Source organism: Vulpes vulpes, chromosome 12 (genome assembly GCF_048418805.1).
Source record: "Vulpes vulpes isolate BD-2025 chromosome 12, VulVul3, whole genome shotgun sequence".
Classification (NCBI taxonomy): Eukaryota; Metazoa; Chordata; class Mammalia; order Carnivora; family Canidae; genus Vulpes; species Vulpes vulpes.
This window is the reverse complement of record NC_132791.1, coordinates 120867017-121009202: the sequence shown is the minus strand read 5'-3', so window position 1 is coordinate 121009202 and position 142186 is coordinate 120867017. Positions and strand designations below refer to the sequence as shown.

Here is a 142186-nt window from a genome sequence, read left to right as displayed (position 1 = left end):
TCTCAGGAGTGCTTGAACCCACTGCTTGGCTGTTTCAACAAGTAGGTCAGCAGTAACACAGCCTGGTCCTGCATGTCCCTCTACTTCCACCCCTGGAAAGAAACTCACAGAGGAGTTTTATTTGAGATCCTGACAGCCTGCCTTGAGCCCTGGGTATCTCCCCCAGAGGGGCAATGCTTCAACATTCCCGTGATGGTCTCTGTGTATGGCCAATAGCAGCTTCTGGCTTCTTGCTCTCACGGAGCCAAGGGGAATTTCCTCAACTGATTCAGGCCATTTGACCCTGGTCATTCCTCCAGTGGCCTCAGCAAATGGTGCTGAGGGACAGAAATCTGGGCCTGAGGCAAACTTTCTCAAGACCAGCAGGCTGTTTTCCTTCCCAGTCTCCATTCTCATCCACCCAATGGATCTCCTGACCTCCCTGACCATAAGGTCCTCCATCATCCTCCAGGCTTCCCTGTGGGAGGATCTGAGACTTGTCAGGGGCAAGCAGAGCTGCCCAGGGGACAATCAGTTTTGTCATGCCCTGCCCTGCTCCGGCCAAAGCAAGTCATGAGTCTCCCTGTGACAACGTCTTTGAGGTCCATGTCTGACTCAAGGTGCAGGTTCCATCACATCCATACTCTTCCAGGGATCACGATTCTATTCTCCTATTTGCCCCTATATTCTTAAAAGGCTACCACCCTACTCCCCCTGTGCCAATGCTTTTCCATAGGCACCTAACAGATCTGGCTCTGAATCTCAACTGGCTCTTACTAGCTAGGTGGCTGCTGACTACTTGCTGTCTTCAGGGTAGTCCCCTCATCTATAAACGAGATGTTGTTCTCATAACATTGTTGTGGGTCCAAACAAGATTGTGTCTGTAAAGTATGGATAGTAGGCAAAGTTGATAGTGATCCTGGAACAAAGTTAATGCTCAGTAGTGGCTGTCCTTGGTCCATTTGACTGTTGTCCCTGGGCTCACCTCCAGTTGTTACCCTGCTTGCCAGAACTCATCCTGGGGTTCGCACAGAAACAGCTACAGAAAGAATGAGTTCTCTAGCTTCCACCTGTGGTCTCTACTCACCCATCACACCCCCACTATTTCCTGGGAGCCTCACAATGGGCATGGCGAGAGGCTCTATAGGTTTGGGCCCGAGGTAAGGCATTTCCTCCAGAGGTGGGATGGTCACTCCAGCCCATCAGCAGCAGATGAGAAGTGACCTACCCTGCCCTGTCCTGTGACAGCTCCTCCAGCAGCACCTGCCCTGGAATGTCCCTGGGGAGACCTGCCTCTTCAAGCACTTATAGTTTTCCCTGCTCTATGGGCCTCTCCAGGGAGGGGGCAACTCCATGGACAGAGGACCCGGGGGAACCACCAGGCTCAGCCTTGGAAAGCCTTCCTGCCTTGTATCCCTAGACACGGTGCAAGGTAACTTTGCCTACAGGGAAAGTTTCCCATCTGTTCTGCCTCTGCAGGTGCCTCTTCTCCCCTCTCTGCAAGTTTCTGCACTGAGCCCTTGGGCCAGATTCCTCCACGGCCCTGACACTGCCCCGTACTGGTCTCATCTCAGGGACAAGGCCATGGTCATGCTCCCGCTATTCCCTAAGCCTCATCCCTCATCCCTGTCCAACAAGCCACCCCAGTAACTGAGCCAAGGAGTCTACCTTCCCCATGGTCAACCCCAAATCAGGTGCCAGTTCCTCTGAAGGTGGGACAGAGAGTGATGCCGGGAAGGGGAGCTCCCTGCAGATAGGCACCCGACCTCTCATTCTACTCTCCTGCTGACCTTCAGCACACCAAGACTGGTTGACAAAGAGAAAAAACAAAAACCCCAACAATAAAGGCAATGTAAAGCCCATCAAGCCAAGAGATTCAGACCAGAAAATCCCCATTGCAACTTTTAAAGTCTATTCTTGCCGTGGAGGGGGTGGGTTCCAGGTCCCCACACCCATCAGCAGAGACCCCTCGCACAGTCCTCAACCCCTCACAGACTTTTGGTACATGTGAGTGAGAATAAATGAATTGACTTCCGCTTAGGGCCGGGTGGAAATCCAGTGGAAATCTCTGGCTTCCCCGTTTAGGACACCTCCCTGTCCAGGCACCTCCCCTAGCCCGGAGGGTGACAGCCGGGGTGCAGGTGGAAGGCTGACGCTGAGGAAGGGTGCGGGGTGGGGAGGGGCTCTGAGTCACCTGGACCCCTGGGGACGTTCCCTCTGCCCGGGCCAGGCCCCATGGCTGCCTGGGGCCCTAGGGTGCGGTTAGGGTGTCCCCGCCCTCGCAGGGCAGGCTCGGCCCCTCCCACGTGGAAGGTGGGAGGGCCTGCGCCTCCCCGTCCCTGTCCCCATGGGGCCGCGGAGCAGGAAGGCAGACAGCAGCTCCAAGCCCTCCCCCGGCCTGGGCCGCAGCCCCACGGGGAGTCTGGGCCCCCAGGGCGCCGACCCCATGGCCGCGGGCCTGGAGCAGTGCCTGGGCAGCCCTGCTGCCTTCACCCGCGACGACTTCGACGGCCACTGGCACTGGTTGGCCAGCGGCGGCTTCGGCCAGGTGTTCCAGGTGCGACACAGGCTCTGGGGGACCGAGTACGCGGTCAAGTGCTGTCCCTGCGGCCAGTGGGAGGCCACCAGGTACCTGCGGCTGCCCCGGCCCTTGGTGGGGGGGGAGCTGGGGGGGGCTTGGGGCTGAGACTCCTCTCCTCGAGTCTCTAAACTCCGCGGGGGGCCTGAGCAGCCTGTGGCCAGGTGGCCAGGTCAGCTGGTCTCCCTACCTGACGGCCCTTCCCATCTGCGGAATCCGCTGAGGGCAGAGGGGCAGAGGGGAGCAGGGACTGACCTCCAAAGACGCCTTTGTTCCATCTGGCCTCCCAAACTGGTTGGCCTCCTTCCCTGCTGGGTGTCAGGGCGGGATGACAGCTGTTGGTGGCCCTCCGCCAGGCCTGGATCCGCCCCTCAGTTCTCAGGGCAGGCAGGGCTGGGCTTGCCCTCTGCCCAACGATGCTCAGGGACCTGCAGAGAAGCACACTGGCTCTCCCTTCCCGCGGCCCTGGCTGTGGCCCCTGCCCAGCTGGTGTGGCCCGGGGCAGGGCCCTGGACGGAGACTGCCAGCCTGCTGGCCTGAGAGCCTGTACGGCCGCTTGCCTCTCACACCGGGCCTGCTGGCAAGTCAAGCTGGGAATGCTTGTCTCTGTCCTTGCTTATTTCTGGCTCCTTCCCCACTCATCATGTGCACTGTGGCCCCTCCTGGGAAGCCCTTCTTTTTCCCCTTGCTTCCTCTTTCTCAAAGCTTCCACCTGTCTCTGCCTTCCCATTGAGAGGAGCTCCAGTCTCCTTCCCACTGGGTTTGCTTGAAGTGGCTGCATAGTGTCCCCCCAGTACATCCATAAAGGAGACACTTAGGACGTGAAGTCTGAGTGTGAGGATTGTGTCATCCTCCCAAAGCTTCTGGGCCATCAATTAGAAGGCCTGGCAAAGGGGCATCTCCTAGTGACATCTTACACAGATGTTGTGTTCTCTTCGGTCACCATGCAAGACCCCAAGACACAGCCTGAGGTCCCACACACTTGAAACAGCCTCCTCGAAAAAATGAGTGGGAAATATCAGAAAGGGAGACAGAACATGAGAGACTCTTAATTCTGGGAAATGAACTAGGGGTGGTGGAAGGGGAGGTTGGTGGGGGGTGGGGGTGAATGGGTGACGGGTACTGAAGGGGGCACTTGATGGGATGAGCACTGGGTGCTATTCTATATGTTGGAAAATTGAACTCCAATAAAAAATAAATTTATAAAAAAAATAAAAGAAACAGCCTCCTCTCTAATTCTTGGGCCACCCACCTGCCTCAAGATGTGAGCAAAGTGAGACAACCCACAACTTGACCCTCTTCCTCCTTCCACACCCTCATGCTGGCTTTGCAGTGCAGTCAGATTTTTCTAGGGATGGTGCACATAGCTTAGACTTTGATGTGAAGGCCGAAAAGAAACAAATGGCATTGGTGAGACTGCATTGTTAGGCATTGACAACTACTTTCCCTTCCTGAGTTCTGGGAACTCTCTGAGGGAAATGGGTCAAGGGATTTAATGAAAATTAATGCCTGCTGAGTGTGGAGTACTACTCTAGGAGCTTTGTGTGTATTCACTAGATACTCTTTGCACGTCCTCATTCATTCCTTCACTTGATGAATGCTTATTGTTCTTCTACTAAGTGGCAGGCACTATGCTAGACCCTGAGATATATTGATGAGTGCAACAGGTATGGCCCTGCTCTTGGAGCTTCCAGCCTGGGGAGACAGAGACACTTATCAGATAACTCCATGTGTAGATGTAAATGCACTGCTGTGAGAAGAGCAACAAGGAGATTTATGGTTCTGTGAGAGCTTATTAATAGAGTTTCACTGGGATCAGGAAAGACTTCCTTGAGGAGATTGAATGGGAGAGTAAAGGATGAGTGTGAGCATAGTCATTGAAGAATGGAAAGTTTTCCAGGAAGAGGTAGCAGGAAGTGCAAAGGGCCTGTGTTAGAAGGGGCATAGTAAGGGAGAGGGTGGCGAAAAACTGTTGTGGCTGGAGTTGAGAGAGGGAGCAGCAGAAGGCCACTAACGGGTTTGCAACCAGATTGGGGGTGTGTGATGAAAAGGAACTGATCTAATTTGCTGGATGGAGGAGGGATTGGAAAGGTAGAGTGGGTGCTGGGCCAGTTAGGGGTTGTCATGTTTAGGCAAAAGGTGATCGAAGTCCAGCCTGGCATGGGATGCTAGAGGAAAAGGAATGGATTATGCAGCATTTAGGAGGTAAACATCGCTTGACTTGATGCTGGGTTGTCTATGGAGGAGGGGGGCACGGTGAGGAAGAGGAGTATCAAGTTTAACTTGATGTTGGCGCCTTGGGTGGCTCAGGGGTTGAGCATCTGCCTTTGGCTCAGGTTGTGATCCCGGAGTCCTGGGATTGAGTCCCACATGGGGCTCCCCGCAGGGAACCTGCTTCTCCCTCTGCCTGTGTCTCTGCCTCTGTGTCTCTCATGAATAAATAAATAAAATCTTAAGAAAAAAAAGGTTTAACCTGATGTCTGGCTTGCCGAGAGGAACAAAGGCTCCACTAGGATGTCTGTTCCATGAGAGCCGAGTCTGTGTCTGCTCACTGCTCTGTCCCCAGGGCCCAGCACATCGTTGGTGTCTGTTGAATGACGCTGTTGACAATTAACAAAGAGAATGTGAAAGGAGGCATAGGTTTGGAGAAGAAACTCGTGAGTTCAGTTTTGTACAGGTTGGGTTTAAGGTGCCCTTTAAACAGCCAAAAAGAATTGTCAAGTAGTTTTCAGGTGAAGGTCTGGGTTAACCATTGTGAAAATTTGTGAGTGTATTATTGTAGGTGGTAATTGGAGCTAGGGCATGGATGACATGCGTTCCCTCTAGGTAGTAAGTAAGCCAAAGTCCTGACCTCGTGGAGTTTATAGTCTAAGGATGGAAGATAGAAAAATAAGTAAGTTATACATAGATAAATAATTTTTATCTATAGCACTTGCAACCACCTGACATTTTATTGGTTAAGATACCTAAAGAGAGTTGAATCGAGCTCCACAACTCGCAGGCTCCCTGCTCAGCGGGGAGTCTTCTCCCTCTGCCTCCTCTCCCCCTGCTCATGCTCTATCTCTGCCTCTCTCTCTCTTTCTCAAATAAAGAAATAAAATCTTTTTAAAAAATATGTCAAGAGAGTTGAATAATTGGATCTTCCAAGAAAACATTTGATCTGGAAATATTAATTTGTAGGCTGTTTGTGTATGGGAGTGGAAGGACAAGGACTGCCAGAGTTGGGGTAGGGTTGCTCTTTAATATAGGCGGAAATCCTTACTAATTAGTACCATTTGAGTAGAGAATTTGAAGCAAAGGAATAGCAAGCTTTGTGGCTCTCTTAGAGGCAGAGGGAACAGCAAGTGCAAAGGTCCCGATGGGGGAACATGCTTGACATGGTGGAGGACCGGCAAGAGGCCCTTATGGCAGGAACACAGTTGGGGAGGGTCAGCAAGCTATGCCGGGGAAAGATCATGCGGAGCTTTGTAGACCAGTGTGAGAACGTTGGCTTTTACTCTGAATGAGAAGAAAGCCAGCAGAGGGTCTTTAGCAGAGTGGTGACATACTTTGCCTGACATTTTACAAGTATCACTTTGGCCCCTAGGTTGAGGATGGATGGCAGAGGGGAAGAGAGAAGCAGGGAGGCTAATTAGGAGGCTGGGGTGGAGATGGCACTGGGTAGAGGTGGTGAGAAGTGGTCAGATTGTTGCTCTATTTTGAGGGTAGACCTGACAGGATGTGCTGAGGGACTGGTCTCAGGAAGGAGATGAGGAGGAGTCAAGGAGCACGTCGGATCTTTGAGGACTGGGAGGATGGAGGCCCCATTCACCGAGAGGGAGGGGCAGGTGGCAAGGGGAGAACCAGGAGCTCTGCTTCAGACACGCTTCGTGCAGGACTTCACCAGGTACTGAGGTTGTAAGAGACAGTGCAGAGTGAGACGGGAAGGGCCAGCCTGGGACTGGGCCTGGGCGCTGAGTACAGGACAGGAGGAGAGGGAGGGGTCTTAGAGAATCCTGGCACCTGGCCCAGGGAAGTGAATACTTCAAGAAAAAAAGAGTGCAAGACCTGGCTGGTAAACCAAGACTTGGGACATTTGCACGGGCTGTAGCACTGTGGGGGTCTTTGCACACCTTAGGAACAGCTGGTCGGAGAAGCATGGAGACCAGACACCTGATGATGGGGGCTGGTGGGGGGTGGGCATCCGGCACAGTCTGGGTGTCCCCAGGGCAATTATAGGAGCTGCTGTCATTCCCATTTTACAGTTAAGAAACTGAGGCCCAGAGAGCTTCCTTGGCCAGAGTCATGCAGAGAATAAGTGGTAAAACTGCTATTTGAAATCAGGGCAGATCCCTGGCTTTTCCCCCCTCCAAGACAGGGAATCTCAGTTCCTGGGAACTCAAAAGGACCAGAGGAGACAGATGAAGTACCACAGAGGTGAAAGAGAGGTCCCAGGAACAGTGCAGAGGCCAGAGGGGAAGGCTGGGGGGTGGGGGGACGGGAAGCCACCCTGTCCAGATGTGAGGGTGAGCAGGTGGGGTTTTCTGGAGGTCAGCCGTTTCTGGCTGGCTTCCCAGGGCCGCCCTGCACGCACACTCCCAGCAGCCTCTGACCGACGCAGAGCCCACACAGCTTTGCAAATGCTGTGCTTTTAAAAATGTCATTTCTCCCTAATCCTCATCCCCGCAATCCCCAAACAGTCTCAACGACTTGATTTGCATATCTACCTTTCAGGGGGCACACACGGTGAAAGGAGGGAGCCAGTGGGCAAAGGCTTCTTTCCTAAGGCCTTCCCTTAAGTCTTGACTTCTGTTTGGTTTGACAAAGACGCATTGTGCTCTGCATGGCAATGTGCCGCTTTGGGGGACCCGGGGCAAATAATCCAGTTCATCCCCAACACGCAGCCTTGCAGACCTGGCTTCAGGGCAGAGGAGCAGTGTGAGGAAGCGCGGTGCCACAGTAGCTGGCAAAGCTGACCACACAGCAGCCCATACTGCCTGATGGAGAGGGGAGGCTGGAGAGGGGAGGGAGAGGGGGAGTGAAGGGAGAGAGCAAGGGAGAGAGATACCGGGCACATGTAAATGTAAAAGAATATACTAAAATATTAACAGGCCAACTCTGGAAGGTTGGATTACTGATGGTCTAATTTTCCTCTTCAGAGCTCTCTGTAGTCCCTTGATTTTCTACAAGGATGTGTATTACTTTCATCACAAAATGGCAATAGATGGGATCTTAAAACAGAAGCATGAGGCGTGATGTAGGTCCTCCAGGGGTCTGCGATCTGGCGGGGACAAGTGGCAGAGTAAACAGGAGGCCTTTTGTGGCCGCCTCTGTAGAATGGACTCGCTCCTGGGCTTGCATGCTCCTCCCCTTCCTGTCCTGTGGGGACCCCACTCTGCAACTTGTGGGGCCTCCTGCTAGGACTCTCCTTCCTCCTGTAAGCTCCCCACCCCCCCACCCCCCACCCTCCGGGGCCTCTCTGTGTCTCCAGCACCTGGCTCCAGCCTTGCCTATTGTTCTACCAGTGGCTCTTGGAATTAAGGGGCCATCTCCCTCCATCCCTGACCCCCGCGTCTCCACAGTTCCGATGTGGATTGCCTCATTGAAGAAGCCGCCAAAATGGAGAAGATCAAATTTCAGCACATCGTGTCCATCTACGGGGTGTGCAGGCAGCCCCTGGGCATTGTGATGGAGTTCATGACCAACGGCTCCCTGGAGAAGATGCTGCCCACGCACAGCCTCTCCTGGCAGCTCAAGTTCCGCATCATCCACGAGACCAGCCTGGCCATGAACTTTCTCCACAGCATTAAGCCACCTCTGCTCCACCTGGACCTCAAGCCAAGCAACATCCTCCTGGACAACAACATGCATGTCAAGGTAAAGGTCCCCGTGGAGCTCCCTGCCCTCTTTCCACTCCAGAGTCTCCTGCAGGTGAGCCTCCTGACTGGCCTGCTGGGAGTTGTAAGTAGCTCCCTTCATAGACAAATACTGAAGGCAGAATCACACCTAAAACAAAGACCGATGAGGGGGATGGCTCAGCGGTTTAGTGCCTGCCTGGGTGGCTCAGCGGTTTAGCACCTGCCTTTGGCCCAGGGCGTGATCCTGGAGTCCCGGGATCGAGTCCCACATCGGGCTCTCTGCATGGAGCCTCCTTCTCCCTCTTCCTTTGTCTCTGTCTCTCTCTCTCTCATGAATAAATAAATAAAATCTTTAAGAATAAAAAAAAACAACAAAAACTAATGAGCAGTGGAGTTCGGTGCATGAGTTTGGGTGTCAGGATGTCTGCAATAACCCTCTTTGGGCCTCAGTCTTCTGTTTCTACTGCGTGTAAAGTATTCCCTATCCCTCCCCTTGTTTGCTTTGGGTGAGGATGTGTGTAAATGAGATGATTCCTAGGAAAGGTTATGACGGGCTTCAGTTCTGAAAAATGTGCCACAGGACCTTTGCATATTCTGTGCCTACTGCCAGGAACAGTGCTCCCCTACTCCCTTCTTTATTTAGCAAGTCATGCTCATCTTTCAGCTTTCTGCTTAAACATTACCCCCTCGGGGAGGTTTTCCCTGGTCTACCCCATAGGCCCCACTGTATATCCTCACGGTACCTCTGTCTCTTTGTATCGCTAACCCCCACTGTAAGTCTATAGACATTTGTCTGGGATAGAGTCCCGCATGGGGCTCCCCATGGGGAGCCTGCTTCTCCCTCTGCCTATGTCTCTGCCTCTGTGTGACTCACAAATAAATTAAATAAATAAATAAAATCTTAAAAAAAAAAAAAAAGCACCACAAGTTAAAAGTTCCTATTATTTCCAGTATACAGATGAGGACACTGAGGGTCTGAGGAGACCAGTAACCAGGTCACATGTGGCAGAGATGGCAGGGGGGTGCTGGGCTGTCACCCACTACACCCTCCTGGAAGGGGTAGGCTACAGGAAGGTGCGAGTGAAGGCAGTTTCTGGAGGCAAAACTATTGCGACTTTTTCCTAGATTTCAGACTTCGGCCTGTCCAAGTGGATGGAACAGTCAACCGGGATGCAGTGCATCCAGAGGTCAGCTCTGCGGGGCACCCTCAGCTACATCCCCCCTGAGATGTTCTTGGAAAGTAACAAACCCCCAGGGCGCAAGTACGATGTGTACAGGTGAGAGGTGGCTGGACTCTGTGCCACATTGCTGGGGCCGGGGGCGAGCTGGTTATCACCACCCTGCCTGACCCCTGCTCCCCCACCCAGTCCCAAGGACATGGGGACAGGGAAGAGGAGGGGTGGAGCAGCACTCTGGTTGGAGAGGCTTTGCCTGGGAGGGTAAGGACCATGGGGCTCCCGGGTGACCTCGGGTATCTGAGAAGGTGACTCGGGGCATCTGTCCTGTCTTGCAGCTTTGCGATCATCATCTGGGAGCTCCTCACTCAGAAGAAACCATATTCAGGTAGCAGGCAGGGGTGGCAGCATGGGGTGGGGTCCTGGAGGGTGCTGTGCGAGGCTGGGGGCGTGTGGGGGCAGGAGAAGTGGCAGCTTTGGGTTGGGGAGCCACGGGAAGGATGCCCCTCCCCCCTGCCTCCCTGCCCTACTTTCTGGAGCTCACCTAACAGTACAGCACATGTCAGCCCAGACCACGCTTCTGCCTCTAATGCCTTTGCTTCCTACGTATTCTTTCCTGCCTCTCCTGCCCTCACCCCTGCCACCTAGATGCCAGGTACCTAGTGTGCCAGGAAATCTGGATGAGCTTACAGAATCCAAAGTCAAAGCCTGAAACTAGGCCTTTGGGCAGCACAGGGCTGCAGTGTGGGGTCACGTGTAGGTGGCTGCGGCTGGACCACAGACCCAACGGCTCACACTGGACCCTCAACTCACACCTGCAACCTAGCTGTTCATTCACCATGCATTGATGTTGCCCCTGCTGTGTGCACCCCGGTGGGGATCCTCGGAGCCCCCCACAGCCTGGCCCAGCCCCTCTGGCTCAGCCTCCCGGCGTGCACACAGCCTGGACCTCCCCTCACAGGCTTCAACACGGTGACTATTGTTGTCCAAGTGGCCGCAGGTATGCGGCCCTCCCTGCAGCCTGTCTCCGATGAGTGGCCAGGAGAGGCCCAGCAGATGGTGAACCTGATGAGGCGCTGTTGGGATCAGGACCCCAAGAAGAGGCCCTGCTTTCCAGGTTCTCCTAGGGTCTGACCTGCCCAAGGGACTGGGGAGCTGGGTGGGGCTGGAGGGCATGGGAGCCAGGCTGAGGTTAGAGAGGGCTGGAGAGGAGGCGCCTGGAGCCTGGGCCCCTCTGGAGGGCTCTGCGCAGGGCGCTGGGGCACAGCCTGCCTCATAGTGCCGAGAGGAGGGCAGCTGATGACTGTGGTGGGCCCCGTCTGTCTGGGTTACCATGCACCCCGTGGGATGTAGAATAGAAAACCCAAACTGGGTGGGTCTGGGCCTGGCTCTCCTGCTTCTGAGTTCCCCGTTAGCTTGGGTCCTTCCAGGGCCACAGCAGCATTTGTAAAATGTTCCCAGACCATGAGATCACGGGCATGGATGGACGTCGAGGGTGCCCACCTCTGTAGCGACTTTGGAAACGCACACATGTGTAATCGTGAGCATTAGTCCTGCCCCCTCATTGATGGAAAAAGACGACCCTCTGAGGGTCAGTGACTGGCTAACTGTGGTCCCACTGAGCTGTGGCGGGGACCCAGCTTTCCTGCCTCCTGGTGTGCATGTACAGTGTATGTGAGCACAGGAATGGATTTGGGGGATGGCGAGAGATGGGGAATGTTAGGATTATCTAAAATGGGGAAGGAACTGGTGGCCAGCCTGTTGCTTCTTTTTCTGTCTCTCCTTCATGGGGCAGACATCACTGTTGAGACAGATATGCTACTGTCCCTGCTCCAGAGTCCTGTGGCAGACCCAGAGAGTGAGGCTCTGGCCAGGAAGGTGTCCTGTAAGCTGTCTCTGCACCGGCCACGGGAGGTGAGTGTGCGTGTGGTGGGGGAGTTCTTGGGGGGTCTCTGGGGATCCCCAGGGATGCCTGCATGGGCGTGTCCTTCACAAGGTCCCCAACTAAGGCAGCAGCTGGGGGCTGAGAGCCAGCCCACACTGCGGGCCACACCAGGCAGCCCACCTGGGACAGCTTCTCCTAATTTGCACAGTGGTGGCTGTGACTCAGAGCCCCTGAGAAGGACACACCATTGCTTGCATATGTGGGATTAATCAGAGGCCTGCCTGCGGGCTTTCATGCCACAGCATCAGCGTCATCATGGTGACCTGATAGTCCCTAACATGGGAACCAGCCGTGGGCTGGCAGGGGGCTCCTGGCCCAACCACAGAGCCGGCCAGCCTGCACTCCATGTGTCCCAAGGGGAAGTCGAGGCCCTGGACCACCTCTTTCCGGCAGGGTCTCCCCTGCTCAGGACTTCGCTGCAGATGCAGCTGTTGGCAGGAATGACCCGGGAGGGGCTTCCTAGCACCCACGTGGGACATGAGTCCCGACAGGTGCTGGAGAGCGCTGGAGAGAGGGCAGGAGTGCGGGAGGGTACAGAGCAGAACGGCCCGCTGGTCAATCCCCCTTGTCTTCTGATCCCCTCCTGCTCAGGTCAGTGAAGAGGTCAGCCCACAGCTAACAGACAGTGGTGAGTCTGCCGCAGCTGGAACCACAGAACTCACAGCCGAGGGGAAAGTGGAACCAAACCACACCCTTCCCACCTACCCCCGCCCACCCCGCCCCCTCCTCCCCACTCCGACCCTCTGCCCAGCTTGTCCCAAATCAGAAGTTGGTGTGTCCCTTTCCTGGCACCAGCTCCAGGTTCCAGAAATGCACATGCCCTCAGGGGTCAGGTTTGTGTTCTCAGGAGGTCAGACTCCTCCTTTCCTGGCCCCGGAGGTGGAGACTTGGCTTGCAACCCTGGCTGCACATTAGAATTACCTGGGGGGTGAAAGCTGTCCGGGTGCCTGGCCCACCTGGACTGATGAAATCAGAATCTCGGGGGGGGGGGGGGGGGGGAGCTATTGGCCTGGGCAGGGATTTCTGTTGTTGCTGCTTGTTTGTTTTGGAAATTGTTGCGTTTAATCATAATAGAGCAGAAGGAAGCCTTAGTGTCTTCAGGAGGAGTTCACACCACAGAGCCTACTTTCTGCTGGCATTGACTTACTGTGTGCCAAGCGCGCCCCTGAAAGCTCTTGCCTGCCCAGGTTGTCCTCACAAGGGTAACATGAGGTGGGCATTGTTTGCAGCCCACGTATGGATCAGGCTCTGGAGGCTCAAGGATGCAGGGAATTGGCAAAAGTCAGGTGGTGCTAAGGGTGGAGCCAGAGTTCACTCACAGGCCTCTTTCTGCCCCTCCTGACAGGAAGGGCTGCCAGGGTCTGTTCTCTAGGACAAGGGGGGCTGTGCAGAGATCTGTGACAGCAGGAAAGGCCGCCCGCCCTCCCACAGTCTCTGGGCCCGGATGGCACTTCCAGGAGGCAGGGGGCTGGACGAGATGACCTCTGGATGGGTCAGAGGTCCTTTTTTCAACCTGCATCTTCCTCCTAGCAGACTTGGGAGACTACCTGAAGCGGGTCCTGCAGCTCTCGGACACTGGGGACCCAGTCCCAAGCGATGAGGGGCTGTGCATCTACGAGAACAAAGTCACCCCCCTCCACCTCCTGGTGGTGCAGGGCAGCGTGGAGCAGGTGAGGCTGCTGCTGGCCCACGGGGTCCACGTGGACTGCCGGACAGCCTGCGGCTACACGCCCCTCCTCATCGCCACCCAGGACCAGCAGCCCGACCTCTGCGCCCTGCTCCTGGAGCATGGGGCGGACGCCAACCTGGCAGATGAAGAGGGCTGGGCGCCGCTGCACTTTGCGGCCCAGAACGGAGATGACCGTACTGCCCGCCTGCTCCTGGACCACGGCGCCCACGTAGATGCCCAGGAGCACGAGGGGTGGACCCCACTCCACCTGGCCGCACAGAACAACTTCGAGAATGTGGCACGGCTTCTGGTCTCCCGCCAAGCTGACCCCAACGTGCGCGAGGCGGAGGGCAAGACCCCCCTCCACGTGGCCGCCTACTTTGGCCACATCAGCCTGGTCAAGCTGCTGACAGGCCAGGGGGCTGAGCTGGATGCCCAGCAGAGAAACCTGAGGACACCACTGCACCTGGCAGTGGAGCGAGGCAAAGTGAGGGCCATCCAACACCTGTTGAAGAGTGGGGTGGCTCCCGATGCCCTAGACCAGAGTGGCTACAGCCCACTGCACCTGGCAGCTGCCAGGGGAAAGTATCTTATCTGCAAGATGCTGCTCAGGTATGGGGCCAGCCTCGAGCTGCCGACCCAGCAGGGCTGGACACCCCTACATCTAGCAGCCTACAAGGGCCACTTGGAGATCATCCACCTGCTGGCTGAGAGCCATGCAGACCTGGGGGCTCCTGGAGGCATGAAGTGGACGCCCCTGCACCTGGCTGCCCGCCACGGGGAGGAGGTGGTGGTGTTAGCACTGCTGCAGTGTGGAGCTGACCCCAGTGCTGCCGAGCAGTCCGGCTGGACACCCCTCCATCTGGCTGTCCAGAGGGGCGCCTTTCTGAGCGTCATCAACCTCCTGGAGCACCGTGCAGACGTCCATGCCCGTAACAAAGTGGGCTGGACGCCGGCCCACCTGGCTGCCCTCAAGGGCGACGTGTCCATCCTCAAAGTGCTGGTCGAAGCCGGTGCCCAGCTGGACATCCGGGATGGGGTGGGCTGCACACCCCTGCAGCTGGCCCTCCAGAACCAGAAGCAGAACATGATCGCCTTCCTGGAGGGCAAGGGGCCCCCACTGGCCACCCTGGGTGGCACTGAGCCTGCAGCCCAGACCGAAGTTTAAGCAACCAGGGGCCTTCTCACTGGTGAGGAAGAGGGGTTGGTGGAGGTGAAGCTGGGTTCTGGCAAGGCCCCTTCCCCTGTACTTGCCACCTGCCCCTGAGCTCTCAGGGACCCTTGCATCCCAGGAGCCTTCCCTGAAGGTGAAGGGAGGCACAGAGAAGGGAAATGCTCCCTCCCAGCTGCTGCCTGTGTGACCTGGCCCTGATCCCCAGCAAGACAGGACAGCCAGGCACGTGCTTCTTTTCAAAAGGGGCAGGAGCTAAAAGTTGGGAGGAAATTTCCACCCACTCTTTGAAGCCCCATCTGGTCCCCGGTTGCCACATGGACCACACTGTCCCAGTGGGCCTGGCTCCAGCGCCTGGCTCTCCCATGTGGTTTCGGGGGTGAAGGACCGGTGTGCTCCAGGTGCCCATGCGTGATCCTCTGTGGACACTCCGGCCCTGGCCTCCCCTGCCTCCCCTTCACCGTGTCTAGTTATATGGCCAAGTTTCAAACCCTGATGTCAATAAAACTGTGGACCCGAGTCTCCCCTTTGGAGATGGGCTGACCTGAGGGGCCAGTCGTGTTAGTATGGGATGTGGTGTGTGTGAGTTTGTCCAGCAGGAGGAGGCTGGGGCCAGAGGTGAGGAGTCAGACCGGGATGTGATGCTGAGGGCTGGCTCATTGTGGCTCAGCGTGGAGCTCACAGGGCAGGGACTTCCTTCCCAGCAGCAGCAGCTCAGATCTCTCTCCTGGGCCCACACCCTGGCCACCAGTCTGCTGGCCTGGCCTGTCCTACAGGTTGTGGGGCAGGTTGGGGCAGGGCTGGGGCTGCTCACACTAACCTTGTGGGACAGGGCCCAGGCTCTGCCGGGAATGGTCCACCTCAGAGGGGAAGGGGGCGGGGGTTCGAGTGGGGCCTCATGGGCGCCCTAAAGTCCCATCCTGCCCCTCTCCGCCTCTGCACACTGCTGGGGAGGTCCCTCCAGCCCTAATCATATTTATGACTCTGTAATAGTCAGAGGAAAGGAATCTCTGCCCCAACTAGCAGCCAACTCGACCCCCAGCCACTTGGCAGGCCCACGTCTGTGCGGCCCCACTGGGCTGGGTGTGGGACCCCCGTCAGCGCGGAGCGAGGCAGAGCAGAGGGAACCTCTAACCCCACGCGCACGCTGCAGTGTGGCGGCTCCCATCCTGTGGTCGCTGGGCTGTGGCGCCCACCTCCTGGGCCCTGGGCGCTTCGCCCGTCACACCACAGCCTGTGGCCACCACGGAGAGCCCTGGGGGTAGCCCTGACCTGGGATGTGCCCCAGCACTGAGGCTGTACACGAAGCCTGCCCATCAGAGCCTCCTGGGTGAGCTGTGGGGGGAGAAGGGCTTTTTAGACACTGACCCTACGCTTGACCAGTTAAACCAGGATTGCCCTGGTTATGCTGGAGAGCAGCCAGGCCTGAGAACAACCACCAGGGGGTGCCTCATAGTCTCTCCCTGTGTCCCTCCTTAGCCCAGGGTGACAGGCTTTTTCTCTCTAGGTTGGATGAGTGGGAGCTCCTGGGGGCTGGATGAATGGGTGCTCCTGGGGGGTGGATGAGTGGGGGCTCCTGGGGGTTGAGTGGGGGCTCCTGGGAGTTAGATGAGTGGGTGCTCCTAGGGGTTGGATGAGTGGATGCTCCTGGGGGCTGGATGAGGGAGGGCTCCTGGGGGTTGGATGAGTGGGGGCTCCTGGGGACTACTGCAGGCAGCACTCGGCAGACTGTTCTGTCCTCCTACTCCCTGCTAGCTTCCTGGCCCGTTCTCCTTGTTCTTCCTGAGACTGGGTCTTAGGCAAAATTGGTAGTTGAAAATACCCCTGGGAGTTGTGTCTTTCCCAGAACATGCTAGAGCAGGAAGGGGGGAGCAGGGAGGGCTCCGTGCCGTGTTTGGCCCTCGCCCATTGAGGTCCATGTCAGGGGGGATTCTTCTGCATGTGCCAGAGAAGGGGTGCGGGGCTACATGTTCAAAGCCAAATGAACTCAGCTCAATCCATAGGAATGGCCAGGAGGGCGGCACATAGTGTCTGGCCTATCCTCTTGGAAAGAATTTGAGGGAAGACCTTGCAGAAAGGAATTAGAAAAAATAAAAGATGCTTTTGCACCTGTTGCCCTATAAGGGGCAGGGATCCCACAGACATGGGGTCAGCACTATCCCTGGGAATCATTTCAACTTACCAACTTGATGGTCCCAGGGGCCAGAATGAGATTCCCAGACAACTGCTTTCTCTACCCTCTTCCTCCAAAAGTTAATAGAAGTAACGGTTTCAGGCCAGCTCTGGCCAACAGCCCTTGCATTGCCTGCCAGCACCTTCTCCCTTTTCAAGCCAACGCAAGGCAGACACAGACACACAGCATCCCCTTGCGACACAGCTGCCTTCTAGAGATTTCCGAGGGATGTTCAGAGTTGGATTTGAGGCCCTTGAAATTCCCAAGGAGATGGTCTCCACTTGAATTCCAAACCCTGTTTAGGGGAGTTTTTGGGGGGGTGGTCGAGGATAGGAACTCCCTTGTTTCCTACTGGGCATCTCTACCTGGAGGTCTTAGAGACCCCTTCCATTCAGTGTCCTATTCCCTCCCCCTCCACGAATCTGTTCATCATCCTCTCACCCTCATTTTAGTTGAAGTCACCTGAACTCCTCACCCGAGAGTCATTCTAGACCAGGGCTGTCCAACAGGGCATCCCGGGAAGGTGGAGACCTTCTCTGTCTGCAGCCATTCCTAGGATGGCCACCGGCCCCACATGCTGCTTAATGCCTGACAGGTGCACTTAGCGCAGTGCAGCCAAGGGACCAAAGGTCTGATTTCAATCAACTTAAGTAGCCACATGTGCCTAGGAGACCACGCAGTCCCTAAGCTTCCTGCCCCTGCCTCTCATTCGGTCAGTTACCAGGCTGATGGGTCAGTCAGGAAGAGCTTTCCAGAAGGTGTGTGTGTGGAAGGAGGATAGGGACACAGCAGAGGAGGGGTAGTGCCTGGGCTAGGCAGAAGGAGCCAGGGGCACCAGAGGCTGGGGTACAGGCAGCCCAAGCGCAGGTGGGGTGGGGGCCCTGATGCCCGCCCTGGTTCCAGAACTTGGACCTTGGATGCAATGGAAGGGGCAGCGGGGAGCTGCTGTCACTTTCCGAGTGAGGGAAGATCAAATCAGAGTGAACACCCTTCAGCTGTGTGCAGGGGGCGCAAGGGGTCCTCTGCTGGGGAGGACTCTGCTCTCCTGAGGCCAAGAGGACAGAGTTTGCTGTTGGGCTGCTCAGGAAACCCAGGTGTGCCAGCCGCAGCTCTGTCCTGTGAAGTCCCCTGCCCCTCCACAGGCCCCAAGGGGACCTCCTCCCTCCCCTTGCCTGACCCCCATCCTTCACCTCAGCTGCAGCACCTGACTCCCACTGCCCCCGAGGCACCAGGGAGGCTGCCTCCCTCTCTCTGGCCTCTCGCAGGTCCCCAGGTCTCAGGAGGAAGCCAGGGGCAGGGGTGGGAGAAGGCCACAAGCAAGCTGGGTGGCCGTGCAGCACTTCCTGGGGATTTGGAGCTGCCCTTCCTCCAGCCAGGAGTAAAAGGCCTCTGGGCCCCCCCACCCCAGTGGGGGCTCTACCCAACAGCACCTGCCCTGCCTCGTTTGTCAAGTGGCAGAGCTGGGATGGGGGGCTGTTCTTACCAGGTACCTTCTCTCCTCTCCCTGTACCTCGTAGCCCCACAAAGCCAGGGTGGAAGCCATCCCTTCCAGAGATGCTCTGCCCTCCCTGCGGGCTTCCTGCCTTCTAGACTCCCCAGAACCAGAGTCAGGGCATCTGATGGGCAGGAGAGGACGCTCAGGCACACGGATGACCAGACTGATCTGCACCTACTAAAGCCCCTCTAAGAACTACTCCCCTGCTCTGCACACCGCCCCCTCCTCTTTGCTCTGCAGCCCAAATGGCTCTCAGGCTATTCATAGGCACCCCAGGGCAACATCCTAAAAGACTGGTCCCAAATGCTTTTTTTTTTTTTCCCCATCTCTCCCCACTTCTGCAAAAATCTCCTCACCACACTAGCCTCCTCCAGCTGTTCTTGGGGCCGGTCAGGAAACAGGCAGAGCGGACCATGCAAGATGTAACTGTGGAAATCTTGGATTCAGAGGCCAGCCTGCCATCCAGGCAAGCAGCCTCCCTGTAGAGAGGCCTCCTCTATAATGCGGGACCCTACGGAGAGGCCGGGGTTACAGGGAAGACAGGATCATGTGGGAGCCACTGGCCCCAGACATAGCCTGCATCCTGGAGCCCCGGAGGGCAGTGAGGCAGTACGACCCAGGGCTGGGCCACGCAGCCCCTGGGACAGGGAACGTGTGGGAAGGGAGCCCACACAGGTGGACACACTGTCCCCAAGGCAGGCCAGTCCTCAGTGCCCCTGATTGCAGATGAATGACCGCCTCTGTTCTGAAGCCACCAGGGAAGGAGGACAGGCAGTCACTTCTTTCGGGGGCCCCAACCCCCCCCATCAGCCCTCCTGCCTGCACCAGTGCCCTGTCTACTTGCTCCAGGCCAAGGCACCCACGCCATTGCTGTCACCTACGTGACCTGTGCCCCACACCCAGCCGGCACTCTGCCACTGGGAATGTGCAGCTTTGATAGTCGTTGTGTGATTGTTGGATTAACGCCTGTCACCCACCGGGCCGTGAGCTCCACAAGTACGGGGATCACATCCACGTTACTCTGGTTTCCTGCCTAGCACCTTGCCAGGGCCTGGAGCACAAGGGTCGCTCAAGAAAGATCCACTGAGGGCATCAACGGCTGGATAGGTGGGTGGGTGGGCAGATGAAATGCGGTTCCTCCCGCACCACTCGCCTCCGCGGTCCCAGGCCATCTCCCCAGCCGGTGGCCAGACTCCTCCAGGACCCACTAGGGGAAGAGTAAGGGCCTGAAGCTTTGAAGACTTGCAGTCACACGGGGACACGCGGGAGGCTGTGCCTGGCCCAGTGCTTGTCACCAGGGTGGGGGGGTGGGTGGCGGCTGTTAGACACCACCTGCTCTGAAGGCAGATCATGTTTCAGTGAAAAATCACTCTCCGGAGAAAGATGGGCACCGAGGTAGAAGCCCAGGAAGGCAGGGGAGCGAGGGCAGAGGGCTGCAGCCACGTCGGGGCCTCCGGGGGGAGAGCGGAGCCTGGCCACCCCCCTGGCACCGCACAGTTCCCGGGGCCCACACCCATCCCTCTGCCCCTGAAGAGTCGAGGGGGGAGGGGGTGGAGCCAGCCCTCCCCCTGCCCACTCTAGCTGTCAATCTGCTGTCTGGCAGAAAGCCTCGAAGCTTCTGACAGCTGTGGGCAACTTTCCCCGGCCCCGCCTCCCGCCCCTGCCTGCCCTCTTCCCCTTCCTGGCCCTCGGTGCCCTTTCCAAACTGCTGGGGACCTGCCCCCTCTCCCTCGGCCTGCCTGCCTGCTGTCCTTCCTCCCTCCCGCCCTCCCTCCTTCCAAGCATCCTCTCTTTCTCTCTCCTTTGTCATCTCTTCCAGTTCTCACAGCTGAGAAACCTGTGTGACCTCCTAAGATTTCTAATGAGTTGAGCTTTCAAGCTTCTGTCCAAGGCAAGATGAGTGTGGGGTGTAGGCTGAGTGTGGGGCGTGTGTCCAGGCGTGCACCTGCGGGTGCGATGGCTGTGGGTTGGGCGGCAGCAGCTGAGGAGTCCCTGGGGTTTCTGGCCCCTCCCCGAGGGGGTGGTCACTGGGTCATAGTGACGCCTCTTGAGCTGGACTAGGCCTGGTTTTGCCCAGCTTCTGGGATCTGAGTGCTCCTGGGGACAGAGCCTCTCCCCGGGGCTTGGTGCTGCAGGCAGGTTCACGGAGAAGATCAAAGTCCATAATTAAGTGTTCAGGGCAAGTTAAGTGCTCCAAACTTTGGTGCTAAAAATATTGTATTTAGCATGCAAATTATGCCCTGACAGCTCCCCAGAGGCTGAGCCCGTGGGTGCCAGCACCTTGTTTGTCATCATCGCTGTTATTCGCCAGGTAGTGAGAATATTCCTCCTTCACTGGGTTGACTTAGATTTCATTTTTTTAAAAGCCAGATTTCTGTTTTCAGGGCAGTGCCAACTTGTGGCCCGGAAAGCTTGGAGCAACGACTGTGATGGAGGCCAGAGAAGGGAGGCCTACCTGGGCCATGTCACTTGGGGCCTCCCTGCCTCCCCAACCTGCTCCAGAGCAAGGGGGTCCCGATGGGAGACGGAAGTCAGGGCAAAGGGCAGACCAGACCCAGACAGAGCTGGCGCCTGGAAGGCCACCTTTTCCACAGAGCTGTCTCTGCCCTGGTGGGCCACGAGGGCTAAGGACCCTCAGAGGAGCGGGGAGGTGGCAATGGGGACAGCCTGGCTTCCCTGGCAGAGGGACGAGGGGTGCTCTGGGTGCGCTGTGGGATTCCCACTGGGAACGTCCTCCCCTCCCATCCTGGTTGGCAGTTGGGGCTCTGGATCCCCCAGGGGCAGGGCTGAGAGTGTTCCTGTCTACTTGGGAGGGAGGCCAGGACCGGATCGGGGGGGGGAGGCAGGCGCACACACATCTTCTCTCGGGTCATCCTCTGAGCAGCGACCTCCCTCCTTCTCCACAGTGTCCACCCTGGCAGCCGTGGTTGGGGTCACCCTTTCTTGGAGGGAGGCTGCAGGAGGCCTCCCCGACTCTGATCCCGGCACAGACACCAGGGCTGTGGCTACACCTTCCGCGGAGGATGAAGGTGGGCGCAGTGCCCTGCCACCCAAGGGGCCTCGCATGGGACTCTTGTCAGAGTTTTATTAGTTCGGAGCATGTGTAGTGATGTTACAGAGTCTGGGGCCCAGGGGCTCCCCGAAGCTGCAGCCTCCCCTCCTCCCTCAGGCCAAGTGGTGGTCAGCAGCTCCTTTGGCCGAGGGCTCATCTAAGGCGGAGACAGTGGAAGGGAAAGGGGACCGGAGAGAGAGAAGAGGCAAAGGGGGAGAGAGAGTGGTTTTGTGGCAGGAGGCAGCCCCCAGAGGCCCTCCAGCACCCCGACCCAGGCCCCAGATGTGGTCACAAGCCTGCCGTCCCTGCCCGCTCCCAGGCAGGCCCAACAATTGCTACGAGAAGGGATGCAGAGTCTGTCGGGAGACGGCAGGGTGGGTTTGGGGGTGGTTCCTCTCCCCACAGACCTTCCGGGGGCCCTTCAAGACCAGAGTCCCTGCTGTCGGCAGGTATGGAAAGCACGTGGGTGCTGGAGCGAGGTGGGCCGGGGTGGGACCCACTGCTGTGGAAATAGAGGCTCCTGGGGGGCAGGACGGGGAGCAAGTGAAGATTTTTGGCTTGGGCTTCTCTGGGGTTCAGCCTGTGGGTCTGGTATTTACATGGGTCTCCCAGGACTGAAGCTGCCTGGGGCCTTGGCAAGAGCTCTGGCTTCCCCGGGCATGGGCCTTGTGGGGTGTGAACTGTCCATCCCCACCCACCGCCCACCCCAGCATCGGCCTGTGAAGACCAAGCCAAACCTACCAGAAAGCACAGTCTCTGAGCCCCACCTCTGACCCCGGCAACCCCAGAACCCCACAGAAAGGTCAGAGAAGGCGGCTGTGTCTTTGGTGCCAAGGAGGGAGGGCCCAGAGGTGGGAGGGGGGCTCTGTGAGCTGCCCCTGAGCCAGGGGTCCGGCCCGAGGGCCGGCACCGTGCCTGGCTCCCTAGCACTACCCCGGCAGATGAGGGTGTGCGAGCACGGAGGGGCGCGGAGCCAAGCTAACACTGCAGGACCCGCCGGGGCAAAGAGAAGGCCTGGTCCGCCCTGCGCCCCCTCCCCTGTCCACGGCTCCCCGGAGCTGAGACCCGGCCGGCCTGGGCAGGGAGGCGGAAAGCAGGCTGCCGTGCAGGTGGGCAGCAGGTCAGCAGTGCAGGATCTTCATGAAGGCCTTGCGGAACTCAATGTTGAAGGTCGTGTAGATGATGGGGTTCACGGCGCTGTTGACATAGCCCAGCCACGTGAAGGCGCTGTACAGGACGGGCGGGATGTTGCACTCACAGTGTATGTTCAGGATGTGGGTGATGAAGAAGGGCAGCCAGCAGATGATGAACACGCCTGGGGGAGAGGGCGGCGGTCAGGCGGGCCCCTGGGGCCAGGGGAGGCTGGGCTGGGAAGGCCCATACTCAGTGGGCACCCAGATTGGGTGCTACGAGCCCTGGCCCAGGAGCACTGCAGGAGGAGTCCCCATCTCAGACTCTAGAGCTGTCCCTGACACCCGTTTGCAGTGAAGGTCACTCTATGTCCCTCAGCCTTACTTTCCTCATCTGCCAAATGGGCATAACACCCACACCTACCCCTCTAGGGAAAGGTAAGGAGCTTGAAAACAAATCTACAAGGTTAACATTCTGACACAAGTCAGTAGAAATGGAAATGTTTACTCTACTCTCTGGTCATCTTTGGGAACGTCTTCCTTTGCACCTGGAAGTGGAGCGTGTGGTCATCGCAGCGTGGGATGCACGCTTGGGTTTGAGCCCAAGTGACAAAAGGAAGAGTTAGTCTCCCTCAGACTCCCTGGCATCTCTGTGGGGTAGACAGGGAACCGGGGCTCCCGAAGGCTCTGTGATGTACACAAGGCCACCCTGCTCGTGAGTGACAAAGCCAGCCCAGCGAAACCTGAACTCCAGTCTATCGGCCCCGCCCCCCATGGCCAGGCTCTTGCTCCACCTTCCCCCAGGCCTTGGAGGCCACACCTTCCCCCAGGCCTTGGAGGCCACCACTTGTGAATTCCTGCATTGGGATGCTCTGACCTAGACTGATGCCCCACCCACTGGCTTTGTCTGCCTGACTCAGGATCTGCTGCCCCAGTGGGCCCCTCGGTATGGAGGCATTGTGAGCACAGAGTGCCCCACAAGCACCCTGGGAGTCCCCAGGACCGCAGCAAGACCCCATGGACAGAAGCCACAAGCCTGGCTCTCACCCCCAGCCCGGTGACCAAGGATCTGCCCTTTAACCTGCCGTGACTCTGTGCATGCATTCACAAAGGCAGGGAGGTAACACCTGTCCCACTCACATCACAGGATTGGTGAGAGGCCCAAGGGGATGGTGAGTGTGGCAGGGTGTCCCATGAGACCCTGGTGCTAGAGGGCAGGGAGAGTCACAGCAGCCCCTCCTGTGCCCACCACCCAAGTCAGCCCAGCCTTGTGTTTTGACTCCGGTCCTGGTTTTCTAGGCTGATGGAGCCACACCCTCCTCCAGAGGGACCCCCCTCCTAGCCCTGTTTCTCTGTTCACAGCTCTGCTCCCACGGGGTCTTGGTTGAGCTGGGGTGAACTGAATTTCCCACTCCTCAACAACTAAACCACCCTGATAACACCTGGCTGTGTGCACCACTTTGCCCTTTAGGAAATGTTTTCACCTTTGTAAACCTTTGACCACAGCAAACAACCCTGAGAGCTAATCTGCTGCTGAGAGAAAGTGACTTGCTTAGGATCTCGAGGTTCTGGGGTCACTATGGTAGCCTGGTCAAGCTCACAGACTCTGAGGTCAAACTCCCTGAGTTTAAATCATAGATCTTCCTTGATCACGTTATATGCCCACTCCAAACCTCAGTTTCCCCGTCTGTAAAATGAGCATTAATTAGAGAATCTACTTAATGGCGTACGTCAATGGGTGTGGCCTGCAATCTGAGAAAGTGCCCTTCCCGAGGCTCACCGGCCATGGCTAGGAAGGGGATGGCAGGTAAGGGGACCCAGAGTGATGGGTCCTTTCCTCAGTAATGGTGGGACAGAGCTGGGCCGGCCTGACTCACCGAGAACAATGGCGAGCATCTGAGTGGCTTTCTTCTCCTTCTGCTGGGAGAGCTTCCTGCGGCTCATGGTCTTGAGAGAGGTCCGGGTTTTGCCATTGGGCATGGACTGGATCTCAAAGATCTTGGCAATCTTGGGGTGGTCTTTGGCATGCCCATTCTTCTCTGGTTTGGCGGGGCTGTCGGCAGTGCTGTGGAGGCCGTGGTGGGACGGGTCGGGGAGGGTCAGCTGGTGGTGGCTGGGTGGTATGGGGCTGTACCGGGTCCTCTCGGGGGGGCTGGTGCTGGACAGCATCTCCATCTCCAGTTCCTGGGCTCGGCGGGCAGCCTCCTGCACGGAGGCAGAGAGCTCTGGGTAAAGCCAGGCAAGTTCTCAGGCATTAGCCACTCAGCCTCACCGGGTGCCCCTGGCCCTCCCCTATCCTCCTTTAGAGACTCCTACAAACATCACGGGTCACTCTGCCAGAGAGACAATGAGGATAATCACCGGGAGGCAGGAATAGTCTGGGACTAGGACCCAGGACCCATGGCAGCCCCTGCCTACAGGTCATCCCCAGCCCCTGTCCCAGAGCCTCATTAACTCCATAAGGATTTGTGGGAACTTAGTACCACAACACTTCCCTCTCCTGTTAACTGAACAACACGTACCGAGCACCAGCTAAGTGACCGAGCTGGCTGCTGGGAATACATCACTGGTTGATGTTCGGTGCCTCCTTCCAGGAGCTCCTGTTCTAGCTGCATAGAGGGCACCCCTCTTCTCCCTGCAGGGCACCTGCACCCTCACTCACACGTGAGTTCCACATGTTCCTCCTAGACCAATCCGGGTGCCAAAGAGCTAACCCCTGAGCCCCCCATCTTTCCTGCTGGGCTGACCTGGGGACCCTGCTGGTGGTCCACTCACGGGCTTCCAGGTTCTTCTCTGCCTTGGGGTCTCAATCTGAACATCCAAAGTGCAGCCTTGTTGTGTGCCTGGGTGGTGTAACCCTAGCCCAGTCCTGAGTCCCTGTTGGGCACCCATCTCATAAAATGACTCCCTGGGGTCCTGCCCTTGCCCTGCAGGTGGACAGTGGGGGCCCTGCTTCCTGGGGACACCCAACTTGGACTTCGTGTATGGCCCTGTGTGGGCTCCCTGCCCCAGCCGGGGATGAGACCCCTGCTGCTTGAACCCTGGTGCTCCCATCGCTGGGCAGAGCCTGGGGTCAGCTGTGATTCTGCGTCTCTGGGCTCCACTTACAGGCTGCACTTCCCCAGCAGCCCTGGCGCTACTCGGCTCCCTGCCCTTCCACCCTGCCCCCCATGCCCTGCCTCCAGCCCCAGAACCCGCCTGTAGGAGCCTAGCACAGGCAAGTGGGAAGAATGGTGGATGTGTGGATTTCGGAGTCACATGGGTTTGGGCTCAAATACACATTATCTTACTAACTAAATATCTTGCCTTGGGTGAGTTACCTTCCCTCTGTGAGCTTGTTTCCTCTTCTTTAAAATTAAAATCAATAAGCCTAATAAGACCTATCTCTCAGGGTCGCTGTGAGGATTTGATGAAATAATAGGAACGTGGTGGGTATTCAATGAATGGTAATAGCCATTCTTCTTATTTTTCTTATGTTATGGCCGAGTCCTCTCTCCGAACCACCTCCTTGTGCTGGGAGTGCCTATCTGTGCCTTGCAGAACTGAGCCGTCTTGCTGCATGCCTGCTTGTGACTTGTGCATGGGGAGTCTGGTCTCTGCTGAAGCTAAGTGGGAGAGCCTGGGAGGTGCTCCTCCCTTTGATCAGCTGGTGAGCTGAGAATCATGGTAGGTGGGTTTCCCTAGGGGCAGAAAGACCTGGCTCTGAGTCCCTGACCTGAGCACTTACCACTCTCCGCCTGTTCACTGGGAAACTCCCATTGGACTTCATGATAACGGTGCAGAGTTTCATGTCCTCAGGGTGAGTGCAGTTGCCCTGTGGAGTGAGCCAGGACACTGGTCATGATGGGCAGGGGCCGGGGACAGACACCCGATGTGCAATAGTCAGGCTGGGCACAGGGGCTCCCAGAAGGGCAGAGTAGGTGGGTATGGGCCAGGGGAGGCAAGAGTGAAGGTTGGTATTATGACGAAAGATCGTGGGCAGGACAAGGGCCAAAGAGGTCCTGGTTTTCTGGGCACATGCTAGGCATGCTCGTATCCCTCTCACACTGAATCCTCAAGACCACGCTGAGAGGTTGGCATTAGGATTCCACCATTTAACAGATGAGAAAACTGAGGCTCAGAGAAGTTAAGCAACTTGCCCAAGGTCACTCAACAAAAAGGTGAGAGTGCCAGGCCTTGAACCTGATGTGTCTAACCCCAAAATTCTGGTTCCTTCCACGCCCCCATACTGTCTTCCTCAGGGATGGCTGAGCAGAGGGGAAAATTCACAGGACATAAGGGAGTGGGGAGAGAATGAAAGAAAGGCAGAGGAGAGGAGGGTGAAAGAGCCAGGGAGGAGGGAGGAGGTGTGCTTGGAGGGGAGGACAGGGACCCAGGAGGAGGGAGGAGGTGTGCATGGAGAGGAGGACAGAGAGCTGGGGTTGTGGGGGCGAGAGGAGGTGTGCATTGGAGGGGAGGAGGAGGAGGTGGAAGGTACTGGAGAGGGAGGGAAGCACAGAGCAAGGACAGGGAGAAGAGAGGGGCCACAGCCAGGAAAGGACAAGTGATGGGGAAAGGAGGGTTTCAGACACAGATCTAGCCGACTTCTCCTCCCAGGTGGCATCCGCCTCTGGCCCCCCCTTCCCGCTCCTAGAGACTTACTCCCTCCGCTGAGGTCTGAGCCTTGGACTGGGCCCTGCCCTGGTGCTGGGAACCCCCTCCCTGGACCCTCACCCACCCACCAGGCCCACCCAGCACAGGCCAGCCCTCTCCGTCCTGGGGGGGTCAAGGAGGGCACTGGAGGGCAGGAGGGATCTGGGGACCTTGAGTGGGGCCTTCAGGTTGGCCCTGAAAGCCCGGCTGCTACGCTTCGTGTTGACCCGCTTGCGGCGCCTGCGGAGGACGATGTAGATCTTGATGTAGACCAGCAGGGTGACGATGAAGGGCACGTAGAAGGAGACGATGGAGGAGTACACCACGAACGCGGGGTTGGCGATTATGCACTCGTTCTGGTCTGGGGGGAGAGCCAGATGGGATGTCAGCAGCCGTGGGGCGTGCAGGCACCACCACCACCGCAGAGTGTCCCCTCCTCCTCTGCGGGACCCAGCCCAGCCATGTGACAGAGTATGCCTGGGGGTCTGAGGTCACCTGGAGATGCTAGATGGAAACGGACCCACGGTGTAAACCGGTGACTGAAAAGTACGACTCTGAGCGAGAAGCCCAGCTACGTCCAAGCTTTCCCACTCATATTCCCCCCTGACTTCAGTGTTAGTTTTGTCATCCACCAACACCCAAGTGGAGCCGGAGTGTTCAGAAAAAATAACAAGAAAATTATTTTCAAAGAGTGAACCCTTATTGTAGGCCTTCCTGTGTACTTGGGGGCCGTCTACCACCTCCCAGGTTTAGAACAAGGTAACTCGGTCCCGTTTGCTGAACTCACCTGTGCTCCAGTGCGCTGCCAGTGCCCTCCTGGTTTACCAGATGTCTATCCTCTACCTCAGGGCCTCTCCAGACAGATCTGAGCATATCAGGCCCTACTCCCGCTCCTTGAAATTCCCACAGAGTCAGATTGCAAGGCTTCCCTGTGTCCTGCCCTGTAACAGTCTCCGAGGTACACCTGCATGGCCTCTATGCCCCGCCAGCAGGCAGGCAGGCACAACCCCTCCTCTGCCTCAGACGCACAGGACAGGCGCCCTGAACTAGCTCCTGAGTCTACCTTTCCTGCTTCAGGTGACTCAGGTCTGTGCTGGGCAGGGTCAGCCCTTGGGCTGCAGCCTCCTTACACAAATACCATTGCTGGGGGTGGGGGGTGAGGGTGGTGGATGGGGCCCCGTAGTTGCCACCCATGAGTGTGTACACACACACACACACACACACACACACACACACGTACACATGTGGTTTGTGCGGCTGTCTGACTTGCTTCAATTTAATAAACAAAGTTGAAAATGGCCAGACATCCTCCCGAGTCATTATCCCCACTCCTCACCCAACTCTATCAGGCCCAAGCTACTGTTCCTCTCCGGCCCATCCAGGTACAATTAGAGTCAGGCTTGGCCAGAGGGATAGGGCCTGGCCTCAGTCCCTATCTCTGCATCAGGGGCTCAGCTCCCTTGGGGCCCTGTGCATGGGGGCAGACAGAGGCAGGACTCACCTGTGTTGTTGAGTCCGAAGAGCAGCGGGCAGGAGATGGTGAAGGACAGGACCCAGACGATGGCGATCATGACAGTGACTCGGCGCTTGGAGCTGTAGCGGGTGTTGTAGAGCATGGGCATGGCCACAGCTGTGTACCTGCGAGGGCGCAGGGCGGGGAACCTTAAGTCTGGGTGCAGGCCCAAGGACCCCTCATTCCACAGCACATATACGCCAGAGACGCCTTGGGGAGTGACAGTTGTCACCTCCCTGAGGTCTTCCTGTCAATCTCTCCTGTCTCCTGCCCCAGCTCAGACAGCCAGGGTGCACAGGTGCAGTTTCAAGGGTGCTGTCAGAACTGAGTTTTCTCTTCTCTACCAGCCACTGGGTACCATTGGTAGCACCTCCATCTGGAGGATGGCTTCTCTTTAGGAGGTCTGTACTGTCCCAGACACATGTGCACCTACACACATGTGCAGATATGCATGAGGGCACACTCATACACATATATGCACGCACAAACACATGGGGCCGAGGGCACACAGTCAGCCGTACAGTATCAGAGAGATCCTGCCCCTGAAGGAGAGACAGGGAAGCCTGAAAAGTGAATGGCCTGGGTCCCCCTTTCCCACCCTGGCTGGGCTCACCTGTCAATGCTGATGGCACACAGGTTCAGGATGCTTGCCGTGCACATCATGACGTCCAGAGTGACAAAGATGTCACAGTGAATCCTGCTGAATTTCCACTCACCTACCACCTGGGGACAAAGCACCATAATGGGTGGACAGCAGAGGGGGAGATGAGCCCAGGCCCTACAGCGGGGCTCTCCTTGCTGGGGCAGATGGGACCCCAGGCTCAGCAGGCAGCTGTGGGAATCTGTGAGTCTCCAGCTGGGGCCTGGGGGAGAAGTGGGCCAGCGAAGGGGAGTTTGAGGCCCTCACTCCTGGTCCCCTCTCCTCCTAGACACATAAGGCCACTTTGTGCCAAGGACTGGGCTAGAAGATGAGCACCTTCAACTGAGTCTCTCAACTTTCCGCCTTCATCTGTAAAACAGCCGAGTGATCAGCCTGCAATCCCATGCTACCAATGGGGAAACTGAGCCTCAGAAACGGGCAGTGACTTGCCCCAGGCCGTTTAGCTCAACTTCTGATCCTGCTGGGCCCAGGTTCCTGGGGGAGCTCCCTCAGAGCCAGGGTGCAAACTTGTCTGTTAAGGACAGCCGTGAGGCCCAAGGCTCTGAAACCGAGAAGACTCTTGGTCAGACCTGGAAAGTGAGGGACAGAACACGGGGGCTCGAGCTGTGGGAACCCGGGGGGGAGGGGCAGGACGGGGGTGCTGTGCCCATATATCCTGTATGATGGGAATGAGGAAAGCATCCTGCATCCTTCTCCCCCTTGCACACACACTCCCCCCCCTTACACATACCTTCATGCCTCCCGTTCACACACACAGGCGTGCACACTCACACGGCAGGCTGGCCCTGGGCAACTGGGGAAGTTCGGGGCACCCTAGGTCTGAGCACAGAGTCGAGACAGGGAGGTACATCCGGGCCTTCTCCCAGCAGGAGACAAAGGAGCAAGGCAGCAGCCTCCCAGGGCCTGGGGCTGGGAGGCCCCACTCCACCGCACATCACGGCGCGGGCTGGTGCAAACGTGCTCGTTCTCTGCACTGCCCCTTCTTTTCTGCTCCCTGGCATGAAACCAAACGCTGCCACTTAAGCTCCGTGACAGGAACTGTGGCCGTTGTTCTCGGGCATGAAGAAACAGCAGCTCGCCCCAACAGGAAGACACCTTCTCTGGGCTCCCGTGGCCCATACCAGGGCCTGTCCCACGTGGCAGCACAGGGCTCCCCAAGTTGCAGATCTGGACGGGGGGGGGGGGGGGGGTAGGGAGCTTCCCGGTGTAAACAGCACCTCCCATTAGGGCACCTCTGGAGGGCCCCAGACCCACCTGGTCCACCCTCTACCTTGAAGCCCTCCTAGACTAGGACCTCAGGGCTGCTTCTATGTCCCCAGGGATCCAGGTCTGAGATACTTGGGCCCTCTTCCTAGTCCTCTTCCCTCTTCCCTGCCTTTCTTCTTTCCCATAGACACTCACGAGCAATTTACTATGTGCCAGGCTCTGCCCTAGACTCTGGGGTGCGGTGGTGAACAGCACTGGCATAGTCCCTGCCTTTAGGGAGCTCTCATCCCCACCCCCAGAGGCCTTTCTGGAGCTCAGAAGAAGGGAGGGTTTTCCTCCACACTCCTGGGGGCAGCTGACTCAAAGACTCAAGAGAAATTGTTGGCAGCCACCTACACCTACTATGGGCATGTGGGCATCTCACGCTCGCACAAGACAGGGTTGCTGTGCCCGTTCATGGGCGAGGGACCTGAAGCTCAGAGGGCTCCCCCAGCAAGTGTGCAGCAGGGCTGGGATTGAAGCACGGTCTTCAGGTAGCACATCCGATGCTCTCTCATAAACTGTCTTGGGAAGGATCATTTAGCTTGTCAAAAGAGGAGATAATTATGTCAAAATTACTCAATGTACATAAAGCATGAAAGGAGAGATTGTCGTTGCAAAGAGGGACCGACCTAGAGGCAGAGAGCAAAGTGGACTTCCCAAGATCACCTGGTGATCGATCACCAGGTTTGCTGTGTGACTCCAGGGCTGTGTCTCTGCACCTTTGGGCACCACTTACTGACCTCATTACTCACATGAAGCTGAGCCCTGCAGGGTGGGCCATGAGCTAGCTCGGCGAAATCCTAATAACTGGCCTCTATTAAGCACTAACTATGTGTCAGGCACTGTCCCAAACATTTCACACTCAGCTCTATGGATGGTGCTAGGCCAACGATAAGGCTTCTACCCCTTGAAAGTTGCAGCCAGTGACACCCCCTCACTCAGCAGCTTTGCACACTTCTTTTCTCAGGCTGGAGTGTAAGCGCCTTGCTCCCTCCTCTGGATAATTCTTCCGGAAGCATCACTTCTTCCTGCAAGACCGCCTTGTCCCCACAGGCACCCCAATCGCGTTCCCACATCCCCCGTGGGGACTGCTCTGTTGTCACCTCCATCAGACTGCACTACAGTGGTCCTATCGGGTCTTCATCGATGGCAGGCAGTGCCCCGAGGATGCCATACAACAGGGAAGTGCTCAGTACCCGTTGAATGAGTAAACAAGTACGACCTTGGTGTGTTCCCTTCTCAGTCTCATCTGCCCCTCTGGAAAAGGCACACAGTCAACCCTCACCTCACAGGGTGGAGAGGCTGAAATGCAGACAAGTGACCCTGGTTCTTTTCTCTCGGGACCTTTTCCAGATGGAAGGTAGTAGAGTTGGGAATTGGAACTGGTCCTCCCACTGCAAACCAGCGTGCTTTCCATATGCTGATCAGAATAAATCACGCACATCCAGTCCCGTGCTAGACATGCACGGGGAGGCTGTCAGACAGGACGTGGATGGATGGAGTCTGGTGCCCTCACAGGCATGGGAGTCATGGAGGAAGGGGACCCCTGGCCTCTGGCATCTGTAGATTTTATGTCTGTTGTTTGCTTCCTTTGGGCTCTCCCTTAACATCTGTTTTGAGTGTTCCAGCCTATTTGGGCTGTGCTAAAGGAACCCAGGGGGGTGACAACAGCAACATACGGAGGAGACACAGGGAGCCCCCAGGCAGGGAGACTGGGAGAGATACCACTTTGGACTGGGCTCCCCTCCTCACTTCAGCTTCTCCTTCTAGATCTCTCCTCTGCTCAAGCCTACAGAATTTCATGCTTTCCTTTAAAAACGGAGGAGCCTTCCCTCCCAGCCAGGATTTACCTCCATGGCACAGGTAAATCCCTCTCTCGCCCAGGCGGGAAGGTAACTGCCCAGTGATGGGTGACCTCGGTTCCCAAACTCCACCCCAGAGTCCTAGGCTGAGAAAGGGGCAGGATCCAGGACCCAGACCCCAGCCCCTGCCACATCTGCCTGTCAGCTCTGGAAAGTGTCCACCAGGAGGTGGCTCCATACTTAGGGACGCTGTTAGTGGTTTCTCCCCTTGCTGTGCGATCGGAGCAAAAACAGGCAACCTCTCAAAGCTTCTGTTTCCTCCTCTGTACACTGAGAACAGTCTCAACTCCCAGGATTAACATGAGTGCTGAGTCCGTGTCTGCGAAATGCCTGGTATGGTGCCTGGACCACAGAAGGGACTAGCTACTCTCTGTTCGGAGATGCAGAGCTGGGCTCTGTCCTGGGCCAGCCCTTGGTGACCTTACTGAGCAAAGGGCCTGTGGCACAGCCCACATGGAGACCCCTGCCTGTGGATCCCAGACAGGGGCACTAGACCAAATGGGGGGAGGGGGAGGGATAAGGAGCACACAGAGCAGCAGCTTCCACTTTTGAAGTGGGAAGAGGGAACAGGAAGCTTCTGGTCTGGAAGCATGAACATCTCCCTTCCTTGAGGAACCTCCCCAATTATTCCCATTTCCAGCATGATCTAATGAACCTACCGAGGGCCAAACAGGGTTCCAGCTGGGACCTGCCAGCTGCGTGATTTCTCTGACCACCAGGGTCACCACCTGTGAAATTGGTGTTCGTGACATGGTGACCTCACAGGGCTGCCCTGAGGGCTACATGGGGAAAGCTGGGCATGGAGGACTTGGCAGGAGGTGTGGCACTTAGCAAGCACTCTCAAGCTGGTAGTTGCGATTGTCAAGGAACAAGCAGCCCATTTTATAAGGAGAAAAACTGAGCCCAGAGTGGAGGAAGAGGCCAGGCCAGCTGAGAAGGCACCGGGTAACTTGTTGGCAGGAACCAGCGTGGAGCCTGGACTCCAGGCCCCCGGCAGCTCCTTCCAGGCAGGGGTGCAGACCTACCTCCAGGTAGACAACCCAGGGCATGACGAGCGTGGCCACCAGGAGGTCGGCCACGGCAAGGCTGACAATCAGGTAGTTGGTGGTGGTCTGCAGCGCCTTCTCGCGGGACACAGCCATGCACACCAGCACATTGCCGAAGACGATGATGAAGATGAGCAGGGTAAGCAGCATGGCGTAGTAGTTGTAGTGGGGCTTGCCGGGCTTTCCTTCGGACCCGTTGAAGGGCCGGCTCCAGTTCTGGCTCTCCAGATCATCATCGTACCAGGACAGGTTCAGTGGATCCATCGGGGCAGCAGGGCCACTGGGTGGCCAGGCTCTGGCCAGGGAAAATGGACACAGGGACACAGGAAGTGAGTAGGAGGACCTCCCAAAGCGTGCTGCCTCCCGTGGAAAGCTCCAGAGCTGAAACCAACCACCGGCAGTTAGTAGACTTCTCCAGCCTCAGGATTTTCAGTTCTGTGTCAAGCAATTTTCTCAAAACATTAGAGCCTGCTGCCACTATTCTGCTGGCAAGTTCTTGCAGATGGCAAAATAAATGAGCAAGTATAGTGTTTTTTTTTTAAGTATAATAAAATAAATGAGCTTGAAAAGAGCTGATCATTCATTTATCTATTTATTCAACAAACACTTTGTAAGCACATCCCATGCACCACACAACTGAGACAAGTTAGTGAGGCCTTCCAGCTTCTAGAGACACGAGCAGGACTATGCATCCATTCGTTTTTGATTCTATAAATATTACTGAGCATTGCTCTATGTAGTGCTAGAAACACGGGCAGGAACAAAATAGACATGGTTCTCTCGCTCACATTCTAAAAGAAACAACAGCCAGTAAATCAATCAGGCAGTTACACCTCTAAGCAGTGGGCCCTAGGAAATGGAATGCAGTAGAGACACAAAACCTAGTTTAAGAATTGAAAGAAGACGTTCCAGAGGAAGTGAAGTTTGGCAGACACTCGGAGGTGTGTAGGAATTAGCCAGGGGAAGAGCTGAGAGCCCAGGGAAGGGTCTTGACACAAGAAGCAGCATAGCAAATGATAGAGCAAGAGAGCGGGCACCCAGTGGAAGGCTAGAAGAGATTCATCCAGGACAGCTGAAGCCCAAAGGGACTTGGCATGAGCTAAACGGATGGGGGACGGGTGAGGGTGCCACAGCAAGATCCTAGAAAGCCTTACAAGTCATGCTAGATTTGACCCTGAGGGCAGTGGGAACCTTGTGATCAGATATGGCTCCCACACAGAAGGTCCCAACTGCTGTATAGTGGATGGAAGGGTGTGGCTATAGGAGTCCAAGGAGGAGATGATGTGCTTCTGCAATAAAACCCTGAGGACTTCCTGAAGGTGGTGCCATTTGAGATACATAAAAGGAGGAATCAGCCAGGCCAACGGAGTTTGGGAGACATTGCAATTAGAGAAGACAACACAGTACCAGACAACAAACAATTCTGTTTGGCTAAAAACGTAGGGCACGAGGGGGCGGGGGATGAAACTGGAGGACAATTCATAGGCCAGACTGGGTCTCATAACCTGACCGCTCAGGTTCATAGGAAGGACCACTGGGCTGGTGTTTTAGAAAAGTGGCTGCTGCAGTGTAGGGGGACCTTGGGCGGGGGGGGGGGGGGGGGGGGGCAGGCTGTGGCTGTAATTCTGGTAAGAGACGGTGGCGGTCTGAATGAGGGTGGCAGAAATGAGAATGGAGAGGTGTTCAGAATCAGTAGTAACTTGTAAGTCAGTTCCGTGGAATTTGGTCACTGGGTAGATGTGGGATGAGAAAGGCTGGGGGGAAATGGGGAGAGAGGGTGTAGAGGAGACTGCCTTTCTGCCTTGGGCTCTGCAAGGCTGGAGGTGCTGCTCACTGGGAACGGGAAGCAGAGAGCCTGAGCGGCAGACTCGAGATGCATGGGGCATTGATGAGCTTGACAGCCTGTGTTTTGGTTGTGATTGGAACATAATGCACAGATAATACAGCCGGCTTTCCTGCTAACAAAAGTGTTCCTATTTTACGTGACGGAATTAAGCTTATCAGTATTTCAAGGCATTCCACACAAAGCATCGTGACTTCCAGGTGCTTTGCTACCTGAAGGGGTTTGAAATCCACTAGTTTATGGGATGAACATGGTACCAGGTCCAAATCAGGGAGGGGGGCACACCAGCTGCCATGGGTCAGAGGGGCCTTTGCAGACGGGTCTGCCCACCTTATACCCTCATCCTTGTCTGACGCACCTGCTCTGCTAGCTCTTAGCAGGAGTGTGGATGGTGTCCCACCCAGCACCACCAGTCTGGAGTCTCTGGGGAAGGCAAAATGCCTAATTCCACATGGGGTGACGTGAAATGACACCCATGCAACAGATCTTCCAGCTTGAGGTGGTGAAGCGCGGGTCAGAGTGACACTGCACTCTGCAGACACATCCCTTCCTCTTCCCAGTTGGAGCACAGAGTGGGGGAGCTGCACATGTGCATGGGTCAGGTGACAGGGGCTGCCCCTGCCCTTCAGTTTCTCAGTTAGGATCTAGTGAGCCTGCTGGGCATCAGGCAATGTGCCAGGCATGGCTGGGGGCCTGGAGACCTGGAGGCCTACTTCCCCCAGGGTTCCTGAAGGTTCTCTCTGCGATCTGGCTTCATATACCTGCAGAGGACTTGATAGCTTGCTCCAACACATATACATATCATATAATAGACATATTATCTCATTTATCCTCAAAACAACCTCCAAGGCTTATAATTACTATCCCCACTCAACAAATGGGAAAAGTCCTTGGAAAACTTCTCTTCCCTTCCCAATGCTTGCCTAGACCCTACATGTCCTTCAAAGCAAGGCTTACACAGAATCCTCCTGCCCTGGATCCATCTGATACATTACAGAAAGAATGAGAAAACCTGGGAAATCCTAAATGCCTTGGAGACCCTATTAATATCTTGGTGCAGGATTTTCTCCCAACCCCCAGAGCCAGCCACAGCCCCTACCATATCCTCAGCACCCTTCCTACCTGGGGCTGATATCGCTCACAAGTAGGGGTTGTCTGTAGGGGCTACCCCGTTACACAACACCAAGTGGAGCAGGAATTCAGCAAACCCAGCCCTAGAGATGAGGTACTCTAGCCTGAGAGAGACAAGTGTAAGTATATAAGGTATCTCCACCTTTACTAGGTCCAGGGTCTTGGCCAGACTGCTTGGCTTTTTCCAAGTCTCAGTTTTCCAACCTCTAAAATGAGAATAGCAATTACTGTTGTGCGGATGAAGTAAGATGATGCAGGTGTGGCCAGCGCAGGTAAAGTCCCTAGGATTGTGAACTTCACAAATCAAAAGCAAAGGAATTAAAACAAACAAACAAGCACTCAGGCAACAAGCCCGAGGTTCCTGGAGGTGAAGTGACTATACTATCCCAATGTGGTCCATTAGGGCCAGCGTTACCCTGGCGTCCCGCTGTTTACACCATGCTACCTCCGATGGCTCATCCTTGGGATGTGGGAGTGGAGATGATGGGAGAAGGGTCCCAGATGCAGCGAACAAGCCCTAGGAGGGAATAAAGGAGAATAAAGGCAAAGTCTATTCCTGAGCCATGTAATACCAATTGCCATAATTCCTAGGCTCTACGATAGAAGTGAATGTAAGATGCGCCATTGTTTTACACACCACTAGGAATGAAAAAAATGCCATTGGACTCCAATACAGCTCCAGGATGGGGCCAACTATCAAAGGTGTTCTGAATTCAGAGACGTTAAAATGTGTGAGTGTGGAGCTAGGGGAGGTGTGTGTCTTAGAATGGTTAAAATACAGTGTCCTCCTGGCATCTCTCTGCTGGCACTTGATGAAAACCCATCAGTGTCCACCAGGCCCCTGTCCCAGCTCCAGCCATTCTGGCCTGGTCCTGGCTCCAGAGAAGCCAGGTTAGGTCAGTGCCCGCTCTGTGCCTCCCGGAGGTGGGAAAGGTCTAGCTCAACAGCAGTTGACACACTGGATTTGCCAGGATGGTCCAAGTTTCTTGTTCTTTTTAAAAAAGGAGATGGTTAAATGTATGACTCAAGGAGGATTATTTTTTTAAAGATTTTATTTATTTATTTATTTATTTGAGAGACTGAGTGAGTAAGAGAGAGCATGAGCAAAGGAGGAGCAGAGGGAGGGGCTCCCTGCTGAGCAGGGACCTAGAATCATGACCTGAGCTGAAGGCAGAGGCTTAACTGACTGAGCCCCCCAGGGACCCCTCAGGGGGAATTATTCTTATAAGACTCTTCAGATATGGGGCACCTGGGTGGCTCAGTGGTTGAGTGTCTGCCTTCTGCTCAGGTAGTGATCCTGGGGTCCTGGGATGGAATCCTGCATCAGTCTCCCCACAGGGAGCCTGCTTCTCCCTCTGCCTATGTCTCTGCCTCTCTCTGTGTGTCTCTCATGAATTTAAAAAAAAAAAAAAAGTCTTTAAAATAAAAGACTTTTCAGATAAATAAATTTCATATTATTTTTAAAACTTTGTTATCAGAACAAGAATACTGATTTGGGACCATGAAAATATGATCACCTGGCTCACCAACCTCCAGATGCCATCCATCTCCCTTCTCCAGGTGCTTCTGTCTCATGTGTAAAAGCTCCAAATCAGTTCCGATTGGTGAGCATTTAGTGAACGCAAAATACATACATAGTCACTGCCATTGCTTAGCTACTGAGTCCTGTCTCCTGAACAGGGATGGATCACCCAACCTTGTTGCTAGGGACTGAACTGTGTGCCTCTAAAATGCATCTGTGGAAGCCACGGCCCCCAAGCCACGGTGGTGTTCAGAGATGGGATCTAGATGACATGAGGACAGGATCCTCGTGATGAGATGAGCACCCTTAGAGGAAGAGACATCCGAGCCTGTGAACACACGGCAAGAAGGCAGCTATCTGCAAGCCTGGAAGAGAGCTTCCACCAGAACCCCACCAGGGTGGCACCTTGATCTCAGGCTCCCAGCCACCAGAACCATGAGGACATTAATTCCTATTGTTGAAGCCACCCCATCTAGGGTACTTGGTTAAGGCAGCCTGAGCTGACAAAGACCCCTGCAGAAAGAGGGCCTGCCGCTCTCCACACCTTCCTCTTCCCTGTGGAACAAAGGGGTGCATCTGCTGTTCCCCATGCCACCCTCTCCAGCAGACACTCGCAGATGGGCTCCAGGCCTTATAGGCTTTTCTTTCTCAGCTGCCCTGGTGTATGGGAAAGAGGAGGGAGCCATGAGCTTGAGGAGCTCCCCGGTGTGGGTGGCCTGCAAGCGTCAGGCCATCTAAGTGCCAGAGATCACCTGACCTTCGTCCATCTCCAGTCCCTTACCCTGCCTCAGCTCAGACGGGCAACCACCCACTGAAAGACCTTCCAGAATCATCCACTCTGGTGGTCTGAACGCCTTCCACCAAGTTCTCCCTCATATCCAGCCTAGCTCCAGCCTGCTCTGATGGTTGCTGTCTGCAGAGCTTCCCGGTGCAGGGTCTGGAGCAAATCCAAGGTGTGTGGGGTTATGGTGTAAGTGAACAGTGGGTCAGGCTTTTCCAGCCTCAGGGGCCTCCCCACTTACCCCTTGGGCTTTATATATGTTGTCATTCCCTGTTGTGCCCTCCTTTGAAAATTAGCTAGCCATCCAGTTGAGGAATGAGGTGAGAGCCCAGGCAGACAGCCAGGGCTGAGTGGTCCCCTGGAGGCCGCCCCTCTCTCCAGTTTGATTCCATCCAGCAGCAAAACCTAGGGGCTTAGGGCCCAGAAGTGGGGCAGGAGGAACCCTGGGCGCAGCATAAACTCCAGCAGCCTGCTTCCCGCGGTGCTGCCTCCCCAGAAAGTTTGGCATTTGAAGGAATCAAATTGTCTAATTAAAATTTAACAATCTCTTATCAGGCTCTATGGCGGGTGAGACACTGCTGTCTTAAACACATCATTTTCCCTCTCTTCTGAAACTTGAAGCATTTCAATGAAAAACGAGGGTGGGGAGGGGAGTACGTGGTATTTGCATCTCAAAAGCAGTTTGGAGGTGCTACAGGAATTGGAGGGGAATTGGGAGGGAGTAGGTAAGGGGCTCCTCCTCGAGACCCAGCAACTCAAGCCACCCCGGGCTCCTCTACAGGAGGGTCCAGACTTGGGGGTAGCACCTCCCCCATACCTCCTGCAGCTCCAGGAAGTGTGGGATCGGGAGAGGGAGAGGAAGGAGCCCCCAGTCCGTCCTACAGCAGAGGGAAACCAGAAGTCGGTAACTAGTGCCCTCACTTACTGGGCCCTGGGGAGCAGAGGAACTGAGGGAGCCCTAGGAGCCCGACCTTGGGAAGGCCAGTGTGGAGGAGAAGCCCAGGCATGGGGAAAGAGGGAGGGCAGAGCAACGGATGTTGTCACCTCCAGGGTCACCCTCTCTTTACCCCTGAATCTTCTCTGGCCTCCCAGACACGAAGGAGAAACTGGGTGGTGAGGCTGTGGGTCTGGCTCAGGTGCCAGTAGTCATTCTTAAGAGAAGAAACACCGGTTGCTTTTGCCCAGTGGTGGGGGAGGGCCCAGGTCCACAAATTCCTAGGGCTCCTTCCTCGGATGGGGCATCTATTCCCTCCTGGACTCCCTCCACTGCTCCTGCTTTTCTCCACCCAGAGCCTCAGGGCAGCTGTGGGAAAGCCAGTTTGGGCTATTTAAAGAGACCTAGGCTAGTGGGGAAACCAGCCCTCCAGGGCCAGGAAGGGAGGGTAGGCCACACACAGACACCCCCACACACACATTGTGCGCCCTCCAGATCTGGTCAGCTTCCTTAGTCCAACCTGGAATTCTGCACAGGCAGCAAGGGAGCAAAGCCCAGGGCCAGGCGGCCCCTTGGTGGCTGGACTTCAATCTGTTAGCTGTGGGGAAAATTATCCAGGTTTCCTTAGAAAGTGTGCCACAGCTTGGATGAACCTCTTCCATTCTGGCTCTCTGGCTGTGCCTGGCACCAGCCAACAGGAGCCAGGAGAGGGGGCACAGTCCTAAGAACCACTGGTGGGGGACCACCCTGAAGCTGGTATCCCAGGCACCTGCTCCAAGCCTCCCCACTGTTCCCTGGAGCTAAACCTGTCCAGGCAGTCCCTTGCCTCCTACCTCACAGCAAAGAGAAGCTGCCATCAGGTGATCACTCAGCTTCCTATCACCAAAGCCACAATGTCACCTGCTCCCACCCTGGGTTCCAGCACCCCAACCCCTAACCAGGCCCAGTCCTTCCACATAGGCTCAAGATCCCAGTGTCCTGGCTGACCTCCTCTTCCTGGCCACTCTCAGGACAACCCCTTCTCCAGGGAAGCCTCCCTGGGGCTCCAGCTCAGAGCCGTCCTCTTGTGTACTACTCCCAGCACATGTCCTCCTGTGCGCTTTGGTGGAGCTTATCACAGGTATAATTAAGTCACTCAACTAATTATTTGTTTAGTATCTATTCTTCTTGCCAGCCTGTGAGCTACACCAGTGTACATCATGCTTATCTTTTTTTTTTTTTTTTTTTTTTTTTGTCTTCTCATTTTCCAGCATGGTGGTAGCGACGGGAGGTTAATGTTTGAGAGGCATCCATGGGAGTTGGTACCTCACTAGAGTGTGAAGGAGCCAGTCCCTGGGTCTTTTCCTGCCCTGGTTGTTGATTCTCCTCTGGGTCCTTCTCAAGGGATACCAGTAGCTTCCTCTGAGATATCTCTCTCTCTCTCTCTCTCTCTCTCTCTGGCCCTCTGGGTCCAGGTCATGGGGTAGGATACCCAGCGGGTTGGGTCCATTCAGGGAATTTTGCAGTTGTGCCATCACTGGGGCATACGGGGTTAAAAGCCATTGAAAGAAAGAGAATGTGTGAAGATGAGTGTAGGTGTATGGGGAGGTGGGAAGGTAAGGTGAATTCTGTGGGACGGATGCAGAGAGCTGGTGGGGATGGCTTCTGGCTTCGCAGAAGGCCCAGGAGGCCCAGGGGTTCGCAGTGTCCAGATTATTACCCCACCGTGGGAGTGATGCCCCAGGAGGCCAAGGAGGCTGGAGCCATCTCTCAAGCAGCACCCACTAGCAGCCATAAAGCAACCACAGGGAGCACCCCAAGGGGAGCTGAGACAGGGAGGGTCCCAGGGAGAGGCAGGAGCACACATGGCTCCTCTGCTCTGAAAGCAGCCCCTGCGTGGGGATTTCACCAAGAGCAGAAAGAGAGGAGCTGAGCGTGACCTAGACCTTCCCACCCCTCGGGACGGGAGGACACCCTCTGCGTTTCTCCCTCTTCCCAAGGTGGCCAGGTGTCCCTGGGAGCATGGAGTGCCCCAAGCGGCTGGGACAAAGGATGGCTGCAGGGCCCTGAGACCTCACCCAGGCGGGCCCAGGGTCTCCAGTGGGTGGGGTAAGGCAGGGTCTGGAGACCCAGGGAATGCAAGAGGGCGTCTGCCTGACAACCCCATCCCTGTGCATTTTGAAGGCTCCGTAAAAATGTCTCCTCACCAACTGTCAAAGTGTCACAGATTAATTAACTGTTAGCTGGGAGTGACTCAGTGTGGGGAGGGGGTGGGGAGAGAACGCTCCAGTAATGCTAAGCGGGGTGGTGGCGGCACAGTTCCCTGTGTGCGTGTGCTGCCTTTTGATTAAAAATCCTCGCAGCTCAACACTGAGCAAGGGACGGGGCAGATCACTGGGGCAGCTCACGTGCCAGCAGAAAATTGGCAGGTGGGAAGCGGGGCGGAGGGCGTGGGGCCTGGGGCCCCCTCCCCAAGGAAGGGGACACAGTGGGGAGAAGGAAGCCTCTAGAACTTGCTCAGATCTAAATTCAAAAGGGAGCCCACAGGCTGGCACTCGCTACCCACCCCCCCCCCCCACCCTTTCTCTTTCTCTCCCTTTGCAATCCCCTGACCCCATCCCAGGAAGACAAGAATTGGGACGTTGAGCTCAGGTCATGCAAGGAGCCCAGGAGGCAGGTACACTTAGCCCTGCGCACCAGCAGGGGCCGGGAGGGGAGCGAGGGCGGGTCTCAGACCAGCCTCCTTGACCTTTACTTTAATTTCAGGAAAGAATTGAGAAAACATGCTCTTGAAAGCCAAGAGGGAGACAAATCCTGAACCTTATTGCTCTGGAAGGAGGAAAAACAGTCCTTGCTATTTGGCAGAAAATTGCTTTGCTTTATGAAAAGACACCCTTGTTCATGAAAAGAAAGAGCAGGTCAACCCAAATAAAAGCCGACATCCCCATCCCACCACTGGGAACCCTGGGGTCCCATGTCCCCCCACCCCGCCACCACCCTCCCACTCCAGCAGGGGGGCACTGGGGGCTGTGGGGACATTTCTTTTCCAGGAAGCAGAAAGGAACCCATTCCTAAATGGGGGTGGGGGGCGGAGGGTGCAACGGAGCAACCAGATTTAACTTTACGACTCCTGCCCAAATACCTATTTGGTGTCTGTACCTCAAAGACCAATTGAAAGCAAAACTTCCCGCCAGGGATGCAATTAGCAAAAATCCGGATTGTGGAAAAATACAATAAAAGAAACTTGAAAGCTGAATCGGCCAATTATACTGCGGGGAACTTAACCTGAATCCTGATTCAAAGAAACCAACTTTTAAAGACCCTCAACCTTTCACGAGACCATTGAAAATCTGAAGGGTAGATTTTGACAATATTAAGGAATTACCGGTAACAGTTTTTAGGTGTGGCAGTAGCATTCCGGTCCATTTCCGTAGAGTCCTTGTCGTTAGGGATGCACACTGACCTATTTACAGATGAAAGGAGACGATGCCTGTGATTTATTTGACAAGAATATAAGGGGGTTATGGATGAATCAAAATCGGCCATACACTGATCGTGGTGGAAGCTGGGTGACACGCCAGCCTTGGGTCCTGCCTTTCCCAAGGACTGTGGCTCAGCTGGTAGGACGGGAGGTCGTGACAAATGCACAGCTACCGAGCTCCTATTCCCTGCTCGTCACTGTGTGAAGCACCGTGCATAGTTCATTTCTCTTAATCTGCACCACAGCCCTATGACATGCGACATTATCTCCGTGTCTCGGATGAAGAAACAGGCACAGAGAGGAAAGTAATTAGCCCACCGAACACAGACCCATCTGCCTGCAGAACCCAGACCCTTCCTTGGTCCAGGAGTTGAGTCTGGCTGTGGCGTGGCCCTGACAGTGGAGGGGTAAGGCGTTGGGCTCCAGGGCCAACAGGCACCTACAGGACCGGGGGCCTTTATCTTAGCCACAGCCCTGGTTCCTTCAACGGCGTGTCCAGGCTCCCACCCCAGCAGGCTGTTAGGTCTCAGACCGGTGTCTAGAGGGCCCCATAGGAACCGCCCACAGTCTTATAAAGAGGGAAGTGGAAGGCCGGGCCACACACAACTTTCAGCAGAGTCCCCAGTGCCCTCAGACAACCGATGTTTTCCAGAAAATGACACTTTGGTTGTCTCCGGGGCATCAGGAAGCTCAGCCCAAGTGAGCTCCGAGGAGGATGGGATGTACTGGATTCCAGGCGGAGCAGCAGAGGAGTGTGGCTGAGCATGGGGGTCAGCCCAGGGGCTGCTTCTTGGGCTCACCCCCTCAGGCCAGGCCAGCCTGACTTCCTCCTGCAACTCCCTCGTGTCCACTTCCATTCCATGGGCTGACCCACCAACAGGGGTGGCATCTTGTCCTGCTCAGGCTCCTGGCACCTCACTCAGAGGGAGGGAGGGAGACAGGGGTACAGCCACAGAGACACTTTCCCTGCTGCAGCAAGGGGCTGGGGTCACGGACAGAGCCCCCGACTTCCTCTCCCACATGACAGAAGCGTGTGGGAAGGGCAGCCGCAGCGATGGGCAGGGTCCTGGTAGCTGTTGTGTGCCCGCTAGCACCGCACACCCTTCCCCCATCCCATCCCTGTCGCCGGCATTTGAGGCTTTTCCAAGCAGCAGTGACCAGAATATCAAGAAGAATCGCTTCCTTCCATCCCGGGAATTGACAAAGAGGAGTCAATGCAGCCTGTTTTTTGTTTGTTTGTTTGTTTTGTTTTGTTTTTTAATCATACAGACAGATCTGGCTTTCAGTCTCACCCCCAGCACTTGCTAGCAGTGTGGCCTTGACAACGCCATCACTCTGGGCCTCAGTCTTCTCATCTGTAAAATGGAAACAGTAACTCCCTCCTCGATGGCGTGGTTGGGAAATTAACTTAGAAAAAGCACATGGGGATGCCTGGGTGGCTCAGCGGTTGAGCGGCTACCTTCAGCTCGGGGCGTGATCCTGGGCTCTGGGGTCAAGTTCCACATCGGGCTCCCTGCGAGGAGCCTGCTTCTCCCTCTGCCTGTGTCTCTGCCTCTCTCTGTCTCTCATGAATAAATAAATAAAACCTTAAAAAAAAAAAAGAAAAGAAAATGCACGTGAAGGGGCCAGTAAGTGGTACATACCCAATAAGTAGCAGCTCATATCATTACGATGGATGCTGTGGACACCAAAGAGGTGAGGCTGAGTCTTGTGATGGTCGAGGCAACACACCAGGGCTGTGGTAAGGAGCCCTGGGGGATAGAGACCCCAATTTCTCTGTGGCCCCCAACCCTCTGGACAATCCAGAGAGACCCCAGTCATACCGAACATGAACTTCCCACCAGCCAGCCCTGAGATGTGTGGGTACCTGGCAGGTGACCCTGGGCAAACTCTTCTCAGTCTGTACCATGCGGATTTATAGCAACCTCGACACTTCCCCCTGAATCTTTGAGAAAGAGAAGCCCTACTTGGCCTGTAGCCTTCCTGGTAAATTCTAAGACAGCCACGGCTATAGGATGTCTCAACACTGGTCATCTCATCTAACCGTGGAGATGTCTGACCTGCAGAAGGATAATCTAGTTCCCTCTGCTGAACCACTTCTCTGATCCTCAAGTTAATAATTAACAGTAATTTAATAACGAGAGCAGACATCCCTAATTTCAGCAAGTGGTGGAAGAACCAAAACAATGCTTATGTTTCAGAGGGTCTTACAAATTCTAAAGTCCATTCTTACAAATTCTGAAGTCCTATAAAACTGTCAGTGTATTACGATCACCTCCACGGGGACCGTCCTCTGGCCATTGATCATACCAACTTCTCATTAAAAAGCCCCGGTGCTCGCTACATCCCACTGCTGTTGGCCCGTGTTCTTTGGTAGTTACTTTGCCCCGTCTCTCTGATGAGTCCATGAGGCCTGATGGGCAGAAGCTGTCTCAATCCCGTGCACATCCTTAGCACCTCCTGGGAAGGCTACCAGCTTAATTGGTGTTAATGAGCGTCTGTGGCGCGGATGGGCATTGAGAGCAGCAGTGCTGCTGTGAAGAGCTCTAAACAGGGTGAGACTACTTTCCTTGTGGGGTTATTCTGAAGGTTAAATGAGGTACATCAAGCACAGTCTCTGGCCCAGAGGAGGCCAGCACTTGTTCCAATTCTCTTGAAGACTAGCCTGGAAAAATGCAGAGAATTGAATTTCACTCCTGGAAGAAACCTTAAATCTAATCTCTTTATTTTACAGAATAAAAAACTAAAATGCAGAAAAGTGAAAGGACCCACCCAAGTGCCCACAGCCAGTTGCTTTCATTACTGAGATAGCCGTCAATGAATGGGTGACGGGCACTGAGGGGGGCACTTGAGGGGATGAGCACTGGGTGTTATTCTGTATGTTGGCAAATTGAACACCAATAAAAAATAAATTTATTAGAAAAAAAAAGGTCTCTAGACAGTCTCCCCTGCTTCCCGCGGCTCTCTGCCTGGCTGGTGGATGGGGCTCCGTGACGGCAGGTATTAGCTTTCCCTGTGGTCACCGTCACGTCACCAGCAACCACATCTTCCAAGATACGAAGGCAGCTCAAGGAGAACAATTCTGGGGGCCCTCTGGGTATCCCTCCTGAGTCTCCCCTGAAGTGACCCAACTTGGGTACTCGCACCTCTCCCATCCCTGTCCTCGGCAGAGATGTACACATGCCATCGCCACCCAGCCACCCTGGCCACCGCTGTTCTCGTTCGGCCTGTCTTTACAAGGTTGCTCGGTGCCTGACACTTGCTTTCCCCTGGATATTGGTGAGGCCGTGCGCACCGCGGGTTACATGCTCGTGGATGGTGCACAACATGCAGGGCACCTGCTAGGTTTCTTTATGGGCTGCTGCTGCCTGAGACCATGTTTTTGGAAGGTTTCCTGTCCCTTTCTTCTCTAGGAACCTGAGGCGAGGACTGAGCCTCTGGACTTGTGGCTCAGCAGCCTGATGGGCGCAGTGGTGGAGACAAGAGCAGAGGCCAATAATCCACGGCCAGGGCTTCTCTGCTCCGCAAAGACGGCAGGAGAGCTGCTGGCCAGAGGAGGATGGATGGGCTTGGGGACCCGCTCACCCCCAGCCGTCTATGGATAACTCTGACCAAGAGACCCACCTGTGGGTGGTGGGGGGGGAGGGAGGAGAGGAGGGACCCACCCACCAGAGAAGGTGGCTGTTAGGAGCATCACTAAGGAAATGCCTCTGGCTGGAGCTGCCACCCTGGCTTCCAATCCTGAGAATTTCTGAGGCAGAACATAAACACTTCAGTCTTATCTCGGGACTCCTGGGACACAGATGAGCTAAGTTTTCTGAGCCCGTCATGGCAAACAACATAATGTCGCTAATCAAACTTCCTGTGCGCCCACCCAATTTGATAAATCAGCCTTTTGATGCACTAAGTGAAGATGAATTAGGAGTAATGAGGCTGTGACAGCTCCCTGAGGCTCAGGTTGACGGGGAGCTGTGATGACTGAGGCGGTGGGGGTGGGGGGGGAGCTCTTCGCAGGGATCAGCTTGAGCTGCCAGCTTTGTGCAAATAACCCGCCGATGCCAAGGCACCTCGGCTCCCCCACACACACACAAATCCTGTGCTCTCACACACACAGTCACCATCCGAGAAGTGCAAGCTGGTGCGTCTGAGAAACAGAGTTTGCTACCTTCCTACAAGGAGTTACACGCCATAAGCCCCAAGCCAGCAGCTATTTGGGGCTGATTAGAAACTGGAATCAAGAGAGAGAGAGAGAGAGAGAGAGGGAGAGAGGGAGAGATGGAGAGAGGAAGGAAGGAAGGAAGGAAGGAAGGAAGGAAGGAAGGAAGGAAGGAAGGAGGGAGGGAGGGAGGGAGGGAGGGAGGGAAGGAAGGAAGGAAGGAAGGAAGGAAGGAAGGAAGGAAGGAAGGAAGGAAGGAAGGAAACCTAGAATCGATTCATTTTGTTGCATGGGGGAAAGAGGGGCTGACGAGGCAGGCTGGTAAAATCCTTACTGGCAAGGCTGCCTGCCACTTTGCCAAGGTCCCCACCAGCCCAGGCACAGAGACACAGCACTGGTTAACAGATTCCTTCCTTCCTCCCAAGTTGTAACTGGCAGTCTGTGGGCCACACGGAGCTTGCAGATTCGTTTTCATTGGGCTCATAGAGCATAGTTGGAAAAATTGCAGTTTATTGCCACTATTTAAAATTTGGAGATCTTATATCAAAATAGATCTCTAGCTTCTCTTATAAAAAGAATCACAAGGCTTGGGAAATAGTGGGTTGGCATTCGTGCAAAGCAACACCAGGCTGGGGTCAAGTAGAGGCAGCCCCCCTTTACACGGGGCGCACACGGAGTGAAGAAGGCAGAGGCCCTCCCCAATCAGAGGGAGGCCCAACTCATGGGGAAGGGGCTGTGTCTGTAATCCAAGAATGGAAGAAAAGGAAGGAGAAGGAGCCCCATCTCCACCCTAAGCATCCCACTCCCTTCGTTCTCCCGGGGTGCCCCAGGATGCAAGGGGCAAAGCCCCAAGCCTTTGGCAGAGGCCCCTTCCTCCTGTCACCACGTCCCGCCCCAGTCAGCTGGGGCCCAGTGCCTTCAAGTTTGCCACAGCCCCCACTGATCCTTATAGCCCTGCACTCAGCTGGTTTCACTCAGTGTACACTGACTGCCAGGCCCCAGAATATATTTAAGCTTGAGTCCCCTGTTTTGTAACAGTATCCAGGGTAACAGAGCTGCTAATATATTGCTGAACTACAAAGGCTGTGTCTGAACAATGCTCTAATATCCTCTTACTTGAGCCTCACCATCAAGGCTGGTGATGGCAGGAAGATGGGCACTCTGGAGGCTGGGGAGGTTTCTGGAAACACACAGGTAACTTTTGAGCAGAGCAGAGTTGTTTCTAACCCTCCCCAGCCCTGCCTGGAGACTTCAGCCCTCCCTCGGGAGGCCCCTGTCCTACTGTTTCTGAAACACAGTCTCCCTTGGGCTCCTTTCTGCCAGCTGATGTTCAAAGTGACACAGTAAAAACAAATATCTCTCCCCAAAGGTTGCCTTCGCTCTAGCCTTTCTATGATTGATCCTCTAATTATATTTGTCACCCAGGAAGTGCTAATCTCTTCAGCAACCGAAGTGTACACCACAGGTTGAAACAAAACATCCCATCTTCCTGGCATGAGATAAAGTGAGGTCTGGAGTTTTTTGCATGCACCAGCCTGAGAGGCAGGGCTCCTGGGGACCTGGGAGAGGTGGCCGGCTGCTCTTGGCTGCCTTCCTCACTCTGCAAGATGCCAGACTCCCTGCGGGAAGACCAACTCCCCACCCTTCCTCCTTCCTGGAACAAATATTCCAGGGTTTACTTGGTGGAGGGGAGGATCCTTGGGCCTCCCCTCCAGAACGGACGGTGATGACAATAAATAAGTGGACCCAGCTGCCTCTGGGTCTTTCAGCTTCCATTTAAGAGAACAAGATCTTGAGTTCTTTGAGTGGATGATGCTCCGTGGTCTCTGCCTCTTCCAAATCCCTTACTCACTTATGATCACTGAGGCCACCTCCTCCAAGAAGTCTTCCATGATTTTCTCCTCAATCTCACAGCACACAATTTGCACTTGGTGCTTCTCATTTGTCTATCTCTTCCCCTCCCCTGTGCTCTCGTAAGGCAAGGTCTGCGCCTTATTCTTCTTTTGCTCCTACAGCACCTAGTACTTGCCAGGCATTGTGTGGGAGCTTAACAAATGACAGCGAGGTGGAGATGAAAGATCACGCACTTTAAAAGCTCTCCGATGTCCTCCACTGCTGGAACATAGAATTAGCCATCATTCTCCAGTTGCCTTCTCAGGAAGGAGCACTGCTGATGGCCACGGCACAAGCCTGCTCGCTCTAGGGAGACCCGGAGAGCTGTGTGCCCACCAGGCAGTTACATCTGTTGCTAGACCTGCTCATGCTAGCTGTTCTTCTAATTGCCATTCATCTAGTTCACCATTTCATAAACAAAGAAATATGAATTCAAAATCAAAATAGCGATTGCATAGTGACTAAGTGGGATGCATTGCGGAAAGCTTTTCATAAAGAAAATTCACTGCAGCACCTGGGTTGCTCAGTGGTTGAGCATCTGCCTTTGGCTCAGGTCATGATCCCAGGATCCTGGGATCCAGTTCCACATCGGGCTCCCTGTAGGGAGCCTGCTCCTCCCTCTGCCTGTTTCTGCCTCTCTCTCTCTCTCTCAGAAATAAATAAAATCTTTAAAACAAAAAAAGAAAAATTACTAAAAAAAATTAAAAATCCTGCCTAGTTCTGTGAATGAGATAATTCTAAAAAGTCTGAAAATCTAGGAGTCTACATTTGTATTGTTTTATAAGTTTCAATATCTGCTTTGCTTTCTAAAAGTGAAAATACTAGAGGTTGTAGATAAACATTATGGCAACACTTATACAAATAAATGGGGCCAGGCTCCCAGCAGTAGACTCTACTCAAAGAAAAGACCCAAGATATCCCCAAAAAGTTCGGTTAATGGAAGCACATGAATGTTCCAAGGAAGTAAAATGCTTGAAGTATCATTTTTAAAATGAATCCTCTCATTATGAATTACTTCAACTGGTCACTCAACCGTGATGGACAAGAGGGCCTCCACTCTGTTGCATGGCCAGTATGTTAGCTTTGTCTCTTTTTATTTTTTTAAAGATTTTATTTATTTATTCATGAGAGAGGAAGAGACACAGGCAGAGGGAGAAACAGGCTCCCTGTGGGAAGCCTGATGCTGGACTCGATCCGAGGACCCTGGGATCACACCCTGAGCCAAAGGCAGATGCTCAACCACTGAGCCACCCAGGCTCCCCCTGTCTGTCTCTTTTTAGTCTTCCTACCAGGAGAACTATGTGGCTTCTGAGAAAATGATATGTCCAAGTCATCCATAACCTACATGGCTGTGCGTTGCACTCCAGGGGCCACCTGTGAGTGAGGGCTGATGGGTATCGCTCCCTCATTCAGCATGCTTGCCGAGCCCCTTCCCTTTACAGTGCCGATCGGGGACTGGGGATGCGGTGTCAAACCAGGGGCACCCCATCGTTCCTGGGCAGTCCACTAGCTCAATGGAGCAACAGGCCCTACAGCCGAGGCTCAGATGTGAGCACAAGCTGGACGGTGTGAGTCAGAAAGAGGACACACTTTTGCAGAGAGGAGGTGACAGCGGAAATGTGACACACTAAACAAATGAATGGCCTGCCACTCTTGTAGCTCAATGGGATCTTTCATCCCACTGGGCAGAATTTTTGGCAGAAGCAAAGGCTCTGGCAGTCAAGAGAAATGTAAGCAAGTGGAAATGCTTGAAAGCAAGGCTGTACAGCCCTGTGCTGCTCACTCCACCACAAATGTTTAAAACAGGTGTCACGCGTTCTACAAATGCCTGCCCAGTAGTCTTCCAAAGTCTCTAGGTCCTGAAAGACAAGGAAAGACTCTGGAAGTGTCCCAGACTGGAGGAGACCAAGGACACAGGACAACTAAACACAACACAGGATCCTAGATCCTGGACTCTAAAAAGGGCATTAACAGAAGAATTGCCAAAATCAATCTTGCTCTTTAGTTAATAGCACTGGAGCAATGCTACTTTCTAAGTTTTGACAGCTGTACTCTGGCTAGCTAAGATGTTAGCTCCGGGGTTGGGGGGTGAGTGGGGGGAGCCTAAGTGAAGGGCAGGCAGGACTCGCTGAACTATTTCGGCACATCTTCGGTAGGTCTAAAATTATCTCCAACGAACATAGGCATCCAGTACGGTCAGGTGGGAGGCACCTCTGGTACACAGGTGCCTGAAGGGGCTGGGCCACGGCTCCCTTCTGCAGGTGACAATGCTGGAACTCCTCCTCCCAGGCAAAAAGGAGGCTCCCCTGGCCACTCATCCAGGAATAGAGCATAGATAGAGCATCAGGTATGTGTCAAGCTTCTGGTGCAAGAGGCAGGAGGTGCAGGGGGAGTAGAGGCGGGTTAATATCTGGCCATTGATTAGTGTTTTGTCCTGGTCATTTTAGCCACCCCCTCTGTCCAGAGAACAGTGACCCTCCTTATGTAGGTGTCCTCCTTAATTCTCACAGCATCCCCATTTCTCTGAGAGCTAGAGAGGGGCCCAGCTCGTAGGCGGCAGAAGCAGGACTCCAACCACCGGCAGCCTGCCAGCCATGGCTCTGGTGCATTTCTAGGGGCTGAGTCTGTGAGTTCCCGTGAGCCGCCCACTGTCCAGGTCCAGCGGGTTTTCCTCTCCATCTGACCTGCTCTCCTCCTCCCGTGGCTGCCTGGCAGTCCTTGGGGGTCTGCATCAGCCCTGCTGGGACATGCAGACGCCGCTTCATGCCCAGGGACCAAGGGCAAGGTCTTGGGCTCCACCTGCCCACTCCCCGCTTTCTGGGGTCCTTGCTGACGGATCTGACTGCAGTCCCTAGAGCTGTTCCCTGAGCCTGTGGTTGGTGGATCCCACCCCTAACTACCCAGGTATCCTCACCATCCAAGTTTCTCTTACAGTCATTTCTGCTGAGAAGACCAGTCTCCACCCGCCTGGCACAGAGGGTCAGACACAGGGCTGCTGCTGGTGCTAGAGAAAACTGTTCTTACTTACAGCCGGTAACAATAACAAAACCAGTAATAGTAACAGTAACAGCAGCTACTGCTTATTGGCCATTCACTGGACACTGCTGTACACTTACATGCACCTTTTTGCTAATTCTTAAAACAACTGTAAAAGGTAAATATTACATGAGTAATATTACAATGAGTTGTCACTGCAGATGGAGCAGGTGAGGCTTCATGGGCAGTAGGCACAGTGGCCATGAAGCCTGGGTGTGCCCCCTTTCGCACGGAGCTGTGAAGCCCCCAAATGCACGACACCTTCAGAGATTTTACCTGCACCACTGCCAAGCCTCACAAGGGTACAGTGACCCCATTGTACAATGCAGGTTGATGCAAGGCCTTGTGAAAACAGGGAAGAACCTGACCCACGTATCATGCTAATGCGTGCAGACACTGTGCTAACTGTCCTGGAATAAAGGGCCACCTGTTCCCACCTGTAATTCTGCTGAAGACTCTGTGACCACACAACTAGTTGATGGCAGATCTGGGGCTCACACTCAGGCCTCTCTGGCTTTGCAAAGCCCTCGATTTCTGCCTCCTCCAAAGGCAGGAGCTGCTGGCCTCACCCACTGGTAATGCACCATCGGTCCGGAAGAAGCCCTGCCGAGATGTGGAACTGTGCTGGTACCACTGGGGAACTGGGTGTCTGTGGCAATGACAATGACTCTGTCACCCCAGGCAAGCCATTCTCTCCATGTTTCCAAAGTGGAAGTTCAAAGGGAACCGTGCACACTTCCCCATCTGCCTGCCTGCCTGCCTGCCTGCTCTGGCTGGTGTAACAGAAGCCCTAACTGGCCACCTCTGCTCTCCACTGTAGCCTGGACTTGAGCAGGCCTAGGTCTGGCCCAGGAAGTCGAGGCACAGATGCTGAGCAAGGCGGCTCTGGGGAAGAGCCCTCGGGGCACATGCAAATGCACCCTGCAGCATTTCACAGCCCCTGGAAGTCCAAACCTGTCCCAGTCCTGCTCCACCCTCCAAGGACAACAGCCCCTACAAACCTGGGGCCTGGGCCAGGGCCTGAGCCGGGGCCTGAGCCGGGGCCTCAGCTGAGGTAGGAGACCCACTCGCACGGCCGTGTTCTGCTCCCCACTGTCCCCGCCGCTGCCACGCTGGCAGTCACGCAGGCTCTGTGATGCTGTTTTTTAAAATCATAAAATCCTCTCCCACTCCTGCGCTTTCGGGGGCCTGCGCCCTCGGGTTGCCTATCGAATTCGTGACTTCTGGCACATTCACCGCTGCACAGAATGCCTGGTGTGGGGGGATGGAAGTGGCTGTGAGAACAAGAGAAAGGAAACTTTACCACTTCTCCAGGCTTCCCTTCCACCCTCTGAGGAAAAAAAAAAAAAAAGCAAAGAAAAGACAGCTCACCTTGTTCCGGGCACTCAGAGCTCATGAGCCTGGCAGCCGGGAAAGTTACCGTTCACCTTGCTTCCAAGCAAGGGCATGTGGGCTCCGAGGGCAATGGGGACAAAGGCAGAGCCCTTGGGGTTGAGTGTGACCCACACCAAGATGCACAGACACAGAGGCGTGTGGAGGAAAAGCTCTGGCCCAGCCCTGCCCCACATTCACAGCTGTGTGACCTCGAGCAAATCACTTGCCACCTCTGGGCCCTGGTTTCCTCCTCTGATGAGTACATGTGGCTCAGGGACCACCAAGGCTTTGCTCTCCCACACTGATGATGCACTCTGCAGCCTGGCCCATGCTGGGGGGCCAGTGGAGGAAGGAGGGTGCTCGGAGCACTCAGGGAATCCTCCCCTGTCAGCCTGGGGACAATTGTCTGCTATGGCCACTGCATCTTAGAGCAGGTGTCTATGGTCATGACAAGGGTAAGACCCCATAAAAGGATCCTGAGGCGTCTCTAGAGGTGGGGCCTAGCAGCAGAGTACATGCTCAGAGGACCTTCAGGATGGGAAGTCATCGTCACTATGAGATGGAGCCAGGAGACACAGTTGGTGGGTGAGTCACCAGGGATAACGAGCTTTGAGACAGGAAGACGCAGACGTCTTCTGACACCCTCTCCAAGCCCTGATGAGCCCAGCGTGTGCACCTAACCCCCGAGGTAGCCCAGGGATCTGGCTTCAACTGGGGGTAGCTCAGCCTTGGAGGCACCTGGCTAGTGGCTGTGTTTCCAGCCCGCACTGCAGCCCAGAAGAGCTGAGGCTGGAGAGCGTGCCCCGTCCTCTGGGGGAACCCCTGGCTATTCTTGGAAACACAGGGACTCCTGGCACCCCCTCAGAGCTGCTCCCCACTCTAATAAGCCCAGGAGTCCCTGCCACAACATTTTCCCCTCAGAAGGAGTTGGTGTCTCTGTAATTGCAACGTGATGCTCTCTTGGCAGCAGCATTAATCACCCCGCAAGTCCCAGCCGCAGCCAAGAGAGAAGGAACCGGGTGGTGGTGTGGGGGGGTGAGGCAGGCAGAACCAGAGGGGCCTGGTGTTGCTAACTGTCCTTACCCATGGGCAAGGGTAAAGCCACCTGCCCTGTGCCTTCCTCGAGCCTAGTCATGCTTCCCGAGAGACCTGGGCTCAGACCACATTCGGGTTCTCCCGACGTGGGGAGGGCTGACCAAAGGCCAAGTAGCTGTCCCTGGCCACTGCAGAGGAGTTGTGCCCAGCTTGGCCTGCGTCATGAGACAGGCCCACCGGCCTGGAACCCAGGCTCCTCTCCTCCCACCCTCCTCTCTGCCCTTCCTGACCAGTCTGCACCTGCTTTCCAAGCCCACCTCCCAAAGCCACAGCTTTAGGCTCCCGTCACGGCCTTGCTCAGGACTCCCTTCAATGACTTCCTGAAGGATAAAGTCTAGGCTCATTGCCCCTTATCATCAACCTTCCTAAATTACCCCCGCTGCTCTTTGATGGAGAGCCTACACTCTAGCTAGAGCTGATCGGTCCTGTGGCTTCCCCTACCCCCACCTTTTCACTTGGCTCATCCTCTCTCTTCCCTCATCTTTGAATGTCACCATTTCCCCACCTGCCCTCATTCCCAGCTGTCCAAATCCTACTGACCCTTCATGGGGCAAAGCCTACCTCCTAGAAGAAGCCTCCCCTGACTGCAGGAGCTCCTGGGACCTCTTCCCTCAGCACTACCAGAGTTTGACAAGATGACATCCGTAACTAGTTTTCATTATAGAGCTGAGGAGCGTTGGAGGTCTCAGGGGCAGGTGGACAGATGAGACAGGAAATGTTTCATGTTCATTGGGTGTGGGCATTGGTGCTCTGCAAACGAGCTGTGCACTGCAGGTGTCCCTCCCAGAGGCACAGATCAGTGGGCCAAAGCTGGGTTTTCAAAAGCATAACGTTTCTCCCAATGAGCACACACCCATAATGAGTGCTCAGTGAAACTGGCCACATGAATAAATGCCATGCTAGCAGGGCGACACTGGGACACGGAGCTGCTCCCAGATGCTGCACCACGATGGTGTCGGCAGCAGGGAGCTACCCAGAGGCTAGGTGGAGATTTTAAGCTGGGGCAGGAGCTGAAGAAAAGACAGAACTAGCCTTAATGTCTGGCAAGTGAATATGCTCCCAGAGGCAGCTGGGGTCTTCCAAAACCTGAAGCCAGAGAGACTACGAGAGAAGTGAAAAGTCACCCCCACAGTCAGAGTGAGGTGGCTGAGAGCCCAGGAGGAAGCTGGCATCAGTATTGGCAAGCAGAGACCCAGCCATTCCCAGAGCTCCCGCTCAGGCTGGCACCTGCCCTGCTGGTTGCACTTTTCATACTCACAGTTAGTGAACGGCTCACATTTTCATGTGCGTATCTATCCCCAGCATCGAGCACCACCCCTGGCACCTGGGGGCACTCTCAATAAATGCAGTGCTTGTGGGTGATGGAGTGGGTGGGGCTGGGAAACTGGGGAGAACATGTCCCAGTTACAGGAGGCCCTCGGTCTATTGTTGCCATAAGAGAATGTTCCAGAATTTCCAGTGTTTCAAAACAAGACTAAAATCTGAACTTTAATTTGAAGTCCCCTTTAAAATGTGGGCAACTAAGGCGTCACTATTTGAGCCAAAGCACTTCAGTGGGTCAGACCCAGCTTGCCTCCTGTACTCACATCATCTAAGACACCAAAGTTAAACAAAGGGCCACCGTTTCAGGACATGTTGCAGTTTTCAAAGGGCTCACAACAGCCTTCTGACCAAGCAGGATGGGGCTGTTACTCTCTAAGAGTTGAAAAACCAGGCCCAGAGAAGCTTATTAATTTTCCCAAGGTCACTCAGCTAGTTAGCAGCCAAGGCAGGATCAGAACTCACATCTCAACACTTTCTCACAGGCTCTTTCCCCACTTCCCACCTTCCTCCAGACCCTAGTGGACAGCAGAGTCAAAGTGGCAGTTAGAACAGCCTGACACACAGAGACTTTGGCATCAACTAGGTGTCCCTAGAAGAGAAATAGACAAGCATCCCCTAGATTGCTCCTTTATCTGCACAAATGGAAGAGTTGTTCTGGGTGGGTGACTTCAAGAAGTCTCGCTTGAATGGAGAGTCATAGCCCCTCAATCAATTCTAAGACTCAAGCCAATTTACAGACTGAGAGGCCTTGAAGGAAGGGGAGGCTGTGTCCCCTTGAGGAAGAACTCTGCCACCCGGCCAGATCTGTATACTCTTCATCTTTCTCCCAGCCTTCCCCAAAAGGATCAACAGCCTTTTACCAGGATGACTCTGCACTGGAGATGGGAAATAATCAGAGTTTTCAGGGATTAGCAGACACTGGCTCTGAACTGACATGATTCCAGAGGCCCCACGACATCACTGTAGCCCCCACCAGAGCTAGCCGAGGCCTGTGGAGGTCAGGTGGCCAATGGGGTTTTGAGCTGATGTCCTTATCACAGTGGGTCCAATGGGTCCCTGAACCCCTCCAGCTCTGGAATGCATAATTGGACCAGGCATCCTCAGAAACTGGCAAAAAACCCCTAGCACAGGACCAGCTGGATTCCTTTGAGCTGTTAAGAAAATATATCCAGGGACACCTGGGTGGCTCAGTGGTTGAGCGTCTGCCTTTGGCCCAGGGCATGATCCCGGGGTCCCGGGATCGAGTCCCACATCAGGTTCCCTGCATGGAGCCTGCTTCTCCCTCTGCCTGTGTCTCTGCCTCTCTCTGTGTGTCTCTCATGAATAAATTTTAAAAATCTTAAAAAAAAAAGAAAATATATCCAAAACCTGTAAATAAAGCACAAAGCCACCTAAGGCTCATCTGACTCTCTAGGGGAGAGAGCTTTATTTACTGTTTACTATCCTTAAGGGACCCAGCCCTGTGAGAGACGCTGCAGAGAGAAAATTGATAATACACAAGGACTTCCATCCCGTAGGGAAGATAATCCCAAACTTTATGACTTCATTGCCCTGTAAGACATTAATAAGCTTTGTATCAAGTTCAGCAATCTTACCCTAGCTGCTTTCTTTCTTTCACTGATATCTATCAATTTCTCGTATCCTCTTTTGAACCTACTTTGTCATCTCTCTGGTTCCCTCACTAATGACTTCAATAAATCTTTGACATGTAATAGTTTGAGAAAGATGTTTTTAACCTTTTGAAAATTATTACTTTAACAGTGTACATGACTCAAAAAATAAACCTTCACTGGGAAATTTAGCAGTGAGTGTTGGTGGGGGCGGGGGGTCAAGAGGCCAAGTGAACCCCGCTGGCTCCTGGCTTCTCCCCATACCCAGCTCCCCTCCAGACCAGCACACTTGGCTCCTGCCCACCCCACCCGGAGGTCAGCCTACACCCTTCCTCCTCTAATGGTGATTCACGGCTTCAGGCTTGGCTGCTGGGGCTGCGCCACTGTCCTCCGTGTGAGGCAGCTGACTCCAGACTATACGTGGGAGACGGGCACTTTCCAAGTAATAGGAAGCTTGACTCCAGGAGTCAGAGAGGAAGACCATGGGAAATGCCAGTGCCAGCCGGGCAGCCTAAAGGCCAGTGGATCTTTTTTTTTTTTTTTTTTTTTAAGGCCAGTGGATCTTTTAGGGAAATAACCACAAATAAACAGGAGATGCGATAGCAGCCGCCAAGCACCTCTCCTGTGGTCTCCACGAGATGAGGTGAGCTTGTCCAAAGGCCATTACTTGCTTTCTACGTTGGGGAGCAGAGGGCAAGGCCATTGGGGTGTGCGTGTGGTAGGGGTGTTGGAGGACAGGGTGGGGGGTGTGACATGTGCTGATCCAGGTCAACCCTGGTTCCCCAGAGTTCAACTCAAGCCACGCTTCTTCTGGGAGGCTCCCCTGACCACCTGGCATCCCAGTAGCTAGCTGCCCTTCTCTGCACAAGCCTTTGTTGTGTGTCCTACCTTGCTACATTATGCTACCTTTTGTATTGGGAATTAGGAGACCTGGGTCTTAATTCTGACTCTGTGTCCTATTAGCTGTGTGACTTTGGACATCACTGAAACTTCTTGTTCTCTCTCTAAAGCCAGTTTTCTCACCTATAAAATGTGAATAACAACCGCTTTCTCTACTTCATGGGACAGTAAGGATCAAGCCCTAGATTCACGTCCTGGCTCTGCACATATCAACAATAAGATATTGGGAAATCTACTTAATTGCTCTCCCTCATTCTACTCCTATTTGAAAGGGGAAAATGCTAATAACAGCACCTACCCCACTGAGTTGTTGCAAAAATGAAATGAGATAATGTGTTGAGTGATTAGTTTGATGCCGGAACAACAGAAGCCCTCAATAAATGCTAACTTTTAATTGAATATGCCTTAGGCTGTAGGATTCTCATCAAATGAGAAGTTTTATAATCACGATCAACTACTATGTTATTTTCTGAATATTTCAGATGTGTTACTTTTGCCTCCTCGGGTAGATATCAAGCTCATGACATCACTTCATAAATATTTACTGAATACCTTCCGAATGCTGGGCAGTGTGGACACCGAAATAAGTAGGACATGGTCATTATCTTCCCAGGAATCATAGCTCGGTGGGAGAGAGAGGTACAGAGGTGCTTAAAATGTCACACGACAGATCTAACAGCACATGAGAGGGTCACCTAATCAAGTTGGAGCCTCGAAAGGCAAACCCCTAGGTCACATGCTTTTAAAAAAATCCCCTCTCTGTTCTAGGTCCTTATACTCTGTTCCCAAGTCAGGGTTTTATGTATAGAAGCTCAATGTATATTTGTTGAATAAACATGGAAAACTGAGGAACCCTCCCTTTATTACCTAGGTCACCCAGAGTCCCTTTGGTGGGGCGAGGAGAGGAGGGGAGTAGCATCACTGAGAACCTGACGTATCTCCGATACCGGGCGGGACACCTTACATAGGGGCCCGTGATGTGCTAAAACCAGTTGTGTAGACCTCTCCTTCTGACTCTTTAGTCAACGTGGGGTTGGAAGCTTGAAATCAGCCCCAGTTGCAGTATTTATGCAATGAAGTTGGCAAATGCTACCAAACAGCATTATTTTGCCCTTGGATGTCTGGTTGTTAAAATATTTACTAGCACACAGCCATATGGATCTCTCACGATAATCTATTTTACTGATGAAGAAATGAGGGTTCAGAAAGGTTAAGCAATTTATTCCAAGTCACACCTAGAAGTTAGACTTAGGATTCAAATGCGTCTGACTCCAAAACCCTGGAGCTTCCCTCGGCTACCTATGGCTGCCCCTTGCCTGTCAGACCCTAGTGGCCTGGATCAGGAGCAGATTAGTGCATCCTCTGTACCTCATCCTGGCTGGAGGGGAAAGCAGAAAAGCTTCACTGTCCACTCAATCTCCTGGAAAAAAATCAGGACTCCTTGGATGCCAGGCCAACTTCTGTGGGAATCCCACCATATCTGCCCTGTTTATTAGCTGCTTGGGGTCCCCTTGTTCAGCTCCACCAAGAATGAATGAACCTATAGAAAGAGGCTCAACGTCACTAGTTATTAGAAACACAAATCAAGGGGCACCTGGGTGGCTCAGTGGGTTAAATATCTGCCTTCTCCCTCTCAGGTTGTTATCCCAGGATCTGGAATCGAGTCCAAAGTCGGGGCTCAGTGAGGATTCCGCTCTTCCCTCTCCTTCTGCCTGCTGCATTCCCCTGCCTGTGTGCACTCTCTCTCTTTCTCTGTCAAATAAATAAATAAAATCTTTAAAAAAAAAAAAAGAAATACAAATCAAAACCACAATGAGAGGGGCGCCTGGGTGGCTCAGTGTTTGAGTGTCTCTGCCTTCAGCTCAGGGTGTGATCCTGGAGTCCCGGGATCAAGTCCCACGTGGGGCTCCCTGCATGGAGCCTGCTTCTTCCTCTGCCTGTGTCTCTGCCTCTCTGTGTCTCTCATGAATAAATATATAAATAAAATCTTTATTAAGAAAACACAATGAGATATCACTTCACACCACAAGGATGGCCACTATTTTAAGAACAGAAAGTAGCAAGTGTTGATGAAGACTTGGAGAAATTGGAATCCTGTGCATCACTGGTGGGAACAGGAAAGGATGGAATAACTGTGGAAAAATATGGAAGTTCCTCACCAAATCAAAAATAGGACTGCCATATGATCCACCTGTCCAACTTCTGGGTTTATATCCAAAAGAATTAAAAGCAGATCTTGGGGTGCCAGGGTGACTCAGTGGTTGAGCGTCTGCCTTCGACTCGGGTGTGATCCCAGGGTCCTGGGATCAAGTCCTGCATCGGACTCCCCACAGGGACCCTGCTTCTCCCTCTGCCTGTGTCTCTGCCTCTCTCTGTGTCTCTCATGAATAAATAAATAAAATATTTAAAAAGAAATAAAAGCAGATCTCAGAGAAATTTGCACACTCATGCTCGTGGTAACATTATTCACAATAGCCAAGAGGTGGAAGCAACTCAGGTGTCCCATCAGTGGGTGAATAGATTTTTTTAAATGTGATCTATACATACAACGGAATATAATTCAGCCTTTAAAAGGAACGACATTCTGACACATGCTACAACATGGATGAACCTCGAGGACACTGTGTGAAATGAAATAAGCCAGTCACGAAAAGAAAAGCACTGTATGATTCATTTATATGAGGTGTATCAAGTGGTCAGACTCCCAGAAACAGGAAGTGGGATGGTGGCTGTCAGGGCTGGCGGCTCAAGGACGAGCGAGGAAGCGGGGAATTAGAGTTTAATCGGTATAGAGTTTCAGTGTCGCAAAAGGAGAAAGTTCTGGAGTGTGTCACACAACGAAGTGAATATACTTCACACTATCGAACTGTACACTTAAAAAATGGTTAAGATGAGGGAACACCCGGGTGGCTCAGTCGTTTGAGCGACCGACTCTTCATCTCCACTCCATCTCCACTCAGGTCTTGATCTCAGGGTCCTGAGTTCAGGCCCCACGTTGGGTACAAAAAATGGTAAATTTTATGTGATGTGTTTCTTACCACGATAAAAAAAAGAAAAGGAAATTATGCTGGCTCCACATAGAACTCACCTCCCACTCTTCAAGAAAAGAATGAACAAAGCACGGGGCTCACTGTGGGCCTCCATAGAAGCTGCTGGGCTGGGAGGCCGATCCCGTGTGATCCAACCAGGTGACCATCCTCCAAGAATCTTCCATGAGGAAACTGAGACCCATAAGATGTCAGTAACATGCACCAGCCTCCAGAGCTAATTAGGATGGGGGTAACTAGTTTTATAAGAATTCTAAAACTGAATGCACTCCTTTCCTCTAGATGCATTAGTACCTACTGTGGGCACTTTGCTAGGCCCTGGGGGGTGATCTAAACATAACATGCTCCTTCCTGCGAAGCTTACATGTGAGTGGGAGAGGTAGACAGTAGACAGGGAGCCGTGCAAAAGGTCAGAAAGAGCTGCTTTTGCATCCTGACTATGCCATTGCTTGGACCAGTCATTCCACCTCTGTGAGGCTCGACCGCGTCAGCAAAGTGGAGATAGAATCTCTTCCCTCAGTGGGTCTGGGTGATTGGAGGACCTGCAGGCGCCTGGGTGGCTCAGTGGGTTAAGCATCTGCCTTCAGTTCAGGTCATGAGGCCCTGAGATCGAGCCCTGCATGGGGCTCCCTGCTCAGCAGAGAGCCTGCTTCTCCATCTCCCTTTGCCTGCCTCTCCCACTCCCCCTGCTTGTGCGCTCTCTCTCTCTCTCTCTCTCTCTCTCTGACTCTCTATGTCAAATAAGTAAATAAAATCTGTGGAGGACCCATGCCTACCACAGTGGGCTGACCACAGTGGGTTGCCTTCTTTGGTGAACATTCATTCGATCATAAGAAGCCACCAGGCAACAGAAAGAAAGGGTGTTCTCACCAATAAAACCAACAACCCTGTGCTGTGTAACACATCTTGGTGGACTGGGTGTTTCTGTATGTTTCTAGGCAGGAAACTTAAGGGTGAATCCACAGGATTGAGAGTCCTTAAGGTTCCACTCAGTTGACAGTTCAACACCTCCTGCCCCTCTGCCAGGCTCAATAATTGAGTCCCCAGGGCCACTCTGGAGCTCCCACCATCACCAGCACCAGGACCACACCACCCAGGAAGTCCCTGGGACAAAAGCCCCATTTGCATCTGATGACAAGGGAGAAGAAGGAAGCTTGGAGTACTGACTTGCAATGAAATCACTTGCCAAGACTTGGATTTGTCTGCTTTTGCAGCTCCTGCCAGAGCTGCCTCTGAGCTCTTTCTGCACTGTAAAAGCCAGGCCCCTGAAACACTTAATTTGGGAATTAGGTACTGGCCCAGTGGCAGCTCTCCAGGTTGCTGGTTTGAGGCTGCTCCTGGTTCCTCCAAAAGTAGCAGTTCCAAGGGGCTGATGGGCTTTGTCACCTTGGGCCCACTCATTAGAGCCAGGGCCAATTACTGCCCTAGTCCTGGAAGGTGCACAGAACAGCAGCCTCTGCTTCTGGGGCTGCTCACGAGGCTAGGGTGTGTGGGCCAGGACCAAAGCCCTGGGCCCTCCCAGGCCTGGGAGTGGCAGCAGTGGGTGATAGTGAGGAACACGAGACTGCCTTGTAGGGATGACAAGGGCAGAACATGACTTTCTTAGCCTCCCCTTGGGACTCCCAGCTAGCTGGTGATATCACCCAGACCTGCAATTAGAAAAACAATCTCCCGAACCCATAGCTCAGCTAGTTAAATGGAGTTTAACCAGAGAATTTAGCCATTTTTATACATAAGCACACGTATCCTGGCAAAACACACACAGTGTTATTTTTTTTTAATTATAAAATGATTTTTCAGGCCGTGGATTTTGACACATGCTTCTCTCTCGGATTCCTTTATTCTGTGTCTTGACTGCCTTCTTCCTGCATGTGTAATCTCTGGCCACGTGGGCGACACAGAATGCCAGGTGTAGGCCTACAAATATCACCAGGAAGAAATGAGAAAAAGGTTGTGTTTACAGCTTCTTGATGTTTGTTAATACGGAAACACAGCCCTTTATGGTTTTTATCACCCTTGTGCCAGCACGCAGATTTATTGACTCCAAATGTGTCAGCCAAAATTAATGGACTAACTTATTTGAGAGGACACATATCAGTCATGATCTGCACACACATATACACACAAAACTGCTGGTCCATCACAACCTATGTTGTGTGTATACCACCACAAATTGGCACTGATGATTTGTGTGTGTGTGTGTCCACGTGCATATGAATTAGGATTCACTGAAGCCCCAACATTGTGAATAGCACTATAGACAATGTACATAGTCTCCAGTTTTTCCAAGTTCCAAATTTTTGGCATATACCTATTCCTTCACTCATGCATTCCCCCTACGGATATTCAGGATCTCCTGTGTACTTAAACACTAAGAACAGGAAGGTGCCCTAATTGACCTCACATGCTGGGGGCTGAGGGTTGGGGGGTGGGGTGGGGTGGGAAGAACAAAGGAGGAAGTCATTATAGCACATTGTGGCATGCACTGTGTTAAAAGCAAGACAGCAGGCCCCAATGGAGTCACTTACACTAAGCCCCACATCATGAAACCTAGACTTAGTTACAGTTTTGGCTTCTCCCAGAAATGGAATCTTAAACCCCTCAGTCAGAGATCACCTCATTAGCACTAGGGAGTACCTGGCTGATAGACCCTTGCCATCCCCTATAGGAAAGTGACCTGGCCACAACCAATCTGCTCTTTGCTAGTACTACATCCTTGTCCCACTCCCTTCTGCCTAGAAGTCTTTCATTGTGTACATCTCCTTGGAGCCCCTGTCTGTCTGCTAGATGGAATCCTGCCCCATTCATGAATCATTGAATAAAGTCAACAAGATCTTTAAAATATACTCAATGGCTCAGCTGGCTAAGCAACCAACTCTTGGTTTTGGCTCAAGTCATGATCTTAGGGTCATGAAATCAAACCCCACATTGGGCTGCATGCTCAGCTTGGAGTCTGCCTGAGATTCTCTCTCTCCCCCTCTCTCTGCCCCTCTCCCTGCTTGCATGTGCTTGCTTGCTCTCTCTCAATAAATAAACTCTTTCAAAAATTTTTAAAAATTAGGGGATCCCTGGGTGGCTCAGCGGTTTGGCGCCTGCCTTTGGCCCAGGGCGCGATTCTGGAGTCCCGGGATCAAGTCCTGCGTCAGGCTCCCAGCATGGAGCCTGCTTCTCCCTCCACCTGTGTCTCTGCCTCTCTCTCTCTCTATGTCTATCATAAATAAATAAATAAATCTTTTTAAAAATGTTTTAAAGATGAATCAGATGTACACAGTTGAATTTTGTCTCATTAAGACCTGTGATGAAAGTGCAGTCTACAAAGCAGGCCTGTGGGAGCGCTTCACGTGGCGCAGCAGCAGCCAAGGGGTAGTCATACCAGACACACCTGGCCTCAAACACCAGCTTTTGTTCTTGCCACTCCTGTGGCCTCAAGTACATTTTCCTAACATCTCTGGTCTTCAGCTTTCTCATCTGTAAAATGAGAATAATAATTCCTACCTTCTATGACTGTCCCAAGCATTGAAGATGATATGTATGAGGCACTAGGCATCGTCAGTATTTTAAAATGGTAGATATAATTCACTTGAGTAAATCAAATACCACTGTAGGCAAAAGCATCTGACTGTAAAATGAACACCTGAATAGATGTGTTTAAAAGCAATGTTTGTGACACTCAGAAGCAGTTCTGGGCGAAGAAGGTAGAATTAGAGAAGCAGTTGGTGGTTGTGGTTTGTCTACACTGAAAGGAGCCTCATCCAACCCAACCCCATATTATAGATATAGGAGCCAGAGGGCGGGAGACATTACATATCCCTAGACCCCCGGTTAGGCTTGACCAAACAGTGATCAGGCTCCTGTGAGTCCTCCTTTCCAGGAGACCTCATCCTGATGCCTTGCCCAGTTTGAGCAGGGATTCTGTGGAGTCAAAGAAAATCCTCTACCCCCGATTCCTGATCCCCTGGCTGCCTTCAGCAAGAATCCTATTAGGTTGGTTTAGCAAGAACTCCCCCTCCCCTTCATTTCTCCTCTTATACTTTTCCACCCACGAGCCCTCATTGTGCTCATTGGTTATAAACTCCAAGCTGTCTTTGCACACTCGCAGTTGAGACGGACCTCTCTCCCCATTGAGACAGTCTATCACAACAGTCCTGAGGGAAGTCTTCCTTACTGTTCTAACAACTGGCAGAGTCATGTTTTCCCCTTAACAAGGTGATGGAACTGAGGCTAGAACTCAAGACTCCTGACTCTCTAGGCCCCTAGAAAGGCCTGAGTGGGTCTAGTTTACTGAGGGGGAAAAAAACCAGCCCAGTAAATTGGCAGATGGCTAGATCTCCAAGAAACTGGGCAGGGGGCTCCAAGGAGCAGTGCCCAGGCTGGCAGGTATACACTGGACTCTGGCTCGGACTTCTATTTCTTGGCTTTTGGTGTCCATCTTACTTGGTTTTCCTGGGTGTCTGTGTCTGGTGGACTGAAACTCAGAGACTCTGCTTAGAGGCAGCTCAATGTAACGATCTTCATTCAGGATTATTGTGATAGACTATCCCAATGGGAGAGAGACATCTGTTCGACTCTGAGTGTGCAAAGATAGACCGGTGTTCCAGCTCATCTGAAGCAGCCCCAGCTGTTTGCTGAGGACCCTGCCACACCCAGCTGGCACTGGTGCCTCCCCTCCACCCAAGGCCGAGCCAGCCTCATGGAGCTTGTGAGATGCCACAGGCAGACATCCAAGTGGGAGGAAAGAGGTACTCTGTCTGGTGAAACAGGGAAGGTCAGGGGAGGAGAGCCCTGTGGGGACCCCCAACTGGGTGGCTTTCCCTGGGCCAAAGAGCACCTGGGCTGTGCCCCAAGCTGGGCTGTCTGCAGCTTCCCCCTAAGGAGATCCCCAAGCTACTAGCTTCCAGGAGCCCCCTGAGGACAGAGATTCTGAGGACAGAGTTCCTGGCTCCTTTTCCAGACCAAAGAATGTCTAGGGGCCCTCAGCCCCGGCCCCTCCTTGCTGCCAGCCTTTTGTGGGGGTATTTTCCCCAGCCCTCTGGAGCTCTGCTGCTCAGAAGAGGCACGTGGCTACTGCTGGCTCCCTGTGCTCCTGCCCTCCCCTTATCCCCTCTCCCCTACCAGGACCAAGGATTCCTGGGGCTATGGCATTGCCATGGAGACAGACTGGGGACATGCCACAGAGGGCAGACGGAAGCCAGAGAAACTGGAAGGACCTGGCAGGCCAGCTGCCCCAGGAGCCATACAGGCCCCGAGCCAAGCCCTATATTGAGTCTCTAATCCCCAAAGGTGGACTGAGAACAGATCCTTAAAAATCCTTCCCTGACCCCCCACCCCAACATGTCACAGTGAGGGGATTCACTTTTCTCTCAGGTCTTACATAATTACTGAACATCTGGAGGAAACCAGATCATTACTGACCAACATCCAGATTGGAAAGCCCCAAGAGGCAGGCTTTGGTGGGGTGCAGTCCCACTGGGGGATGCTACAGCAGTTCCAAGGATTGTCATACTGGCTTCTAAGGTGCCAGGAAGGTGAACTTATCACAAAAAGGTAAATCTGCAAGGCTCCAGGTTCCATGTTTGCAGATGTGTAATCCTTACAAAGGGCCCAGAAAGCTCCCTGGCACTATCATCATCTTCAAGTCCGTAAGGACTGGCCAGTTGGGCAAACCCAATGATGGGGCTCCCTGGGAGGCTCTGGCTTGTAATCCAGGGCACGTCTCCACTAGCCTCTGTCTGAGATCCCAGCTCTCCTTCTCTGCAGGGAACTCCCTCAGCTCCCTCCCTCCACCCCCAGCAAAGCTGAACCCAGGGGTTCCACCCCCACCACATCAGGGAGCTTCTGAGGACACACGCTGTCATGATCAAGCCCTGGCCAGATGCAGGGGTCGCTGACTTTATCCCCATTTGCTAGTGGAGAACAGGGACTCCCACGGCAGATGGGAGTAAAACAAGAGAAGGGCTTACTTTGTGGAAGGTGCACTGAGAAGGTGAAAAGACTTGGAATTTGGACCTGCTCTGTCCCTGGAGACACCTTGTAGACTACTCTTGGCCTGCTGGAGCCTCAATACACTCACTTCTGAAATGAGAGCATTAACACATAGGAGACATTGAGTAAATGCTCACAGGATGAATGTTGAGTGAACACTTCCAAATCCCTGAGTTCCTTAGGACGAGATACTTTGTATCTGCATCCAGTCACCGTCCTCCCAGTCCTGAGCCCAGGCCTACAGGGACCTCCGCTTTCTGGAACTCTGAAGGGATCCCCTTCTTCTCTCTTCCTCTGAACCCCCCTTAACCTTCCCCCTTACTGCCCACTGTTCCAGGAGGCCAGTGAATCCCAGTTAATCCCCAAGTCCCCATCATACTAATTGGTTTCTTTCTTGTCCTTACTTGCCGTCTAACCTGGGAGATGCAGCTTCAGCTAGGTGAGCGGCCAGCTGTCCCAGCGACAGGTGACTGGAAGGGAAACAGTCTTGCCTGGGAAGAGGCAAAGACTGTCTCCACGGACCAGGAACGAGCGAGTCAGGAAGCTCCCTACCATGGGCTGAACTGAGACCTCCCAAATTCATGTCCACCCAGAGCCTCAGATTCTGGCCTTTTTGGAAACAGGTTCCTAGCAAAGGCAGTACTAAGGTAACTACTTAAGGATCTCGATGGAATTCTATCAGGTTACGGGGGCCTTAAATCCAATAGCTGGTTCTGCACAGCAAAAGAAACAGTCCACAAAACTAAAAGACAACCTACAGAATGGGAGAAGATATTTGCAAATGACATGTCAGATAAAGGGCTAGTATCCAAGATCTACAAAGAACTTATTAAACTCAACAGCAAAGAAACAAACAATCCAATCATGAAATGGGCAAAAGACATGAACAGAAATCTCACAGAGGAAGACATCGACATGGCCAACATGCACATGAGAAAATGCTCTGCATCACTTGCCATCAGGGAAATACAAATCAAAACCACAATGAGATACCACCTCACACCAGTGAGAATGGGGAACATTAACAAGGCAGGAAACCACAAATGGTGGAGAGGATGCGGAGAAAGGGGAACCCTCTTACACTGTTGGTGGGAATGTGAACTGGTGCAGCCACTCTGGAAAACTGTGGAGGTTCCTCAAAGAGTTAAAAATAGACCTGCCCTACGACCCAGCAATTGCACTGCTGGGGATTTACCCCAAAGATACAGATGCAGTGAAACGCTGGGACACCTGCACCCCGATGTTTCTAGCAGCAATGTCCACAATAGCCAAACTGTGGAAGGAGCCTCAGTGTCCATCGAAAGATGAATGGATAAAGAAGATGTGGTCTATGTATACAATGGAATATTCCTCAGCCATTAGAAACGACAAATACTCACCATTTGCTTTGACGTGGATGGAGCTGGAGGGTATTATGCTGAGTGAAATAAGTCAATCAGAGAAGGACAAACATTATATGGTCTCATTCATTTGGGGAATATAAAAATTAGTGAAAGGGAATAAAGGGGAAAGGAGAGAAAATGAGTGGGAAATATCAGGAAGGGAGACAGAACATGAGAGACTCCTAACTCTGGGAAACGAACTAGGGGTGGTGGAAAGGGAGGTGGGCAGGGGGTGGGATGACTGGGTGATGGGCACTGAGGGGGGCACTTGGCGGGATGAGCACTGGGTGTTATGCTATACATTGGCAAATTGAACACCAATAAAAAAATTTTCTTAATTAAAAAATAAAAATAATTATTAAAAAAAATCCTATAGCTGGTATCCTTATGAGAAGAGGTGAGGACACAGAGACACACGAAGAGACATGGATGATGGAAGACGGGGCAGAGACTGGAGCCGGGGGACGCCAGGAACCCTGAGAAGGTAGAAGAGGCCTGGCAGAGCCAAGGGCCCTCAGAGGGAACACGGCCCTGTCCCCACCTTGATGTCAGACTTCCAGCCTCCAGAACTACGAGAGAACAACTTCCTGTTGAGATACCCCGTTTGGGATACTTTGTTACTGTGGAAATGATCACATTCCCCAGGCTCCCTGAGCCCTACCACGTTTAAGGGCAGGTGGCTGTGAGCTCTGCAGAGGGCTGCCCACCTTCTGTCTCCCTCTAGAGACCTTCTCCATGCGCTGGGGCCCAGAGAATCCACACAGGATCTGAACACTCAGAACAGCCATCCTACACCATGCACTTTTCTTATTTGGGAGCCAGGCAAAAGTGCTTACAACGAAAGGCAGTGGTCATTTGATTTCTCCAGGCTACTTGCTCAGTTTCCCCCCCAGTTCCTTCAGGACACGATGGACTCATTTTTGAGCAAATCTCAGCCTGCTCTGCAAGAGGACCATATTCATGTGTTCATTCGTACATATGTCCACACACGCAACAGTGGCTTATTGACAGCTTACTACCTGCCGAGCACGTGCTCAGTGCAGAACACCGGAACCACCCCTCCTTGCTGTCCAGTGCTAAGTTCTGGCTGGTGACCAAGGAGTCATCAGCCCACCCTATTCTGTTATAATCAATGACAATAACGTAGTGTTGAAAGGGCTTTTGCCCTTTGATACACTGAGTATCCACCTGCCTACAATCTGCTTCTCAGTGAGAAAGGAGAACGTTAAAGGCTCTGCTGCTCCATCCCTCAAAGCTGTGAGCCCCTCAAAATATGTAAGTACGGACTCGGTCCTGCGTTACATTCCACTCATCTGTTTTTCCCAGGAGTAGAGCTGAGTAGTAAGGGCCACCAAATCAGCCATCTAGGACCCAGAAATGGGAAGAAAGGACAAAGGGTAAAATTAAGAACCTTTGATAAGGCCACCAGAGGCCCAGCAGTGCAGAAGACGCCCTCTCCGGCTGTCAGGCTTGGCAAGGGGCACTGGCTTGGTGACGTGGGAAGTCAGCGGGACGTTGCTGGCAGGCCCACTGTCTCAGTGTGGTCTGCGGTGGAACAGCCAGGGGACTCGGGATGCACTGCTTACTTCTCTGTGCACAGATCTCTCATCCGCACACGAGGGGTTAGTCTGGGTCCCTAAGGGTCTTTGCAGCCTTGGCGTGCTGGGATCTCTCCAGTCTGCGTCAATTGCTGGAGAAACTTTCTAGCCTGACTTAATGCTACAGGGGCCTTCAAGGGTGAGCACAAGACAGTGCGTCCTCCTGTGTTATTACTGTGTAGGGGGGCGCAGGGCATTCCCCTGATCACACTCCCGCCATGTGCAGTGCAGTGGGCTGGTACCTGAGCCTGGGGAGGTAAGGGCTTCACTCCTCCCACGCGAGGAATTTCCTATCTAGTGGGAGAAAAGAGCAGTAAACGGGCAACTATAAATGTTATAATATGGCGTGTTAACTCTTACACGTCAGGGCACCTGGGTGGCTCACCTGGTTGAGCATCTACTTCAGCTCAGGTCATGATCTCAGAGTCCTAGGGTCAAGTCCCACGTTAGGCTCCCTGCTCAGCTTTCCCCTGCCCTCTGCCCCTCCACCTGCTTGTGTGCTCGCTGTCTCTCTCTCTCTCCCTCCATTAAGTAAATAAATAAAATCTTTTGAAAAAAAGATTCATGAGAGACACAGAGAGAGGCAGAGACACAGACAGAGGGAGAAGCAGGCTTCTCACAGGGAGCCCGATGAGGGACTTGATCACTCTCTGAGCCGAAGGCAGATGCTCCACCGCTGAGTCACCCAGGCGTCCCTCTTAAAACAAACAAACAAACAAACAAAAACAAAAAAACAAAAAATCTTACACTTCATGTTATGGAAATATAAAGGAAGGCTCCCTAGCCCAGGCTGGTGGGACAGTGTAGGGGGAAAACCAGGGAAGGCTCCCTGGAAGAAGTGATGTGTGTGCTCAGTTTTAAAGGCTGACTAGAAGTTAGTGTCTCAGGCCAAGGGCTGGAGCATTCAGGCAGAGAAAACATCCCCAAAGGCTGGACATGGTACAGTAAGTACACAGGAATGACAGCAGACCCATTTGCTTTTCTCTTCCTTGTAACCACCACCTCTTCCATCTCTCATCCACCGCTTCACACCCACTCACCACCCTCTGTTCGGCTCCCCCCACCCCCCATTCTCTGTAGAGCGAGTGAGGGAGCAGAAGAGAACGCCAGTGTGGTGAGACTGGAAAGATGTGTCTCTCGTCAGCCTCACTGACAGCACCACCACCACAGTCCTTCCCTGTCTCCTTAGCCTTCCTCTGCCTTCCCGTAGGACCAGTCCTTTGAGGTGCGTGCCACCGATCCATAACCCCTCATTCTGCCCGTGTCAGGGCCATCCATAGATTCCCGGCCACTTCCCTACTCCACAAAGACTCTGGCACCTCACTCCCTGTCCTGCACTCCAGCCCCTCGTCCTGCCATTGACCTGGGTGGAACCTACTTCCGGAACCTTGGCCTCTCAGCTCCTTGATGCCCTCATCTCCAAGGGCATGCTGTTCCCATGACTGCATCCTGGACCTTGTCATCACCCAGGACCACTCTGCTCCTCTTATACTCAGAAACTGGGTTATCTCCCTCTGTGACCACAATTGTCCCAGCTCGTGCACTCAGTTCCTCCCAGGGTTCCAGTTCTCTGGCCTCATCATCGCCATCAGTTCGCTGCTTCCAGTCCCACATGCCCCAACCCCCAATATACTGGCTCAGATTTTTTGGCCCAATATCCTTAATTGCCTTGCTTCATGGTCCTTAAATCATCCTTGGCTTCTCCCTTCCCCTCATCCTCCACAGCTCATCAATCAGCAAGTTCTTTTGAATTTTAAATAACTTTGCGAATCTCTCCTGTCTTTCTGTCTAGCCAGCCTCACTTTGGTCCAGACCCCCAGCACACCCGTACTGGACAACCAAAAGCCCTGCTGGCTACCCTTCTTTCGGTCTGGCTTCTGTAGCACCAGCTCTCTCACAGGGCACCCTCTGTGATTTTTTTTTAATGCAAATGAAGCTAATTGGGTTATTCTCCTGCTTAAAACCCAACCTGGGTTTTGGTTTCTTCTTGCCCTCAGGACAGAGTCTTCATCAGGCTTTAGAGTTCACAGTCTGGCCCCTGCTATGCCTCTGGCTTCACTGCACTGTCCTCAGCTAAAGCTCCATTCTTCAGTCCTTAGTTTCTTTGGGCTCCTTGGCTACTGCACGTTCCAACCCCAAGTTGGTGACAACAGCGTGTGGCAGAAGGGACCCTGAGACTCTGCCATTCTCTCTTGCTGTTTGACATTGGGTTCTTCCAAAAAAACAACACCCAGGAGTCAGGTCCCACCTTGTCTGGTTTCCTCCTCTTGCAATGATGCCTTTCTTCCTTCCAGAAGAGAGATGAAATTTGGAGCATAGCCTGGGAAGGATCCTGTGGACATTTCAATGCCTCCTACTAATTATAATGAGAATAACAAAGTGAACTTTTATCAAGAGTTACCATGTGTCAGGTACCATGTGTCAGCTAAGCACTTCACATGCACGATTTATTTACTTCCCACAAACCCTATGGAGTAAGTGTCACAGTCCCCCCTATTTCACGGAAGAAAAACCTGAATCTGAAAGGGTTATAGTAACTTGATTGAGGTCACAGAGCTGGTTACCAGCAGAACACAGGTCTGAGCCTATAGGAGTCTGGCTTCCAAGTTCATCCTCTGAATCACTTTGTTATCATTAATAGCTAGATGGGCAGGGGGTGGGTACCTCATTTTTTAAGAATTGATTTTGGGAAAGATGGGCTCAAACTGTTACACTTTTCAAGAGTGTCAGGTAAATTATGCTTATCTGTACCTTTTAAACTAAGGATCAGCCCTGTTCCCCGAACCCTAAATCCCAGCTTCAAAGCAAACCACCCAGAGCTCTGTCCAAAGACAGATCCCAACAACTATTCTATCCTGCTTGTCTTCAGGCCCCCAGGCAGAGCTGGGCCAACATATCTGTGTTTCCTTGACAGCTCACCTTGAAGCAGTACCTTCCTCTCTATGTGTGTGTCTGATTGAAGCAGGCTCCAATATTCAATAACCCCTGACTTCCATGCCCTGCAACAGCTGTGAACAATTTCTAGGCAAAGGATAATGTACTTGTGGCTGAAGGTAATCAGAGATTGCTGCTTGAGGATGCAAGAGACAGGCATGAAGCATCTTGCTAACCCGCTGACACTGCCAGACACTCTTGCTGGGCTTCAAGAAACTGTGGCCATGGGGAAGTAAGCCATCACTCGTTCACCCACTCACACTCACTCATGCCACAATTTAAGTAAGTGGCTAGCAAGTGCTCAGCATCCTTTTGGGTTAAAATAGGTACTGGGGAAGCATGAAGGAGGCTCTCAGCCTCATGGGGATGACAAGAATCACACAATTGAAAGATTAGCATTGAGCATTCAGACAGCAATATAAGCACAGAGCGTCAGAGTTTTCCGGAGGCAGTAACTCCAGTAATTCCTAGCTCTGCAAGCCTGAATACATTTTGCTTAGCCTCTCTGAGCCTCAGTGGCCACATCTGCAAAATGGAGGTTGTTAACAGTTGCCTCAGGGGCTTGTTGTAAGGATTAGTAGGGATAGGGCATGAGAAAGTGATTTACAAATGCAAGAGATTACTATTGCCTCATGGGCTTTGAAAATTAAAAGGGAGTTCCAAAGGCAGAGTATTACTAATGCTCCAGAGGGAACAAGACAATTATTAAAAGTGCTTTAAAATGCACACAGACTATATGATCCCCCTCCCTTGAATGCTCTTCCCTCTGGTAGCTGCAAAATCCACTCCCCTCGTCCTTTAAGGCTTTTCTCAGTTGTCACATTCTCAGTGACATTCCTCCTGACAACCCTACTTAACAATGCAAATGTCCCTCTCACCCCACACCCCAGCATGCCATATCACAGAGCCTTGATCAATTTTTTCTTTTCTCAGCTACTTATTGCCTTCTCACACACTCAGTCGTTGACTTTTTATATTTGTTGTGTACCGTCTTTTCACCTTAAACTAGAATGTAAGTTCTGGGAGTGCAGGGATCTTTGTTTTTTTTTTTTTGCTAACATATTTGTAACCAACATGAGTTCCTGATACATAGTGGTTCTCAGTAATTTTAGTTCAATGAAAGAATAAAAAGTGAAATGCATGTGGATAGGCAGCCACCACCAGAAGACATTCAGGGAAGAGTGAGTACAGGAAGACAGACTAGAAATCAGCTGCCCAGTCGGGTTAGGACGAGGGCTGAGAGGCTCCTGACAGCCATGTGTGAAACATGAGCACTTTCAAAATCTCAAAACAAAATCAGGGATGCCCTTGAGGCTCACCAGAGGAGCTTGAGTCCAGTAAGAGGAATCTATCTTCTACGTGGAGAGTGAAGGGACTCCCACATCATTGCAGAAGAAAAGGGTGAATAACTTCACAGAGAATAATTTCAGAGCGTGTATTCATTTTCTATTATGTAATAAATCCTCCCCAAACTCAGTAACTTTGAACAACAAAAACTTATTATCTGAATGGGTTTCTGTGGGTCAGAAATTCAGGCAGCTCAGTTGAGTGGTTCTGGCTCAGGTCTCTCAGAAGGTTGAAATTATTAAGACCTTGGAAGTGGCCACAGTTATTTGAAGGCTTGTCTGGGGAGGAAAGATCTACTTCCAAGATGGCTCGTTCACATGGCTCGTGGTAAGAGGTCTCAGCTGCTTGCCATACAGACCTTTCCATAGGACTGCTTGAGTGTCCTCCTGACATGGCAGGTGGCTTTCCCCAGATGAGTGACTCGAGAAAGAATAAGGTGGAAGTCATGCACCTTTTATGATCATCATCTTCAGAAGTCACAATCTGTCATTTAGGTATTATCCTAGTGGGACACAGGTCTTCCTTCTTTAATTAAGTAGGAGGATAGTACATAAGAACATAAATACCAGGGAGTATTGAGGGCCATCTTGGAGGTTACACAGATGTAACTAAGGCAAAATCCAGAAGGTATGGAGGGCAGCACAAGTCTATGGGAAGCAGTCATCACCTCTTACCCTATCCCCAGCTCACCAGAGAAGACTGGCCAAAAGGCAGACTTTGTGCCATTGGTCATCCAAAGCAATCTAGGCCTTCAGTTATACGTATATATATATATATACTCTCCAAGGAAAACTGTGTATGGAATTATCTTTGTTTCTTGGTGATGCTGATATCCTCTGCTTGGGATCTCAGATGCTAGTTTCTGCTTGTTGATCCTGCCATAAATGAACAGAAGAGCAGATCAGAGTCCAAGGAACAAATGACTATTACCTGACCAGAGGAAGATGACCAGGGAATGGAACAACTGCCATGCCCTTGGCAATCTCCTACCTTCCCTAAACAGTAATCCTTTTTTTTTTTTTTTTAAGATTTTATTTATGTTTTCATGAGAGACACAGAGAGAGAGAGAGAGAGGCGGAGATATAGGCAGAGGGAGAAGCAGGCTTCCTGTAGGGAGCATGATGTGGGACTCAATCCCGGGACTCAGGGATCATGACCTGAGCCAAAGGCAGATGCTCAACCACTGAGCCACCCAGGTGTCCCAACAGTAAACCTTCTTAATCAGCCAGAAATAGATACATCAATTAGGAAAGAGTCCTCTCCAGTGAAGGATTCGTAGAAAAGGAAAAGAGCCAAAAAGGGAGTAGCTTTCAGGATTGGAGAGTCCTAGGACAAGAAGCTATAGTGTTACATCCCTTTCTCAGGCAAGACCATCCTTCATCCAAAAAATGGGTAGCTCTTGCTTCTGTCATGAATGACCCCAAAAGATGGACGGCATGTTATTTGCAGCAGCTTTGAGGATCTTAATGTGAGGTTCTTTGGGCTTCTCAACCAGGGTAGAAGAAAGAAAAGTCTCCTTGTCCTTATGGATGGCAATTTTCTCCTAATTTTTGATGTTTAATAGGAAGTGGCCTGTGCCAGAGCGCACCATACCATGTTACAATGGCAATCAATAAGGGTCCAATGGAACAAACTGATGGGTACCAGAGGGGAGGGGGATGGGGGGATGGGCAGAATGGGTGAAGGGGAGTGGGAGATACAGGTTTCCATAATGGAGTGGATAAGTCATGGGGACAAAGGGCACAGCATGGGGAAAATGGTCAATGGTATGGTAATAGCATTGTATGGTGACAGAGGGCGGCTACGCTGTGGTGAGCACAGCATAACGTATGGACCAGCAACTCCAGCTCCTCTTGCTTGAGATGAGTAAGAGCTTCTGGCAGGGGAGTGCCGAAGATTATTGTGCAGATAAGTGGAGAGCATAAGAAAGAAATGTAAGCTTGAATTTTGTGAAAGCTTCAAAAACGTGCTTGATTTCAGAGATGCAAAATCAGGTGCTGAGTGAATGCAAAAGGAAAGCAGCGCAAAATGCTCCCCCTCAAGTTCCCGAATAATAACAATAATTATTATTACAGTTAACATTTATGGAGTGCTTACTTTTGTCAGTGACTCTTTAAAATGTCTTTACATCTACTGCCACAAGTAACTGCTGCAACCCAACGATCTCGGTATTAACATCCCCACTTACAGATAAGAACCCCGGGCAACAGAGGTCAGCCAGCTGGCCTAAGGTAACACAGCTAGAAAGTATTGCTGTTGGGAGCCAAATCCTGGGAGGCTCACTCCAGAGCCACAGGCTTAACTATGTTGTGTTCTAAGGGCTTAAAGAAGGGACCAAATGCTGGTAATGTGGCATTTGTAAAATTCATGGTGAGGTTCACTGACACAGGCTGGAAGTCTTCTAGCTTACTGGAAGGTGAGCCCCGTTATCTGGTCATTTTAGTAGAGCCCTCAGTGCTGATGAACCTTAGGAATTCCAAGATAGTGGGCAGCATTAGAAAGTTCCTTTGTTTTATACCCGAAGAAACTGATGCACAGGGTAAGTGCCCTGCACAGGGACACCCAGGCCTCTATCACCTCTGTCCAGCAGAAAAGCAGGGAGCAGCCCATCCCCTAGGACAGCATTCATGAGTTAGTCCCAGATCCGTGCAGGATCCCAGGCCATCCCCCTCCTCCCCGCTCACCCTAAAATCAAGACGCTTGGTCCTGGAGATGTGACAAGTTTAGATCCTGTGGCAGTGAGAAAGCAACACCAAAGGCCAAAAGGTAGGCAGAAGTCTGAGCTGCAGCCTTTGCAACAGTTCCGTTCACCTCCAAGAGATATGAGGTGACGCATCACAGTTTCAGACTAGCTTCCCCGGGGAAGCGAGCCTTTCCGTGAGTCCACAGCTTCTCCTGCCCTCCCTCGAGCAAGAAGACCCAGGTGACTCTGCCTCCTTCTGCTCCCGCCCCCTCTCCTCTGTTCCCATTGCTTGCTAAGGTTCATTCCCAGTGCATTTCACTGAAGGAGTGAGACCCAGGCACAGAACAACTTCTCAGGCAGTCCTCAACTTTAAGACTCCCAAGAGGTTATTTCACCCATTCTTCTCCTTCTGCTCTCTCCTCCCTTCCTGATCTCACGTGTTAAGGCTGCTGTCACTTCAGTTTATCAAAGAAAGTGCCTTGGTAGCCCTATTCTCCTCCCTTTTATTCTGTATGCCAATTACAGAGGTCAGAGAGGGCCATTGCTTTAGCATCGGACAGTCTGGCTTTGAGTCTCCGCCCTGCATCTTGGCCTTGTGACTTTGTGCAAGCCACTTACCTCTCCACACCCACACCTCTTCCTCTGGGGAAAGAGGGATACCGACATTGCCCATTCCACAGGGTGGTGACAAGATCGAGAGTCAAAATAAAAAATGCGTGGCAAGCATTCAGCACAGTAGCCTGTACACAGCAAATGCACGATACATGTTAGCTGTTGGGATGATGAGGCCAGCAATGGAGAGACTGGTGAGCAGGACCACTTGTCAAAAGCAGTCTTTCTAAGGAACTTTCCCAGACCAAGGGTTCCCGGGGAATTGCTAGTGATGTTGCTGCCTGGGGTAACAGGAAGGAGAGAAGGCAATTATACAGCGTGTAACAAAAATAATTTCATTTCTAATGCCTTTCCCCTGCTGAGCCACTTAGAATCCAAACAATGACAACAAGGCGGGGGTGGAAATGAGCAGGGCAGGCATGTTCTGAAGGAGCCCAGTGATGGATGGACAGGCCCCAGGACTCACTTTGGCTCGTAGACATCTGCAGGAGAGTGTCCTCGGGGCTGTGGCTGCTGCTCTGTGCCGAGCTGCAGCGCCCTGAAAGGCCTGACTGCCCTGGCTACAGGCCTATTGATGGGCCCCTGGGGGCTGAGTCTGCTTGACTTCCCTTCTATCCTCTGTCTGGAAGCAGGCTGACATCACTCAGAGTGCTCCAGGGAGAGCCAGGGGTCCTGTCTCCCTCCCCTACCCATCACTGTAGACAGCAAAGAATTCCCCTGTCTCCTCTTGGGAAACGTGAAAATCCCTGCAGGTGCCATCAGATTACAGCAAATTTGCCTGAACTGCCTCAAGCTGATGTCTTCTACATACGTATTTAACATCAGCTTTTCCAGGGACTCCCAAAGAGCCAACTTCTCCTCGGCTCCCATCCTCATTCACTGCCCCACACTCTCTTGGATCCTCCCCCACCCCTGTGCATCCTCCAGGTCCCTGAGTTTGGGACACCGCAGCAACATCTTCTGCCCAGGGGAAGAGGGAGTCCCCAGGCCCCAGGGCGTCATCTCTGGCTCCTCCCTGTACGCTGAAGCCAGCAGGAGCCTCTGCTCCTCTGCAGAGAAACATTCCCATGTCTCCCAGGGAAAGAGGAGGCTGGCCCTCCCAGGGGACATCCCAGCTGCCCAGGGTGTTGATTTAACCCATTTATCAGATTGAGGTGAAAAGGACAAGAAGAGGGGAAATGTACAGTCCACAAGGGCAAGTCTCTCTCCTTTCTCTGGACCCAAATAAGAACAAACCAAGTGGCTGAGTCTTGTAGTTTTACTCCTCCACCCACACGTACTGACACTATAATCAAGCTATTTTCCACACCTATGCATTTAAATAATACGATTCTATTGTTTAAAAAAATAAGAAAGCAACCTTCGATTACAATGGTGATAGGGACAGTGGAGAGGCAGAGGTGTATTAATGTTGGATTCTAACACAATTAGAGTAATTTAAAAGGCTGGAGATAATATCAGCTTACCACCCAGAACTGGTAAATAAGCAACTTGTTCACCCTTGGTGGCTGCATTTAGTATCCTGGAGAGCTGGAGAGCTTATACATAATCCCAAAGCCAAATCTTGGCACCCTCCCAGGGCCACAAGAGGCCTGAGTGGGGGTGAGGGAGGGGAAATATGGTGCTGGGTTTAGCTAAGAGAGAGGCCATATACAGAGAAAGCTGAAACAAGCAGTGCCCTTCCTGCTGCCTGTGGCTTCCAAGCATTTCCTAGATGCAGGACGCTCTCCTGCTAAGCAGAGCTCCTAGCAGGATGGAGAAGCTTTGGTTGCCTAGCCCAGTCCCAGGAGCTTGGGACTAGAAAGCTTACACCACTCCTTTTTGGGAGCACTTTGGTAACGAGAGAGAGGGAGAGAGAGAGAGAGAGTGCCATATTTCTGGACTAAGAGAAAACCTGCCTTGTTTAGGGGCGAGGAGCATTCAGAATGACCTCTGAAGAGCCCAAATAATCTGAGGATTGAAAGTCCTGGTAACGATGTCCCAGGGGAAATGACACAGACTAAGCAGCAATGCTAAGTTCTTTCCAAGACCTCAAATCTCAGGTTACTGTCACCCCTGATATATAACCTGACTCTGGGAGATAGGGTTTGGGGTTCCAACATGATAAAATCTCAACTTTGAGTCTCCTCTCCTTTCCTAGTGGCTGAAACACCTTCACTGCTGGAGATTCATAGGTATTAAGCCACAAGGGAGGGAGAAATGGGGGTTTGGCAGGTCAGAAAATATGAGTCACTAGAAAAGACAGAGTTGGCTCAAGAAAGTCTCATTATCCTCCCCACACACACAAACACCCCCCCCCAACACACACATAAACTGTGCTATTTTCACAGCCATGCTTCTTCCTCAACACCAAAATATGACTTTCACTTGCAGGGAAGATGAAGACAGCTCTTTCCAGGCCAAGTCCACACGTCTTTCCCCTTACACATGTTTACTCAGGGACCAGTGGCCTCAGACCAAGCTAGCTTCAGCACGTCAATCCCAGGTGAATATGAGGCCATATTTTTTTGAGACCCTCGGTTCCCTTTGTTTCCCCTGGTAGGAGGAGAAACAGAGGGTTTCTCTCGAGTTCAATTTCTCCTACACCAGTGCACGTCCTAGACAGAAATAACCCAACCTTTCAGGTAAAGGTAGAAAACTAGCCCACAAGCATCGTTACTGGCCTTATAATCACCCTTACAAGCTTGCTAGCTTATAGAGCACAAGAACTAAATCAATATAGCCAATATGTCACTGTCAGCAGAGCACGAGTGGCTACCAGCCGTGGGGAACATGACGTGCTACTAAGCTGAACTAATCACTCCTTGGCATTTCAGGAGCAGTTGAGTTAGCAGACCACAGCACCTACATAACGAAAGACAATAATTCCCCCAGAAAGGGAGGGTAAGAGGAACACAGTGGGTTGGCCCCCAGAGGAGGGCAGTTACTATTTACACAGGTCAACCGAAAGCCATATTGGTGATTATTAGAGGCCAAAAAAAATCTGTTTTAGAAATAAGAAAACATCCAGAGGATCCTGGAGGACAGAAGACCAGGCTATATACTTTATTTTGGCAAAGGGATTGAATCTGGAGGTGGTCCCTCCACCAAGAGTCCCACACCTGAAGAACTTAATGTAATAAACTGCAGGTGGCAAAAGAGTCAATTATAAAGACCTTAATCACGTTCCCTCTAGTCAAAGAAGTATGAACTTTTATGAGAGATGATTTCTTAACCCATGTACTTATGGATCACCTAGAAATATTGTTAAAGCATACATTCCTGGGTCTCAGCTTGAGATTCTCATTCAGCAGTCCTTCAGAGAAGAACAACAACAAAAAAAATCCATTTTTAACCAGCTTCCCAGGTGATTCAGAGGCAGGGAGTTCATTAAAACAGAAAACAACCATTAGAGAAATGCTGCTCCGGACCTCTCCGACAAATCAGAATCTCCCATTTTCTTAGCACCTTTCATCCCCAGGCTGTGCAGAAAAGGCAGAAGGAACTCAGAATGTTCTTCACCAGACCAAGGCTGAGGTTACCCTGGCCCTCACTTGGCTGTACGTCTAACCCTCTCAAATGTCTGATTTCAGAGATAGCATCAATCCCTGTCCCCCTCCCCATCAGATATGCCAGAAATCTTGAACGCTAAGTAAAGAAGTCAAAGGCAGGGGGCTGGGACCCAGCAAACCAGCCCACTAGTTCTCTTGCACCTGGTCACATTCACCAAGGCCTCTCTCTCTGCCCGCCCTCATCAAATAGCAGCAATAGAAGGAGACATGAGAAAAATGAATTATTTTTCAAGTGGTCCTAATGCTGCAAGATGAATCGGGGATCAGCAGAACATTTGCATCCCCGGGGGGGGAAAAAAATCACTGATCATCTAGTTCCTGGGAAGGAGTGAGGTTTAGCCTGAAAGATTCACATCCCGGTCAAAATCCAGAAACGATAGGATTTTCAGAGGGAACTGGAGAGGGATTCTCAAAGCGTCTTGCACCTCACCAACCTCAGGAGCCCCCAGCACAAAAAGTAGTGGGGTGTCAGGTGGGGCAACGTTACTTGCTCAGATAGCTTCCCTGTGGCTGAAAGCAAGGGCCTGTCCCTGCGGAGCTGCAGTGCTGTGACTCGTGTCCATGGCGAAGCCTGTTGTGTAGACGCACACGCACCCTCTTACCTCCGCTCTTCAAGAGGAACCACTCGCGGGCCTCCTGCGCAGACAGGGATGGGGACGCGCTGTCTGGCTCTTAGCGCTGCCTCTTGTCTCCGCACACGACCCTCTCGAGGCTCTTGGTCCATTCCAGAGTCGAAGGGTCGCCCTCCACGACTGCCCCAGCCATCACCCCCACTCCCAGGTGCAGATGGGTCGAGAGCCCAGCCTCCGCCCCTCCCGGATCGGATCTCCAAGCGAGCGGCGGCGAGGGACGCGGGTTCAGCACCGAGGACAGCGGCACGCCGGGGCGCGGGAGTGGGGGCAGGAGGGCCTCCCCCGCCCCGGGCCTCCGTCCTTGCCACTGGAGAGTCTCGGGTCTCACAAATGCGGACTTGCCGGCAACCGCCCTCCTCCCTCCGCGGCGGTCGGAAACTCTGGCCGCGCGCCCCGGCGCCCCGGACGCGGGTGCCCGGTGCGCGGTGGTGGGGAGCCGGCGACCCTGCAGAGCCCGGGCGGCGCAGGGCTGGGCTGGGCGGGGCGCTCGGCGGGGAGGCCCCCTGCCCCGATTCCCGTCCGGGCCGCGCGGGGGACGGCGAGGGGGAGGCCCAGGGGATGGCCCGACGGAGAGTCCGGGAGAGCCGAGCGCATCGGCCCGGGCAGGCGGCGCCGGGGCGGCCAAACTTGTGGTCCCAGGCGCGCGCCGCCCGCCCCATCCCGCGCGCTTACCTTCAAGCCATAGGGCGCCCGGGGGCAGAGACGGCGCCGGCTGCTCGAGGCCTCCGGCTCCCGCCGCATCCACGCGCGCCCGCCCCCTGGCAGCCGTCCGGGCCCCGCTCCCCTCGGCGGGCTCCCGGCTCCCGGCCCCGCCGCGCGGTTCAGAGCCCCGGCGGGCAGCCGCTTGGCCGGCTCCGGCCCGCGGGGAGCAGTGGCCCTGCGGGGCGGGGCGGGCGCGGGGACCGGGCGCGGGGACCGGGGACCGGGCGCGGAGGCGGAGGCGGCGCGGTGCGCGCGGGAGGCGGCCGGTTCGGGCACTGAGGCCGGACGGCCTCGCGGCGCGGGAGCTCCGGGGCGCGGGAGGGGGGCGGGGCCGCCCGGGCCACGGGGCACCCCGGGCCCCGCCCCCGGGACAGGCTCCGCCCCGCCGCCCTGTGCGCGGGGGTGCGGGGGTGCGGGCTCCGTGCGCCCAGGCCCGCGGGGGAGGCCGCCAGCCCCGGCTGGGAGGCGGTGGGCGCCGGGCGGGCACGGAGCGGTCGTCGGCCGCCTGCGCTCGCCGCGTTCCCCCAGCGTGAGCCGGTGCATCCGGGCGGCCGGTGCATCTGGCCAAGCCCCCGCAGCGTCCGCCTCTCGCTCCCTCCGCGAAGTCCGAGGGTCGGGGTCGGGGTCGGGGTCGGGGGCCCGCCCATCCAGGGAGCCGCGGAAGGAGGAGTGGTCAGGGCCTCGGTCCCTTTAGGACCTGTGGTCTTGGAACCTTGGGCGCGTGCTTGACTCTTCCAGGGGAAAACCTGCTTGGAGTTGACCTGAAGCGGAAATTCCGAAGGGGGCCTCGGGGCTCCAGCCCGACGGGAGGGAGGTGCAGTCTTCAGCAATCAGTTCTTGACTGTGCTCCCTCTGCCAAGCTCTGTGTGGGATTCCAGGGTCCCAGAGAGGAGTGCGCTAGGTCCCAGCTCCCCTGTCCCACCGAGGCGGTGGAGACCTCCGGGAAACACCTGTGGGGTAGCACAGCACCACGGCACCCGCGGCTCAACCGTGGGGCCCAATCGAGGGAGACCTCGCCGGCACTGCCGTTGAAGAAGCAATCCCGTCCCCGGGGAGAAGGCAGCGCCCGATCCAGGCAGAGGGAGTCGCATGGACAAAGAACTGGGTGCGCTCAGCCCACCATCGGTCCATCTCGGCGGAGGCGAGCCACTCTGGGCCCCAAGATTAGGTTTGTATTTCTTCCAGTGACCCTCACGGTCACAGAAGGGCCTGAGCACCCCTCTCGCCCTGCCAGATTCCACAGAGACCCGGTGCTGGGCCAGTCCCCAGTCCGTCCGGGGGCAGACCAGCACCTTTCTCAAATACAGCCATCTCTGGAGGCAGCTGGGGAAGGGGAGCAGCTGTAAGTGAGCACATGGTGCCTCTCCCCCTGCCCCCTGCCTTTGGCACTATCTTGTGGATCTGGCCTGGCCCCCATCCACGCAGGTTTGATAGAGAGATATTCCAGCAATCAGGAATCCCAGCATTTCCGAAATTGGCTTTTATTTATTTATTTTTTCCCGAAATAGGCTTTTAAAGCAATGAAACATTGCAGATATCATCGGTGTTTCCCCTCATTTACCCCTAGGCCATTCTTTCCCAGGTTTAATCCACTTAAGGAAAGAAGTGGTGCCTTCTAACCCAGCACCTCTGTCCAGCCAGCCAGGGACAGCTACCCAGTGGACAGCCACCCCCTCTCCCGACCAGTCAGAGGACCTGGACTGGTGTCCCGACTCTGTCACATACCAGTTGTGTGATCTTGGCTACCAAGTAGTTTACTGTCTCCGAGTCTCACTTTCTCCATCCTTCAATTGGGGCTAAGAAGACCGTTCTCTCTGGCAGCATGGAGGACAGTAGAGGAGGAAATGTTAGACAAACTGTAATCTGGGCACCCCCCTGGCTCTGGAGTGGAGGGGGATAGCCTGGCTCACTCAGGAGGCAGAGGGGAGCAGCATGGCCTCCATGGGGGGCACCAATGCAAGGACACCATCGCTCCGTGCTGCTGCTTTTACCCCAATCTTGCACGGCTGAGTGGATTTCATGCTGGCTGTGAGTGAGACGGATGGATCTTTAGTTTTCAATTAGCAAACGCCTCGCTCTTTAAACAAGCAGCACAGCAAACAGATGCACAGAGTGATTTATGACAGGGAGCATCTGCGGCCAAGCGGCAGGCGGCTTCCTGTAGGCTCCCACTTCCCAGGCTGCCAGGGCCCTCTGGAGGTCATTCGGCGCCTCCCCTGCCTCCCGGCTGAACTGTATCCAGTCCAAGTAGGCCAGGCAGGGGCAGGGTGGCCCTTTGCCTTCTGGCTTTCCTGAAAAGGGGGGGGACACAAGAGCCCTTTTGGCGTTCTCATCTATATGTCCCTGGGCCTCAGTCAGGAAATTTTTCCTGATGTGCTACCTAAATCTTTATCTGTACCTTTCTATTCAAAGTGGTGAGCAAATGGCCCCCGCCAATGGGTGTTGGGGGTAGAAGATGGGTTGAAGCAGGTGGTGGTTTTGTTGGTCCAAGGTAAGGAGCAAACAAAGGACTGGGCCAACAGAGAATGAGGAAGATCTAGAACTTTCCCCCGTGCTCCAAGAGCTACCTCTGAGGTAGAGAAGGAGGCCTGGATGGAGCTTGGAAGGAGAGTCCCTTGCTGGCTTCTGTCAAACTCTGATGTACCCAGAGACTGGTGCAGCCCCCCTTCTGAAAATTCTGTAGCGAAACCAAGGGAAATGCCATCACAGGGTGGAGGGGGTGCAGTCAGAAGCAGAGCAGAAATGGAGTCACATGAGACTTCATTCACGTCTAAACTCAGGGACCTTGGGAAAGTTCTGAGTATTTCTGATCTTAGGTTTACTCAGCTGTAAAATGGGGGTAGAGATCCATACTGCAGTATCAGCATGAAGATTCAGCAGGAATGACAACCAATACATATTGGTGCTCCGTCCATGTTTGCCCATTTTCCCCTCTTACAGAAGACTTCGGCTAGAGAAGCACTGAAGGAAATGCAAACACCCTCTGTGTGATGTTCCAATTCTAGATTTCTTAACCTACTTTGCAGATGAAAACTGAGCCTGTCGGGGCACCTGGGCCATTCAGCCGGTTAAGTGTCTGCCTTCAGCTCAGGTCATGATCCCAGGCAGGGAACCTGCTTCTTCCTCTCCCTCTTGTGCTCTCTGGCTCCCTCTCTTTCTCTGTCAAATAAATAAAGAACATCTAAAAAAGGAAGGAAGGAAGGAAGGAAGGAAGGAAGGAAAGAAGGAAGGAAAGAAAGAAAGAAAAAGAAAGAAAGAGAAAGAAAGAAAGAAAGAAAGAAAGAAAGAAAGAAAGAAAGAAAGAAAGAAAAGAGGGGGGAGGGAGGGAGAGAAAGAAAGAAAAGAAAAAAAAGAAAACTGAGCCCCTGGGTTTTTTTTGTTTTTTTTTTTAATTTTTTTTATTTTATTTATTTATGATAGGCACACAGTGAGAGAGAGAGAGGCAGAGACATAGGCAGAGGGAGAAGCAGGCTCCATGCACCGGGAGCCCGACGTGGGATTCGATCCCGGGTCTCCAGGATCGCGCTCTGGGCCAAAGGCAGGCGCTAAACCACTGCACCACCCAGGGATCCCTGAGCCCCTGTTTTTAAGCTCCAGTAATTTCTTCTTCTCTCATCTTCCCATCTTCTGTCATTTAATTTTTAATCCATTTACAGAGAACTCTGAGAACAATAAGGTGGCAGTCCTTCTGACTCAGAGGAGGTATTGGGCAAAAGGAAAATAAACACACCCTTTTTATACTTTGTTATTTCTCTCCAAATGCCCAAAGCCTTCGAGAGATGCAGGAGTCTTGGTCACCGATGCTGCAGAGAGTCACGGTCCAGTGCAAGGCCACCCCAGTGAGGGAGGGTAGGACGCCTGAGGAAGAGGTGGGAAGGAGACACAGGTTTGGGGTACGGTCTCCGACCAAGGCAGAAGAGCAGAGAGTGTTGACCTCTGCATGTGTATTCACCCTTAGAGAATGATCTCCTTCCTGGAAGACTATTCTGGGCTTGTGCATGTCTGTGTGAAATAGACATTTGTAGATAATCTTTGCATCCTCCTATTTGGGAACAGTAAAGAATACAGGTGTGACCTACTTTAAGAAAGTCTACTCTATAATTCTTCAGAATTACAAAAACAGATATAAATGTAAGCATCTATATTATAAACTTATTTAATTGCTTATCAGGAAGAGGGCATACAAATACACACTTATTTGGGACACCTGGGTAGCTCAACGGTTGAGCGTCTGCCTTCAGCTCGGGGCGTGATCCTCAGACTGGAGATCATCAAGTCCCGCATCGGGCTTCCTGCATGGAGCCTGCTTCTCCCTCTGCCTGTCTCTGCCTCTCTCTCTGTGTGTCTCTCATGAATAAATAAATAAAACCTTTAAAAAATACACACTTATTCATACACCCATATTCATAGTAGCATTATTCACAGAAGCCAAAAGGTAGAAGCAATCCGAGCGTCCACTGAATGGTGGATGGATAACAAAATGTGGTCTGTACATACAATGGAATAACCTGGCTACAGAGTGCAGCTTTTCAGCACTCAGAGACAAGTCATAAAGTAGAAAAGGGGTGTGTTTATTTCTTTTTGCCCCATACCTCTTCTGACTCAGAAGGATCACCACCATATCATTCTCAGGGGCATTGCAAATGGAGTAAGAACAATCCTGTCTCGTGCAACGAGATGCATGAAACTTGAGGGCGTTACGCTAAGTAAAATGATCCAGTCACACAAGGACAGATAGTGTATGATTCCACATATATATTCCACTTCTAGAGGAGTCAGGGCCGAGGGGTGGTTGCCAGGGGCTGGAGGGAAAGAGTAGGGAGTTTGTATTTAAAAGGCACTAACTTTCAGATTGGGGAGACAAAAGATTGTGGTGGTTGGGTGCATACAATGTGAATGTATGTCATGCCACAGAATGACACACTTCCTGATAGTTAACATGGTAAATTATGTGCTGCAATTTTACTACAATAAAAAATGTAGAAACCTTGTGTTTCAGTGGCTACTGTAGTTGCTCTATGTGTGGAAACAAAGCATCTTGGAAATGAGATAGATGGGAAATTGATGGAACTTAAAACAATCCATTTATATAGAATTTGTGAAGTTGTGTTTGAGGAAACACAACTGGTACTGCCTTGGATTTCTTCAGACTTCTTTTTTTAAAAGATTTCATTTATTTAATTGACAGAGAAAGAGACAGAGAGAGAGCACAAGCAGGGGGAGCAGCAGAGGGAGAGGGAGAGGCAGGCTCCTCACTGAGTAGGGAGCCTGATGTGAGGCTAGATCCCAGGACCCTGAGATGACCTGAGCCGAAGGCAGATGCCTAACTGACTGAGCCACCCAGGCACCCCTCTTCAGCTTTTCTGTAGAGGTTAAAGCACTTTGTCATCAGTTGTCTCATTGACCTTCTAGTAAGTAGCCTTGTGATATCGAGAATATCATTAATTCCAGAGAGCCTTGACAGGGTTCTTAAACCTCCCCACCTTCCAGAAGGTGGGAGCAGACAATTCAGATGATAATTTTCCAACAGTTTGCAAATGCGAGGACCATTCCACCACTCAGGGTTTTGAATGGAGTTGTGCAGTTTGGGGAAAGCTCTCAATAGTGAAGAAAAGCTCAACCCAGGCTTTCTGCATTGAGGGTGAGCGAATCAGGAGCCTATTTTTAGTCTCTAAGCCAACCAGCAGCATTTGGATTCTCTTCCTCACAACCTGCTCCTCTGCATGTGTTTGCTGTGGTGGAGGACTGTACCCAGCTGCTCATGCCCTCTCTGCCTCTGATATAGTCAGGGTACATCAGGAAGGGAACGTGGACATAAGAAGCATACAATCTGGGGAGTTGAAGCAGAAAAGGAATTCAACAAAAATACTGTAACAGCTCACAGAATCACAGGGGAGATTAGAGAGCCAGGCTTGTAAAATAGACAGGAACAGAAGAGCTTGATGCTATTAGGTCTTTAGCTGAAACCAAGCCTACACAGCAGTCCAGTGAGCTCAGTTGCTGTAAGTAAACCAGCGCACCAGATGTGGCAGGGCCACTGCTGCTGGCATCAGACCCTGTATCCCCCTGGCGCTCCCTTACGCTGCTTCTGGAAACTGAAAGTTGTGGCTACTGGTGCAGCCTCTAGAATGGATGCTCCACTCTCCCTGCCTCTGAGTCATCAGCTCTTGAGTTGAAACCTGGGGCATCTCCCCATCATGGAGCTGACCAAGAACCAACCAGTGAGGGGTCCTCTGGCTTAGGAAAGGACAGAGGCTTATGGAACCAAGCAGCAATAATCCCTACATCCCAGATCCAAAGGAAGAAAGAAACCAGAGTCCTGTCCATCCCACTTTCTGAATGCCACCCAGATCTGTCCACCCTCTCTGCCACCCACTCTCCACCCTCGCTGCCATCACTCCAGTCTAGGTCACCACCATCACCTCAGGCAGATAATGACCAAAGCCTTCTCCCGACCTCCCACCTCCAGCCCATTTTCCACACTGCACAAAGATGCTGTTTCTAACACATAGATCCCATCATGCCTCCCCTGCTTTGAACACCCCAAAGTCTTTTCTGTCATCTTTGAGATGAATTCTAATCTTGTTAAAGTAAATTAGAAGTCTTCCATATCTGTCCCCTGCCTCTGTCCCAGCCTCAGCTCAGCCCTCTCAAGTGTATGATCAATGAATGAATAAATGAGTTTGGGAAATGATCTGCTCCAGAGTTTCTCAAAGGTCAGTCCTTGAATTGGATGCCATAGAAAGACCCGGGAAATGAAGAGAGAAAACACAGATTTGATCTACTAAGTCAGAATGTAAGGGCAGGTGTTAGGGTTCTGTATTTCTAAAACACCGACCAGTAGTTCTGAACACCAGCCAGATGGGGAGTCACTAATTTAATCTGTACCCCTCATTTTCATTACATGGGAGCCGAAGCCCAGAGAAGTTTAACACTAAGGGTATAGAAAGCCAGTGTGTTGTTGTAATGAAGCAAGACGTGGAGCCAAGTTAACCTGACACATTTAGTGTTATATATATCATTATTGTGCCACATAATAATTAGGCATAAATAGTGGGTAAGTAATTCAGAAGAAGAACTATTATTACAGTGAAAGAAACCAAGTACTTGGGGTCCACCGGGGAGGAAGGGGAAGGGGCCACTGGGAATGATGGGGGTGCCTCTGTGAGGTCTCGTAGAGGGTCTCCAGGTCTGTCACCTGGGCTCTGACGGATCTGATGGCAGGTGGGTCTGCCCACAGATTTGGGGAGCCGGGGGGGAGCTGGGTTGCTGGGAAGTGATTCAAGACAAGCCCTTAAAGACGGGAGAAAGACAAAACAGCAGCTGGCCCCTTCTTCCAGTGAGGGAGAGATCATGGGAAGAGGGAAGAGAAGCAATTGTAAACCTGGGTCCTTCAGCTGCAGGACCAAACTGAGGGATGGGTTTAAAGAAATGCCTTCTGCCTACTTTCAAGTAGAAGCATCTTCCTCACACATCAGAATTGTCCATTGTGTTCTAGATGCACGTTCCAGGTTCCCGTCCAGGGCCATGCCCACACTGCTCCCTTCATCTGAAATGCCTGACCCCAGGAATTCCTCGCTGGTCTTCCCAGGCCCGGCTCCACTAGTTGTGCTCTCATCTGGCTTCTCTCTGCCTCTGCCTCTGCCTCTGCCTCTGCCTCTGTCTCCCTCCCCTTCAGGCCCCACCAGTGGTAATGGAGTCCCATTATCATGAGTCCTGAGAGGCTGCATTATCCTTTCTGGTTTCTCTGCACCCTGCCTCCACTTTTGTAACAGTCTTCTTTACTAAACTCTTCTCAAATTACCCCATTTGAGTGTGTCATCTGTCTCCTGCAGAGACTCAGGCTGGTAGAGCACCCGAAGTGAAAACCGGGCTTCAGGGCAGGGGCTGCGGAGAGCAAGATGGGATAAGAGGAGTCAGTCATGGTCAGGAACAAGAACCAGGGACAGACCCCTCCACAAGACCAAACAGTGCTGCAGGTGTTAGAAAGCTCAGTAGAATAAAAAGCAGTTCCAACTAATTCCAGTGAATAGCTTCAAGGCAGTAGAAGAATTTGGCTCTATTTTTGGCTGTCCGCCATCCAATCCTGCTCCCCCTTTGCGAGAATCATCTATGGGATTAGTGACCATGAGTCTCACCTATAACTTAAAAGAAGGGTCTCTCCTCACCCCACCACCTGGTAGGCAGGCCATGAACATGTGACCTGGGCTCAGCCAATTGGATGCCCTCATCTCAACTTTAACCCTGGAGCTGTGACTCTACAGTGAAAGATCTCTAGGGTCCTTTGTGGGGTGGCTGGTGTGCCCCGAGGTGGCTGTATGGATGCTGTGTCTCTTTCCTCTCACCACACCTGCCTTGGTGGCTGCCTGTCTTCTAAGTTTAGGTCTTTGTTCTGGGGAGCCCACCATTGTCCTCTACTCAATTTCCTAACCTGCTTAAGCTAGCCAGGATCCATTTCTGCTGACCACACCAAGGACCGTGACACATGACTGGCCTAGAGCTCCCTAAAAGGACTCAGGCGGGATGCCCTGAGCTGAGGTGAGGTTGGCCTCAAGGTTGGTCTTCGGTTTCCAACACCAGCCCACAGTAATCCGCAGCCTAAGGGACTATACCTTCTGGATCCTGCCAGGTCACTCCTCCTAGCTTACTTCCTCTGGCTGCATTAACCTCCCAAGCCTCGTGTACAGCATTGTAATAACCAGCTCTCCAGCCCTCCCAGACTACAGAGTCTCATTGGGAATTGGATGGACACGCTGGAGGCATGGGACCATTCTGGTTTGGCTTGAGCACTGCTCAGTGACCAGACTGTGGCAATCTGGACAGAAATTAGACCTGGATCAGATGTACAGTTGAAAAGCAGCATAACCCAATGCAGAGGGGGACAGTTTCCTGCCTAGCTAAAGGCTCTCAGGTGTTATTTAAACCTCTTATATGAGGGAAAGTCTCCTTCTACAACTGTACACAGTGAAATATGGTAAGATGACATCCAGTGGTCTCGATCTAAACACCTATGTACAAATAAAGACTGGAGTTGACTTCAGCTGACTAGTGCTGCCTGACACTGCCTGGCTTTCAGGCTTTACCTCCCTTTGCTCTCCAAACATGGGGCCATTGGACCCCCACTGTTAATACTCAGTGTCTACCCCCAGTCCTCAGGAGTGACATAAGAGGGAGGAACAAAGTCTTGGGAAGAAGCACTACTCAGTATCAAGGCCTTGGCCTTTGGGAGCTTCAAATATGGACAGAGAGGATGCAGATGAGATGCACAGTTACACAGTCAAGGGCTGTTTTCAGTGAGAAACTGTTCCTCTCATAGTGGGACAACTCAGCACAGCCAACCGTGAGGTCATCTGACTTAAAAAGTTCTTTCTCAGCTGAGATCATTATGATGCGTTGGACCAATTAGACTGTCACTCTTAGGAATTTTAGCTATACATTCTCTAGAAAGAATTTTTCAATTGGCCCTGGGAGCAGAAACTGATACAGGGGGAGACTGGGGGAGGCAAGGACCATGAGCAACCACAACTAAGTGTCATTTATGAGTAAACTAAATTACAAGTAAGCCAAAGACAGGAGAAGAGTGAGAAGGTTGGTCCCCAGCCCGAGAAGCAGATAAATCCAAGGAAGCCAACATGTGGGGTAGAAGACCCTTGAGTGAAGGTGAAAGCTGCTGAAAGTGGCAGCTCTCCTGATCCCTGGAGTTGCTTGGATTTGGCCCAGTCTTCTGATTCTAGTCTCTGTAGAATCCAGCACCACTTCAGTTCTGTTTTTCTTGCAAGGCCTGGTTGTTAAACCCTCCTTGGGACCCATGAGACTTGACTGTGGGGTTGAGATTTCTAATTGTCTCCTTTCTGTGTTCTTTATAACACTGCTTCCCTCAACCCAAACACACATGCATACACTGACTTAAACTCAAGTTGACCCAAGAAAGCCTCCAATCCTTTCCATCAGAAGAGCCTCACATCGCCTAAACTGGGTCCTTGTTCCAAACAGTGGTTTCCTTCCTTCTCCCTAAGTGCCAGGCCCTCCCGCGGTGCTCAGATCTGGTACTCTGAACAGGGATCCCTGCCTGGCCAACCTCTCCCTCTGGGAGCTCTAGATCTCCTCCACTGCTGTCAACTCAAGGTCAGACCTGGAAGGGGTAAAATAAGACAGCAGGACCCTGAGACCCAAGAGGGACAGGCAGCAGTGTACTGACATCTGACAGGAGACTGAAACCCAAGGCTGGAGAAACCCATGAAGTCTACCACTGACTCTTTCCAATCACCTCCATACCCCTGAGGCATCCCCTCTCTGGCTTCTCCAGCTCCACCGCTCACCACCTATCTCTTCCAAGATGGTCATCACCCTCAGGACTCTTGGGACCCAAGCCACTCTAACCGCACCTTCCTTTTTGGTATGGACAGTCCCCCTCTCCTCTCAGATCAACACAGAATAAGTTGGTATTTTGCAAAGAACTAGGAGAAAACCAAACACAGACCAAATGGAAAATAATGAAAAGGCCAAGCAAGACACGTCCTGTTTGTCGAGCACACAGGCTTCATCCCAGGGTTTTTGAAGGCTCACCTCGAGTCACCTTGGCTGGTACAGGTTCGGCTACATCTCCAGGGTCGGCTTGGCCCAGGGGCTCTGGGTCATTTCCAAGATTGGCTCCCTTGCCTCTCTACTCCATGGGGTCTCTCCAAACCTGACAGGGCTGCTCTTTAATAGCCATCACTCTTGTTACTGGAGACCCTTGGCGCTAGACCCTAAGCTCCCTCATGTACTCCCTGGGATCCAGGCTATTCTTTCATTGTCTTTCTCCACCAGCAAGTTTTCTAAGACTTGAGAAACCTGCCCTTGCCCCTGATCCAAGTCTAAATGTGCCAATCACCATTTGGGAAGAAAGAAGCAAACACTTCCCAGGGACTCACCCTGCTACAGGCACTGCAGTTTGCGCATTGGCATTTCACGTAATCCTCACGACATTCAGATTTCACAGATGGTGAAACGGGCCCTGAAAGTGCTGGAAGAGAGAGAACCAGAACCAAAGCAAGGCCCCTGAAACCCCACACCCAGTGTTTGGTCATGCATGTCCTCATCGAGCGTCTACACCAGGGATAGCAAAGACGCTTCATCTCACGTACCAGTTCAGATCGACTTGTGACTGCCTGGAGTGTCTAGAGAGGAGGATTATGAAGCCACATCTGTGCTCAGTGGGAGAGAGGATCATGATAAATGAGAGATGTCTGATGTGGGGAGAACTGGAGAGAGTGACAGGCATGTGCCATGGAGCTGCTGCCTGTGATCCAAGCCATTTTTGTGGCAGGTGCCTTTGTGGCCAGAACCTCTCTGCCACGTGGAGGAACATGACTCTTCTCGGGTATTCAAGTCTCAGCTTTGCTCTTGACTCACCACGCGACCTCAGGCAAATCACCACACCTCTTTGAACCCCAGCTTCCCTGTCAGTAAAATACAGCTGAGCATGATGCTTACCTCCAAGGCATCAGGAAGTATGAGTTGGCATAATGTGTGTAGAGCCCCGGCACAGCGCCTTACACACCGTGAGCACCTGCCAGATAATGGTAGTAGTGGAAGGTGTTACTGTTGCTGGCCATCATGCTCTCCGGGCAGGAGTGTCCACACGGCTGCATGCACCAGCTCCCCATTTCTACGACCTGCCACGGTAACTAGTGCCCAGCTTGCTCCAAGTCTGAAAAAGCTCCAGCGGGCCCACACTCTCCTTCAAGTGCCATTGGGTCGGTGGCAGTCCGTGCTGGCTCTTTGTTTACCATGAAGTCCCTCCCTTTCCTTTCCAGTCCACCGTTGGACATTTCAAATCCTCCATGGGCTCTGCCACCTTGTTACTGTGATTACATGTCCTGATTGTTTCATTAAGTCCCTTTTCATAGAGAGGCGGGTGAATACCTTGTAGAACACGGAAGCTAATTATCATTTTAATTGGAGAGGATGACCTGGTAAATAAAATGTGTAATTTAATTAATTACAAAGGTATACACGCTAAAGGTTAAGGAGGAATCAAAACCCATAGCCAAAGGTGTTGAAGTTTCTGGACAGAGGATTCCCAGGCTCTGGGACCTGTAAGGGACAGCCTCCGTGGCAGAGACCAGAAGAGTTGCCCTTTCCGATCAGGGAGGAGGTAGCTCATGGATTCCATAGTGGGTTGTTGTTGGTTTGTTTGTTTTTTACATTTATTCATTTAATTAAGCATTTCTTAAGGGCCTCGTGCTTTTCTAATGAGTTAGGGCTGCCCATCCTCCAGGGATATCTATTGTTTTTCCAACATGATGAGAGTCCTAGGAACAAATTCTCCTGGATTTGGATGCCCTCTTTCCAGAAACACCTGGTACCTTCTGTTCCCAGCAGACAGACCATGCTTCACATCCACGTCGTTTTTGCCTTGCGTGGGTCTCCCCTCTCTCCTATCTTGGGCTGCCTCTGTGGCAAAGTAATCCCCAGGGTTTCCTGTAGAACCCACTCCAGTGAACAAACTTTCCTATTCCCTTGCATCCGCCGCCATCCGAATGGCTCTTTTTTTTCCAGCTTAATGGAAACTTGGCTCTTTCCCCAATGCTGCTTCCCCTGCAGGCTTCTCCATCAAGCATTGCTATCTTTTCCACAACCCAGAAATGTCTCCATCGGGAGGTGGGCACGTATTCTCTGTGGTCCCGGACGCCGCGTGTCCTCTGGGAGCCCATGTCCCTATCCTGCCGTCATCCTGTCTTCTCCAGGACCCCACCACTTCCTGCCTCACAGCCCCCTCCATCCCCAGCTCTGCGGTGCTCTAGTCATCTGCCTCCCCCTGCTTGGATGGCTCTGCTGTAGTTGGTGTCTGTCGCCTCCCCTCAACCCTCACGGCCACAGCCTGGATTTGGTCAGCAGCTGGCACGGCTCCACCGCAAGCATTCACTTGGCCTTGGCCTTCTCCTCTCTGCACCTGTTCCTCACCTACTGCACCTGGCTGTAGCCCCATCAGCAACCCTTGCTGCCGGCATACTCACCCCATCAGGCTCCACTCTTGTCCCCCTTCTGGGTCTAGCCTGGATCCCACGGTTTCTCATCTGAACTTCTCTATGGCCAGTATTTTATTCTCTTGCCATCCTCAGCCCTCAGATTACCCACCTTATCCATTATATCCATATTTCCCCTGCTCCGGGTCATGCCCACCTCGCTATGATGCACTCACAATTCTTTCTGGCCTCCTATCTGCCATGGTGCATGGTACCCTGCCTCCCGATGGTGAGACCAAGATGGCCATGTGACTGTGAGCAGAATTAATAATGTGCCTGTTCCGAGCCAAGGCATTAAGTGCTCATGGGTGTTTCCTTCCTCTTCAGCTCCTGCCAGCACCAGAAGAATGTGCTCTGGCCAGCTCACTGGCCCAAGAGGCTGGGAGCCACACGGAGCAGACCCGAGTATGCAGCCCTGCAGCGTGATGCAGAGCCAACCTGCAGACATGTGAATGAGTCAAACAAATGCCCAGTCTTACCGTGAGCCCCTGAGATTGGGGGGTGTTTACCATACCGCAGAATTGCAGTGATACTTGACTGAATCAATCTCCTGTATCTTAATCTGCTTCTTCCCTTCCAAACCTTTCCGTCAATGTTTAAACATGCTTAAGTCACTCCCATCTAACAAAACAAACCCTCCATCTCCTGTGTCCTCTTCCAGTGATTGCACCTTCTCAGCTGTACTCTTCTTGGGATTCTCTAAAGAAGTGTCTCTTGTCACTGTCTCCAGGACCCATCTCTTGCTCTTGCTTCATCTTATCATGGTCTGGCTTGTGCCTACACTTCTTTGAATCTGCTTGTCTAGGATTGCCATTTTTTCCAGCAAATACTTAGTAAGCACTAAGGTTTCTGTGGGACACTGGGGATACGAGCATGAAAAGGCAGGGATGGGCTCTGTTAGCCTTACGAAGCTCATGGTCCAGGGGCATATGGACAAGAAACCAGACGGTTACAACCCAATATGATAAGAGCTGTCGAGGCATAGAAGGTATACAGGTGGAGGACATGAAACCCAGGGTTGGCGACCAGAGAAGTATCCTTAGAGGACGTGATATCCAATTGGAGAAATAAAGAATGGCAAGACTTAGCCAGGCAAAGGAGGGGAAAGCTTCAACGACTTGGAAAACACACGGTATTTTTAAAGACACAAATCCCGTCAAATCACTGTCTCGCTTAAAGCCTTCAAAAGATCCCCTTTGCATCCATGAAACTGCAGGAGGGCAGGTTCCTGCTCATTTTATTGCCACCAGGCCTATAGTAGGAATTTGATAAACATTTGGGAATACAAAAGAATTAACTTACAAAACACAAAAGAATTAACAAGACATTCACAGGTGGAACATGAGAAGCACAGAACAGAATGTTACTTGCTGAGTTCCCTGGAAGACTGTTATTGATAATTGAGTGTTATAACAAAACTAGCATTTGGGTAATGTCTAATTTAATGTCAGTTGCATGGTTGGTGCTTCCTAGCTGCTTGTTAAATACATGGGGTGCTTGGTAATTTAAGGGATTTAAATTATAATATTTTATAATCCTTACAACACCTCATTGAAAAAAATACTGAATTTCTTAAAGGTTAAGTAAATTTCCCCAGATCACAAGTCACAATTGGATCTTAGGACTTTGGGGGTGGGGGGTGCACAGAATCTGTGCTCTTTCCTTGTTACTCAGCAAGTAACATTCTGTTCTGTGCTTCTCATGTTCCACCTGTGAATGTCTTGTTAATGCATTTGTACTTTGTAAGTTAATTCTTTTGTATTACCAAATATTTATCAAATTCCTACTACAAGCCTGCTGGTGGTAAAGTGATGAACAGGAGACAGAATGTGTGCTCTTTCCCTGAAGCACAAAGAGTCCACATACATGTGAAGTGTAGCACGAAGGAGCCCTTCGCACAGGGGACACCCAAGCTGGGCTGTGACAGATCGGTAGCATTTGGATAGAACAAAAGCCGTATGGAGACGAAATTCTTGGTGAGAGGACCAGCAGGAACACAGGAATGGAAAGGGGATGGCACCCTGCTTTCAAGGGACAGAAAGGAGAGGGTCTCCTTACGACCAGGGCCCTGTGGCTGGGGAAGCACCCTGCCCGAGGGTCAGGTAGAATGGAAAGTGCTGACTCTGAACAGCAGCTATTTGGCTCTAACAATTTGGCTCTAACAGTTGTGCGCCAAGCGGTTGTAGATTATAAGCATCCTGAGCAAAAAAGAAACATAACTAACACATGGCTTGTTATCAAAGAAGAGAAAGGACATCATATGCTTCTCCGCCCTCAACAGTACAAGGCTCCCTAAAATGCCAGTATATACCCACAATGCTGGATGTGTCTGTGTGCACATCTGTGTGCACATCTGTGTGTATGTCCCACCTTCGTAGGACCAGCAGAAGATGCCTATTCCTAGACAAAGCTGTGTGACTCACTGGAGTGCGGAGGGCCTTGAATAAACTTGTAGTGTAAAGTTATGAGCTTAGGAATCCCTGGGCGGCTCAGCGGTTTAACACCTGCCTTCGGCCAAAGGCCTGACCCTGGAGGCCCGGGATCGAGTCCCATGTCGGGCTCCGTGCATGGAGCCTGCTTCTCCTCTGCCTGTGTCTCTTCCTCTCTCTCTCTCTCTCTCTGTCTCTCATGAATAAATAAATAAAATCTTTTTAAAAAGAAAAGTTATGAGCTTAACTGCTTGCAGATCCTTCAATGGGTACAAAGTTTCAGTAATGCAAGGTGCGTAAGTTCTGGAGAGAGACCATATGATAGGATGTCGAAAACTTACAATTCTGTATTGTGAACTTAAAATTCTATTAAGAGGAAAAACATTTATTAAGAGGGTAGCTCTACTGTTAAGTATTATTACCACACGCAGACTCACACAGAGAGAGACTGCAAGGAGGCACAAGGAAAGTTTGGAGGTGACAGATAAGTCTGTTACCTTGATTGTGATGGATGGATGGTTTCACAGGTGTATGTGTCTGTCCAAACTCATCGAATTACATACAGCAAATACGGGCAGTATTTGCACCTGTCAATTATACTTTGATGAAGCTATTGTAAAAAAAAAATTGTAAAGCATCCAAAAGGAAACTAGAGAATGTAGCTCTAAGATACAAAGACCAAGAGGAAAGTGGAGCCAGGTTTGGAGACGTTGGTGAGAGGCACTGCCTGGGGCTGGGACTGGCCCTGTGCCTGTGGTGGAAAGTCTGAAAGAGGCTGCGGAGTTAGTTGAATGAAGCCTATAAGCATTAAAACCTTGTTTCAGTTGAATTTATTCCATCTTCCCCAACTCAATTTTGAATACTTTCTTCATACTTACCAAGGAGACTAGGATTTTCTCTGCACTAAATGTTTTTTCTAAGCTTACATTTAAGTGATTTTACATCTTCGGGCTTTCCCTTCCTTACCATGCACGCTGGCGGCTCCTGCACTCGGATCCACTCAGTAGGAATGACAGTTGAGCAAAAAGAATTAAATGCACCCACAATCTCAGCACCTGTTGACAAATATTTTTCCCAGAATCTTTGGATGATTTCTAAAATAAAAATAAGGCCATACTATACATGCTATTTATATTCTGATTTTTTTTGTTTGGCAATATAACATTGAACATCTGTTTGTGCCAATAAATATTCTTCTGTAGCATCTTTTTATGGCTGTGCAGTGTCCCTTGGTGTTGGTATCACTGGGAATCTATTGTTTGACATCTGAGTTTCAGATCTCATAGTCATGGCTGATGCTTCAGTGAGTCTATGTGCCACCTTGAATTATTTCCTTAGGGTCCCTCGCCTCCCTTTCCAGCCTCCCTGCTTATCAATCCCTCATTCCTACTTATCTTTCTGGCCAAAGTGAACTTCTTTGGATTCCTTCAGCATGCCCTGTTCTCTGCCTCTTGTGCTTTCCTATGGCCTAGAACATTCTTCCTCCACCTGCAGCCCCACACCTCCCTAACCCCGAATCATCTTACCAACATTGCTTCCTTTTTAAAAAAAAAAGATTTTATTTATTTATTCATGAGAGACACACAGAGAGAGGCAGAAACACAGGCAGAGGGAGAAGCAGGCTCCCTGCAGGGAGCCCAATGTGGGAGTCAATCCAGGAACCCCAGGATCACAACCCAAGCCAAAGGTAGACACTCAACCACTGAGCCACCCAGGTGCCCCTCCGACATTGCTTCTTCAGATTAACTCCTCCCGACACCATATCATCCCATCACAACCATGCATGGCCTGGGACAGCTGTCCTTGTCATGGTGGCTGCCGCCACCTGGCTTCACTCTGCTAGAGCAGGAATCACACCTGTTTCCCCACCTCTCTCCTTCACCAAGTTGTAATGTCCATAAAGATTGGGATTCAATCTTTCTTGGTAAATGTACCTGGACCATACAATATATGTTATATAATTGGTACTTCATAAAAATCTGTCGAATAAATAAATAAAATGGCTGGGACAAAGGTATGTGCTCATAAGGCTTAGGACACAGATTGCCAAGTGGCTCCCTCAAAAGACCTTCCTAGTCTAATTTTTTTTTATAATGTGTGTGCTCATCTCCTCCACGACCCGGCCTTGCCAAAAATTCTGAGGATAATTTCCCTGCACAGGGCTTTATTTAAGGATCACTGACTGGAATGATGTCCAGTGGGTTATTGAAAAGTCTCAACCCAGTAGTGTATAAACACGAAAGTTATTTTTTTTCCAGTCACTGCTTTCTGCTGTGCTCGGTCAAATCCCTTTCCCCATCATTTAATGATATTTTGGGCAGAAAGTGAATGTTCCTGTCACTTTCAGTTATTAAGAACTCAGGCTAGTCAGTGTAAGACTCCAAAGCCACATCTGATTCAAAGCTCTTCCTCCCCCATGTCCCCAAACCCCAGACAGATGGAGGCCCTGGGGACCCGGAGGTGGAAGGAGGAGCAAGAGGTCTGCCTTCACCTCTGCTCCTTCTCCTCCTTCTTCTGTGTCTGGCTTTCTCAGCCTGGGGGCAGGAAGGGGGGCTCGGGAGGCTTGAGACCCCTCAGTGAGGCCAAGGGCCAGTGGTGGTGAGAAGGCACCTCCCATCTCAGCCTGGTTCTGGTCCCATGTGAGGCTACGGGACCCTACTGAAGTGACAGTCTTCATGCGGAAGGTAGCTGGTGGTTTGGATTAAAGCTCAACTCAACCTGGGTCTCCTCCCCTACAAAGACCCACTCAGATAAAAAGTGGCAAAGTCCCCCTTGATTTGGGACTATGGCCCTCAACCCTTTCTGGATGAAGGCATTCCTCACTTGTCCTAACAATCATCTGGGCAGCCCCCAGCTCCTGACCCTCCTCATTCTACACCCCTTTAGGTGGAACCACAGGAAATGTGTGGACTTCCTCTGTATTCTCCAAGGGCTGAAGGGAAAGTGGGATAGGGGTACCTCTAGTCCTTCCTTCCAAAGGCCTCTAGAGCCCCTTCTCCTTCAGCTGCCATGGGCCACCTCCATGGTGGCCTCTTATAAAAGTCTCTAGCCCAGAAGTAACCAATGGTCTCTGTGATAATGTATGTCTCCCAATAGGAAGTAAAAGGAATCATCTCTCACCACGAACGCTGTAAGGTTGGCAACTCTGATGCCACCTCCCCACATGGCCTGGTCCTCTCCCTCTGTATGCAAGAGTGCTGGAACAGGGATCAGGATGGGGGGTGGTTTGAAGGTGTCAGGCTGGTTCCTAAACCTGTGGTTGCAAACCACATTGTCATATTGCCAGGCTGCATTGGCTCTGCTCCTGGGTAGCTCTCTTTAGAATGCAGGGTTCTTCAGTGCCTCTTGTCCACTGCTTTGGCTTGGGCCTTAGCCACAATTCTGGGACACCAGACAAATCTCCCTCATCATCTTGTTGCAGATGTACCAGTTGTGGTCCTCAACAATATTTTTACGATAATTGCAGAAACAGATTACACGTGGCTATTTCTTGTAACAGTGCTAGATAAAAGCTGAAGGCAAGACAAGGCACATTGGAATTAAAGGGAAAAGAGCCACATAAAACAAGATAGATGGAGTCCAGAGCTCTGTGATGTGGGAGTGGGGGAGGGGCCAAAGGGTGGACAATGAGGGAGGAGAGTAGGCGCTCTTATGCCTCCAGGGGCATCTCTGGTCAGGGGACCTTTCTGTCCAGTCTCGTCCGTTGTCAGGGGCAATCAGACATCTCATGCAAAGAAGAGAGTTGGAAAGAAAGGGGCCCCAGTGAAACCCTCTCGCCCTACCTCAGTCCTCTCCATGCAAATGTCACATCCAATTGAGCTGATGCTTTGGCTGTAGCCCCTCCTGCACCACTGCTACTGGCCTTAATCATCCACGTGGCCACTTCCTGAAGGCTGAGCTATTACAGGCTGACTGGGTAAGTGCTGCAGAGGTAGCCACAGGATGGCTAAGGATTGTTTCCAGCACCTAGCATCCATGAGAGAAGGAAGCTTGGACAGGGTTTCAATGAATCAATCACAGTGAGAAGGGCCCTCGTCCCTCTAAGCTTTCTGGCATAGTTTGTGGAAATGAGCTCCTCAATATTGCAATTACAGTCAGAGTGTTGGGAGCCTTGGGATTCATTAATCTTGACTTCAGCATCGATTTCTTGTTCAGTAATTAGCTTACCAGAGCCCCTGATGGCATAATCGCCCCATTTACATAATTAAGACATAAATCTTGAGCCTGGATAGTAGTGAGGACACTAAGGACAGTGGACACTGAGGGTGGCAGGTGCTTGGCAGCCGGTAGTCCCAGTTCTCCACTCTCAACTGCTGGTTCCTTTTGCCTCCATGACTTCAGTGGGCTTAGAACTTCTCCTTAGAAACATTTTTTTGAAGGTTGATGCCAAGGAGATCAATCCACTTAAACTGGGCTTACAGGGAGTCTGGAACGTTTCTTTTTTTTTTTTAAATACACTCACAATTTCTTCAACACTTGTCCTTCAAAAGGTGGAGTCTTATTCCCTATCCTCTTCAGTGTGGGCCAGAATCCATCAGCAACTTGCTTCTAAAGAACAGACTGCAGCAGGTGGTGTATTATTTCCAAAGCTAGTTCAAAATGATGGCTACTTCCTTCTCTGTCTGTCTATCCCTCTTTCTTTGCCTGATTCAGGGAACTCAACTGCCATATTATGACAGTATTCCAACAACCTATGAGGAGTCCACACTGAGGGAGAAACTGAGGCCTTCTATCAAGCACTGGCACCGACTCGCCAGCCACATGAGTGCACCATCTTGAAAGTGGATCCTCCACATTCAGACAAACCTTCAGATGATGCAGCCCAGGCTGACATATTGATGACCCTGTCATGAGAAATCCCACATCAGGACCACCCAACTAAGCCATTCCCAAATTTCCAACCCACAGAAACTGTGAGGATAGTCAGTGTTTATTACTTTTAGCCATCAAATAGAAGGGTAATTTGTTACCCACAATAAATAATACAGAGGACAATTCCCTCTCCAATGCTTCTTCTTCAGGAGAGGATCTGGTATCAGAACAAACTTAGCTAAAACTGTTCATACTTTGGGATCCAGCAATTCCTCCTGTACGAATTTACCTTTTCTAAATATATCATATATATTTGCAAAATATTTGTATGTATTCATTGCAGCATTCCTTGTAACAGTGAAAACTGAAAGCAATTAACATTTCTATCAATAGAATTCAATCAAATAAATAAATAAATTATGAAGAAAAACTGAACAAGTCTATGGAAGAATAAAAGAAATTGAATTAGCAGTAAAAAAAGAAAATTTCTACATGTAAAACTCCGCATCCAGATGGTTTATCAGTTACTTTACCAACAATTTATGGAAGAAATGCTTGAATTTTTATACAGTCACGAGGAATTAAAAAAAAATGGGGGGATCCCTGGGTGGCTCAGCGGTTTAGCGCCTGCCTTCAGCCCAGGATGTGATCCTGGAGTCCCAGGATCAAGTCCCACGTCAGGTCAGGCTCCTTGAATGGAGCCTGCTTCTCCCTTTGCCTGTGTCTCTGTCTCTCTCTCTCTCTCTCTCTCTCCCTCTCTCTCTCAGACTGTGTCTCTCGTGAATAAATAAATAAAATATTTTTTTTAAATCTTAAAAAAAATGGAACACTGCCCAACTTGCACATAACCTTAATATCCAAACCTGACAGAAATATTAAAAGAAAGGAATATTGGAAAAAAACTCACTCTTGAACATAGATGCAAACATTTTCAAAAAATTTTAGAAACCGAATTCAACAATTTATAGAAAGATATATAACATGAATAAGTAGAGTTTAATGCAAAAATACAAGGCTGATTCAAACTTCAAAAAGAATCTAAATACTTTACCTTATTAATAGGACAAGGAGAAAACTCTTCTGACTATCACAACAGATGTGGAAAAAAATCTTCTGGTAAAGTGCAACACTCATAATTTTTAAAAGGTTTTATTTATTTATTTGACAGAGCACAAGCAGAGGGAGCTTGAGAGGGAGATGGAGACTCCCCCCTGATCAGGAAGCCCAGTGTGGGATCACGACCTGAGCTGAAGGCAGACACTTAACCGACTGAGCCAACCAGGCACCCCAAATTTATAATTTTAAGGAAGAATCCCTTGACAGAATAGAAATAGATTACTTAATATATATATATGTACATATATATATATATTAGTTTTTATATTATTATTTGAGATCTTTATTAACAGGTGCCTGCAGTTTGTGGACTTTTTTGAAAACACTCAGCTTACAAACTTTTTTTAGAAAAGATGAGAGATACAGGGAGAGGCAGAGACATAGGCAGAGGGAGAAGCAGGCTCCTTGTGGGGAGCCTGATTAGGGACTTGATCCCAGGACCCCGGGATCATGACTTGAGCCAAAGGCAGACGCTCAACCACTAAGCCACCCAGGATCCCCAATAAACTTTTATTACAAATTAAAAATGTTCTTAAAAATCTTAATCTGATACAAAACTATGTTAAAGCCTTTAAAGATGTATTGAGAAAAACCAGACTTAAAAGAAAAATTACAATAAAACAGGTTTGCTATCACTAAAAAGAGATATTGCAGTTAGTTCTGGTTATCTGGTCAACGGGGAAATAGTAAGCAATTAAGGGCTTCTTCGCCTCCAATCTTTTGTTCATTGTTTATTGCTGAAATTTCATATTCATTTCTTCTTGTTTGACTACACCGGATGATGGCCACGATGGGAGGCCGGCAATGATTCAGCCCTCCCCACCCAGCCTTGGAAAGGAGCAGATGAATTCTCAACTGGTAGATGAGCTGCTTTTGTCTCCTTGCCTTCCTGTGGTTTAGGGTTTTCGGCAGGGGTGTAGATGCTGAGATGGCTGCTGACCTTGGGTCTGCTGTCCTTGGTTTTCCTTATCTTCTTCACTGCCATCCTGTCTTGGCCAGGAGGCCCTGCGGAATGGTGGCCTCTAACGCCAGGGCTGTGTCGCTGGTCTACCCTGCCCCTGGCTGTTAGCCCCTCCATCCCCTCTCCCTGCACAGGTGGGCTGGACCACTGTGCTCCAACACTGCCCACAGGTTCTCCACTGGGGGCCGGGGGCCACCTGGCCTGTGATGGGGCTGGCCCTGTGGGCTGAACTGCGGAACACTCCCTATTGCTCTTTCTGTCCCCACTCCCACTGGTAATTCTGGTAATCCTGCTGTAATCCTGCGTGGGATCCTACCCTGTGGGTGGCGGCTAGAATGATTAGGGTCTCCTGCAAATTGACTGCCTTGCCCTGGAGCCCACGGGGGTCTGCGACATTTGGCTCTGCACCTCTTTCTCAGCAGCATCAAACTCTGCTCTCTCTCCATTTCCTGCACCATGAAGGCACTTCTGGGGTTATTCTTCCTCGTGGCAGCCAGGTGTACCAGCACATCTTCCTTGGTGTCATTCCCACCGATGAAACTTCTTATCCGTTTCTCACATTGAGCTCTTTTACGGTCCCCAAGGATTGCTATGATGACTTTCTTGGTGTTGAGAGGGGAGGCCCCCAGGCCACCTGCTGCTCCACTTGCAGGGCTTTGGGGTCTCCCTCCTGCTGGGGGTTGTTGTCCTAGTGCCCTGGGCTGAGCCTCCTCCCCGGGTAATGGCAGCTAGTCGGGTGGCCCTAGGGCAGCTCGGGGCTTTCTGAGAGGCTGTTTTCCTAAGATGGTACAGAATGTCTGTAAAATGGTTAATAAAAAAAGCAACAGACTTGATTTAATAGTTCTATTTACAGGAAACATATATTATTTTTACATCAGTGGAACATTTGCAAAAATTCATCATGTATTTGGGACAAAGCAAAGCTTGATAAATTAGAAATCGTAAGACTTGTAATAGGCCATGTTCTCTGACCATAATCTTTAAAAATCTGAAACTCAACAATAAACAACACTCTCCTTCCAAAAATAAAACCCTAGCAGTATAACGACTAACTGAAAGCAAGGTACACTTCTGTGCTTGTAATTTCAGATACAGTCATTCCTTTCTTAAATAATGCCTACATTTAATTTATAACTAGGAAATAATCAAAAAGAAAATACTACACATCAAAATGTACCCAGCATAGCTAACTCTACTCACAGAAATTGTAATGGTCTTAATTTCCCCCTTTTTCTATTAGAGAAATTAGAAATAAATTAGGTAAGGGGGCACCTGGGTGGCTCAGTTGGCTAAGCGTCTGCCTTCAGCTCAGATCATGATCCTGGAGTCCCAGAATGGAGCCCCATTTTCGGCTCCTTGCTCAGTGGGGAACCTGCTTCTCCCTCTCCCTCTGCTGCTCCCCATCTGTGCTCCTCTCTTGCTCACTTTCTCTCTCTCTCTCTCTCTCAAATAAATAAATAAATAAATCTTTTTAAAAATTAAGCAAGTATTCAACTTAAAAACAATAGAGGATATGATAACAAAATAAACCAGAAGAGGCTAGAAAAACTAATAATAATACATGTTTAAATTAATGAAATGGAAAACAGTAAAATATTAGAAGAGCAAACAGTAAAAAAGCTGGGGTTTTTAGAAAAAATTATGACATAAGATAACCCCGGTTGACTAAAGGCAAAACAGAAAAGGCAATGTACATAATACTAGGGATATAGGATATAAGGATATAAGGATATAAGTAGCCACAGATATGCAATACATACAATAAATGAATATTATGTGCAACATATCTGAAACTCTAAAGGAAACATTTGATTTTTCTAGGTAAATAATAACCCCCAAATTTTACGCAAAGAGAGAAAAGAAATCTGAACAGACAATAAATGTATAAGAAATTGGAAAGACGGGATGGATCCCTGGGCGGCTCAGTGGTTGAATGTTCAGCTTAGGTCATGATGCCAGGATCCTGGGATCGAGTGCCATAATGGGCTCCTTGCATGGAACCTTCTTCTCCCTCTGCCTATGTCTCTGCCTCTCTGTGTGTGTGTCTCTCATAATAAATAAATAAAATCTTAAAAAAAAAAAAAAAAAGAAGGGGAGGGTCTCTGGGACTGAACAGAAAAGATCTAGGAAAAAATCTCTCTGTGGGTTGATTTTAAATGTCACATAAGGGGTCTTATAAATTGATAAAGAAGACAAACAGTGTGATAGAAAAGGAGCAAACAAAAAAAAAAAAAAAAAAAAAAAAGAAAAGGAGCAAACGATATGAACTGGTGATTTATAGAAGGGTAAATACAAATAACCAATGAACTTTCAATCTCATTGTGTAATGGAAATGCAGATCAGAGCACATATGAGATAACCACTTCCACTCGATAGATCCACAAAATATATACTTAAAGAATATTGATTCTAACAAAGAGCCTGATTCATCTCAAATTACTAGCTGTGTAAACTTAGGCCTCTCTGTGCCTAAGTATCTTCATTTTTAAAATGAGAGTAGTAATCATATCTTCACAGGGTTGTTGTGAGAAAGAAATGAGAATTTAGAACAATAAACCTTAGAATGATGGTGTCTGGCATGAAGTAGGTAGTCAATAGTGTTAGCTCTTGTTATTACTAATTTAACAATTGGGGAAGTGGAATAATGGGCACTTAATGCACCACTGGTTGGGCTGTAAATTTCTCTCAGCATTTTAGAAAGTCGATTGGGAATATATTTTTAAAAATTTTGGCCGGCACCTGGATGGCTCAGTGGTTGAGTGTCTGCTTCTGGCTCAGGTCATGACCTAGGTCCTGGGATCGAGTCCTGCATCGAGCTCCCTGCAAGGAGCCTGCTTCTCCCTCTGCTTGTGTCTCTACCGCTCTCTCTGTCTCCCATAAATAAAGAAATAAAATCTTTTAAAAAATTAAAATAAAAACACCAGCATATTAGTACATATTTGCTTCATTATTGTTTGTAGTGACAAAAAACCTGGAAGTGGCCTGACTATCCCTCAGTAGGGGGATGGTTGACTGGGGGTGGTCTGTCTGTGGAATATTACATTGCCATTGTTGGAATGAAGAAAAGCTAGATCTTTCCCCCAACTCTTAGCCTCTGGCCTATACTGCGTCTCAATAAAATATACATTATAAAGAGTATTTTTGCTTTTCTAATAAAGACATCTTTTAAAAAAAAATTAAAGAAGTCAGCCCTCTGCTGAGACTCTAGGTATTCCCCTAGACTCTCCTAGAGATGGAAGGAGGGAGAAACCTGCCTTTACCCACCTTGCTCTACTCTATAAGCCCAGAACCTCCTTCTGTCTCCTCCTTTATTCTATCTACAGGCAGCTGAGGAATGCAGCCCTTAGAAGGCTCAGATGGGGGATACCTGGGTGGTTCAGTGGTTGAGTGTCTGCCTTCAGCTCAAGGCTTGATCCCAGGGTCCTGGGACTGAGTTCCACATCAAGCTCTCTGCAGGGAGCCAGCTTCTCCCTCTGCCTATGTCTCTGCCTCTCTCTATGTCTCTCATGAATAAATAAAATCTTTCAAAAAGAAGAAGGCTTGGAGGGCAGGAAGCCAAGGGAAGAACACACCACAACCATTCTGGTAATCATGGGTCTTGATCCACTCCTGCAAACGGCTCGTGTGTACACTGTGCCAATGAAGACATTTGGGGACCAAGTTTAGGTATGTGGTTCAAGGTTAAGGTTCTGACTGTAGTGTGTGTATGTGTGTGTGTAAGAGAGATAGAGACAGAAAGAGGGAAAGAAGACTGGCTTGTGTCAGACAAAAGCAGGGTGAAGAAGGAGGCAAAAATCACGATAGTCAAAATGCTATTTATGAAAATCAACAAGTGACAAGGCTTGTGTGCATGCAGGTTGGTCCCAGAGGCATTTAGAGGAGCGTGCTCTGCTCTGAGAAGTTGCATGGCTGCTAAGTGGCCCCCCTCCTCCATACAGGCTGAGTCTGGTGGGAGGGGTGCTGCAGCAGGGGACTTACAGGGGATCAGAAGATCGGAGAACCAGAGTTCAGACAGATGTTCTGTGCCTCCCCTTACCTGTAGGGCCAGCTACTCCTAAGCCTCCCGGACAGAAAGCAAGCCTCCTGTGCCTTGAAACCGCTGGACACCCCTCCCCGACCGCTTGCCGCACTGTGCCAATTTTCCTGCTTTGCTAAACTCTTTCCTTGGTTGAAGCAAAACCCGGGAAGTCACCCTTCTTGGAATAAATGCCCTCCTCACAGGACGTTGGCCATCTTTCCCATCCTCCATGACAAGGTCCCGATCTCAGGGGGTTCGTAAGAGCTCTGCCCCAAATCGTGAGCCAGCCTCTGCCTTGTCCCCAGCCCCTCAGCATCCTTCAATCCAACAAACACTGTAAGGAGGATGGGGGTGGCAGGGGCACAGACAGCTTCTGCTGCAGGATTGGAGTTTGGGGGCTACCTGCCGTCGCTGGCACTGGGAGCTCTGACTCTCCTGGCTTCCACGCTGGTCTTTGACTCAGCTGGCTTCCTGAACACCCTGTTGCTGGCCTGCCACCCACCTCTCCCTGACAGCCCTGTGTCCCATCGCCTATCGCCTTCGGGTCTGTGATAGCCGCAGTGGCCCTGGTGGGCGGTCACTGGAAACGATCCTCTTCTGGAAGGCCGGCCAGCCTCTATCGGCTTAGCCACTTGCCTCGCACTACCTGAGGCTGGAAGCCGAACTTAGTCTGGTTTTTATCTTCCTTGGCGAGACCGTGGCTCCGTGGCTCTGCAATGTGGCTCTGCAATTCGAGGCGGCTGCCCCGGGCTGGCCCTTCCCATTATGTCTATTGCATAACAAGCGCCTTTGTTCCTGGCTGAGCGGCGACATTACTCAAATGTGACAATGCTCCCTCCGTGCCCCTCCTCCCCGGGTCTCCGCGTCAGCATCCACACCTCGCCGCCCTAAAAACCGAATCAGCGGGCGCCTGCTGGAAACTGATGCGTGATGCCTGAGAAGCTCGCTCCGCTCCGGAGGTAAAGAGATGCCCATTCCTGGCGCCTCCCCTTGCTGTCTCAGAACTGCTTGAGGGCCCTGTCGCTCTGTCAGCTGCGCGAGTAATGAGCTGTTAAGCCTCACCTACCTCGGCCAATTGCACGGTCATCTCCGGACTCACTTAAGCATTTCTAGAGTTAGAGATTCCCAAGCAAGGCAGTAACCCCAACAGGTCATCCAGCCCATTCTCCAGCTTCGGGGCTAACCAGACTGCCAGCCAGCTGCCTAAGAAAAAAAGCGCATCCCGTTATCCCTGCAACCCTCGCAAGCCCCCAGGAGAGGAGGTGTTCCATTTCCATATTACAGATGAAAACAACAAGGCTTTGCAGGAGTACAAGGCTAGCAGGTGGTGGCACTGGCCAGGAACCCACGCTGAGGGTTTGTTTCACTCCCCAGACTGGCCCTGCAGACTTCGAAAAACACATTCAAGGTCATCTTCCCCTCCCCTGCTTCTCAGCTCCCCCCGACAGAATAGAATAGCACTTGAAAGCACTTAAAAAAAAAAAAAAAGAAAGGGGAACCTTTGCCCCAAAGGCAAGCAGAATCCCAAGTCTTTTTTTTCTAAGATTATATTTATTTATTCTTGAGAGACACAGAGAGAGGCAGAGACAGAGGCAGAGGGAGAAGCAGGCTCCCTAAGGGGAGCCCGATGTGGGACTCTATTCCAGGACCCCAGGATCAAGACCTGAGCCAAAGGCAGATGCTCAACCCCTGAACCACCCAGGTGCCCCAGAATCCCAAGTCTATCTCTGTGGAGCTGTGTTCCTTATAAGAGGAGAGTGGCAGGAGGTGGGGCAGTGGAAAAGCATGACTGAGTCCAGCTAGCAGCCAATCCCCAAACTTCAGCGACAGCACCATCTCTGTAAGCCAGGGCTTTCCCCTCCCCATCCCTGTACAGGGGAAGGAGAATAGACGCTCGTGTAATGCAGGCTTACAGGGTCTCCAGGCCAAGCTGCAGCCACCCTACTGAGGGCATCCAGACAGAGACGTGGCCTGACCGTGAAGCCTAGAGTCACAGACGGACAATTTCAAGCCTCCTTTAATGAAGTTGCTAGCTGCCCCCCCCACCCCCAGTCTGTAAGATGAGGCTCACTGAGTATGGAGAGCCGGCCCTCTTCTCTGAGCTGGAGGAAGAGATAATCTCCCTCACTTTGATCCCCAGCCCTGCAGGGTGGCTTATCAACGACAGAAACTTCCTTCTCACAGTTCTGGAGGCCACAGGCCCAAGATCGCGGTGTTCCTATGGTCAGGTTCTGGTGAGAACTCCCTCTGGATTGCAGACGGCCAACTTCTCGTGTCCTCATGTGGAGAAAGAGACAGGAAGCAAGTTCTCCGTGAGATCTCTCATAAAGGCACCTATCCCATTCATGAGGGCCCCACCCCATGACCTCATCTCATCGAAATAACCTCCCAAAGGCCCCACTTGTACCATCTCATTGGGTGACAGAGCTTCAACAGGACATTTGGGAGGGCACAAATGCTCAGTCTAATCTGTAAGGGGCTAGAAGGTTTTTCCTTTCCTCTTTTGTTCTCTGTTAGCAACAAGAGCTGCTTTCATAGCTCAGTTCTCATGGCGTGTGGAGTGGGAAGCCCACCTAAAAAGTATCATAGGTAGTGGTGCCTCTGGCCTCCCCAGACAGCCCCGCTCCCCCCACCTGCCAAGCGTGGCTCAGCCTGGGTTGCCCAGGGCTCCCAGGACTTGAGTCAGGGAAGGCAGAGATGGAGGGAGGGGGAGACCCGGGCAGGACAAGAGGGGAGAGAGGAAAAAATAGAGACAATGGAGGTGGAAGAGAGAAGATGAAAGAATAATAAAGCAAGGAAGTGATGGAGAAGGGCAGAGAGATGATACCAAGTGCTTCTCACTACGGCGACTGCAATGGTTTTGAGGCCAGATTGTGTGAGATTCCAGCCTGCTGCTCACTCAGGCCTGGCTGGCGATGGTTTTCCTGTGGGTGATCCAGCCTGAGCAGCAGGGAATAGATGCTGTTCTAATAATGATGATAATACTAATAAATAAAATGGCTAATGTCGAGGGGACTTAGGGCTGGAAAAAAAAAGGCGCACAGCAGTGGGAGAAGCCATCCCACTGCCCATTTGACTTCAACTGGTGTCTAGTGGAGGGATGTTCAATGCCTTAGAACGAGTGTTTTTGAGCCACAAAAAAACCTTGGACATCTTGGGCTTTCAACTCCCTCACTTTATAGCTAAGGCTCAGAGAAATTAAGTGATTTTTTTTTCAACACCACTCAGCAAGTGAGTAACAAAATCTGACCCAGGGAAGTCTGGCCTTCCAGTCTGAGAGGTGGCTTCCGAGGTCTGAGACTCTGAGGGCTTCGGATGGACAGCCCTGAGTTCCAGCCCCGGCTCTGCCCTCTGCCCGGCAAGAGAGACTCGTTCTTTTTGAGTCTCCTCTTGGGGAAGGGTTTTGAGAACCATCACGATGGAAGAACAGAGTCATGTCTCCCTTGAGAGCAGCAGGATTCGGTGGTAGCTTCCCCTCGTGGTGCTGGAGGCGCTTGAGAATGAGGCCTGCAGTCCGCACAACAGGGACTTGCCATGCAAGCCCACGTCGGGTGGAGCTGTGACCGCGGTCCCCCTTCCCACCTCCCGCCCGGGGCCCTGCCTTGCAGCTCTGCGCCATCCCATAAGGCAGCCACTAGCTTTCCTGGCTATTTGCATTTCAGTTCATTCACATGAGACAAAACATAAAATTCAGTTCTCTGCTCACGCTTCAAGCGCGGCTTGCCAGCCAGTGGCTGCCTCATTACACAGAGCAGTATAGGGCATGTCCGGGACTGCAGAGGCCCCCGGGCGCCAACGTCAGCTTCTGTAGTTCTGTTGTCTTGGGGATGCTTGTCTGTTTCTGCTCATTCTTCTTTTTATTTTCCTTTTAAATATTATTAATTTATTCATGAGAGACACACACACAGAGAGAGAGAGAGAGAGAGGCAAAGACACAGGCAGAGGGAGAAGCAGGCTCCATGCTGGGAGCCCAACGCAGGACTCGATCTCGGGACTCCAGGATCACACCCCAGGCCGAAGGCAGGCACCAAACCGCTGAGCCACCCAGGGATCCCTCTTCTCCCCGTTCTTCTAAATCACTACAAGCCCACCTGTTGGTGGTCTGCAGTCCCTGGGCAGAGGGACGGTATCACTGCCTGTCCTCTGCAGGCCCAGGGGGGCAGATGATGAGATGGAAGAGGTGACTTCCCGCTGCCTGCAGAGACTCACTTGCTGGGTCTCTTTCCTCTCCGTCATCCCTGGCTTCCCCTGTCACTCCCCAGCATCCCCAGTGACCCCAGGTTAAACACCTTCGAGAACTCCTCAGGCTCCAAAGTCCTGCTGAGTGGAGCTGAGCACCAGGGGATTTATGGCTAAATTCCCAGTCGGCTCACTCTCCCCCCCCCCCATTTCCCCCTCCTTACCGTGACCTCAATTTCCAATCTGATGTGTGTGCTAACAATAAGGGAGCAACCGTAGCAACCTGCAAATTGGAATCTGAGGAGTCTAGGCTCCCGTTCCCCGGCAATTGTTGGCTTCTCTTAGCAAGAGGAGAGGAGACACAGGAAGGAGGCAACCGCTACCTCCTGCTTCCCCAGCAAGTGCTGTTTATTTTGCCACTCAAGTGAAAGGAGACGAGACTAGCAGAAGATGATACCCACCAATTTCCTAAACCCAGAGAGAAAGTGCCTCTGTCTTTGCTTCTTCAGTTTCTTGGTCCCAACTAAAACTCTCCATTAGCTCAGCTGTCTCACACACTCATTCACTGATTTATTCACTCACTCGTCTTCTTAACCAAAGCCGCATCTTTGGCATCACCTGAAGAGTTTTTGCAAAGCACACGAACCCAAATGATAGGCAGGCAAACTGAATCTGAGTTAGTGAAGGATGGAGATGGAGGGACATGGAGAGTGGAAGGGGTGCTGGGACTGGGTTCACGTGTTTTGCAAAACATTCCTAGCTTATTCTCCAGCTCCATGTTGGGTAGGAAGCCCTGCATTCATCCATTCCCTCATCATTCCTGCCTTTATTCATTCAACAAACATTCCTCGAATGCCAAGGACGGTATTAGGTGATGGGGAGACAGTGGAGCTAATGCAGAGGTTATTGGGCTTGGCCTCACATTAGAAACACCTGGAGAACTTCTGAAATTCCTGATGCCCAGGCTGTGCTCCAGAGCAATTAAATCAGAATCCCCTAGGGCAGGGACCCAGGTAGGAACATTTTTAAAGTATTTTGGGTAATTCAAGATTGTGGCTCAGGGTGAAAGAATTCTATGAAAGTGTGGGTTGGGGAGGATAGGGGGGGTGGTTCTCACTTAGCCTTGTTTGCTGGTTGGGGTTCAACAAGGCTGCCCTCTAGATGGATGCAGTGACACCGTACATGCAAGCCAGCTAATCATCTCCAGGCAGTGATCAGGCAGTGATCAGGCAGTGATCAGGCAGAGAAGATGGGCCAGACTGACCCGGGGCAGAATTCAAAGGACACAAGTTTCAGCACTGCCCCAAGGAGGACAGAAGCCTACCTCAGGTTCGTCAGACCACAAACTAGAATTTGCAATGGTCTTGCCCCATTAACAACGTGAAATCTGATCAGGAGCAGGGACTGTGTGTTCGTGGAGACACCACCATCTCTGGGGGAAATGGCCGTGGAAAGGCATCTCTCTCATCTCCTTCTACTAGTTTTACTCCTTTATCAACATATTTGTCCATGTTTTTGTCAACATTTCTCCCAGGAGTCAGGACTCTGCCAGACACTGGGGAGCTGGTCCCAGACTTGGTCTCAGTTTCTTTATCCATAATGGAGGGCATGAGGGAGGAAAGTCTCGGACTTCTGAAAGGCTCTAGTATCACTTGCTTCTATGTCACTCTGATGAGGGGTTAGAGTGGAAACACGATCTTTGCCTCCTTGAGCTGATTTTTCTCGTGGCTGGTGAATAAATGCATATAGTTTTGTGCTGTTACGAGGCTGGCCCAACTGTCGTCCACTTCTGGAAATTAAAATAAATCCCAATCACATGTCTGCAATCAGGAGTTGAGCTCTGGTAAGAACTGTGCAGTCTGCAGAGTCTGTGGTGAGACCCTAGCCTGTTCCCTTTTACTCCTCAGACAAGCTCCCTGTCTTTCCAGTCTGCCCCATCTCAGGAGCAGTGCTGTGTAAGCAACTCTATCAGCTCTGGCATTGCCCACACATTCCTACTTAGACAGCTATTTGTCTCTGTGGTTGTTGTTGTTCAGAGCCGAAAGTCCAGCCAGTGTGCTTTTGCCTAGCAGCCCTTAGAGATGGCACCTGTTCAAGAAAGTCTCACCAGGCCAGTGCTCCTTACAGCAGGAAAAGAGCCTTCCAGAGTTGAGAGAGAAGGTTAGAAGGGCTCATGCTCTGTTCTGCCAGGAACCGATTTCCTTCTGTGTTGTCATACCCTTTGAAAACTGCCAAAGGAAGGCTCTGCTATACATAAGGGAAGGCAGGAATTCTACAACTTGGAAAGAACTGGGGTCAGAGGATCCCTGGGTGGCTCAGCAGTTTGGCGCCTGCCTTTGGCCCAGGGCGCGATCCTGGAGTCCCGGGATCAAGTCCGCATCGGGTTCCTGGCATGGAGCCTGCTTCTCCCTCTGCCTGTGTCTCTGCCCCCCCCGCCCCCATCTATCATGAATGAATAAATAAAATCTTAAAAAAAAAAAAGAACTGGAGTCAAATCCTGATTACTATGTAATTAAGCTGAGCCACATGAAGTTCACTATATTCTTCTGTGTTATACCCACAGAAGCACAAATTTCAGGTGTTTCACCCTATGGATGAATCTAATCTCTTTATGTCTGAGTTTGTTCATCTGTGAAATGGGGGCACAGCTACTTACCTAGCAGGATTGTGTGGAGCTAAACGAGATGGGTACTCATCCGTCCACACGGTACCTGAACACAATCCTTTCATGTAAAACCCAAAACCTGGCATCTACTAAGTGCCAGGGCACTGGCCCCCAAACCACAGCAGTCATCATGGTAATAAACCGCTTGACGGCTGGCTGGTCACCCCTCCTTGTCTGAGCCCCAGCCCCTGCAGGGCCCACATCACATCCTGGCACAGTGAAGGACTGGGGTCACACAGACCCCAGAGCAGGTCTGAGCGCTGCCCTTTCCATCCTTAGGGCTGGAGCAAGTCAGGCCTTCTAAGACCCCTGGCTATCCCTCTAATGAAAGGAAGGGGGCAGGAGGTGTCACTCTTCTTCCAGAATTGTTTGGAAAATTAAATGATTGCATTTGCAAAGTGCCTGGTCAGAGTAGGTTCTAAATAAATGGCCTGAGGTCATAAGGGACACAGGGTGGGGACCAGACGGGATCAAGAGAGGGGCCAGGGGGTGAACTGGAAGCTGGGCTGAACCCAGAAGTTTCCCTACCCATCCTCTGACACATCACCTTGGAGAGAGGTTTCTGCTAGTTGGGAAGGATCCCCTTCCACTGGAAATTGTCCTGGAAAGTGAGAGAGAGAGAGAGAGAAAGAGCGAGAAACAATTACCATAGCCATTGGCAACCAGATGCCGGATGCAGCTAAAACCCAGTGCCTTAATTGGGGATTAGAGGCTGAACTTTACCGACGCACTGCCTCGGTGGCTTTGTTAATAGCTGGAAAATTCTCCATGCAGGTGCAGTGACCTTTTGTGACGTGACCCAGAGGCTGTCTGGGCCCCAAGGAGTATGCTGCCCCCAGCCAGACACCGCGGCGACCTCCCCACTGGTCTCTCTCCTGCTCAGCAAACTATAGGTTTGCACTTATCCTTCCCCTGCCCCCTGCAGCACCAGCCCTGAGACACAGAGAAGGTAGACAGACCTACCAAGGACCTGTGCCTGTGTCTGGTGTCACTTGATAGAGCCTGAGCAGCCCTGGTGTCCCTAGATTTCTTTCCTTCCCATGGGTCACTTGGTCTGAACTTCCACCATTAGATTTAATAAAATCACTTTAAGACTCAGAACCTAAAAGTTCTCTTTAAAATGCAGGTAACAGAGATGCCTGGGTGGCTCAGTGGCTAAATGTCTGCCTTTGGCTCAGGTCGTGATCCTGGGGTCCTGGGATCAAGTCCTGTATCCGGTTCCCCACGGGGAGCCTGCTTCTCCCTCTGCCTGTGTTTCTGCCCCTCTTTCTGTGTCTTTCACAAATAAATGAATAAAATCTTTAAAAAAAATAAAAATAAAATGCAGGTAACAGTGACGTGTCTACAGGGTTTCACGTGATCCAGGTGCAAAAAGTCCCATTATGACGCCATCTTGTTTGATTCCCTAGTGATCCTATAGATGGGGAAGGACAGGAGATGCTCTTCAAAGTTCCAGAAGCAGAACTGGGGCAACCTGGGGGTCGAGACCCGGTCCAGGCCCAACACTCAGTCCTCTCCCAACAGCTTCATGTGCCTGAGCTCGGGGGGACTGGAGAGGCCAAAAGCCCCGGACAACCATTGTGATGGGGGGAACAGGTGCCGCCGATCAAGAGGGGAGTGTAGGACTCCATGCTTTTCTCCACTTGACCTTGCTCACGGGCCACAAACCATCATAGATGAAGGATGTTTAGAACAGAAGTTGTGGGAGAAGAAAATAGGCCCCAGAGATATTCTGAGAACAAGGGTGAGAGCTCAGGATCTACCAGGACAAGTAGAGGGTCCTTTCTTGAAGCCCTTCAGCGGGGGACAGCTGCTCCTCTCCCGCCGGGCCTGGCCGACCTCGGGGGTGCACAGGGTGACCTCGCAAGGCCTGTTGCACAGAGTGACCTCACAAGGCCTATTGACTGGCATCTGGCATGTCTACCTCTGACCGGGCAGCACTTTCTCTGGTCCTCCTGGGTCCAGGAGGAGATTAACCCAGCAGCCACCCAGCATGGGTTGAGACCTGCTTTGCTGAGGGTGTCCTGGAAGTCACAAAGCAGGATGACTCCCGTTTCGATTCACGGAGCCTGAAGCCTAAACGGGGATCCAGGACAGACAGACATCAAAAGATGAGGAGGGACAAGAGCATCTTCAATTTATTTGCAACTTTACCTAATTTTAAAGTATTTTATTACTTGGTATTATAACCTCCTAAGTAATTATCTGGATGTAAAGCATTTAGCCATGTGCTCTGGAAAGCACAAACATGGAGCTATTGTTAGTATTTTTTTTTAAGATTTTATTTATTTATTCATGAGAGACACAGAGAGAGAGGCAGAGACACAGGCAGAGGGAGAAGCAGGCTCCCTGCGGGGAGCCCGATGTGGGACTCGATCCCAGGACCAGGGATCACACCCTGAGCTGAAGGCAGATGCTCAACCACTAAGCCATCCAGGTGCCCCTATTGTTAGTATTATAATTGGGGTGATTTTCTACTGAACGACAAGCTGCTTGACAGGGAAGGTGTATTTTATTCATTTTCTGTCCTCTGCACCTAGTCCTCTGTGTTTTGTGCCCAAGATTGCAAATCCGAGAAACCACCAAGGAGCTGACACCGATGCAAGTACACGAGGGTTTATTTACAAGCTCGAGCTTGGGTCCAAGTATACTCCACACAGCAGAGCAGGGGCTTGGACCCTGAAGTGGGTTACAGCTGGGTTTTTTTATGGGCTGGTCTAGGGGATTTTCAGAAGGGATGGAGGAATTTTTCCATTCCAATATGGGGGACAGGGTGGGAGAGTTTCTTAAGATCTGATATGGGATTCTCTGTCAAGGACATTCTGCAGTTTTTCCTGTAAAGTTCAGCTCTTATTCACAGGGGCCTATGATGGCTGTACTTGTGCTAATGCTAAACTTGAGGTGGAACGGCCTTAATTTTTTGGCCTCCACATGTGTTCTGAACCAAATACAGAAGAAATGTTTGTCAGTGTTCAATGAAGGAAGATCTTTGAAGTTTTACGAAAAGTCTGTGGAGGGATCTTTCTTTCCTCTAAAGATAAGAAATCTGAGACGCAGGGAAAGCAAAAGAGTTGGGGCTAGAAGACAGTCCACGGGAATTCTACATGGAAGATGGTCAGGGAAGGCTTTGTGGAGGAGGTGTCACTTTTATAGGCTTTTTCACAATGAGCCTCAGAGAGGCATAGAAGGAAGAGGAATCTATAAAGGGAAACTGCATCAATGAACTCCTGCAGAAGGAAGAATGTGCTGCAGGGTTTCCAGCACAAAAGGTCCAACCCAGCCAAGACCAAGCCTGAGAGAGTCTTGAATGTTAGGCTGAAGGTTGAGCTTTTATCTTAAAGCCCATCAGGGCTGGGGCACCACCCGGACCACGTTCCACTGAGAGATACCAACCTTGGTCCTGCATCCATTCAACGTGGGGGCTCTGCGTTGGCCACTGGTACCAGACCCTGAAAGAATGGGCGTGCCTTCCCGCCAGTGCAGCACAGGGCCATCTGCTGGGCGGCATGATTCATTCATTAGCACCCGGAAGAGAAGATGAGCAATCTGCCTCAGTCCCTAATGAAAAAGATTGGAGCCACATGCTTATTACTGAGGGGGCCGCATTAATTATGGACTCTGAAAGGGAAGGGTGGAAGCTGTGCACCCGAGCTGCGCAACATCTGAAGAGGTGGCGGGAAGAGGTGGCAGGAGCAAGGTGCATATCACTCTGGCCCAACCTCCAAGTCTCACACTCAGTGCCCCCAGGAATATTCACTCAGCTCTGTATTCATTCATTCACTCAACAAAGACTTCTTAAATACCGACTGTGTACAAGGTGGCTAAGGCCCAGAGACTGGTGACTTGTTGGGAGTCAAGTGCACAATCAAATACTCAGAAGAAAATCTGCTGGGATGGACTTACCCAGAGCATGGACTCCTAACCTAATCTGAGGGTGACCCAGAGAGGCAGGAGTTATCTGGAACCCCTTGTAAGCCACTTAAGAGGCTGGTTCTTTAACTTTCCAGCAAGAGGAACCACTGGAAGGATCAAGAAGGAGAGTCATGTGGTCAGATCTGCTCCATCTCTCCCCATGGCACCCAACAACACCCCTCACTGCCTCTCTCTCCTCCTTCAACCTGCCTGTCCTGGGCTCTAGCTGGGTTGGATGGCGGATGCCAGGATGCTCCACCCCAGGGCTTCTGGAGTTGTCATGTCCAGCAGCCAGGCAACTGTTTGAAGGCAGGGTGACCAATGGTGGGAAGCATACTGCATGGACCACGTGTTCACTTTGTTCCCCCAACCTGACCTAAGGTAGAGGGCAGCTGTACCAGATCAAGAGCCATCATGGGACCCCGGACCAGAGCTGTCATAAGACCTAGCATTGGGGCTATGGCATCCTAGAGACCACGTGGCAGGGGGGCATCTAACAGAGCTCTAAGCTCCCATCACCCTGATTCACCACTGTGTGCCCAGTGTTGAGCACAGGTCCCAGAGGAATTGTGAATGAAGGAAGGAATGAGTGAATGCATGAATATCTGGGTCTCAGCTCAGTCATTTTCCAACTTGGTGACTTTGGAAGTGTCACTACTCTACAATCCGAGTCTCTCTTTCCCTCTCTATAAAACACTGATTACAAGGCATCCTGCACAGAATTGCTGAGCGGGTAATGTGGTGCCTATGAGTCTAGTACAACGTCTGACACTCAGGCAGCATCAGGAAATTCTTAAGGACATACAGCCTTGGATGTGTGTGTCTTGTAGGAGTGTGTCTAAAGTAGAGCAGTGTGACCACCTGGAGAGGCAACGATCCTTTTCCCAGGGGTGGCCTCCCAGGATGGTCATTTATGAGACACTTATTTCTGCTGAAATTGAGAATTAGGGAAACCTAGTGATTTGGCACAGCTCACACTTCTGGGTCTCTGCTCTAGTCTTCTGTGATTCCATCATTCAAGAACATTCAGCAAGTGTCCATTGTGCACCCCCAGGTGCTGGGCACACCCAGCGTTCTCTCCTCTGCACCCCAGCTGGGACAAGATGAAGACTCCCCAAATGCCTGTCCTTAGAGACCGTCTTGTACACTCTCCCTACCTCATAGGCTCGGAAAAGGGCACTGCTTGGTGACAGGTACAAGGCCACTGACTGGGAGTGGTGAAGTGAGCCTCAGGACCTGGTCTCCAACCCCCAGTCTGAGCTCCTCCTTTATGTAGCTCCCTCGTCTCACTGAAACCAGCAGTCTGTTCCCAAGGATCAAAGAACAGCAATGATTACATTGCCCAGGTGAATAGGGAGCAGAAGAGAAGAGGGAGGGACTGAGGAAAGGAGGCGGAGTACAGAAGAGGACCAGAGCTTGTTCCCCAGGGAAGTGAATGTCGTTCAGCAGTACCCTCCAGGAATATTCCAGGAGGCCTGGGTAAGGTGGAAGAAACTCCAGGCATGGAGTGGGGACCAAGCTCCTCCAGATGGGCTCCTAGGGTCAGCCCCAGGATTCCTGTCTGCTCTTGGGATGCCAGCTCCACCTCTACCCCTATCCATCCTTAGGCTCCATAGGGACTGTGTGGACAGGTGTGAGGCAGATGAATGGAAGCAGGAGAGGGAAGGAGTGAGGTAGGAAGGCAAGGAGGAACAATTATACTGTCAAATCCCATTTTGCCCTACAGCCCCAGAATGTGTGTGTGTGTGTGTGTGTGTGTGTGTGTGTGTGTGTGTGTATTCTTCAGAGAAAAGAAATTAATAGTTTGTTTGTATATATAAAGATTTATTGTAAAAAATGGTTTGCATGATTATGGAAGCTAGCAAGTCCAAACTCTGCAGGGTGGGCCAGCAGGCTGGGATCCCCCAGAGCTGATGTTGCAGTTCAAACCTGAAAGCTGTCTGCTGTAGGACCAGGAGGGACCGATGCTGCAGATGAAATCCAAAGCCAGTCTGCTGGAGAATTCTCTCTTGCTCATGGGAGACTGGTTTTTTTCTCTGTTGAGGCCTTCGACTGATTACATGAGGCCCATCAGTCAAGCAGGGCAATCTGCTTTCCTCCAAGTCCACTGACTTAAATGTTAATCTCATGCAAACATAGCTTCACAGAAACACCCAAGATAATGTTCAACTAAATATCTTGGGCAGCCCATGACTAACCCAAGTTGACACACAAAATCCACCATATCACAGAATGTGTGTGTGTGTGTATGTGTGTGTATGTGTGTGTGGTGCTTGGAGGAGGGGTTAAGGGCATAGTGTCTCCCACACCCATGCCACCTCCTGGCACCACAAAAAGTCCCTGCCATGGCACGTGGTTGTGAGAAGCCAACTCTTGCCCAGATGTCCTCTCAGTAGGCCTGGTAGGATAGTGCTCAGGTCAGTGAGTGTGTCCCCACCACAACGTGGCAGTGCGTGTCTCCTCCTGGAGGCCCCTGGGTGTGGGAGGCATGTGTCATTCTGCATCTGCGTCTGGGGTCAGGGAGTGAACGTGGCAGATACTGTGACAGATAGCAGATGGCTCTCTCGACACTGGCCAGGAAAATGAGCATCTGTCTGCCGTGCCCATGCCGCTCGCCACTTTCCCAGAGCTGATGACCAGAAAGGCCATGACCCTGATGTGCAGGGCTTCACCCTGACAGCTCTCTGTGCCACCACAGAAGCGCTAAGTGGGAGCTGCCAAGTCAAAGCACTAGGCTCTGGGCAAACAGATCATCGATCAGGGGCTCACCTATCCAGAGACATAAGCAGTGGATGTTCATCAAATCGAGAAACATCACACAGGACACAGGGAGCTGGGCAAGCGCTGGCATTCCCATAATCAGGGAGCTCCTAAATTATTCGGTGAGAAATACCACTGTTTGCCTTGGCCGACCAGTCTCATGCCTCACCCTCTTTTACCTAAACACCTAGACTGCACCGCTTCTACTGAAATTCAAGCCCATTTCTGTTGTTCCTGTCTCTGTAGAAATGGCCAACAGCCAGCTGCACCCCCCTCAAGGCCTCACCCTTCCTCTTTGACTGGTGGTGCCTCCCTCCCCATATCTACAACCCTGGCTCTGGCTACCACCTTCCCCATGCTCTGTGCAGCATCACGCTGGTTTTATTTCTATAGCTTTGAATCTGTCTTGATATATAGGCAGGCGAGGAGCCTTTCTTTCTTTGCTTTTTTTTTCTCAAAATTATTTTCCCTATTTGGGGGCTTGAATCTATCACGTGGCTTCTGGAATCATTTTGTCAAATTTCTGAAATGTTCGACTGGGAGTCTGATTAAAATTGCCTCGAACATAAAGATTAATTGGGGAGAGAGGGTGGTCTCACAGTGCTGAGCCTTCACATTCACAATCTTCTCCAAAAAGGTATACTACTTTTTTGGTTAGGTTTATTGGTTTGGGGGCCCCCAGAAGCAGCCTCTGAGCCAAGGTTTCAAGTGTAAACAGTTTATTGAAAAGTACAGGAAATAGGGATAGACTGAGTGGCTCAGTGGTTGAGCGTCTGCCTTCGGCTCAGGTCGTGATCATAGGGTCCTGGGATCAAGTCCCTGTTGGCCTCCCCACAGAGAGCCTGTTTCTCCCTCTGCCTAGGTCTCTGCCTCTCTCTGTGTGTCTCTCATAAATAAATAAATAAACTCTTTAAAAAAGAGAGAGAAGTACAAGACATACAGAGAGGACTAATACAAAGGAGAAAATCAGCCAATAAAGGGTGCATTAATAAACCAGCTTTCCCATAGGTGACTCGATCAAGATCCTGCAGGGGAAATCTGGCAAACGGTGCAATATACATGCATCAGAATTACCTCAGCCAAGGGACAAAGAGCCCATCCATCCATCCATCACTCACTGGTTAAGGGCTGCCCTGGGGAAGATCATTCCCAAGCACTTCTGTCCAGGCAAGTGGGTTTTCACAGCCCGACCACAAGAGGCAGGAGCTGGTATTACAAATAGTGAAGGTAGCCCAGGTGGCATGAGCACAGCATCTGGCAGCTTGTAGGGGGGAAAAGCAGGGCAATGGATGGAAACCAGAGACAGTTTAACTGGCATGAGAGCTTTCTCTGCCTACTGAAGCTGCCGTGTGGGGGTGTGAAGATCACCACGCTGGCAGTTTTCAAGCAGAGGCCAGCTGATGTGTCAAGGATGTGTATCCATCATTGACAAGAAGTTCAGAGTGGAACAAGGATTCTCAAACTTTTCCTGCAGAGATCTCTATGGTGATGCTATTAATCGGAGCTACTCATGCTAGCACAATGCCCTTTCTCATGCAGCCAAGAAGGCTATCAGAATGCAATGAAGTCATAAACTGTAACTTCGGTCCACTATAATTTATGGTTTTTATGCAATAAGTCATTTGCAATTTTTATTACTTGGCTGTTTGTTCCCAACTGTGTGCAGTACATGCTCTGAGTCCCGGCGACACATCAGCTGTCCCGGTCCCTGGGATGGGAACTATAGGGCCAGATGACCTCCGAGGGCATGTCCTATGTCACCAGCTCTGGGACTGTGTATGAGGCCTGGCTCCCCAGTCCTGAGGGCCCTTCTCCCCCTTTTGGCAAATCACTTGGGGTGTTGAATTATGCACATTCTTCAACTTGAAGTAAACATCACAATGAGTTATTTGAGCCTGAATAATCCTAGAGGGGATCTCAGCTGGATACCACCAGATGGATCCTCTGTATAGAATTGTTGTCAGAACATGGCTTCCAAGTACTGATTTTTCTTTGGAATCTGGGGCTGAGTGAAGGAGCCAGGAGCACAACTGAACAATTTCCTGTAAGGAGTGGGATAAAACAAGGTGCTCTCCACCCCAGTGAGTCCATTCCACCAACTGCACTGCAGGTGCTCTTCCTAAGAGCTCGTGCTTCAAACCAAAGGCTTCAAGGATGGTTCGTGAGGCAGAATGTTCATGGGGGAACGGAGGAGAGAGAGCTCGTGGCTAGAAGTCGGGGAGCTAATTTGCTGAGACATCCCTTTCCCCCTACTCCTTGGTTGCTCCATCTGTAAACACAAGATGAACACTCTTGCTCCACCATGCACCAAACATGTTCAGAGTCAGCGAGTCCTTGACACTCTTACTCCACCGTGCACCAAACATATTCAAGGTCAGGGAATCCTTGCCACAAACAGGGGATTCTGGGTCTTCAAGAGGCCGAGCTGCATCTGCTCCCCCAGCTCCCACCCCTGGGGGTGGTTGTCAGGAGCCAAGGGCCCACTTGTGAGCAAGACTGTTCTCACCCTCCCCTCGTCTCCCATCTCTGTAAGCCTGAAGACTCAGAGCCTCCTGACACCTGGCAGGGCTTCTGGGAGCCACTCCCCTGTCTCCACCCAGGCCCCCCTTCCTGTGACCCACTCCCCAGCAACACAGCTGGGGTGACAGTCACATCAGCCTTGGACAGTCGCCTCCCCATGGAATCAGAATGACATAAAGCCTACACTTCTTCCTTCTCCTCTCAGCAATCACCTCATTGCAACAAGGCAAATGAGAGGCAGGAACACAAACTCTATCTTCCTGAAGCAGGAGAGACCATGGAAATGTCACCCAATAATGAAGACCCAGTTAGAAAAGGAGGAGGAGAGAGGAAGTCCCAGCAGTGGAGCTCATTGGTGTTCTTTACAGAAAGAACTTGCAAAATACATTTCCCTAAGGTGAGAAGCCCTCCTTGAGATATAAAACCTAATCTCCATGATTGCAAGAGCAGGAGCAGGCTACCCAGGGTGGGCCAGGAGAGTCTCTGGACCTAATTCCATGAAGCAAAGAAGGTAGGGCAAGACCCCGTGTCACACGGACCAGCTATATTTGCAAGAAATGCTCCATCTTTGTGACAGTGGGGAGGAGGGACGCTTTGCCCTGTGAATCACCCCCCAGATGTCTGCCTTCTCTGGCTAAAGAGAAGGAAAGCCCAAGCCACATACATATACACAAAACCCTGCATCCTAATGAGAAATTCTGGTGGCCTGAAATGCAGCCCAGCCCTCCCCACACACAGGCCAACGGTAGCTGGTTCCGGGTAAAACTCCCCTCCTTCAAAAGGGGGCATTTGAAAAAGCACTGGCATGGGATCCATAGCAAAAACTCAAGAGAAAAGGAGGAAAGAAAGAGGAAAAACAAGTAGTAGATAAAGAAGAATCAACAGGAAAATGTTTTCACAGGGCTGAATAAATTGTGACCAAGAATTTCAAATGATTTTTTAAAAAGAAAGTAATGAGGCAATTATCTCGGTGAACAAAGATAGGAAAGAAATCACTACCTATTATCTCAAGAAATAGAAGATTGAATGTATTATATAGAGAATTAACAGATCCTGTCTAAAGAAATTGGGGGTTAAGCGTATTGTATAAAGTTATGGTTATGAAGGTAAAACCACCAGGAAAATACAAACCTTCTAAATTACACTGGGTAGGGAGGATGGGGAGTCCACACAGAGAAAAATTCATAAATAAGAAAATCAGAAAGCATCATGTAAAAACAACAGAACTGAGATCAAACATATAGGTGGTGTAAATACATGTTAATGAGCTAACCTCACTTATTTAAAAAAACCTTTGGATTGTATCACAGAGCAAAACCAACTCTGCTGCCCATAAAAGCCACACCTCGAACAAAGAGATCTAAAACTTTGAATATAAAAGGATGAACAATGGAATACCAAGCACATGCACAGAAAGATAAAGCAGGTCATGATCTAAATACAAGAGAGGCTGGATTCGGATGAAAAATAGCAAAGGATAATGCTTTGCAATGCTAAAAGATACAACTCTCAGTGAAATAAAATTAGTTATGACTACCTATGCACAAATAGCATAACATCAATACTAACAAAGCAAAAAAAAAAAAAAGATACAAAGAAAAATAGGCAAAAACACATCAGTGCTAAAAGGTTTTAACTCAGCTTCCTAAGATCAAAGATCAAGTACAAAAAAATTAAGTTTACAGAAGACCAAAATAACATAGCTTAATAATTACATTTAATTTATGTATTTCCAACTCTGTATCCTCTAAACAGAGAAAACGTCTTTATTTCTAATGCACCCGAAGTTTAAAAAGTACAAAACTTGTTCTCTGGTCATACTGCACAGCTGTGTGGGATACAGCTAAAGTGATATCAACAGGGAATTTTATTTTATTAAGTGGTATAATAATCAAGGTTACAGAAAATAAATGAATTAAACATTCAATTCTAGAAGCTATAAAAAATAATAAAACAACTTTTAGGAAAGCAGAAGGCAGGATTTAATAACTGAGGGAAGAAATAAATATATTAATTTAAAAAGGAAGATGTTAGAATAAATTTGAAAGCTGGCTTTTATGAGCATAAGTAGGTGACAAATCTAATTAATAAAAAAGAGAGAAAGTAAAAATCTATCAAATAAGACATATGGAGTGGGAGGAAGTACACATCGAAAGGAAATTAAACCACTACTTTACTCAACTCAGTGTAAATACATTTAAAAATTTCAAGGGAATGAATAATTGCCTAAGTCATGTAATTTTCTGAATTGATTCCATAAAAGATAGAAAATCTAAACAGACCAATTATGAAAGAGCAAATAGAAAATGCTGGCAAACTTTCTCTTCATAAAACTATCAGGCCAGAATATAAAGTAACTTTTAAACCATTTTTAGAAGAAGAAAATGAAAAATAGTGATTTCCAAAAGCTCTTAAAATTTTTTAGAGCAAGTTATTTCCAATGAAGCAAGCATAATGGTGACTTCAAAACCCAATTATAGACGAGCACCCTTATAAATGTAATTTGCAAAAATCCTAAATAAAATGACAGAGCAAGACCAAGTAATATTTTTTTCCAGGAATGCAAGAGACATTCAATATTAGGAAATCCATTAACACATTTACCATATTAATAGCTAGATGGACAAAAATGATTATCTCCACAGATGCCCAAAAGGTATATGATAGAATTCAACAATCATTCTTCTTCTTTTCTTTTTAATTTATATGTACTGTATATATACAGTAAAGAGCACAAAACTTGTGTACAGTTCAATGATATATATATATATATATATACACATACACACATTTATATAATCACCACTAAAATACAAATGTAGAGTATTTCCAGCCCTCCAGAAGACTCCCTCAAATTCTTCTTTCATGTTCAAAAATTCTTCCACCAAAGTAACAAATTGTTCTCACTTTTGTTACCTTAGATTAGTTTTTTGTCCATTCATTAACTTTCATATAGATGGATTCATACAGTGTATGTCTTTACCATGTTCATTCATTAAAAACTCTTGGTTAAATAAGAATACATGAATCGTCCCTCATCATGATAAAATACATCTCTCCGAACCCCAAAGTTTAATGTGGAAACATGAGAAGCATTTCTGTAGGAATGCAGGAAAGATGTGCATATCTCCAGTAACAACACTGTTCTAGAAATATTAACCAAGGCAATGAGACATAGGAAGAGATTAGATTTATAGATATTGGAAAGGAGGAGGTAAAATTATCAAATTTTCATATGGGAATTCCAAAGATCCAAAACACTAAATAAACTATGATGAGCAGTAAGAGAACTAAGTTGGCTGGAAATATAGCTAGTATGCAGAGCCTTCATATAAGCAAAGAACCACTGGAAGGCATAATAGAAGACAGGACTCCATTTATAACAGCAAAAAGTACATATGCAAAGAAATATGAAATACCAAGCGATGAAAATCAATGATAAATGTGCAAGATTGGCGTGAAGAAAACTAAAAACACAAAAGAAGCCCTGAAAAAATGAAGAAAGAAGCTTGCTATGGTCTTGGCAACACTCAACATTATAAAGACATAAATTCTCTTCAATCTTTGAATTTAAAATGTATGTAAAAAAGTACTACCTAGATGTTTTGAATTTCATTTGGGAAAATGAACAAATGGAAAAGTCAGAATATCATGAAAACAGTAATAATGAAGTGGCACTAGTCTTTCTATATATTCAAATATATTATAAAGCTATAAAAATGAAAGCATTGTGATATAGTATATGAATAGACTGACGGATTATTGGAACAGAATGAAAAGACCAGAAATAAACCCAAATCACTTGGGGAATTAATACATTATAAAGGAGGGAATCTCAAGTCAGAAAGGATATATGGATTTTTTTTAAATGATGATGAGAAAATAGGATGGAACTCCCCCAAACAAATGAAGTTTTATTCCTAAAGCACCTACATAAGAAGAAATTCCAAATGAGTAATAGTTTTTAATGCAAAATTGATACATTAGTAATACCAGAAGAAAACATGATAGGATGTTTTTTAAATCATCTCAGAGCATGAATGTCCTAAAAAATGACACAAATCTCAAAAGCCATGAAAGAGAAGCTGAAAAAAAAATCATTAACATAAATATTTTTAGAGGCTGGCATAGCAAAAACTACCACATGTAAGATAAAAGACAAAGTCAAAATTGTGAAAATATTTGCCAGTCATACCACAACTCCTTTACTGTGTAAAGAGTCCACAAATCAATGAGGGAAAAACAAAACCTAACAACACCATAGAAACACGAACAAAATGATTTGGAATAGTTTGCTAAAAGGGAAATGTGAATGGGTTTTAGACATAAGGAGAAAAGTGCTTATCTCCACAACACTAAGAGAATTGCAAAATAAAACTACCCTGGAGCACAGTTTGTCACCTATCACATTGGCGGATACCAGAATGCTAGCTATTGCTAAATTGCTCTCTTAGATGTTATCCCAATTCACGGTCACTCCAATGATGTATGATGATGTTCCGCAGGCTCATCCAGTGATGGTGGAAGAGTGAATTAGTGTAACTTCTATGGAATTGAGCAATAGCTAACAAAATTAACAATGCATGCACATTTTTGATCTAGAAATTCTACTTCCCAAAATCTATCCTTATCCACTCCAGCACGAGTACAATAATGTCCGTAACGTCCTGAAAAACTGTATAACAGCAAAATGCTGCACAAGAGGACATCAGAAAAGGCTTTAAAGAAAGTGCTTCTGTACTCATGAAAAATTGTAGCCAAAAAATTGGGTGTAGAAGTACAATATAGTGTTATAAAGTGTATCTCCACTTACATAATAAAAAGATGGAGGGTATATGTGTTTTCTTGGACATATATAAGCTGTCTTAAAAGAATGCCCCAGAAGCCAGTTACATTTGTCACCACCAGGAGAAATTCTAGCTACTAAGCGAGCAGTGGTGAAAAAAGAGACTTTTCCTTGTATACATAATTTTATACGTTCTGAATTTTGACCTTTGTAAGTTGTACCTTTTCCATAAATAGACCAAAACTGTTGATAATTATTCCACTTGCATTTATCCAGTGCTTTCTATGTCCAGTGCCCTTCTAAGACACTGCAAGCCTCATCCCATATCACTCTCACAATAACCCTATAAAGTATCTTTCTTTCCACAGATGAGGAGACCGAGGCATAGTGTAGATGGTTTGCCTACAATCAGAGCTAGAATGTACCCAGCACCTGAGCCAGAATAGAATCCCAGTATTTCTACCTGGGAAACTTAGGACACCCAGCGGTTCTCCACTCAGAGTCACAACCTGTTTGGACCACATCTATTTCTGAGTGCCTGACTAAAAGGTGGATGGTGTATTAATATAGATCAACCCTGTCCTCTCCCAAGAAGTCCCTCCTTTCAGAGACACATCCTATCTGGGCACACAGACTACAAAGCAATTCCTCTGGCCTGTACTACACTCTCTGTGCCCCCTAGACATGCATGAACGGGGCGGGGTGCGGAGGGTGCGGGGGTAAGCAGGAGGCATTAATCCTTATTTCCTTCTCTTTAGCCCTCCTACTGCCTCTACACCAAATCTCACATTTGTGACTTCCTGAGCGCCTCTCCAATGTCTCCCTTGCTCCACATTCCAACTGCCTTGGACTCCCAACAGGCTGCCATCGAATCATAACTGTATTTTGGCACCAGTGTCCTTATTCAGTGGATAGCCACCAGAATAATGTTTTCCCCTTTGTATTATATCCTACACAAGTAAATGTGTTTATTACAGGAAATGATTTAAACACCGTTACACAAAAAGAAGATGTCTTTTTAATGCTCTCCCTTGGTTTCAAAGGATTGGGGCTTGATAAAGTACATGAACCTTCATGTTCTAGGTTTTCTTGGCTCATTCCTTCCTTCTAGATGTGTGGAATAAGCAACCACATCCCATTTTTCTGGTGGTATCAAGGCATCTCTCATCCCTATGTCTTGACACACTATCTCCTGAGTTTGGAATGTCTAACTGCAAATCCACCCAACCAACTTCCACTGTTGCCCCAAAATCCAGCTCAAATATTCCTTTCCTAGGGAAGTCTTCTCTGCCTCCCCTAAACTCCGATCTGACTTAACTTCCTCTTCTCTTTGACTCCGTAGGATACAAGACAAAACTCAGTTCAGGTACAGATCACACATACTATAGAATTGTCTACCTGTCTGTCTGTAGCCAATGATCTATGGGCTCCTTGAGAGCAGGGATGGTGTCTTGGTCATCTTGGTATGCTTGCTCACTGTCTGGCACAGTGCCTGGTACTAGCTGGAATGTCTACTTATCAATAACTGATTGAATGGGACATGTTAAAGCTACATGGACCTCCCAGAGCTGTTCTTTGATTTTCTAGACTTGCCTGATCAAGCCCTATGTGACCTTCTTGAGAGTTACTGATAACTGCACTTCCAGCGGCCACATGGTAGACTGTGACATCAGTGGTCACCACCATGCCACATTTCCCAGTAGCTACCCCTTGTGCAATCCCCTCCCACAGTGATGCTGGACTTGGTCATGTGACTTGGTTTGGCTATGGGATATTAGCAAAGATGATGCAAACAGAGGCTGGATTAGTGCTTGCACACTGGGGCTTGTCCTCTTGGAACACCCCCTCTTGGAAGCTGCCTGCCATGATGTAGAGAGGCTTGGAGTAGACTATTGAAAGATGAGAGACCACATAAATGAAGGATGACAGGTCATCTTGGATGTTCCAGCTCTGTTCAGCTCCCAGATGAATGCAGACTCATGAGAGATTCAGCTACAACTTGTAGAATAGAGAAGAACCTCTCAGCTGAGCCCAGTTAACACTCAGAACTCTGAGAAATAAGTCATTGTTCATTTCAGCCACTGCTTGTTCTGATAATTTTGGGGCGTTTTTTTCATGCAGCAACAGGCAACAGAAACAGGCTGATATGGAAACTCCCATGCTCCTGACTCCTGGCACAGCAACACAGCCTCCCTGGCAACCCCTGGCTGGTCACTGCAGCTGCCCCATATGCCAAGGTCATTTGCTGGAACCATTTGCTGGCTTATTTGCAGGCTGCCAGAACCCAAGGGAGAGAATTGGAGCCCTCAAATCAAAGCACAGCCATAAAATAGAAACATGGGGAAGAACTACAGCTGTGCCTGAGTATGGAGCAGACTTTGTCAAAGAGAAGAATGAACGATCGGCCTTGCTTTGATGTGGCCTTCCTCTGGAACTTCCTCACAAGGACACCTGGCCTTGAAAATGCATGAAACTACAGCCTTCCAGGACTTGTGAGGTTAGGAAAAACAGAGTCGTGTTCAGCACTCTCCCACTCCATCCAGAGACCCAAGGGGAATCCTGGGCTCTGTCCCCCATCTCCCACAGGGTAGGCTCCTGCCCTGCTCCCTTTGCCAGCATCCTTGTGTGCGGCACTGGGTATGCACCCAGGATTGCAGCTTATGGGTAAAAGGAGATGAATGGCCTACCCAGAAAAAAGACAGCAAATTAGGGAGTTCTGAAAAGGAGAGGAGCCTACAGGGAAGGAGTGTCTCCTGCGGATTTATAGACCGTATCCTGTCCTCCAAGACTAAGCTAGATTCCTTTAAAACACACACACACACACACACAAAAGAACCTTTGTGGCTCTTTTTTTTTTTTTTTTTTTTAATGATAGGCACACAGTGAGAGAGAGAGAGAGAGAGAGAGAGAGAGGCAGAGACACAGGCAGAGGGAGAAGCAGGCTCCATGCACTGGGAGCCCGACGTGGGATTCGATCCCGGGTCTTCAGGATCGCGCCCTGGGCCAAAGGCAGGCGCCAAACCGCTGCGCCACCCAGGGATCCCCAACCTTTGTGGCTCTTATTTTAATTATAATTAAATTATTTTTAGTGAATCTTTCTTCTCCAGGAGAAAGCTCCTTGAATGCAGAGATTATGTCTGTCTTGCTCCACATGGATAACTGGTTTGCCCAGCACACAGCATGGCGCATAGGAGGTACCAGTAAGCAGCTGTGGGGTGAATGAATGAACCAACAAATCAATACCCAGCCCAGCACTGTGCAGACAGGGCTTCTTCTTCTTCTTCTTCTTTTTTTTTTTTTTAAGGATTTTATTTATTTATTCATAGACATAGAGAGAGAGGCAGAGACACAGGCAGAGGGAGAAGCAGGCTCCATGCAGGGAGCCCGATGTGGGACTCGATCCCGGGTCTCCAGGATCATACCCCAGGCTGCAGGCAGGGCCAAACCGCTGAGCCACCAGGGCTGCCCCAGACAGTGCTTCTTAACTGTGATGCAGAAGACAGGATCCCCCACCTCTATGCCTCTGCACTGGTTGTTTCCGTGCTGGAATTCCCTTTCTCTCCTTGTCCATCCTGCCTTTCTAATAGCTCTGGAGAGATGAGCTAGTTCTGAGCCTCTTGGGTCCTCAGTTTGCTCCTCCATGTATGGGGTATAGCACGCTGCCTTGTGGAGAGGGAATACGAGGAGGTCGACGGTGCCTACACATGCCTGACACACAGTCAGGGCCCAGCGATGCTAGTTGGCTCTGGCTTCAGGCCAAGATGCCTGTGACCATTTCTCTGTGCCATGTTCTCCGCCCCTGGCGCTGAGTACCCAGAAGTCATCTTGAGTGTTACCCTTACCAGAAAGGAGCTGGGCAGTGATGAAAGCCCATAGGTGAGCAGAGGTATGTTTCTCAGACCTTAAAGTGCATACATATTCTCTGGGGATCTTGTTAAAATGCAGATTCTAACTCCGTATGCCTGCTGAGGGAGGAGGGCTGAGATTTTGCATTTCTAACAAGCACTCAGATGTCATAGCAAGGCTACTGATCTAGGGAGCAGTCTGATGAGCAAGAGGCTACAGCACCAGTTACAGGATGAGTACAGAGAGAACTATGGGGCAGCCAGGGGGGTGGCCACTGGAAGTGGGGTGGCCCTGGTTGCTGCTGCTGTGATGAAACCGGCCCCCTGGATAGTGGGTAGTGGAACCTAACAGAGTAGCTCTAGGGCGCCGCTCTACAGACCAAAGAGCTGAACTGCAGAGAACGCCTGGAACATTTCGTTACTGGTGGTGGACTTGGGAGGCAGCTGGGAGCCTTCTTCTGGGGAGTTTGCACATTTTCCCAGCTGCAAGTCTCTGAGCCTCTACCCCTTCTCTCAGTACTATAGGATAGCTGAGAAGAGCCCTCATTGCCGATGGAGGCCAAGTGGCAAACGTTCTGATGAACTGGCAGTCCTCCCCAAGTAATGCCCTAGTTTGGAGCTGGTATTGTAGAAAAGGAAAGGGAAACATGCCAGACTTTGCAAGGAGCTCAGTCAAGCCTGCTGGGGCCTGTCAGTGGGTGTGTGCTACATTCTTTGTCACCCAGCAGCCTGGCAGGAGAGAAATCAGAGCCCTGCCCCGGCCAGGGAGGCCCTCCTCCTCTGGGGAGCAGGCGCTTTCCACGCATTACCTCCAGGCTTCCCAACCTTCCTTGGGGGGCCTCTGAGGACTCTCATCTCATAGCAAACACTCCACAGACCTCCGCAGGAGAGCGCTGGTGCTTTGTGTCTGTTGATTAAAGAAATCATCAGACTCAGAGTCTACCACGCATTCCGGTATGCTTTTCCCTCAATTCAGTCTTCTTTATGATAAGAGCACCAGTGTTCGGGTGGAGAGTGTTTGGACACATGTGAGCGGCAGGGTGAGGTCAGTGTGAGGACAATGGGTGAGCTGCGCCCCTGGGCACCAGGTCCTTGGCAGTGATTCTTTGCCCTGCCCCTCCCACCCTGGTCTGCACCATCTCATTTAGTCCTACTTTATCTATTTTAGTCTTTGTAACTAGTCTTCGGGGTAAGTATTGCCACCCCCATTTGACAGATGAGGAAGCTGAAGCTCTAAATGGTGAAATGAGCTGTCCAAGGTCACGTGCCAAATAAGCAGAATCAGGGCATATTTATATAACACATATATATGTATATTTATGCTTATTCACTTTTTAAATTCAAATATCATTAACTTAGAGGGTTACACTGGCTTCAGGTAGAATCAGCTTTCACCTGGTGTCTTTGTGCCCCAAGTCCTTCCTCCTTCATCCAAGAGGAACGACCTCGGTTTTTTTGTTTTGTTTTGTTTTGTTTTTCGTTTTGTTTTTTTTAGCAGCACCTTAACATTGAATCCCTCTGGCGCCCTCTGGAGGTCACTCCTCCGTCCTGCCCCCTGACAGAGGTCACTTCATCTCAGGCTCATAACCCTCTTCTCTTGTGCAAGGTCTGGCACCCGGAGAAGACTCTTAAGTGCCACCTAGCTGAGTATTATAAAAATCTGTCCAGGAATGGAAACGCGTGGAGGGTCTCTCAGCCCCCTCCCACAGCAGAAAGAGAGAGAGAGGGAGGAGGTGAGAGCCCCCTCCACCCCCACCCCGCCCCCTCGCAGGCCCCAGCTGTCTGTCTGCGTCAAATGTTCTGAGCAGAGGTTGGGGGCTTCAGCTCCCCACACAAAGAGAGTTCAGAGCTGTCAGTACCTTTCCCACGATACACTAGGTGCTGAGGAGCAGGTGATAATTGTAGCTCTGTCACCCTTGTCACCTCTGAGCTGCCTGAGTTTTTTTTTTTTTTTTCTTTCTTTCTAAAAAACAAATGTTGTGCTGCCTGGAAATCAAACTTGGAGTTTCAGTTGAGGAAATACCCATATACAGGCTGCTGCTCTTTCCCCAGAAATCCTGAGAGGGAAACAGCCTCAGGGGCACCAGGGTGGCTCAGTGGTTGAGCATCTGCCTTCGGCTCAGATCATGATCCCAGGGTCCTGGGATCGAGTCCCAAATCAGGCTCCCGTGAGGCACCTGCTTCTCCCTCTGCCTGTGTCTCTGCCTCTCTCTGTGTGTCTCTCATGAATAAATAAATAAAATCTTTAAAAAAAAAGAAAGAAAGAAGAAAGAAAGGAAAGAAAGAAAGAAAGAAAGAAAGAAAGAAAGAAAGAAAGAAAGAAGAAAAGAAAACATGGCCTCAGAAAGCACCTCCTCCAATATTTCTGGTTTGGCCTCTCCATAGGGGAGAGAGCCCCAGCCTCTATATGAGCACTCCCCAGGGGATAAGCCTGTCCCACAGCCACCTGGGATGTCAGAGCTCTCTCTCTCCCTCTCTCTCTCTCTCTCTCTCTCTCTCTCTGAATGGAAAACTGCCTTCACCTATTAAATCTTCCTTCTGTCCTTTGAAGAACACACACAGGACCCCTCCATCTTCTTCCCACTGAGACCCTTCTAGTTTCCGAGGGACTCTCTCATGCTCTGACCCTGCACTTCTGAGGTCACCTCTCCTCTCCAGCATAGATGCTCCAGCTCTTCTGACCCTTCCTGTAGAAGGATTCCACCCCTATCCCCCCCTGCCCTCAGGGCACACTGTGCTCTATCTGTGAATGTCTGTTAAAGAGTAGCAATGAGCCTTAAACATCCCAGAGGCTTGTAGTCAGATTTCCACATTCTGATTCACACACAAAAATGCAAACTGAAATAGTCTCCTGTAACAACAGATGCAGTTGTCCATAATAATAATAACAATAATAATAATATCCCAAGTTAATGGGCTCTTTACTATGCTCCATGCATTGTGAAGCTTTTACCTGCATTATTTTACTTAGTCCTCGTGCACTCTGCGAAATGCCATACCATCACTTTACAGGTAAGAAAAATACAGCTTAGAGATTATAGGGATCTATGCAAGTCTCAGAGCTAATCAAGTCTTTAAAAAGCACTGGAAAAAAAAAGCACTGGAATCCATGTCTGTTTGTCTCGAAAACCAATGTGCGTACGACTCCTCTATACTGTTTTTTTTAATTTTTTCCCTCTATATTGTTTTATGTAAAATTGCTCCAATGTAGTAAAATATACTCCAATGTAGTTCCTCTTAGACCCCCCACGGATCTGTATTACAGAAACATGCACAGATAGAGATCCACGTAAGTCCCTCACAAGCTGTCGTATAGACAAATCAAAATTCCTCACCAAAAAAGAAAGAAAGAAAGAAAGAAAGAAAGAAAGAAAGAAAGAAAGAAAGAAAGAAAGAAAGAAAAGAAACTCACAGAAATATCATTTCCCAGTCTAAATTGTTTAATTAATCCTATTTATTACTACGTTTCATTGTGGGAGCTATCCTTGCAGGAAAAAGCAGAAAAACATTCAATACAATCGTGGTTTCCCTCAGCAATTTAACCTCTCAGAAAGCAGAGGTTGAGGACAGGGCACAGCATTTATTTTGAACCTAATTCCACTCCAGTGAGGGTGAGCTGTTTGGTGAAAGAACAGGGAGAAAAATCCTGAGCAACAGTAGCCAGGTCATCTCACAGGTTATGCTATTCATGATGGGAAAAGCTGGGCATGGTCTGACATGAACCTGAGACTTTACAGAGGCAGATTGCAAAAACCTTTGCAGGAGAGAGGCTGGTCCCATGACTTCATACACTCTGGGAAGACAGCTCTAGAGGGATGACTTTCAAAAATGAAATTCTGACAATCCGATTGCAAATGACTCCAATGTGGGAGAAATGCAGTAGCACAGAATGAATACAAAGGAGTGACACAAACCCTCAGGTATAATGTTAGCAAGGCTGAAGCCAGCATGAGCCACCAGTGATGACATAAAAGGCCTTTCTGGGAACAGATTCATGAGAACAGAGAAAGGCTAGATCCACCTCTCAAGCACTGGCTGTATGACCTTGGGCAAATTTCCTAACCTCTCCGAACCTCAGTTTCCTGGTCCATAAGATGGGGATAATAGTTCTTTCGCTGCAGGTGTGTTGTGAGGATTATAGGAATGATGCCTTAGAAACAGACAGACAAGCAAAACCTCACACAGAGGAAAATTCTCAAAAAGTATCTGTTGTCAGGTCCCTCCTGTTGTCCTAGTACTAATGGTGTAAAATGAACAAAAGCAGAACTCTTCAGTTCCTGCACTGCCTCCATCTTCTGTCAAGGACAAAAGTCCCCAGATTAGAATATCTAGAACAAACATCGATAAGGAGAATTTGCCAATCCGAGCAGCATGCAGATTGCTGAAATGACATTATGCCTCTTGACCAGGAAGAATTATATTCCATGGCTTGAGGATGACATGCAGAGTGTTCAACCCGTCTTGTTGGGATCCCTCCAAGAGTCTCCAAGGATAAGGGACGGGACAAAAGACATGCCTGCCACATTGCAAGCACTCAACTGAAATTTGTTGAACGTTATTGCAAGAAACAAATGCCTCAATCTTTCTAAAGGGATGGAAGATGTGCCCGAAGTCCATCCCAGGATAAACTCCAGATCTGCCTATTAAACAGGTGGCTTTTGTGCCTTCGGGAAGCTGCTGACATCCCCAGCATGGGTCCATCCCAAACCCGCCACACCTCACATACCTTGTTTTCCTTTCTGATAGAATTGTTAGATTAATACCCAAAAAGGCCAGTATCTTTGGCTTCACAATCCCAGATCCTGAAGTTGGACTTAGATGACAATGCAGTCAAGGGGCCGAGGAACCGATGGAATGACCGTGTCCAAAGACAGCAGGTTGGCTGGGTCAGTACCAACCTAGAGTCCTGTTTGGTCAACCTTTTTCTCGCCGGGGAGAGCACAGATGGATGGCTGACCAGTGGTGAAGGAAACATGGAGGGCCAGTCCATGTGTTGGTGAGTGGTCAGGATCCAGCTCCATTGCACCAGCTGAATCTGACGTCAAAAAACTAATGCCGGTTCCATAAAATCTTTTCTTTCTTCAGACTCCAGAAGCTTCTCTCCCTCACTCACTTCCTGAATGCATCCACTTGCCAAATTCACAGGTTTTAACTCCTAAATCATTCTCAGACTCTTCCTCTACTTTCAATCTGCCCAAACATAGGCCCTTGTCAGCCAAGGGTTTGGAATCTGGGGGGAGAGAGCCATGTTCAGATCCCAGTTTATGCTGGCGGCTATGTGACCTTGCTCAAGTTACCTCTTTGTTCAAAATTTCGGTTTCCTTGTAGGTACCACGAGAAAAATAGTAATACCCACCTCACAGGCTTTTGCAAGGTTTCTGAGCTGACTCCTTTGCAGAGTGCCCAGCACCATGCCTGGCATAGAATAAACACTAGGAAACATCAGTAAATATTACTGGGCGCTGTGATGACCTCCCAGCTGGTCTGTCTACCACCAGCCCCACGGCCCCTGCATTATCTGCCTCTTATCACAGAGATGATCAAATCCAGAAACCATCAGTGATTCTGCTCAGAGTAAACGCCTTTACACACACATGCACACACACACATGTACAGGCAGACACGGACATGTCACACACACACATGCACACACACACACACACACACACACACTCAGCATTGCCCCAGGACAAAGTCCCAGCCCAGTGCATAAGGGCCATCCTGATTTTTCTCAACTGCAGCTATAATTGAGCATTTTTTTCCCAGCACAAGAGGATGTTTCTCACTCTGAAGCTATTGGGAGGGCTTTCCCTCTGCCTGTAATACCCTTGCCCTCTTATCTATCCAGGGACCTTCAACTCATCCATGAAAATCCAGGCAGGTGTCTGTCCTCTGTGGAGCCCTCCAGGTCGTCTCGAGGTGCCCCACACTCTTCATGCCCATTAGAGACATCTAGGAGCCTCCACGCCTTTCCCTGCAAAATGTTCCTTAAAATACCAACTCCAGGGAGTGTCTTCATGAGAACTGAGAGAGGTAAAAATACCCGGCACGTCTAGGAGAGTGGACCGTAGGAGAATGCTTATGGGGCTTGAACCTTTCACTGGCAGGTGGTGGGCGGAAGTGGGATGCTCACTGTCTCAGGGAAGAGAGTGGGGACTTAGAATGTGAGCCCTAATGATGATAGATAACCAAGGAAGTGAGTCAGACATTCTCTCAAGGCCCCTTCTTCCCGAAATGCACATGGGCATCGTTGGGCCAGGAGCTATACCAATAGTCACACATCGCTTCTCCATCTCATGGATGTGCCCCATTCCATTAAGACAAAGACGACCACACCACTCCTGCCCCAGCTCACGAGGAAAGGAGGGAGTGGGGCGCTGGGGTTAGATGCTCCTTATGCTGCCCCAGCCTGTCACTCGCAGCACCTGCCTCAACTGAGGTTCAACCCCCTGTGCCCTTTGCTTCCTGAGGACCCTGACAGCCTGGGGACTGGTGGACCAGCCTGAGAAGCGTGCTCATTACTCGCAATGGCAGAGGGGCACTGGAGAGCCTGGACAGACAAGCAGACAAGCCTGGCCTCTCTCCTACCTGCCGTGGGACGTTCCCAAGCTGTTTCTGCCCCAGGAGGCCCGGGCTTCTGTCTCTGCCATGACCAAGGGCAAGAGCCCCCTCCACTTTCTCAGGATCTTTGAAAACCGCATGAGGAATGGATGTCTTTCATTTCAGGGCCACGAGACCCAACTGCTGCAGGGCCAAACACCAACTCAGACCAGGTAGGGAAAGAAGTCAGACTTCATCCAAACGAAAAGCAGAAAAAGTCATCCATTGACCCAGAGAGTGGACATCCTGCAGACAGGGAGAACAGAGTGAGAGACTCATCCAGAATAAGCAATGGACATGTCTGCCATTCGGGCAGGACAGCCGGGAGCCCTAGACTTGTTTCTGTAAAGCTACTGTCCCCAGAGCAAAAGCCTGGGTCTGCCAGAGAGGCCAGGACACTACGGAGTCCATGTGGCAGCCCAGGGCCGGGAAGCACATCCTAGGTCCTTACCCAGATTGGCACCTGCCGGTCCCTCCAAATCTAGCAGCGAGCAGAACCTAACACCCCCTCCAAGCAGGATCAGCCAGCATGGGTGTCAGCCAAGCCCATGAGGCTTTAGGTCACCTTGGGATATATATTTGATTAATTTGTCAGCTTTTCAAATATACTCAGTTTTCCATCTTTGCTTCATAATTTTTTTCAAATGGGTCCGCTCGTGTAGGCCAAGCTAAGGATAAAATGTTTCTCCCTCCCGGTGATCAAAGCACCTGTAGAGACCAGGTGAGGTCAGGAAAGTCCAGCCAGAGATTGGCTCCGTCAGTGCTTCCTGAGCACCCACTGTCTGCCAAGCCCTGTTCCACACACCAAGCAGAAACAGTAAGCAAAGCAGAAGGGGCCCTGCTCTCTCGGAGCTGAGGTCCAGAGGGAGGGAAGCAAACAATACAGTGCTAAGCAAATACTATAAAGTGAGTTCAGAGTAATCAGGGCATCCAAGGATGACCACAGTCACCTGTCTAAGGTGGTAGGGAGGTACCTTTGAGCTGTATGAGGAGAAGCAGCCAGTCTTGTAAAGCCCTGGGGAGAAGCAAAAGCAAACACAAAAGCCCTGAAATAGGCCTGGGCTTGGCAAGCTGGAGGAAGAGTCAGAGGGTGAGTGGGGTTGCACCTGGTGAATATAGGGGGTGGGGGCAGGCTGTGAGGTGAGGGCAAATAGGCAGGCAGCCTGGATCGGCAAGCTGAGCCCCAGGGGGACGTCACCTCTTTGCTGTGCCCCAGTATCCAGCTGAGCTCCTGGCTCAGATGAGTGTTTAATAAACACTTGCCGAGTGGCTCAGTGGTTGAATGGTTGAGCATCTCCCTTCGGCTCAAGACATGATCCCGGGGTCCTGGGATCAAGTTCCACATGGGGGTCCCCGCAAGGAGCCTGCTTCTCCCTCTGCCTATGTTTCAGCCTCTCTCTTTGTGTCTCTCATGAATGAATGAATGAATGAATGAATGAATGAATAAATAAATAAATAAATAAATAAATAAATAAAATATTTTAAAAATAAGATAAAATAAGCATTTGCCACACGAGCAACTCTGTGAGAGCATGCCTGGGTCAATGATGAACAGAGCAAGGCAGATGGAAGTGATTGTGGGTGGCTTTCTCATGGTGGACCTCCTCCCACCCTCTGGGTCCACAGGTGCTCCCCCACATGGTTCTCCTGGCAGGGACCCATCACTAAAGCAGAAAGGGACAGACCAGAATGAGGGCCTTTGAGTTGGGAGACCCTAGAGCTGACTTCAGTCTCTGTTCTTTGCAGAAAACATGAGCCTCTGGGAGGCCTTGACCAATTCACCAGCCAGACCTTCTTCCCCGGCACGTCACGTTTGGCACCCAGGGACTCCCAAGCCCGGTCATCGTCTGGAAGTTGCAATGAGTTTACCCCAAAGACC

At 50.9% G+C, this 142186-nt stretch overlaps 2 protein-coding genes across 14 annotated transcripts; one reads left to right on the top strand and one right to left on the bottom strand.

Moving 5' to 3' along the window:
• The first annotated feature begins 2320 nt into the window (after positions 1 to 2320).
• On the top strand, positions 2321 to 14921 carry ANKK1 (ankyrin repeat and kinase domain containing 1). Its single transcript, XM_026006740.2, has 8 exons — positions 2321 to 2607; positions 8119 to 8413; positions 9520 to 9671; positions 9908 to 9957; positions 10531 to 10686; positions 11365 to 11483; positions 12106 to 12142; positions 13048 to 14921. The coding sequence occupies exons 1-8, from the start codon at positions 2327 to 2329 to the stop codon at positions 14349 to 14351; spliced, it is 2394 nt and encodes a 797-aa protein (XP_025862525.2). The 5' UTR covers positions 2321 to 2326; the 3' UTR covers positions 14352 to 14921.
• Positions 14922 to 21087: 6166 nt separating this feature from the next.
• On the bottom strand, positions 21088 to 84653 carry DRD2 (dopamine receptor D2). Of its 13 annotated transcripts, XM_026006873.2 has the most exons (11): positions 72482 to 72589; positions 42742 to 44423; positions 36556 to 36657; positions 36283 to 36346; positions 33146 to 33461; positions 28963 to 29072; positions 28338 to 28474; positions 27007 to 27197; positions 25932 to 26018; positions 24082 to 24409; positions 21088 to 22389 (listed from the first exon to the last, which is right to left on the bottom strand). In XM_026006873.2, exons 5-11 carry the CDS (start codon positions 33428 to 33430, stop codon positions 22196 to 22198), a joined length of 1332 nt encoding a protein of 443 aa, XP_025862658.1. In that variant the 5' UTR covers positions 33431 to 33461; positions 36283 to 36346; positions 36556 to 36657; positions 42742 to 44423; positions 72482 to 72589; the 3' UTR covers positions 21088 to 22195. The 13 variants fall into 13 exon arrangements, with proteins under 13 accessions (XP_025862658.1, XP_072585882.1, XP_072585883.1 ...); XM_072729781.1 differs by having other exon boundaries at positions 36283 to 36657; XM_072729782.1 differs by having other exon boundaries at positions 33146 to 36346.
• Positions 84654 to 142186: the final 57533 nt, after the last annotated feature.

Coding starts and splice junctions, on each gene's coding strand:
- ANKK1 (XM_026006740.2), top strand. CDS start 2,327: ATGGGGCCGCGGAGCAGGAAGGCAGACAGCAGCTCCAAGCCCTCCCCC. Junction 2,608..8,118: donor GGCCAGTGGGAGGCCACCAG/GTACCTGCGGCT, acceptor GCGTCTCCACAG/TTCCGATGTGGATTGCCTCA. Junction 8,414..9,519: donor ACAACAACATGCATGTCAAG/GTAAAGGTCCCC, acceptor ACTTTTTCCTAG/ATTTCAGACTTCGGCCTGTC.
- DRD2 (XM_026006869.2), bottom strand. CDS start 42,902: ATGGCCGATTTTGATTCATCCATAACCCCCTTATATTCTTGTCAAATA. Junction 33,462..42,741: donor ACACCTAAAAACTGTTACCG/GTAATTCCTTAA, acceptor TTCCCTGGCCAG/AGCCTGGCCACCCAGTGGCC. Junction 29,073..33,145: donor CCTGGGTTGTCTACCTGGAG/GTAGGTCTGCAC, acceptor CTTTGTCCCCAG/GTGGTAGGTGAGTGGAAATT.